Below are 139,831 nucleotides of genomic sequence, written 5' to 3'. Positions count from 1 at the left end.
GTTATGAATGTGTTCTTTACTTACAACTCTAACTTGGATTTAGGGGGAAAATGAAAGAATCAAAGGGCATCACCGCTGTCATGTGTGCGCCTGCAGAGCGCAAAAAGTCGCAGCATTGTGCCATATCCTATCCAAGTTTTGCACAATAGTTCTCCTGTCAAACCCAGTTTCCACTGCTGACTGAGGTTGCTCTGATGATTGGGTTTATGGCTCTGTGGCGGAGTCAGGCTGGCCGTAGCGTCACAGTCCTGGTGTAGGTCTGACTGAAGTCTGTGCCTGAGGCATAATCCTGACCCAGAGGCTTGTTAGTGAGTGTGTTTTCACAACTTCCCTGTCCCTCCTGTGCAATCAATATGCCATAATAACTCATCAAAGAGCGCTTGGCTATGCTGCTCGTGACTTGGTGTAATTGTCAATGTCCTTCTAAATCCGTAGAGGTTATCATCACTGCATACATTTTTCTATTAACTGCCTCGTTTCAGTTTTTATTGTAATATGCATGTAATTGACCATACCATTTGGCTGCTTCTACTCGCTTGCTTTCAATCTCATGGAGAATTCCAAGGGTAAGGGATATGATTTCTGTGTTTGTGCATCATACATCAAGTCAAGATGTGTTGAACCATGAGGCAGAGCGCAGTTCAGTGCATCTGTAGTTTATCTTTGTGCAGCGTTATTAGTTACAATCAGTCTGATTACCTCGGCAATAAAATTGTCTTAATTTCACCAGCTCTCTATTCTTTAAACAGCCACAACTAACTCCATATGAAATTTCACCTCAGCGTCCTTATATCAAGCCTGTAAAAGCTTTCAGAAGTTCTTATGCATGTCCAAGAAAATACTAAATCAGAGGGAGTTTATTAGCTGGGAAGGAAAAAAAAAAAACTTTAGTGCTCCTCTTTTGTTGCCAGTCTGTGTTGAAAATGTGTATGTGTATGTGTACTTTTGTATGTGTATACATGCCCCAGCTTTCTGTCTGGGTTTGTCTATGTGTCTCTGTCGTCTTTATATGTGACAATGTTATGTTTTATTTACCTGGCAAAGGCTCCCTGGGCAATTTCTGCAAAAGTTTGTTTTTATGGATACAAACTGCAGCTGCAGTTTATTAACCAGATTCCCAGAGGGAAATTTAGATTTGATTGGTTTATTTTTTGCTGTATTATTTAATCTAAACATCTTCTTCCCATTAGAGTTATTTTTGTCCATTTCTCTTTCATGTTTGGTTTCTGTTTCCGTGATGTTTGAGGTTAAATACTAGGGATGTGACTTGCTCTGATTGATTCAATATGAATCTCTATGTAGTTAGTGATTCAATAAAGTAAAGATATATTTGAGCAGGCCAACAATTTGAAACAATATCATTCAGTTTTTATTTGATTTGATACTAGTACTATTACTAGTACTGTTTAATATGATACAATTTGACTGGATTAATTTGATTTGATCAAGAGCAATACCATGTTTCCTCATTATGGTGCCCTTATTTTGACTCTGGTTGGGACTCATGATGGTAATCAGCACAGAAGGTCATATGATAATCAACATTAGAGTATACAGCTATGAACAGAAATGTAAATGTTAGCATGATAACACCATTGGCAATAGTTCTATATAGGCAAGGCACCTGTGCACAATAACAGCAATTACTGACCAGTTGCACATTTTACTGTGACACGTGATTTGATATTTCTCTGCATTACTGAAGTGAACTTCTCAGTGTAGGATAGTGCTAATTAGTTCCACTGAATAGAATGTGAATAAATGGAAGTGACCTTGTTTCTGTAAATGAGAGATTGCAGTGACAAAATTAAAAGCAATGGCAGAACATAACTGCTTTTGTTTGTGGTTGACATTGCATTTTCTGGTTTGCTGTTAAACATAAACTCCAATGTATCACTCACTAAGGGCATGTGTGTTCAGTGTGAAAAAGCTGCGAATAATTACCATGAACAGCCACAGTCTACACAGAAAACTTCAATCGTGGAGTTTGACAGCTTCAAACCAGTTTGAATGCATGCATATTTCCAAGTTATTGCTTTGAGCCATCAAGTCGCGCCAAATATTCCCACATCACATTAACGCAGTATAAGCTTCAGCCACATTCATAAAGTGAGCGGGGTGATTCCTAGCAGAGGGTGGCATGGAGTCAGACAGAAAGATGCAACAGAAAGAAAAACTAATAGAAAATTCACTGTTTTACAGTAACTGTCAAATCGGGTTTCCCTGGTTAAAAGACAGCTGATGTGATTTGTTAACAGTCCCCCTTTAGCTTTCACCTGGTTCTGTGTGTTTGAATCTGCCCAGTCTCCCCGATTCAAATTGGGTGATCGTTACACCCCTGTTATATACTTAAAAGTAGTTCCAGATCAGATCTTTTTTCAGGGCATATTTAGTTACAAAACGTGTTTACAGTCCTTGCTCCCTTTCTTTGATTTGGCTGAACACTCTCTCCCAGATGCCTGAAAGTGTTTTTTAATTGATCATATGTTACTGCACAGATGCCCAAACCGCCCAATAAGTGGTTTAGGTGGTATGTGATCAGTCCCAGCATTGTGGATGTTCTGGGTGGGCTGCCCTGCCTTGTTGGTTGAACAGAAAATCAGCTCCTGAAGGCCTGTGACACTCCAGTTTTACAGCGGTGGGGCTCCAGTATGACAGAGGGCTTCTACTTTAAGGAGTCTGTTCAGATGGATCTGTAAGAGAGGCTGTAGGAGACACCAGGTCAGTACGGTGGCAGCCTTCAAGGCTCCGGTGGCTGGCAGGTCTGTTGTTCCTTACTGAGGTCATGAGTGGTTACGGGCATCAATTAAGTGTTTCCATTCCTACAGCATGACCTGCTGTGACCCCACCTTGTCCTCAATATCCAGGCTGCAAGGGTGGTGTCAGCTCTCTCTCTCTCTCTCTCTCTCTCTCTCTCTCTCCTCTCTCTCTCTCTCTCTCTCTCTCTCTCTCTCTCTCTCTCTCTCTCTCTCTGTCTATCTCTCCTCTTTCTGTCTCTCCCCTCTCTCTCTCACATACACACATGGCTATATTAGGCAAGCTCGGTATGGTACAGTATGTAAGTAAAAGCATCATGGCATGTGATCCGAAAGGCCATGTGTTCTGTGATGCGCAGTGCAGCTGCTAAAGTTAGACATGTTATTTGATTGGTTGTAATCACCACATTTGATCAATTATCTATGGCAATGATAGTTCCCGGTAATTGGTGTAAGCTTTCCCATAAGTCATATGCTGCTCATAAGTACTGAAAGCTGCCAAGTCCTTTCAGTGATTGATCACTACCAGATTTGTTTTGGTGTTTATCCAAAGCTGCCTGTATCCAATTCCTTTACTTTGGAGTTGGCCGCTTGTCATTTGAATGGCACGCCTTGCCACTTAGAAATCTAATTGCTGCTCAAGTTATAATCTTAGGTCGACTTTTTATGTTTATGGCTCTCCATCTTGCAGAGCAGCACATATGTTTGATTGATATATTGTTGCAGAGGGGCTCTCAAAATAAAAAACTCAGCAGTGCAGTCATATTATGGCTATTTCAAATATCACATTTACAGCCGCTGTTTGCAACATTACATACCGTATACCATAGCTCATCGTGTGCTCATAATTGATGATCTGACACTAGGTCAGGATGCCTGCCTGGGAGAGTATAAATAGAGTTTTATCTCCTCTGATTCAGTTCTTCCTGTTTGGAACGTGGACTGCTCCTAAGGGTAGAGGGGCGTTTGGCCGGCTACGTTGCAGCGCTTTCTCAGGGTAAAATTACAGTCCTAATAACCTCAGACATGCAGGCAGGCTGGGGGCAGAGAGGGATTCAGGCAGGCAGGGATGCAGATAGTTGGGTAGATAAGAGCAGCAAATAAACAGGCTGGTTAATAGGGAGACAGAAAGACAGGCAGATCGGACCCTCCACTAACTGTTTTGCCTGCACACATTACTCAATGAAATGCCTCTGCAAGATTTAAGGCTAATTGTATGCATTTATAGTTAATTAAATGAAAAGAAGGGAAGAGAGGTTCAAGGGAGGGAAAAGAAGGGAAGAGAGGTTCAAGGGAGGTATCTCTAAAGTTAAGAAATCCTATATTTTCCCTATGGTTTGGAGGAGATCAATCAGTATTCATGAAACAACTCCCATGCCATCAAGATGTACAACCTGACCTTGTGGCCTTATAGAATATTTAAGCTATTTATAGTAGTGCCAACAATTTTCAACCAGATAATATCCTCATCCTGCCAAACTCACACTTCTCCATGTTCAGCAGTTGTTTCTTGAGAGAGCTGTACACTGGTATGAGATCGCAGATTATTTTTGATGGACAAACTATGGTCTCTTGTTTTCATGTACAGGAACAACACTGATTAGTCATTAATGCAAACTGAAATGTCATCGGGAAATGTCAGTGGCATGCTGTTTGGAGTCCGTATGTCGCTAAGTGTTGTGAAAACTTGCTGGCAGATTGCTGTGTCACAGTGAAATTAAAGAATAAATTATTGACGAGCCAGAACTAAAAGGAGGGGCGGGCCCATGGGATCTGGTGAAGGGAGAAAGGAGAGGAGAGGAGGGAGAGAGGACTAGCGTACTAAGAATATCCTGACAGAGCCTCTCACGCTCCTCTATTTCTCACAAGCGGCTATCCATGGGAGAAAGGAGCTGAAAACCTCAGGGGGAAATGCCACAGACCTGGTTACCCATTTAGGACAGGGCATACTGAGAGGTGGCGTATCCAGTTTTCATCCCATGGAATCGATCCAACTTCATGAGCGTCTCCATGTCTAACAAATGTTACTTCAAGTTATTTTACATGTTCGATGATAATTATTTACTGTACAATAGAAAGTAATAGAAAGGCAGACATTGATTTCCTTCATTTGCCCACCCGTGTTGTTCGATCGAATCCAGAAGGCTAAGCCTGTTTAGATGTGTAGTGTGTGGATGGGGTAATTATAACAAGGTTTGGCATGACTCGCTCTCAACCCAATTAATGATCTCAGATGTAGCTCGGCAGCAAAGCTGTCAGGGTCATTGTTAACAAATCCAACAGTTCATGCCAAACGTAGATCAAACGAACATGAACGTGGCCTAAGGGCAAGTTTTTTCTCCCTTTTCTTGTCGGTATCTGTAGTGGCTGTTTCAGCAGTTGAACATGAGAAATATTTGCCTTTGATACCTCGAGCTTCAGTGCCAGATATCAAAGACGGTGTATGAATTTGCCAAGAAAGGTGACTTTTGAAAGAGAAAATATCAGCGTGGTGGGTGTCGCACTGCCGAGTAATGTTTCATTGACTTCTCTGTAGACCAGAGCTCTTATTGATCAAGCGAACCGGCACAGGAATTCAGAACTTGGATCATTTTTTCCCCCTGCAGACCTTAATGAATCTGGTCACAGATTGCAGATTAGACGCTGTGCTCTCAGAAGCCTGCTAAATACTGGGCCCCGCAAAGCAAAAGCAGTGTTATGAGTGTTATGCCTTTGTTCTCTGAGAAAAAGAACATTTTGATCAGTGGTGAGAGATTGAAATTGAGGAGGGAAATGTCAGTTCCTGGCCTTATTTAACTTATGCTCCACTGGCTTATGGTTTGGAGCCACAACAAAAACTAAAACCTAATGACTTGTTGACTTTGCATTTGGCTGAAATGAAAGGAGAACAAAAAATGTAAAAAAAAAAAAAAAAAAAAAAAATGAAATGCCACGTCCTCAGTTAACATTTTCTCCATTTTCTCTTTCATTCTACCCCTCCACCTCCTTCCCTCTCCTCTCTTCTTCCACTTTGTATTTAATTTTCTTGCCCTTCCACGCCTCTCGCCTGCTATCTGTCTGAAAGCAGACAGCCGCGGGGCTTTGCGGCGGCGCTCCTGCCTGAGCAGAAATTGAACGAGTGCGACAAGAAGTGGGAAGCTGCGGGGTCGCCGGCACGCTCTGCGGCCTCGCAGCCCGGCTCCGGTATGGGACGAGTTAACGCCATATAGAGGAGAGTCCCACAAGAAAGAAGACGGGGAGTATCTGTCTCGTTTAGGGGCCTGTCGGAGCTATATGCCGTAGCAGGCAGAGGCTCGCGGCCTGCGGTTTAGCGTGAGCTCATAGGATGGATTCTGCTCTCGTCTGCTCGCTGTCAACCTGCAGACACTGACTCATGCTGAACGCTGCGTCCAGAACTTGCGCTATAGTCATTATAGGACACCTAAAGTATAAAACATGCTGTTATTTACTCATCCCAGCATGCCTTAAATAGTTGTCTGCAATTGTGATCATCAGGCGGTTGGGGAAATTTGATCACCGGACAGTTATTAATATCCATAGTGAACCGAAATAGGATCTGTGGGATGCTGAAATGGTGCTGTGACATGCGCTATAATTTCCCTGTCTGTTCAGCGTCCCCACTGTCATCTCCAATGGCAAAGATTTGTTCAGATGCTAATTTTGTGGTCAGTATTAATGGCTCTGCCTCATGAGGAAGGAGTGTGTTTGCTCTTCTAGCTTCACGTATCATTTCCATGTGTTACTGTCGCATATGGCAACCATTGTGTTTTTATAGAAGTGTTTGGTTATGATGGGAATGGAAGTACACACACGCACGCACAGTCATCCATATCAACATCCACTAACCCAGCTTACCACTGACAGTCGTGTTGGTGTCAGGGCGGCTGCTGCCTCCGCTGCTCTCTCGTACACAGACGCACATAATTGTCGCACTGCACTGTCACTCCTCCAAAACATCTGCCTTTTAGCGGGCCGCGCCGCATGCCTTTTAGCTGCGTGTGCGCCATTATCATTCTGTGAAATTTTCCCATCAGCGGTTGATTTAATCTGGGGAGTCAGTCTCAGCCTCTGTTTCTCCTCCTGTGTTTGACAGGCGATCACAGGCGAGCCGGAGAGCCCACCGCTTCTGTTTCCGACCACATCTGAGCGGGTAAGGAGTTGCGTCATGTTCCACTCGGCTTGACTTTTCCTTCCAGCCCTCGCGATGGCCTGATTCTGTCTTTACCCTATCAAACTGCAATCACTGCTAAGTATTTGTTTGTTTGCACCGGGGTTCTCCCGAGCGATGTGCACGTACCCTGTTTTTTGGGTCACTTCGTTTTAACACTTGTTTTCAAGAGTCGAGAAGAATGGATGTGCTCATGAATTGGATTGAAGTTAAAAAGTTCAAAATACACACACACACACACACTTCCCTTCCAAAGGCGGAACTGTTTTATTTATAGCTGATTAGCCATGTTATATTTAGATATACCCTTTTATGTTTTGTTTTCCATTATCTCATTACATTGTGGAAACTAAAAGTCTTGGCTTGATCCATCCAAGGTACGGGTGCACTTTTACCCAATTTTATTTCACCCCACCATGCAGGGGCATGAAGAAATGGGACATAAAGAACCAAGTTACACAGCGTAGCTCTAGTTGTGGGTATTTCCCAGTTTGCTCATGGGTGTTGTAACACAGGCTGACAATAGGCCTTCCAGGAAACACACTCCTGGGACTAAATTAGAGATTGTCCAGGGGTTGTTGCTCGGGTATGGGTGTGTTTCCTGTCTGCCTGCCTCCAGTCCTTGGTGTGGGTGACTGCAGGAAATAGCCCCCTGTGCACGCACGCACACACACACACACACACACACACACACACACACACACACCACAGCCATCGTGCACTTTGAATATGCCTTAAATCTCAGCGACACAACCGCCATGACCTCTAGGATTTCTCTGCAGGTTTCTCTGCAGGTTAAAAGCATTATATTGCCACTTGATTGGTACAAGTTGTAATTAATTCAGACCCAAAAGGGCTGCAGACCCACATGGAAAAGCAGTCAGAATGTTCCCATGTGGTTACTAAATATAATAAATGTCAGCAGGAAGGGTTAATAAAAGGCATTCATTCATTTGTTCATTTAACTAGCTGGCTTAAATGTTTTGTAAGTTCACGGACATAGTAGTTCCTGCAGTCAGTTATACAGATTAAAGATTTTCCAAGTGTTATTTGTATTAAAACTTATATGTAAAGACGGGAAATGATATAGGTTGCTAACCTCTTTCAGGCTGAGATGTGAGGCTGAATGAGGTGTGCTGACATGAATATGGAAGCACTCTGGATCCTGAGGATGCATTTAAAACAGGGAACACCAGGTGCCGGGCAGCACAGAGTGTGAAAGCAGGCTGCGGCTACTGACAAATTAATTCTGGGTCACTCTGAGCGGGACGAAGCGCCCTGTCAGCAATAACCAGCAGTGAAGCCTCTGAGGGCTCTTTGCTCCAAAAACTCTGTTTTGCCTAAGTGGTCTGAGCTCAAGTCATACAGTGAGGTCGGTATGCCGGTCAGGTTCAGTGGCCTCGGCTCCGGCTGCTCGGTCAGTCCGAGGCGGCGGTGTGTGCAGTGTAGCAGTGACCTCTGGCAGGCGGTCTGGGTTCTGCAGTCTACTGCAGGGAAACACTTCATAGATGGCTGCAACTGTAGAATACCGCCTTTTCTCTTTTAATTAAATGGCAGCAACATCTGGGCCCTTAGTTACCCCGGAGTAATAAAGGGGGTCGTCCAGGGAGACTGCTCAGTCTGGGCAGGCCTTTTCTGGAGGGAAAAAAAGGGAAACTAATAGCCCAAGGTTGTCACTATAAATCCCCAAGAGGCAGAGTAGATGCTCAGCTTTCGGCCAAGCGTTTTTTTCTTTTCACGTGGTTTCTTATTCACTCTGCTTTTTAAATTCTGCGCACCGCTTTCTCCTCTAGAGGTGTCCGAGAAGGAAAGTTAACGGTCATCTCAAGCGGAGCTCCTGTGCTGCGCTGCTTAAATTAGCTCCTTTTCTCAAATGCTCTAATCAGGGAAATCCTGACAGCAGTTCAATGCTTTGCTAAAACTCAGCTTTTCAGATTCACTTACACCTACGCTTATGGTTGGAGCGCTCTCTCACTCTCACAGCTACAATGGACATATTCAGTGTAGTCCACATTTGTGTATGTGTAAGTGTGTGTGAGTGTGTGTATGTGTGAGTGCCTACGCATAGGTGTGTATGTTGTTAGTGTGGTAAGCCTATATGTGATTGGTGTGTATGTACATCTATGTGGTGTGTGAGTGCAGGTTTCTGCAGCAGTCATAAGCTCCTAACATGAGGCATACATTTCATTTAATCTCAAGCAAATTATTAACACAAATAACCTCTTTGCTGAATTGCTCGTCATTAAATTTGACCGGTTGATCTCTATTCTTTGAATATTTTTTCCTTTTTGAACTGCATGCGTTCCAGCCTGTGGCACTGGCTACGACATCCTCTGATTAAAAGTCACAGGAATTGAAAGGGGTTGAGGAGCGAGAGTGAGGAGAGGGAGAAGGAGGGAGAATGAGGAAGAAGGAGTGGGAGAAGGGAAGGGTGAAGGAGAGGGAGAAGGGCGCTGTATTTCACAGCCTCAGTTATGTGCTTTCTGTAAAAACATCAAGGCTGTGCTTCACTGCGCTTCACAGCACGGCTCCCCAGCCTCTGTGTTTGATGGCTGTGTTAGAGCAGACCGCAGCACAACAGATTGCTTTGGCAGGGTCAACTGGGTTCAAAGAGGATGCTGGCCTTTAATCAAAATAGAAGGGACAGTGTTGAATCTTGACTTGGATTTATGAAACGGTGGTTTTAGTTCTGTTACAGCAACGATTAGCACATTTTTATGAGAATATTTCACTTCATATTTTGAAAGTCCTTGGAATGAAGTGGAGCGTGGTCACCGTCATCATGCACTAATGTGACAAGCGTTATTGTGATTTGAAATTGCTTGTCAAAACATTATAACCGGTCAAGGTCGTTTGACCCTCCAACAGGAAAATTTGGGGGTTGTAAAAGCTCATACGTGTTTAGCATTTCGACCTTGTATGGGATGGTCTATTTAAATTCCTCTGTAATTGGAGATTCACCGCTTTGTCTTTGTATGAATTTGCCCCTCAGCTGGTAAACTTGTTGAACTTTCAGTCATTTGTTAAATGAATAATTCAAGGCATATTTCTTTTAAATGCAGTGTGACACATTGTTTTGTGGAAGTTCAGGGTCATTTCTAATAAATTTGACATATTTAGGACACCTTTCTCACTATATATTCATCCTTCGTGTATGAAAAGTAAACCAACATTTTTGGCCTGCCCTAACACCCCTACTTTCTCCCAGAACTCCCAGTTCTAAATAATTCAATCAAGATCATGCTTACATCCCAAAGTTTGTTGATGTTATAGCCTAAAGATAAACACAGCATCCCAGTTCTTTTATTAGACTGTGGCAGGTTTTGGGACATCAATAACCTCAAACTGGGTCAAACTAAGTCTTCTCTGCACTGTTAGCTTTTCCTAATTCTAAAGCTTCTCAACACAAGAGCGTCCCGCCGCCTCCACACCTTCCCCCATCACTTTGAAATATTTATGGTGGCTCTCTGCCAACAACTTCAGATGATGATGATATAATATATGTAAGTTCTAACTCCATATCGTCAAGCGGGACTAATGAGCCCTCAAAATGGACACAGATGAGCAGGTATTAATCTTCCACAACCCCTCAGGCTAATTTTGGCTAATTTCAAAGGGCTGATTATCTTTCTCTTCAGAGATGGTTCGCCCTTGTGGTGCCCTCTGCTCCTCTGACTCCATTTTGAAAGAGACTGACTGTGGTTATTTGGTTCTAAATCGGCTAGAGGGAGATTAAGGACCTGGAATAGGAGGAGTGATAAAAGAATAAATGCTCTGTGTGAAATGAGAGAAGTGGGATGCATTAAAATGGGACAAAACTTTCTAGTAGAGTAGATCACAGCCACTGAGTGAGATGAGTCCAATGCTATGTGTCCTCTAAAGACTTAATTTGTTATTGCTTGCATGGGCTACACTGCAGCATCGACAAGCCAAATCGGTAATGACTGAGCTTCATTCATTCTCTATTGAGTCACCCAAGCCAAGAGTGTACCTCTCCAAACTCTGCCTCTGAAAGCTCTCTCTCTCTCTCTCTCTTGCTCTCTCTCTCTCTCTCTCTCTCTCTCTCTCTCTCTCTCTCTCTCTCTCTCTCTCTCTCTCTCTCTCTCTCTCTCTCTCTCTCTCTCTCTCTCTCCCCTCTCTCTGCCTACTTCTGAGCCAGTTGTGGTTGTTCAACATTTGGGCTTGGAGTCCTGTGAGGACTTGAATAGTACATGAAGACCCTGGAGTCACTGATGAGTGATGTTACAGTAGAGAGAGCTCTTAACAATGGCTACAAGCAACTCTCTCTCTCTCTCTCTCTCTCTCTTTCTCTCTCTCTGTCTATCTATCTGGTGTAATGGCTGCATTAGTACTATGTATCTCAACTTCTGATAAAGCCTATTCCTATTCATTTTGTTGCATCTACAATTGTACAGTATATGCCTGTTGTATGCCACATGCAGTTACAGCAGCAAAATAAATAAATAAATAAATACATAGTTGGATTTCACTGATGGTTCTGGTCCGGATCGATGACATAATCTTTATTCAGTCTGGAGACAGAATGAGAAAAACCTTGATCAAAGGCCACAATGATGAGTGGTTCTTATGTTACATGTGGCTATAAGGTAACTGGCCCCACCCAGACAAATTGGGCAACAGTCATGTGGATGAGTCTTTCTTAAATTACAGATGAATGGTGAGGAAGCGAGTGTCTTTAATCAAGGACCTCTCAGAGTAGGAGTGCTCAGTCTGGATCACTGGTCAAGTCACCATGTCTCAGATCGACACTCCTATTATAACATAATTAATGGACAAATTGTCTGCAGCAGCACTTCTGGTTGACCGCCATTCAACCAGAGGACCTGGGGTTCAAACCCTGGTGTCCTTGAGCAAGGCACTGAATCCAGGCATGATGTTCTGTAGAGGATTCTGCACTCTGATCTAGGGCTGGGCGATATGGTTGAAATAAGTATCACGATAATCATAAGGATTTTTCTCAATATCAATATATATCACGATATGGTTCATGTATGCAAAATCATGTTAAATAATCAAATTAATGTTCATCTCATTGAACCGAATGGTAATGTTAGGTGTGATGTCAAACAAAACAGAATTCAAATAATATTCCTACCATACCTCATTTTATGAGAGTTTTTAAGTAAAATGTGCTTGTCATCATCAATTTAGAAAGCAGAAATGTGTGTCACGATATTAAAATATCTTCATATCATCACAATATGATTCCACTGAAAGACGATAATATTGAATTATCGCCCAGCCCTACTCTGATCTCACTGTTAGGAGGTGCAAGCGAAAAGAGAATTTCCCAATGGGGATCAATGTCACATTACAGTATTATTAATACACATCTTAATAGATTCAACTCAAAACCAACACTGAATGTCACTCTCTCTACACACTTCCTTGTTTCTCTCCATTGTCGAGTATTCTCCTCTAGAATAGAGGAGAAATGTTTTGTAGGAGGCTGGAACCATGTTAAACCAGGTCTCTAGATTCTGCATTGTCTGCACATTTTTTATGAACATTTGGGTCATTCTGAACACCATGCTGTGGCTCTTATTCTGTTTTTGTTGAGGAGGCTTTATGAGACATGGAGCGGTTCATGAAATGATCCTCCATTTAATTATTTTTACTTGAACACTTACTAATATTGGCAATATTGATGTTGAAGCTATGATGCAATGGTGTTTCCTTGCTGTGTGCGCCATCTAGTGCATTTTGAGCAATATAACATGAATGGATTTTTCTTATAATAGCCTATATGGCATTGCTTTCCATAGTGTGTTGTGTTATTCTTTCACATGATTATATAAGTGTTTTTTTTAGGGTTGCCATGCCATGCTGCTGATTAAATAAATCACATGATTATGTGAGTTGCTTTTTATAAACTCATGCCCTGCTGCTGATTAAATAAGTGGCCATTTGCACTGCACTATAGCATTGGCATATTTGGAAAGGAAAAACAGCTTGTGGGGTTCTTGATTATCTCACTACGAATGGCTCTGGAGGAAAACAACTCGATTTCAAGATGTTATCCTGCCCTCAAGGCTCTTAACTTGTTGTTTAAAAACGATATCTCTAGTGATGCACTCTGCACCGAGCCACAGTATACTTCATTTAACGGCATCAGGGAGAGGTCACACTTTGATCTTCCCACAGAATAAAGTCTGTGTAAGTTCTTTCGAGGGTTTTTGATAGATCTCACCTACAAAATCAATAATGTTCAAATGGAAAGTCTCTAAAGGTATCGTAGGAGAGAGAAAGAGACAGGCAGAGGTGGTTCACGGCTGGCGTGGATAATTGGAAAGCAGGGTGGCTGAGACTGCAGATCACAAGGTGTTGAAACAAGTTCTTCCCAGCGGCCATTTATCCATATCACCCGAGAGGTACTAGACCAACGTCACTGACTTAAAATCAATTTTCAGATAAAATTACATTGAGAACAAATGATCTCTCATTCATGGCATGCTGTCATGTGGCCTGTGTTCATGCTGACACCACTAGAGGTCAGTGTGACCCTGAAATGGGCACATGAGGGAGTGAAGATGTCATGTACTGGGTTTGGGGGGGGGGGTTGCAGCATGCTTCATGTCTGCAGGATGACTGCATGTAGCAAAGCTTTGGCTGTTTTCTGCATTTCACAGAGCCGCTTTTTTTCTCTTTTTCCCCTCTCTCTCTTTCTGTCTTTATCTGTCCCTCTCCTTGCATGTCAACCTGGGATGGGCTCAACCTGTTTGTGCAATTTGCATAAGCTGGCTTCAGAAATCTTGTGCTTACCCCTGTGTATTGCTCAGTCAGAGTGAGCTGGCTGTTCTAAAGGAATAGCTAATGACTCCATTGCCCTCATTGACGCATGTCAGTCTATTTCAGGCGCAACGACTAACAGTCTCATACAAGGCCAAGTAAGAACTGATGATCTCCACGCTGGATCGGCATTACCGCGTCAGCCGGCCAGTTGGTCAGTCGGGACGGTGCGTTTCAACAGCTCTCGCCTCATCATCGCACTGTACGCTGTAGTCCTCGTGTCCCATCGCGCACAGCCCGCCGCTGACAGCGCCCCACCGATGGAAGAGAGACGCAGAGGGCAATCAAACATGTGATCCGATCTGATGTGGCAGCAGCGGCATTTCTTCGGCCCCACATCCTCCTCCTCTCTGCCCATAACAGGAGCCATCCTTCAGCTCCTAGCTAGCCGCTGCTTCTCCTTATTGATCCCCATTTGGCCGGGGTTCATTCCACCCTCTCCGTTACCCACCATCAATCTCCTAAGCTCGTCCCCCACTGACCCCTGCTCTCAGCAAAAGAAAAGCAGTAATGGGAGGGGAGGGGAGGGGAGGGAGGTCGGGGCGGGTGGTGGGGGAGCGATTTGAGAGAAAGAGCGAGAGAAAGCAAGAGAGAGAGAGAGAGAGAGAGAGAGGGATTGGGCAGCTGGGTAGAGACGGATGGCATTAACTGGACTGAATGCTGAATGCAGGGGCAGGAAGGGCACGGCCCGCCGCAGAGGCTTGCGGCCGGCTTTCACATGACTAGCTGTATGCCGGGGCGCGAGAGAGTAATAGAATCCCAACGTGATGTGCCGGGACGCCCGGGGAGGAGGAGGAGGGTAAATTTAGCCGCGGCCCCGGGGCAGGCTGCACTGCGGGGCTGGGGGAGGGATGTTCAGAGGTCTGAGGTCCTTCTCTGGCTCTACCCCTCTCTGGTCCTCTCTGCCCTTCTGGGAGAGTCATGGAGGGCACTGCTGCAATCACAATATGAAACACCTCCCTTCCATACCTTAGTGGGTTTAATGGCCAAATGGCGAGATGTATCGCATTGCAGTGCGGTACGGGGGTGGGGGGTGGAGGGGGGAGATAAGTCAGCCACACTTTATTTCCAGGCTGTGGTAGGGTAGCATCTGTTGGCTTGCGCAGTTATCGAGTTTCAGGAGCGATAGAGCGTGTCATGAAGTGATGTTCTATGTTCGAATGGATTTTTTCATGATTGATACAGTTGCGTTTCCCATGTTGGCCATTCAACCTGTTAAGATACAATGAAGCTATCTTCTCTGCCAAACATGCAGCAGTATGTGATATCTCCCAATGTCAGCGGTTTTGTCCTTGGATAAATAGCGAATCTCTCCTCTCGAGTTGGGTTTTAGCTGAGCCCTGCCCCCCCCCTCTGCCTCTTTCTTCCCCCTTATTAATGCATCGTCGAGCTAAATCAGTCGAAGATCAAAAGAGGGGTCGTGACTGTGGAGTGATTGGGGTGTTCCCATCCAAGTCCGTGCAAAATCTGTTATTATATGCTTTGGAATGATTACCTTTCCCCTTTATAGAGCCTTGAAAGGTGATCATCGTTTTTCAGCTTGTCATTGAAATAGGCCAAATGCTTTCTCAAATGGTGTTAGTTACACAGAAAGCTATTTTGATGCCTGATACTAATGGGAAAAGAAAACAAAAATGACACTTTTTTTTATGTTGTTTTGGAACTGGTTTTATGGCTCACTTGTCTAGGTATGGCGTGCCAATATATAAAAGCCTTTCCTTCCCTTTCTTTGTTAAAAGCATTGAACCAGATTCATGCATCCTTTTTAAAAATGGCTGTGGTAAACAGCAGAAGTCCGCTTATATTAGTTTTTATGAGGTGCATTTTTCACCTATTAAAACACTGGAAAGTTAAAAGAAAAGCCTGACCCTTCAGTATGTGATGCGGTAAACTGAAAAACATGATAATTAGCTCAGAGAAGTTTGTTATTTACGAGTTTGTGTTCTTTTCTACGATCATTTATCTTCACCATTTAACATTAATTACTTTGCTGAAGATTAAGCAGCATGAGAGGCGATAATATTTCCCTCTTGGATAGTACTTAAAGCTAGCATACAAACAATCAAACATCTATCATTTCTAGTTATTCATTCCGGAAAATATTTCTCAGCCTACATAACATCTGATCATCGAATCACCAAGTACTGCGAATCAATTACCTTTGTGTTCAACCACTAATAAGTCGAAACTGCTTCCATTTGTGGTCGATCATCCATGTGGCGTTCTTGTTCGGTAACCATTGTCTGAGTGAAATTCTTGTTGTTTGGTAATTGTGAGTTTATGGTATAGCTGTATTATTACAGATGAATATTGCAGTGCTGAATACAAATGACTGCCCATCTGTGCATGTGCAGTTTGTCGAAAACTCCGACACAAAATGATTTAGCCCTCCATACGGGTAGTCAGGCAATAAAAAAGAATTCACTGTTAACCAAATGTTGCCCAGTTTTGCTGGTAAAAGAGGTAAGGATGCCAGCTGTGGAATGGCTGGGGCTTTAGATGAAACAGTGTGTGTGTGTGTGTGTGTGTGTGTGTGTGTGTGTGTATGTATGTGAGAGAGAGAGAGAGTGCATCTAGTGTCAACAGCTTGCATCCTTCTTCCTTGTTTCTTAGTTTGTCTTTGGCAAGGTTATTTGTCTCTTGAACCTGAATCTCAACTTCAAATCATCCTGTCAGCTCTGAGCAGCCTAGCCAAACTGTTGTGAACCTCACTTTTACCTAAATCCTTGGCAAATTCTGGGTGAAAGTACCATAAGTAATCACCAACTGGCATAAGGAGAAATGGTTGATGAAATAAAAATTCAAAAACCTGGACTCCATCAATCTGCATTCTGCTCTGATAGATGGTCCTGAATGTGAGGTATTTCTGCTTGTGCAAGGTATTGCAATCCTGCTTTGTGATGAACAGATGATGCAAATATTTGGCAGCTTCATAACACAGAATGTAAGGGCTAAACACTTGCAGACCAATCTGCAACCTGATATTCACATCGGATACTGTCTGATACTAACCGGCAGATGGTTGATTGGAGCCTCCATAAAACAAATTGATGGGTTTTATTACTGCTAATCTACAGTATGTTCACTCAGCAGTTTTCTGCTGTACTTTCTTTTCTTTTTTTTTCTTTTTTTTGATAGTTTTTTTGAGTTTTGTATCAAAGTGATGCAGGGTATCTCATAAATATTTCAAATGTAATTCTGTGGCTTCAGTATTAATCTATCTCAAAGAAAGCTGTTGCCCCTTCGGAAAGCAAACGTCTAACCCTTTGCTGTTGTTTAATGCCGGGTCACCTGTGTGATAAATTTGAAGCTGCCTTTAACAGTGTTCTTTGAAAGTTTGGCACAACCTTTAAACTACATGTCAAGTGAAAATAATCCATTGCAGATGTTCTATAAGTAATCTTCCAGGACCAGTTCAGTTGGCCATAGCTGGCGTTAAATTCTATGAAGTGACTGCTGCATACCAATTCATATCAGTAATTCTCTTTAGTTGTGGCTGGTCAAGGGTCTTCTCTGCGGTAGAGAGCGTGGACTGTTGTTTGGACTGGAATGCAAACCCAAACTGTACCGACAGGGAAGAACTGACATGGAGCATCAGACGAGGACTGAATTAAAATATTTATCTTTTCACTCTTATGAAAATGACAGAGCAAACAAACAAACAAACGGACATGGTTCAAACATAGTGATATTACTGACAAGAAATTCTTTTCTGCATGCCAGTTGAATTCAATAAATGATTATGGCGTTACTTCAGCCTTGGCCGCACAGCCTTGGCCGAGTACTAAATGCTTTTCTTTTATATTATCATATGGATTGGAGCACTTAGCCTTGGCCCTAATGCTCATCAACAACAGTCTGTATATACTACTCAATGCTGCATCTTTTATGCCTTCCATTTTCCACAGGGGAATTGAAATACTTTCATATAGTTCTGAAACCTGGCTTTTTTGCTATTAGTACTTTCCCTCCCCTATTCGATCAAGACCAGTGAGACAGGGTGTCCATTAGTAGCAAACACAGGCTGCAGGACTAATCAGCTCTTAGCAGGTAATGCATCAATATGATCACACAGTAACATTTAGAAGCTAAAAATATGAACACATACTATTCAAACCTGATTAGGTCCTTAGTCACTGAAAACATGCAGAGCTACAGTGCCTTTTTCATGGTGATTCTTGTATCTGGCTTTTAGCATTTGTGTGAATCTCAAATCTTGTGGTTTAGCATGTGACTGGTGCCATCATCCACATGTAGAGTCATGTGGACGAGCATCTGACTTGTGCCATGCTGGCAGGCCGTAACAATCGCTCACAGATCTGAGTGAGCCGGCTGACTTGTGGCAGGCGGTCCTAGAACCTGTCTCATCATCAGACGTGTCCATTCAGCTGCCTTGTTTCTGCTTTTGTCCCTGCCATCACTAGATAAGACTGGCTAATTCCTCTAATAACTCACTGTCTAGACCGACCCATCCTCCCTGTGGATTCTGGCCCGCACGGTGCCAGAGCCACATGTGTGGCAGATTCCTTTTATAGATGTCTCCGGCATTACGTTGATGACCTTCCATGCACCCTCCAACTGGTCAGTGCCTGGGTGGTCAGTCCACCAGAAGAGCCAGGCAGGGAGAGGACTGTTCTTCAGATGCAATACAATACGATACCATTTATTTCCTGCATTGAAATTCAGTTTGCAAGGCCAGCACAGAAAACAATGTACAGCATACACAACAGTGGACAGCTCACAACACATTCACTATTTAACAGCATTCACAGTTCGATTCAGGCTAGTAGAGACAAACCTGCCATACAAAGTACAAGGAAACAAGCCAAGATACTGACCTTAAATCTACTACCAGAGTTTGTGAGCATGGTTTACAAGCTTATACAGTTCATTCTTGATGGGTATAGGGCTACAGGTTGATGGACAAGCAAGGAAATGGGTTAGACTGAAAGATCAGGAATATCAATCAAAGGCCCATGTTATGTATCAAAAGATTGATACATAACATGGGCCTTTCACATGCTATTCTGACTTGTCAGAAGGCTTGTAATGGTTGTCCACTCTCTATTTGCTTTTTTGACAAAACACTTGGTTCCATTACAGGCAGGTTCAATCAGCCACAGAAAAATGTAGTAGCTGAAAGTATTGCAAACAGCATTTCAACTCACTGCAGTCACAAATTTGCTGTTATCATCAGCTTAAGTGTAAGCCTGTTCTTCACAGGGATGGGGCTTTCCATGCAAAACTCCCTCCTTCTTTTTAACAGTTTTGGCCCTCAATCTCTCCGTGTGTCTTAGTGCCAGACAGTGAATTAATATGCATTAAAGCTAAGCACTCAGGTGTGGAAGAAGAGGGCTGGCATTTTGCAGAGAGCAGCGTGGAGAAAGTGGGCTGTGAGTGATGAGGGATAGGAGCGATCCTGACACTTTGAGTCAGCCTTTATTCAGTGTGCACCTTCTGTCATCATGCGCCCGCCGCTTCTTTCATCTCTGTCACGCACAGAATGCCATGGCTCCGCTAGCGACACCCACAACAAATACAGACCAGCCTCTCTTCAAAACACACACACACACACACACACACACACACACACACACACACACACACACACACACACACACACACACACTGTACTCTCAACTCTGATGCGTTTGCGTCCCACCTGGACCCACTATTGCATGTTTTTTTGGATATTCACAGCACTATGATTTATGCTCAGTTTTCTGTATTGAATGGCCATTCAGGAGATCATCACAGTTTGATGGATTTTCTTCAAATCCAAGACCTCTGGAAAGTGTCACTCACAGTTTTCTCATTTCCAAAAGTCATCTTTTCTCTCTTTTTTATTTCCAACATAATGGCTCCAACACTTTTTTTAGGAAATGCTTTTCCTGAGGCTTTCTCTTACTATCACCCTGGAGAATTTGCAGGATACAAGACTGAATGATGGAGGTGACTCTTGGCTTAAGCATGACTTTTCAATGAGAAAAACACCTTTCTGAGCACACACACGTGTACACAAACACACACACACACACACACACACACATCTGGAGAAGGTATTGTCACCCCAGTTGCAGACATATGGTACAGTACTGCACAGTGCCGTGTGTGTCTGGGTCCCCCTGAGGAGCCCCTGGGGAGCCCAGAGAGACTCTCTGGTCACTAGGACACCTAAAGGACAAACAGTGGCCATGTGCCAGACAGCAAGGCGCCTAATTCATCACAGCCCCCCCGCTGAGCGACAGATTGGCATGACACACACACATAGTGTACAGTACACATGCTCTCTCTCTGTCTCTCTCTCTGTGTCTCTTTCTCTCTCTCTCTCTCTCTCTCTCTCTCTCTCTCTCTCTCTCTCTCTCTCTCTCACGGCAACATCGTAATTACAGGGACGCATTAAAATAGGAGCCGTGAAGCATGGCATTAAAAATCCTCTGCTACAAGCCACCTCCATCTTTCCAGACTCTCACAGGCGCAAACCAAAACCGCTTACAGCCTGGGTCTGGATTTATCATTGCGTCACGGCAATCCCATCTCTCTCTCTCTCTCTCTCTCTCTCTCTCTCTCTCTCTCTCTCTCTCCCTCTCCCTCCCTCCCTCTGGGGAGATGAACAGGCAGCAGGAGTGACTGGCCCATCAGTCACTCTGTCAATCCTCGGGGTGTGATCAAAGCGAGGGGAGAGCCTCCGTCTCCGCCCTGGCCCCGTCCACCACATAATAAAGCCATGAGGGGAAGGAGAACCCACAGATTTCTGTTCATCAACATATCTGTCAGTGCACAGATAAATACGAACCGCCGAGGGAGCGGGAAGAAAGAGGAGCTCGAAATGTGGACGAGGATTCCTCTCCGCGGAATTCCCTCATTCTGTCGTACCTTTTTACAAATGGGTAGCGCAAGATGGATTGATGGGGGGTGGGGGGGTGGGCAGAGAGCAGGACAGGCTGGTGTGTGTGTGTGTGTGTGTATGATGTGTGGAAGCACCTGTACGACAAGATGCCTCTCAGTTGCCGTGCAGCCGCGGGAAGCGGATGAATCTCATGCTTGATCTATGGCCGTCTGTGCGACACTTCCTCATCAAATGCTGTAACTCTTAATCACTTGACCTTGCACCGGAGAGACTTTCCAATTTGCTGTTATCTCCCGAGCTTCCTGCAGTGAGTTCCTCTCTTATCCGCTTGTATCTCCTTCCCCTTCATCTCCCTCCAATGAATCACGTTTGTTATTTTATTTATTTATTTGCCAAGTTCAAAGTGTACCATCCGACACCCCGTGTATCCATCCAATGGCGGCTGCAGTATTAATGCCCCTGCCAAGACGCCCGTCCTCCAGCTATATGTCATTTCTGTCCTTATCAACCGCGAAACCTAAATAATGCCGGGATAGTTTCTCTCGGCGGAGGCGCGAGCAAAATCGCCATATCCCCATGTTTCATGTGCAACTGCAATTTATCAGACACACACATACACACACACACACACACAAGAACAAATAACAGCGCCTGAAAGAGTCGCTCCCATGTGTCTTTGCTGCGGAATCCAACCCCAGATTCACTGTCTTATTTAGCGGAGGCCTGCTGCGCCCTGTGAAGCTGCATGGAGTCCAGTGGTCCACTTATAGGTAATGGCTTTGAGACCGCATGCCAGTCCCTGTAGAGGGGCCAGCAAACTTGACTGAGTTATTTGTTTGCTTTGAGAAGGCATCATATGTCTGATTAGAGCGGTGAAATCCCTGCAGAAGCTGGCAACAGTGCGCACTGCAACTCATTTTGTGTCAAAGGTTGCTATATATTTCTGCGTTCTATGGACTGGCAATATACTCTCCGCTCCCCTCGGTTCCCCGCCACTTGCCCTCAATTTCCCCCGTCTCTTAATCTCTCTCTCTGAGTCCATTCCTCACCTTACTTCCTTCTGCTACGTGCTGTTTTCCCCTCCATTTTCCTGCTTTTCTCTCTCACCTAAATTCTGCCTGTCTCTCTCTCTGTCTCTGTCTCTCTCTCTCGAAACCCTCCTCCGCTCTTAAGCCCTTCCTTGTCTGCATACACTTAATCTCTCCCCTCACATTCTCCTATGTCTGCTGACACAGTGCCCAGCGGATGCCTGGCACCTGGGGTTGGCAGCGTTTTTCTTTCCTGCCTCGCATGGCCTGGGAGCGAGAGGGAGGGGGAGGCGGGGAGGGGGGGACGGGGCGAGGGGAAGGCGAGGGCCGGCCTTGTGCCCCGGCCTCAGCTGGGAGGACGAATGGGGATTTGTGGAGATCTAGGCACCTGCAGGGGGCTAGAGAGCATTGGCGGGCGAGTTGAGGACAACACACACACACACTCACAAACACACCATCATACATACAGGCAGGCAGGCAGGCAGGCACGGAAACATTTCTGTGCATGCGCCCACACATACAGAACACACACACATACACACACAGGAAGGATGCAGAGGAAAGAAAACACACACACATGCTGTGTATCTCCACTACCTGTCAACACCTGCTGTCGGTGGGGAGATGGGAAGGTTTGTTAACTAAAGGCGGCTCTGGAATTCATTTGTACAGCACGGACCGCTAGGCTTTCATCTCCACAGTGGAAGAGGTACACTCTGTGGAGTAAAGCAGTGTGGATGAAATAGTGATCAATGTGAGTTGTCTTCTGCTCCCAACACGTTGTCCTACCCTGTGGTACTGCTGCACGACTGTGTGAAAAGGTCTTTTTATAGCTTCTCTGCGTGCATAATCCCCTGTGAAGATGAATAAAGTGTACAGAGCATTAAAAAAGGAGGAATTGTTAGATTGCTTTGGTTTTTGCAATATCTGTGTCAACAGGCCATCTCTGCATCTTTGACAGGCTCCGGCGGCGGGGGGGGATTTGGCGCTCCGCACTGCAGCGGCATAGGAGTGGATGACAGCCATTTTCACTAATTATGTTTTCCAAGCACATATTTCATCTTCTGCTCACTGTTCCCCATCCGCACTTATCATACCCCCCCCTCCTCCCTTTTCATTCGGCCGCTGCTTTAATTCTGTAAGACTGAACCACCAGCTTGTCTATTACCTTAATTTAAAACTCGGGGAGAGAAATGAAATAATAGAGGTTTTATCGGCCATAAATCCAGTATGGCATTACTCAGAGCAGACAGACACTGTGGGAAATTAGCATGAAGGATATGAGCCACTAATACCACATCCCGCGTCAGACTGATGTGTTTCGTGTCGTTCAGCCGGAATCCGTTCATCTTCCCTCCCCTTACTCTGTCACCCTGTCAGGAAAGGTGTGCCACGGGGGCTAAGGCTCTGCACATTAAGCAGCAGAGGAACAAAATGCACCTTCTTATCGTTTGGTTTCAGCAGAGCTGCATTTAATTCCAAATTTTAGGGAAGTGAATAGCCTCTTTTGAAAGTATAAAATGTCACATTCAAGGCAAATTAAATCAATAAGAACCTCAGGCTGCGTTTGAAGTCCTGAGCTGAGCAGAGCAGAGCAGACAGTTGTGAACTTTGCCAACTGGTGATAACGTGCCTTTGTCAATGATGAGATAGGTTTTGTTAGGTCATGGGTGATGACAGTCCATCCCTATAGCTATGCGGCACTTGCTGCTCCATCAGCCCCAACCCCCTATCTGCAATGATCTCTGGTGACTGTGAAGGGGCGGCTGGGGGTTTAGTGCGAGTATGACTGCGTCTGCGTCTGTGTGTGTGTGTGTGTGTGTGTGTGTGTGTGTTTGGGTTGAAGGGTGCACAGCTGCACCTCTCCCTGGCATGAGTGCATCCTAACAGATGCCGCAGCACGTCCGCGTACGTTTGGTGGGGGAGACGGAAGAATTCTGGCAAAGTGGAGTCTGCAGATGCCTCTGATTGCATGCTGGATCAGGAAGGAAATTCCTCTAGGAAGAGAACAGAGGATCAACAGCTAGGGCCTGCTGGCCCGACTTGGCATGGCCTCTCCGGTGAAGAGAGGCTGACCGTATCCTTAGTGCACACACACACACACACAAGCATGCAGGCATAGATGCACATGTCCAACCTAGCATGTGGAAGAGACACACACACGGGCCTCTGTGGCAGGGCATCAGACCAGGATCCAATCCAGACTCCTGGTGATGATTGTACGTGATGACCACTGTTTATCTACTGGCGGAGGTGATAATCTCCTCTCACGACTCCCCTGAGACTCTAAACTGTCTCCTGTGCGCCAGTGTCATGGCTGGCTGGGGCCACAGTGGACATTGGGGGGGAGGGGGGGGGGGACTGGGAGATTATTTGTTGAGCTGCAGGCCCTGGGGGAGGTTGGGTCGCTTGGGGGTCTGGTCGCCTGGAGGAATGATCTGATGAGAGGAGCTGGTGTGATTTATAGGGGTGCAGTGCTTGAGTGTTAGGTGCTGGGGAGTGGATGCTGGGTCTATGGTAGGACTGGATGTTTGGTGCTTCACAGTTGGCAGTAAATATGTGAAAATGAAAGCAAAGAATCGGCGGTGCCAGCTAGCAGTGCGTAGGATAAATTGGCATCGGAGACTTGAAACTTGGCGGCGGGACGGAGCTACAGAGAGAGGGATTGGAACGACGTCTGCATCTGTAGACGAGCGAACATGGATGGATGGCTACATTGTGTCATCAGCAGTCTGCAGGCACGCAGCCCCCCCCCCCCCCCCCCCCTACCCCCGCGGGAGTACAGGGCCACAATTATAATACATTTGTAAAGTTGTTGGATTCATTCGATTGCACGGGGTTGTGCAAAGCGCTGCATTATTGATGTGTTGCATGATGCATGTGGAATGAGCATATGGCATGTAAACAGCGTGTGCAGCATGCATGTGAATTAGAGCAAAGAATTGGATTTATGAAAACGGACACCCTCTCCTTGAACAGTAAATCTTTATTGTTGTAATTATTTTTTCCAATATGCTTGTTTGAAACACACTTTTTTTTCAGTATGAATCTGATTTTTCTGTAAGTGCATCCCTCCCTGGACTCCGTCTGTTTATTTAACTCCCACACTAAAGCGCGTCTCACAGACGGGGACCGTGGAGAATAAAATAAAAAGAGGTTAAAAAATGCCTGAAAACAAAATATTTATATAGCGAGATGTTATTGCCCTAAACATACCTATCACAGAGGGAGAATTTGCAGTGGATGTCAGAGGTTAGTTGCTGCATTGTGTTTCAAGTGCCAGTCAAAGGGAGAAAGTGCATTTAGCACAAGCTGCTTGTGCTGTTGCTGTCTTGATTAAGAAGCAGAACCTTGCTGCGGGCGTACAGGCCAGTCTTAATGATTTGGAGAAATACATTTTTTTCTCCTTTCCCCAATGAGAGGCTAATCTTAGATAATCACAATAAGCATGCCTGAGGGCCTTCGTACTGTATCCCCCTCCCCTTCTAACCATTGTGTTTGCTCTGTGCCACATGTTTCCCAGTGAGATAGCCATCTGTTCCACGGGTACTACATGCCCGGCTGTATTCAGCGGGGAAACTCAAGGTTTGGTGATGCTAAAACACAGGCAAACTAATTCGAGAGACTTTTGAAGGGCAAGTATCTCTCCTGTAAATAAAAGGCTTTCTTACGAGGGGAACGGCTGCAAAACAAGCTGTGAAAAGTTTTTAACCAATTTGTCAAACCAGCCAACCATAAAAATCTTTGTTCCGTTCAGTTTTATTCCTTGTTTGTGTTGCGTTTTTGCTTTTGTTGCAGGCGCGCTTAGCAGATAGGCCGGGAGTTTTTACACACACACACACACAGAACGAGAGTGCAATGGCATTAACATTACTGTGAGTGGCTGTGTTGCATATGTATGGCAGAGGCCCGTATTTCATATCAGCTCACTTTGCGGCCTATTCTCCAGTCATCTCTTTGAACCGTGAGTGGTAAAGTAGCATAGCGGTGGCGGTGATTTGCCAGCCCATGGAGTTTAGTGTTGAACAGCGAGGCTTTCACAGATAAATGATGCTGTGTGAGGCGACAGCCGGGGTGATGAGATGGAGCGGAGCTGTCATAACTCTTCCTCCACAGCACACCATGAACCTTGGCACACAGCTGAACTCTGAACCCCACTCTAACAGCTCTGTGTGGGGTGTGTGTGCTTTCGATTGTGTGTGTGTGTGTGTGTGTGTGTGCCTGTGTGGTGATGTGGACAACATCATCATACACGAGGAACAGAAGCGTAGCGGCACCTACTGTCATTGAAATTGCTCATTAAAGGATGGAAGATAAAGCATGACTCAAGGTAGAATGATGCACTGGAGAAACCGATGATTACTTCCTTCATGTCTGAAAACAGTGGATGGAAATTGTGATGATTTCCCAGCAAGGTAAATGGAAACAAGCCATTATTACGATCACAGTTCCATTTCCTCTGTGTTCTTCTTTCCTTTTAAGTACGCCATGCTATAGCTATGCTGCCAGGTTTTCTTGCTCTCCATGTAGAAAGTAATTGCGTGGTTAAAGCTGTCCATCGATTTCTGTTCTGCCTCTTATAATACTGCCTCTGCAGGAACCTCCAGGCGTGTATCTCATCATTCAGCAATGCTACACAGACTGGCTCGCTGCCAGGGCCGACAGTAGCACACGCCCCCCCCATTTTGACTTCCACACACATCAGCCTGCAATCAGAGCTAGGCCAAGCCACCCACTGTCTTGAATTACACGGCAATTCGCTCTGATAAATACCTGGGCCTTAGTCATGCGCTCAGGTTTCTGACAAAAGCGGGGAGGTTTTCATACGGGGGCTGAAGATACAGTGCAGTGAAGAAAAGTATAGGTAAAGTTAAGCTATACCCGCTTTATCCGTCGATCCACCCCGTCTTCCGCTTTTCTCACAGCCCCATGGCGCCCAGAGGAAATGTGTGTGTGTGTGCGCGTGTGTGTGTGTGTGTGTGTGTGTGTGTGTGCGTGGCCACGTGTGTCGTTCAAGCATCCATTGCTGCTTGTGCGCTCCGTGGAAAGGGATCCGCTTTGGCTCCTTCCCAGCATTCCTGGGCAGAGGCGTCATCGTGCCCTCCTCGCTCCCATCCCACTGCGAGCGGTGGCGTGAGGAAGCGAAATTCGGTTGAGGCCGAGGCACGACGGCGATGCGGGGATGAGGGGCTTCAGGGACCGGCCGCACCGATGCAGCTGTTGAGGATTTGGAAAGTGGAGTTTTTCCTCCCTTCGAGCGAGCAGAGCGGAGCGGGATTACGACTCGGGCAGCAGTCACAGCGAGCGAGCGAGGCTGCAGCCTCAGCAGCCCCGGTACTGGGAAGAGGAGGAGCGGAGGCAGGAAGGGAATGATGAGGGGATAGATGGCGAAAAGAGATTGATCGGAGCAGACAGATGAGGAGGGACAGCTGCCGGGTGCAAACGTCCCATGAAAGAAGAGAGAGTGTGGCGAGAGTGAGAGAGAAGGATGGGAAGGAGAAGGGGGGGGGAAAGGTATGCAGAGCCGTTTATGTAGATGATGGTCTTGAGGATTTCCCTGCTGTTAGCCCAGCTGTGGAGTCAGCAGCAGCCACTGCAGTATAGGTAGATTTCCTACATACTTACTAGGGATGGGACGATATATCGAAATTCAATATATTGCAATACAAAAATGTGACAATACGTATCATGGGGCAGAAAAATGAATCGCAATATTTTATTCTGCTGTAGTAATCACAAATGAGACGGCTTGCCCATCTCAATTTCACAAGCTTTCCATCCAAATTATATTATTTGCACTTTGTAATGACATTTTTAGATTCATTCTAGCAAGCCAGTGCCATTGCTAGAAAGATTTGCGGCTCAGAAATAAGCTTAATTCTGCACGGTCATTGAACTTTTATTAATTAGGCTACATCGTGTTGTGGTTGCATCGAATCATGAACCTCATATCGCATATCGTATCGTACATAGTGAGATAAGCATATCGTCCCATACCTAACACTTACCCTCACACACACAGACACAGGGTCGCCAGGCATGGGCGAGGCGTGTATTTGGACCTCAAGGCTCAGCCGAGGAGCGATCAATAGCCCGCAACCCCCTTTTAAATGAAAGAGCGATACCTTCATTTTAGCCAGATGTGCTCCGTTCCACGTCCCGTCATTTCAATTCCACAGTCCCCTACCCGACCCGCGTATGGAACGGAGATTAAGCACTCGAGCCTCTCTGTTTATGCACGTGCGCAAGCAAACAAATTGAGCGTGCCGACTGAGGACGGAACCCCTTCGTTCACAACGCCTCCGGGAACGCCATCTGAGCGTGACCTTTGTGTTTTTACAAGACTCTAAATGTTTACTGTCGGTCTCAGAGATGATGCGAGGAGGCAGAGTTAAGCAAAATGTCAAAATGTTGATTTTTGTTTTTGTTTTTGATTTTTTTTGTTTTCGATTCAGCAGATCCCGGCAGCTTCCGTAGGTCATCTTCAAGAAAACATACATTATGTTTAACCTCCAGGCGTGAGCATTTCCGCCGTGTTCAGCAACACCGCGCATTGTAAAAACACTCGTCCCCCTCAGTAAGAGTAAAGCCAGCTGACTTGCCAATGAGAGCCGGGGCTGGCCGAGCCCGGCTCATTCACAGCTGTGTGTGCTCAGTAGTAGGCACAGCTGCAGGGCTCCACTCTCTCCCCCGAGACAAATGATACCCCATTACCACACACAGCACGGCACTGGCTTTTCAGCGCCTTTTCCCCCCCGCTTTCTTATTAAAACAAGGTTACTCCTCATTTGCAAGGCTGCATAGTCCCAGTCAGTTCCGAACTGTGACCCTGTTGGAGCCTTAAGTAGTGCTGAAATGATTAGTCGATTAATCGAAAATGAATCGATTAATTGTTTTAATCATTTATCAAGTAAAAATATCAAACATTTGCTGGTTACAGCTTCACAAATGCTAAGATTTGCTGCTTTTCTTCATTTCATATCATTATAAAATTAATTATTTGGGGTTGTTTAGCTGCTGGTCAGACTAAGTAAGATATTTTAAGAATCAATTTGGTCTCTGGTAACTTGTGATGGGCATTTGTTATTATTTTTGACATTTTATAGACTAAACAATTAATCGATTTGATAATGGAAATAATGGTTACTTGCAGCCCTAGCCTTAAGTGTTCCTCTGTGTTTGAAGTCTATATTTTTGTTAAGATTCTTGATTTGCTTCAGTGTCAAGAACAGAGGACAACGCCTGGGGTTTGGTGCGGTGTTGGAACGCAAAAGGTCAGCGTGTGCTTTCATGTCCTGTCAGATCTTGAGGGATTGGGCTCAGCGGCTGATACGCGAACACACACACACACACACACACACACACACAATGATCAGTGGTTACAGTGAGAAGGCTCTCGGGGTCCTCGGCGTAACGGAGCGTGTCTTGTACGTCTCTCAAGGCGACACGTCATCATCGGGGGTTTGCTGCAGGATGACACGGAGAAGCACATGGGAGCCCATTCACTCAAACACGATCACACACCGCATGCTGTATACACACACACACACAAACAGGGTAAAAGGGCTACAGACGGTTAAAATAATACACAGCAGGGAGTAATCACAGCCTGGATCACAGCCTGGGCCAAATCACAGGCTGTTTATATAGCTATAGGAGCCACCGCTGATTGAAGATGTTTACACAGTTAGATCTCCGCTGCAGATCCCAGCTCCTCATGCAGCCCGATGACCAGCAAGCATCTATCTCCCATGACGCTTGCTGTGGAAATGTTGTTCCGGCGCTCTGTTAAACACATGCTAACAGCCATCCTGTGTTTTTTTTCCCCTGGCCGGGGGTTTATTTGGAGTTGGCCGTCCATTTGGCTGTCCGCTCTCCCCCAAGGGAGCAGGAAGGAGGCGAGCTCGCCATGATGAGGAGTAATGATGTAACGTAATTATATTTGTCTAGTTACACAGTGTGTCAATGAAGCCCTAATTAATTGGAGGAACTAATGGGAGGAACACACTGTCTTGTTTTGCAGGCTGTGTCACTCTTTGGTTCGTTCTGCTGTCTTTCTCTCCTCTAGCGATTTGCTCTCGCTCGCTCTCTCTCTCTGTCTCTCGCTCTATCGATCTCTCTCTCTCTCTATGGTTTTTCTCTCTTCTTTCACTTGTGCTCTCTCTCTCTCATTTTCCTTATTATCTATCACTTGTCCTTGACTTCTCTCTGTCACACACGCAAACACATATTCATTCTCCTCTCCCGCTTACACCATCCTACATTCTTGTCTTTCTCTCTGTTTCTCTCTTCTGTGGCACCTGGCCACCCAGACGCACGCCGCTTTTCACTCCTAAGATCTCCTGACATCGCATCTTTAGCTCCTGACATTGTATCTTTTGACAGAAAGAGAAAAGCCTGAAGCTCAGTCCATTCTGTCCATTTTGTCCTAGTACTAGTAGTCCTAGTTTGTCCTGTATATCATTCACACAGGAAATTAGCTTGTAATGAAAAGAGGAGCTGAAAGGATGAAAAAAACACTCACACAACTTGACTCTGACAACTTGCTGTATGAACTAGCATAGTAAGGTTCACACTTGACTGGTGTGATACAGTGCATGCACACATTGTTCCCTATCAATCAAGTTCAGGCGACCTGAAACATTGGTGTTGTGCTTGAATAAACAGTGACTTTGCCCTGTCCCCCAACCCCACCCCTCTTGTGTGTGTGTGTGTGTATGTGTGTGTGTGTGGCATTCCTGCTGCTCCCAAATCTCAGAAATCGAAATCTTTAATAGATGATGCTGCAAACTGAAACCATTCATGTCAACGCACCGTTGTTTTCCCCTGTAGAGAACGTGGCATTGCCATACAGCATTGCCATACAGCAACAGTATGTGCAACAGCCTCTCCAGTTGATAGAAGGCAACTTTAGACACCATTCCTCACAATAAAATGGAAATGAAAGCAGCGGCTGTGCCCTCGTAAGTCATCCTATGGGGAGAAAAGCGACCCCCGTTGTATGAGATTGGGGCTCTAAATCAGCCTGCAGACACCTCTTGCTCTTCTCATCTGAAGGTGCTCCTGGAGAACCATCATTCATCCTGGAGAGCAAGTGCTGGGCTTTGATATTCTGTGTTCTTTGCCTTGGCTGTGTAGCTCTCTTGTGTGTGTAAACATATGTATGTGTGTGTGTGCGTGCACGCGCCTGTATCTTTGTATGTGTCTGTGTACGTGTATGCGTGCGTTTGATCTCAGTGCCGTGCTTGACAAAGACAGCATTAAAGATAAAGAAAGAGAATCTCATATGCGCACCGGCCGCTGCAGCAGGTGAGAAGTGGACAGGCACATTCACTTTCAAGAATCCCCATCCACCTCGACATGCCGCCCTTTCTTCATGTTTTGCGCCTGGGCTTTCTGCTGCTGCGGTGTTGCAAGGTCACACACACTTTGTCTCGAGAGCCCAGCCGGCCGGCCGCTCTGTAAAATCACAGGGAGCCCGACTGTGGCGCGCTGCGGAGTAACCTGCTGTAAACACACTCTGCCCCAAGTTGCGCTGTTGATGCTCTTAAAATTTTAATAACAACTCCTGGCCGGAGGGATACAAGCCTTGGTTTTTACATTATTTCTTTTTATTGTTTCAACAAGCTTGTTTCTCGACATAAATAGGACATTAGTATTCATGGGCTAAGGTGAAGTGGGGAGGAGAAGTTTGAAGTAGAACTCGTTGACCCCATGAATGAATAAATGAATGGGAAAAAGTGAATGATTACATGAATGGAAGAGTGATGCTGTAAATAGAAGAACACTGTCAACACAAGTCATTTAGCCTATTATTGGGTCCTAAAATCATCAATTTTCTTAAAATAAGTGAAACAATCTGCCAGTGGCATTGGATAATTTCACTTGTTTCCAATGCAAATCAATCATTTTCATGCCTTATAATTCCTGAAACAAGTGAAGCTGCATTGGAAACAAGTGGAGTTGTCTCACCTCATTGGCAGAATTTCCCTCTGGGTTTAAGAAAAGTATGATCTGAAGGCTGAATATGAGACTAAATGACTTCTTAAGATTAATATTTTTTCACTGGCTGACTGACAGAAGAGCGCTGACTCACTGACTGTGTTTTCTGTGTTTGCAGGCTTCTGGGTGAAGAGCAGCGAGCAGACAGTGTCTCTAACTTCTTCCTCGCCCTCATAGGACAGGTAAGAGTTCTGCCTTCACCTCCCACTCCCCCCCCCTCCTCTCCCTTCCCTCCATCTGCTATGACAATCTGTTTACACCGCAGCAAAATGAAACTGAGAATCTCTAATTACCCGAGTGGATTTGATAGCACTCTACCGCAAACACCTCCTGTGTGTTGCTCTGTTTATTCAACAAGCCGCCTCCGATGAAATAGCGTTTTTACCCGGCGTCACCTTTCCTCGCCATTTCTTTGGTCACGGCCGTACAGTACCTTTGATAGCTGTGCGTGTGCGGAATATATTAGGCTACAGAAGTGGCACGGTGGGATAATCCTGTCCGAATTACAGTAGCCCTTCATAGATGCGATGTTGAATCCCCCCCCCCCCCCCCCCCCCCTTTCCAAAAGGTGTAGAGGCCCCGCTGATAACCACTCAGACCTCCCCTGCTGCATGGTGCCGTGCTTCAAAGTGAAGCCGTGGCTTAAAGGGGGGGGAACTAAAATTAGCCGGGGCAACAGATAACCTGCGCCTTGAGATCAAAGCGGGGCTGAACTGTCAGGCTCTTCAGCGGCGCCTGTGGTGGCAGAGGCTGTGGAAGGCGGGCGGGAGGAATGTAGAGTGAGAGAGAGAAAGAGAGAGAGAGAGAGAGAGAGGGGCTGCAATGCTATTCGTGTAAATGGATGGCTGTTCAAGAGGCCCGGCTTCGAGGTGTAAAGTTCCGCGGCAGGAGATTATTGATGGGAGTTTTGGGATGAAGGGGGTCAAGGTTTTGTGTGTTGCACGTCACGCATCTCGCAGAGAGAGAGAGAGAGAGAGAGAGAGAGAGAGAGAGAGAAAGAGAGATGGATATGTTGCTTGATAAAGCTTGCTTTATTTCTCTAAATCTTACACACTGTGTGCGTGTGTGTGTGTTAATATAACTTAATGATCTGTCCTTCAACTGGCAGATCATTCAGTCACATTGACAGACAAGGACACACACACACACACACACACATAGCCCAACAACTTCCTAAGGCCTCTCTGATCACTGGTATATAGTACAGTAATGTGAGGTGAGGAGCAACTGCGACTGTGGAGGAGTATTGTGGAGTCTGTGTGTGTGTGTGTGTTCTCTGTTGCTCCCTCTTACTCGACCCCCCCCCCCCCCCCCCCTTCCCTCCTGAAAGATACCAACTGACGCTTCTCCTACAATGAGCCATTTGCATATTTATTTCCCTGGCCAAACAGCAGCGCCACACACACTGCTGGCCGCTGGAGACCTTATATGTCTGTCTTTAATTGGCTATTGATTGACTATGCTCTGGCAGCGGGAGACAATGAATTACCGCCCGGTCGAGAGAGGGAGGAGGCGGAGAAGTCGAGGAGAGGAGGATCAGTGTGAGACCAAGTGTGAAGTCTGCGGCTGGATTATTTATTTATCTCTCGTTTTTATTTATGTAGCATTGAGATCAATGACGCAATGTGCGATGGGATGATGGCAACATATCTCCCCCCTTAGGCGCTGTTTATTTGCATAGGTCAATGCGCGGGACATTGGTTCTATTTGGAAAGATAGTGGGAGCATGCGGAGAGACATTGTGTCTTTGGAAAGGATGAGCAATTCAATTTGGGTCTCTGTAGGCTCCCATTTTGACATGAAATTGGTTCTTCCACAGCGGCCTCCGTTGTCAACAAAAATAATGTTTCATTATGTATGCATGTATGAATGCTTGTGTGTGTTAGCACGTTCGCGTGTACTGTTTTGTGTGTGCGTGCACATACATGCGTGTGTGCGAGTTGGCTGTCTCATAACAATATACAAGGATAATATGAGGATGTTCTCTTCCGTAAACGAAGTAATGGATGAATATAAATGAACAAAAGCATAAATATGAACTAGCCTACATTGTGGCAAATATTTCACAACATTTGCATTTCATTGCGGATGTCTAATGCAGACGTCTGCGCAGTAGAATGATGTTAGGGAAGGAGACAGACCTGTAATCTCTCGAGCATGAGGGTAATTACTGGTGCTGGTTGTGCCTGAGTGAAGCCTGATGTCTTCTTAGAGGCTCTAGTAAGCTCCTCTGCTGCTCCATACTAAACTGGGAGGCCATAGTGTAGTGTGGTATAGTAAGGTACTGTATACTGCAGTTTACAGCGGTGGGGAAACTTGAAATCGCTTTTACTTGATGTAGTTACATACTGTAATAAGTAACTAGTTAAGTTACAATGGTACTCTTTATTAAAAGTAACTTGTTACAGTTTTAAGATGCAAGACTATTGGTCTGTTTTTAGTAAGCCAATCTAATTTATATCAAGCATACTTAGATTGTATTTTTTCAATTAGTTGCATGCTGCTTGCATTTTTTTTTTTTTTGCAAAAATTGAAAAACTAAGTTACTAGTTAAATTGCTTGCATGTGGTATATCTTAGTGAGGGAATCCTGACTTACACCTTAACTTGCACTGTACATTCTCCACTAATTAAGCCCCACCAAAACCACTATTAGCACCAGTGCATGATGAGGTGTCAGTCACAAATGACCACACACAAATACTCTCTCAGAGGTTAAATGGCCACGCTGCCACACACACACACACACACACATACACACACACACACACCTCACAAACACTTCAAGCATCGTGTCTCCACATTGTTTCTTCAACCTGTTACTTTGTTCGGGCAGTCGGTGCGTCTGTCCCCTCAGACTGCTTAATTTAACCAAGCGGAGTTGCCAGAGGAATTTTCTGAGCAGAATTCCGCAGCTCCGTCATCCTCCAGCCACGCTGCTCCTCCAGGCTGGGAACTATCCCAGGAATGTGCCCTCCTGCCGTGTCCGACACATCCAGGTCCTGTTCCGGTAAATGCCAGTAGGCTCAGATGGGCTTTGATGCTGCCTGCACGTGGATGCCTATGTGCCTATGTGTGGGTGCAGGAGTGTGTGTGTGTGTGTGTGTGTGCATGTGCATGGGATGTTGACAGGCAGCCAGCTTGGGTATTGATCTGTAGCCATTCCGACTGGAGCCCAAAGGGCATGCTGTATCATCTGTCAGTCTACTGAGAAGGGCATTACGGCTGCACTGATCTTAGATCACAAATCCCACTCACAGAGATGGAGGGAGGGAGGGAGGGAGGGAGGGAGAAAGAGAGAGAGAGAAACCAGGAGAGACCAAGAGAGCCTGAAAGAGAAAACATAAAGGATGAGGAGAGGTATGAAAGATACAGTGTGTGTTTGTTAGTGCATGTGTGTGTGAATGAGTCGGTTCTGTTAACATGAGTGAGCCTGTGCCGTGCCCTCCGGTCTCTCCTCCCTGGTCCTTGTTGATTGAGACAAACAGACCCGCTTTCAGGTGCCGTGGGTGAAGAAGACATTCAGTACCCGACCTTTTCACCTCTCCCTGACCACCCACATGCTGAATCTTCTCTGCCTCAGCCCTCCTCCACTCACTCTCTCTGTCTCAGCGGCTCGCTTCACGCCTCAATGACAACGCAATTACACACCACTCAGACTGTGTACACACACGGTCACACTGCGTGGCGAGGCAACATGCGCGTGTACACACAGATAGGCAGACACGCACGCACACACAGAGTATAGGCTCACACAAACATACACACATAGCCCCGGGGATACATCATAAATCTGCGGAACATATCGCAACTCTGCTCATAATGCCTGTAAAATGACTTCAAAGGTTATGAAATCTCATTCGAAGATAAGAATGTGGATTAAGCTGATTTCAATGGGTTTTTCCCCCCTAAGAACTTCAATCTCTCTACAGTTTTGATCTTTTTCTAGATTCTATTTTTCCTCCTCCGTCACCGTTATTGTCTTCATCCACGGGCCTCCGGTGTAAAATCTATCCATTGTAATTATGATTGAGATTGGTTTTGATCTGAAGTCGTCCGACAGGAGACAACCCGTGCGTTGTTTGCAGGAGACAGAGAATGTATTGACGAAATCCAAGGTCACCACAACTAGTCTTGCGTGACTCCTCTTCGCTGTGCTCCTTCACAGTGATTATTCCATTACTCTAAATCTTCTAAATCTGTCCCCACCACGCATTAAACACGCTGATGGGCCTCTCTGCGGCTTCAATTTAAACTTTTCATGACGCCAACCTCGGAGAGTGTGGGAGCCGCGGAGACTCATAAAATAGAAGTGGCGATAATGGACAGACAGAGGCCCGTTCTTATTTGTTTGTCTGTTATCCTGTTAGTCCTAGTAATGGGCAAATGACCTGCCAGTGCACTGACCCACGTGCCCTTTGTCCTTTTGTGCTCGGAAACTATTGTCGGAGTTGGAAAGCTATGTGGGAATTGCTGCTAAAATGTAAACTGGTGGTATATCTGCTGTAAACACATTTGCACCTAGTCACATGTCACTGTCACTTACTCAAGCACTGTAGATGCATGGGTTTCTACCCAAATATACCATATATATAATAAAAAAAGTAAAGGTGAATTGCCTTGACCAGAAATTTGCTGTTATTTTCAATTGAAATTATTTATAATAACTTCATAAGAAATTATTTGGTTTATTTGGTTTATTTGATTGGTTGTTGTTGTACCAGAAGTAGCAGGGACATAAGAAATAAGTAATTTTTAGCTTTATTTCAAAATAGAATTGGGGAGAATAGCGTTACCTGAAGTTAATCATTTAATATCCCTGAAGGACCCACTCTGTATCATCATCATTTTCTCAACCAAGGACTCAAGTGACCCAATATCCTATAAAAAGTACCATCATTTATTTTCATTTTGTGGTATCAATCATAGATAGCCTACTTCACTTTGGATGACAACTCAGTTAAGTTCAGTTCAGCTTTATTCTGGTTTTGCAAAATAAGGTATTTATTTATGAGTCAGTGTTTTCCATTTTTCATATGAATTATTTTTATATTTCCAAAGATGGATGTGGCTGCATACAACTTGTGATCAATTCTTATATTCACATTAATAACACTTCATTTCATTAGGCACGCAGGCTATATGCATAATTTTTAATTACTCACTTCAATATATATCTAATCTTTGCCCAGGTAGTGGCAGCCTAATCTATGCTTCTTGCTGTCGTTGCTAATGGCACTATCATCTAAATTGCTGCAGAACCATTTATCCATCTGTTACAATCCTATCTGATGCAATCTCTAGTTTTATTGAGGAAATGCTGATTACTTCTTTTTGAGATAGATAATGCTTCAGACTCCCCTGTTACTCCTCTCATCTCTGGACTCCGGTGCTCACTGCTATCTGTGGGTTTTCCAAATCAAAAGCACCTCTTGGAGGGAGGGAGGGACGTATCGACCCGAAACAAGGCTGAGATGAGCAAGACCTTGCTGTAAGAGCTTCAATAACTACTAAAGGATCAACGGAGATGATACAGATAATCTTGTTTATCACACAAAGGCATGAATATTGATTGAGGGAGTCGATTAAATGGCATTTATAACAATACCTTTAAACCTCGCTCAATAAAAGTTCATGATCAAGGCTATAGGGAAGAGTTACAGAACAAAGTGGGGGGAAATATACAACTCTTAAGTCCTGTCCCTCACTGTGCTTCACTGCAGAAATGTCCATCCCAACAAGTCATTTAGTCTCATATTATATTCAGTCTTAAAATCTTCTTAAAATGAGAAAAACAGGCAATGGAATGAGATAATACCTCTTGTTTCAAATGCAGTTTCACGTGTTTCAGAAGGCAGAATAAGGCAGATCACTGGTATCAGGAAAATGATTCAAGCGAGTTCTTGAAAGAAGTCACTTTGCATTGAAAACAAGTGAAATTATCTCACCCCAATGTCAGTTTTTTTACTTCTTTCAAGAAAAATAACAAATAATTCAACCCTTGCAGTGTTGCTGCAGACAGATTATAAGGGGACTCTAATTTGCCACAATTTGTCGAACAACAGCTAACATTGGAGTTGAAAGCATTGGAACCAGGACTAATCAACACTATCAACAAAAAGGCCTGAACTGAAAAGACCCGAAGGAGAGAATCCTCTGATCCTACAAATGAAAACATCACATTCCCTCCCCGCTGCAACCTGTTTGCAACACAAGCTCAGTGCTTTCTCCCCTGCAGTCTCTGTGTATGTTGATACTGTTATCCCCAGTGGAAATGGTTTAGAACGGCATTTTCATACCGTAATGGTGAGCGCTAATCTAGTCATGCATTCCTTTGTCCTGTGTGAAAAGGGCTTTTGTAAGCTCTGTAGATGATGCAGCAGAGAGCAGTGTTTTAGCCAGCCGTGTGTGTGTGTGTGTGTGTGTGTGTGTGTGTGTGTGTGTGTGTGTGTCTGTGTTTTTGGGGGCGATTCTGTGTGGTGTCTAAACAGATCCGTGTGTCGCCATGGTGAGGTGATAGGGCAGCCGCCATGGAGTCGCTGTGCGCTTTGGATTGTGTGTGTGTGTGTGTGTGTGTGTGTGTGAGCGAGTCTGTGTGGAGTGGTGTTTAAAGTGCACGGCCTAAAGGGTGAGTGAGGATTAATGTGAGATTTCAGCCCCCAATGATCTGTGGTATTCTGTAGAGGTGCCCTCTGTCAAGCCATCCGTCCTAATGGTCTGTGTGTGTGTGTGTGTGTGTGTGTGTGTGTGGATACATGTGTGCATACATGCAAGTATGCTCTAATGTGTGTATATCTGAACATGTCAGTCAAGGACAATCACAAACACCTTATCTGTCCATTGTTTGATTGATCCATCCATCCATCTGTTCATCTGTCTCTTCTGCTTCCCCCTCCATAATCCATCCATCGCAATCTCACTCACGTCTACCTAAACTGTGCGGCCATTGGCCCGTCCGCCGCAAAGCTCGCTCTATTAATACTCCATGTTCCATGTTCCATTTACGTCGAGCGTCGGTATGACTGTACTCTCACCTCCACGCTAATCCCCCCTGCAATAGATTCCGTATTTGTATTTTTATCTTATTGCCGCCGCGGGCTTACCTGTATCACCGTTGCATATCTAAATGTAATATTCTGTGTTGAATAATAACCCGTATAATCTCTTTTGATGCTTTTTTTTCATGAAATGCCTTCTTGAAGAGGATGTTGACATTGTTAGGATTTCGGATGCTGAGATTCTTTTAAACAAAGGATTATATAGATATAGGTCTGGGTGCTTTAATCTCACACTGGGTTGGAATTGTGTGAGTGTGTGTGTGTGTGTGTGTGTGTGTTGGGGTGGAGATGGGGGGGTGGGGGGTGGGGGGTCGATTTGAAGTGATCATGCTCTGAATTCAGACAGACAGATGGGTTGTTTTTAGTGATGCTGTGTAGAATATTGTCACTAATGCCAAGGATCAGAGGGGATCAGAGACAACCTTTCACCTCAGAAGCAGAGCCACTGACAGAGAGAGCTTGACCAGGGTGCAGTATAGGTGTTGGGTTGCTGCACCCTCTTTACCACCAAAAGGTGCTCTAGCTGCCGATGAGCAAAATGACCTCCGTGATATCACTGCTAGCGATACCCGGCATCTGAGAAGGTGGCAAGAACACGGCATAGTTACCTATCGTATAGCAACCGGATTATTAGGCAAACGCAAGACTCATAGCTGCCTAACTCTGTCCATCTAAGGCTCTGGCCAGATGTAGATCCATCTCCCTCCCAAGCCCCGCCCACCGGCGCCCGGCAGGCCCCGCTCAGTACCTAAAGGGATTTACACAGTCTGTTTTGAATATGGAGATAAAGCATGGGGGGGGTAGGGGGTCGGCTGCGTCTCCCAGCCCTGAATATTACCTGCATATATTTGTGCTTGCGCTTGTGGTTGTGTGTGTCTGTGTGTGTGTGTGTGTGTGTGTGTGTGTGCCTGCATTTGTGTGTGTGTGTTTACTGTATGGTGCTGTTGGTGTCCTTGAAAGGGGGTGGGGAGGGAGGGGGGAGGGTGTGTGGGGCTTCCGCTGGTCCCTTGCGAAGGCCCCCTTTGTCTGGAGATCATCTACTATCCTGGCCTTTAAGAGGATTACCGCATGTTATGACATCAAACTGGAAAGCACAGTGATCGTCTCCCGTCGACGACAAGCCTTAAGCGGACTACAGGCGGCGATGCATTAGCGAGCCCGTATTCACAGCAGCTGGGTATTCACCGTTCACTTTACCTGCGATACTCGACTTTAGAACGTATAAACGGATTTCTGGGTGACGCTTTCAATGCCAGCCATGTGTTTAGCATTCGCCGCGCAGGCATAAATCCTAAAACAAGACAGCTATTTGGACTTGCGTGTGCGTGCAGTTCCGTGCCGCACACCCAAGGTTCCTCCGTAGCCTCACGTGCCCGATCGCGGCATCATGCATACCAACACTATCTATTTGTGTTCATGTTCCCCTAGAGGTGACTGGGAGAGAGAGAGAGAGAGAGAGAGAGATGGAAGATACAGGGGAGGGGGTTAAGAATAAAAATGGGATACACGATGAGGAGCTCGAGAGAGGCAGAGGAAGGGAAACCAATTGGCAAGTTACAGACTTTTTTTTTTTGAGTTTGGAGTGTGTGCACTCCATATTGCCATGAGCTGCCGCATAAATTGGAATTGAAACCCCAGCTGGCCATGAGAAATCCATTGAGAGTTTTCTTGTTAGTCTCCAGCCTACTTCAAATCATGTATCCCTGTCTTCCAGGTGTACTTATTATTTTCTCCCTTCATACTAAACCGCTATTAAAAGTCCCCTCCCCCCCTCCATCGCCCTTTTAAAAGATGTGTGAATGTTTTTGCTTGTGGCTCGCTAAAAGAATGAAACAAAAAACAAAAAAAAAACATGGTCTGTATTTTTCTATAAATAACGGTCGGGCTTCTCCTCGGCAACCTTCGAGGCTGAGCGCCAGGCGCACAGCGCACCCTAAGGTGTCGTCAGAATTTATCTGGTCCCGCACACAGCAGTATTCATCACAATGTAAAACGCCGCGCCTCTGCAATACATCACAATCCGGCCACAGGGCCACCGTAAATCAAAACTACAATGCCCTTGACGTCTGCATTAGGCCCATAAACCACCATTTTTTTGTATTGTTTTGTTTTTTCATTCAGACCCAGTGGACGGTGTGAGATCCTTGTCCTGTAGTGAGCTGACCAGCAGCATCCTCTGTGTGTGTGTGTGTGTGTGTGTGTATCCAGACTATAAAGCTCTAGGCAGTAGGGGGAGGGGGGGGGGGGGGGGGTTGTGGGTTGTGAGACGGCAGGTGGAGCCTGTCTGTCTCGAATTGTGTCCCTGGCCCTGACTGAACGGTGATTTATGGCTTCTACCTGGTCAATGGCTTCGGTCCAGGCTTAGGGTGGTCGCCGCCTTGCACTGCCAGACATCTTGATGAGAGTAATGTGTCTGTACAGCGGTCTAGCAGGCCCTCACACACACACACACACACACACAGTGACACCCCCTCCTGCATGTGCACGAGCGACGTACACTGTGTTTCAGCAGTTGACAAAACACACACACACACACACACACACACACAATGGCGGCCGTGCACGTGCGCAGACGCGTGCAGAGCTCATTGCGGATGCGGCGTGGGGAATACTTGGAGCGGGGGGCCTGTGCTTTATTAGTATTTAAGAGGGGGGAATGAGTGTGTTTGACTTTCAGATTGACTTAGCAGCTAGAGATCAGTGGCTCGGCTCAGATGTGTCCAGCTGGTTTCCACATACGCACCGCCCCGGTGTCTGAAGCTCGTCAAAGACCACTTTGTTCTCCTCTGCTCTCCCTCTCTCGCGCGCCGTGGAGGTATCTTGACTAAAATGGATGTTTTATGAAATACCGTTTTTTAACGCGGCGAGTCCTTCACCTCCTGAGGAGAATGTATGGCTGCTTTTTTGTGCTGGTTAAAAAGTAATGAGTGCGGGCTCTTTAGGAAAAAAAAAAAAAAAAAAGGACGTTTCTGACCCTCTTGAGTCATTTGTATGCTTGGCCACCGCTCGCTCTTTCTCTGGGGATTACAGAATAACTTCCAGCACACACACACACACACACACACACAGACACACTCTGCCGCTGTACTCCTGCCACTGTCCTCAGCCCATTGAATAGCCCACAGAGATACAAGCAGCTGAAAACCTGCAACAAACACAGGGGGCAGCAGCTTTGGCAGTGGATTAAATACAAAGCCTTGGGCGTTTAGAATAAAATACACCAAATTGATTTGGCCTGTTCTATTTAAATGGAGAATGCTGATAATAGCTTTTCATTAACACAGGTTCTTTGCCTGCGTACTTGGTGATAGTTCAGTAGACCCCCATTAGACAGAGGGCAGATCCATTCACTTTAAAAGGCTTGGATATTGGTACTGGCAAGAAGGTTTCCACATAAAATTCCTTTATGTTGTTTTCAATGATCACTTTGAAATGGCAGTGCTGTCTGCTCTAAAGTTGTTGGACCCCTTTTATTGGCTGTTTGTATAGTTTGCATAGATTATCCATAGCATCAGGGTTAATCCTGTATCAAAGTCCTAAATAAACATTATAGAGATCAACAACAGTATAAATACATAAATATAGACAAAAGAAAAAGGAAAGCTGTGCAGTCATATTCCTTGAATGTAGAGGAAAAGATGTGAAAATAAGTTGATCACAAAAGCGTTCCTCTTGTGTGTGTGTGTGTGTGTGTGTGTGTGTGTGTGTGTGTGTGTGTCTCTCAGGCATGAGAGGGTGTGGTGCTGACTTGAGTGTCTGCCTCATAAATATAGCAAGCCTTGGTGTTCAGAGCCTGAGCTTTGTACTTCACTTATCATTCTGTACAGGTTTCATCCAGTGTTTTCTACATTTCAACTGCCTACCAACTCCGCACACGTACTGAACACACACACACACACACACACACACACACACACACCTGTTCTCCCCTCTCAGCTCTCAGCAGGCCTACCACCAATCTGCTCAGCAGTCAGCCAATCAGTCGGCGCTGTGTGGTTTAGATCAGACGGAGCTTCCACCATTGGCCGACTCGGAGGCAGACAGCCAGCCAGGCCGGCAGGGACGGGAGAGCTGCTCTTGCTCTGCAGAATCAGAAGGTATTCGGGGCAGGGCGCTTTCATTAGTTTAATGTTGTATCAGGTTAAATTTCATAAGCTAAATGCCCCCTTTCTTCTCTAATCAGATCAACAAAAATCAGACAGTCTGTATCATCAGGTGCGTTTTCCACGAGGCTCGCCCTGCTGTTCCAAATATTGGAAGTACAAGCGTTGTCCCATGAGATTTTTGTCAAAGTCCCTCTCTCTCTCTCTCTCTCTCTCTCTCTCTCTCTCTCTCTCTCACACACACACACACACACACAAACAAACCCATACAAACTCTGCCAAATATGAAAAAAAAAAAAAAAAAAAAAAAAGCTTCTGCTCATGCCTCGGTTCACTTCACATACTGCACATTGTTTGCTCCTTTCCTTTGTGTTTGTCTGTCTTTTTTTTTGTTTCTCTCCCTCCGTTTTCTCATTCATTCATGCCCAGTGCTGCAGTCATGGCTAGGGATGAATCCACAATCGACACCCACTGTATTTTCTCAGAGGAATAACTCTGGCGAGAAAACTCAATCTTCTAAAATGTTCAGTCTAAAGGAGGCTTGGGTCTGACATGAATGCAGCCTGCAAATCTCTGGCCTTGACTTCAACCTCAGCAAATGGGAATAACTTCTACATAATATACATTGGATCCAGATTTTAAAGCTGGATCAGTCTTGACTTTGGCCAGTGCTGTAGATCCAGGCTGGGTCCGGATAGAGGAAGCGTATAAGGAAGAAATTGCTCAATGCTGTCACCGAAAAAGTCAAATCTTCAAGTTTAGCGTAGAGTAAGCATGAAAAGCGTTAGCTGAAACTAATTTTAGCCCCTCTTTCTCTTTATAATCTCGAGCCTTAGGGTCCTCTTGAACCTCTGCCCCCAATTCCCTCCATCCATCCGTTTCTTTTCACATACCTCCTTCCTCTGCTGGGGAGTTTGGGGCAAAGTGAAGTAAATTGATGAGATCGTCTGATAGATAATTTTGTAATGTTGCTGGCTCTTCATTTTCCCTCGGCAGGAGCGGTTCTGAGTCTTTCATCACTCGCCCCTCTGTCTCTGTCATCGGGCTGGCAGATGCGTGATGCACTGCAGATTTGTGTGCGTCTGTTTGTGTGTGTGTGTGTTTGTGTGTGCACGTGCGTGCCATAGTGTGTGTGTGTGTGTGTGCGTGGGATGATATTTCACAACTTTTTGAAGTGAATATCAGCATCTTTTCTTTGCCTAGACTTCTTTCGCAGCCATAAACAATAACTCGCTACAGGTATTTGCTCTTTCCTTTGATCCTCATCAGTCCAGAAATTCAGCTGTCTGTTGTCTTACTTGCTGTCCCAGGAATCGTGATCTGTTTCTTTTTTTTTTTTTTTTTGTATTTTGTTTTTTTTGAAGCTGCTGATTATCCAGAGTAATTGATACACTTGAGAGAGTGGACTCTTACTTTTCAAAGTGGGTGCGGTACAGTTACATAAACCCCTAAGTAAACCACATAAAAAGGGAAGAAACACTGCATTCTATTTGCATAGTAATTCATTCTTGGCCCTCTTATGTGTTTGTAAGCCTCACATGAGTGCATCTCCAAAAGCAGAAAATGATAAATAAGTAATATGACCTAAGCCTGCTTTCCCTGCTCTGTGGGGAGCTGGTGTGTTGTTGATGTGTTTACGTGGCGAAGGTTTGAACATTTAGTGTTAGCCCAGGGCTATAATTTACCTTGTCTCACCTCTGCAAGATGTGGATTTTTCCTTATGATCAAGACATCAGAATAAAAATTCAAGACATCAGAATGCAAATTAATAAGCATTACCTTGACACAAGTGCATTTACATATATGCATTGCCATACACAACATCTAAAATACTGTTGAATGTAAAAAAGCATGTTCTCCCATGTAAATCACAAGGCAGCCTGCTACACAACATAGCTTTTATTGCCATGAATTATTTGCAATATGTAAAAGGCGTCGGCTACAAGACGCAAGGCAACATGTTTACAGCACAAGCGCCAGTTACTGTTATTGACGTACTCATGTACATAGAATAGAATAGAATAGAATAGAATAGAATAGATATTTTGTAGCCTCAAGGAGAATTTTCCTTGAAATTCACCAAAAACAAACTATAAACATACTGCATGGTGCTCATTCATTACATAAAACACATGACAGCTCATCTAGAAACCACAGAAATAGGAAGGGCATAATTACATTCCTTAGCAGCATTCAGCAGTCGATTGCTAACCAATATAAATGAAGTGACAGATCTCTTTGTTTGAAAGGGCAATATTGGTGTCATTTAGAGTTATAGCCCATTTACTTACTACTGTATATGTACAGTTTACATTTCCCAATCATTTTGCAATGCATGCCGTATATAAATATTTTTTTCCACATTCACTTGTTTTTCAGTGTTTGTAAGATAAAAAAACTTTGTGGTGTCAAACCTAGTTTGAAATTAACGGCTGTCCTGCACCCCAAGTGAGAAGACATGAATGTGACAGTAAAGTTTGTAAGGCAACATGTTTTAAGAGATGATTTCCTGGTGGAGACTTCCATTTCTTCCTGTGGGTGTCAGTGGGTGCATCACGTTACGCTCTGCTTACTGTCAATCACCTGATATGAAACCACTCAACTCTGGGATCAATGAAATAACAATAAAACAGAAAATTTGACAAAACTTAATTAAGGCTTCGTGTTTACTGTCATGGATTGTCTAGCTTGGGCAATCTTCAAACGAGCCCTGACATCTCCAACTATACTGACTGTGTGCAGACACCATCAGGAATAATGTAAAGGAGAGGGACAACCTAGATGATTGGCACATACTTAAAAAAAATACCATAAGCCTGCAACAACAATTATTTTGGCAATCGATTCATCAAAAAAATTGTCACCAGAACAATCAATTAATCTAACAAATGCGTTCTCAGTTCAATTAACCATAACAAAGGAAGAAAGGAGAAAGTCATTCATACACCTGTGTTTGTTAGGAAGTCAGGAAGAAAAATAGTAAAGGGACAATTTGAATTATTTTGTTTATCATGTCAACTAATCATTGCAGCCTTTTAAACAGCGGTATTATCCTGTTGTGGACACTGGTGATGTCACCCTATAAGAGCTGTGGTAATACAGTATTTTTCCCATCATGCCATAGTCATCAGGAGGCAGTCATTCATATATCTTTTTGTTATCAAACTTCATCACAGTGCACAGCACTTGAGGGAAATCATTTTCTACAAATCATAGCTGGTCTTCATTGTGCAGTATCTAATCAATAAAGGATTTAAAGTGTATATTATTGTGAAAATGTCACTTTAACAATGACTCACATCTTAGCTATGAGTTTCACACTATTGAATTTTGCATGACATTACACAATGTGAGAACTTACTTCTGGGTTCTTTGTTGCAATCAGCTTGCATGGACTGCTGCAATAGAGTTGGCAATAAAACAATACATGCTCTTACAATAAAACACACTGATCTGTAAGCAGTGCACCTCTGTATGGATGCAATATGTTATAAGCTGTTTTTTTTAATGCTGTGTTTGAAAATGTTAACTAGCAAGCCAAACTGCCAAACAATACTGTATTCTCCATAGAGGAGATTAAGGCTTTGCAGAACATTCTGTTAAAAGTATTATTTTTTGGATCACTTTGCTTTTCAAAAACATCCGACACAACGCCAGTTCTTCATTGCTTGACCGATGTCCGCATTGCAAAAAGTACTGCAGCAATACAAAGGGATGAAATGTCACTGTCCAAGTACAAGGTCTAACTCCCCCGCTCCAGCCTTGGCTCCAAGTGAGAGTGGACCCTGCAGAGATGCTGCTTCAACCTCTGTGACTGCAGTCCTCGACACTGAGACTTTTGGGAGCAAACTACTCTCCTCCCTGCCTAAGGACTTTCTTGACATTTTGAAAACCAGGCCAGGGCCGTTTGGGAGAGCAAAAATGGCAATTACTATATGAGACGTTAATGCGGCTGGGGCCGAACTGAAGAATCATTTAAATACAGTGACATTGGAGTCGGTCGCTTTGAGTGGCTCTGTTGGAACAATGAATGCATGTTTGCAGCACAAGGTGAAACAACTCTCCACTCTGACTCACTCGCTGCAGGACAGATGAAAGGACCTAGAAGTGATGGAGAAGGAATAGTAGTAGGATTGTTAGAGTGCCAAAGTGCCCAGAGAACAGCTCCGCAGCCTCTGAAGAAAGCATTCAGGATGAAGCTGCACTACTGGACAGATCTCACCGGACACTACAGCCAGTGGCCAAGCAGGGACACCCCTATTACCATAATCGTGCCTCCATCCAGCGCCTCGCCAGAGAAAAAACAATGGATCAGAGTGAGTGGAATGGCTGTTTCTGTTTATCCTGACTCCACTGCACAAGTGGGTACGGGCCATGTGGCATTCAGCTGTGTCAGGCAGCAGCTCCAAGGGGCACAGGGGGTCAATTTGGCATCTTCCAGCCAGCCTGCATCTGTGTCACCTGCAACAACATGGAGAGTATCAGGCCAATATGACACAGAACATTACACAACACAGCGGCAAACCTGGCAAGTGACAAGTGTTTTTCTCCATAATGACTGAAGTAGAGTTTTTCACACAATGACTAAAGTAGAGTTTTTCACACAATGACTGAAGTAGTTATCCTCAGACTGGCTTAAGGAGAATCTTTGGCTAATTGCGAAGTCTGCCTTGATGCAATACCCGAGGTGAAAAGTCGGCTTATATCCCTTCCATTCTCCCACATATCCTGTAGTAGGGCTAGACAGAAATACTTTGCCACTGATGTTGGCCCTTACCACATAAATGGTATCTTTACACTTTTACTGTCAACAACACCCTGAGAGGCATGAGCAAAAAAAAAAAATTTTTTTGATCTGTCAAGACAAACATTTTTTTTTCTCCCGTTTGTATCTCAATATATTGACTTAACAACAGGTGCCAAAAAATGCCTGGTGAGATGTAAGATTGTTTACCACTCACAGAGTATATCAGGGACAAAGCAGGTGCTCTGTTGTTGTTGTTTTTTAAATACAAAATGTTATATAGGGTGTAGGGTGTTGTCTTTTTTCTGTTAAATGGAGAAGATGTTACGTTGTGCCTCAAATATTCCATAACCTATCCTATGATCTGTAGGGCTTAGCTGATAGTTTAGTGGTTGCCCGGTTACAAGCACTTGTGTGCATAAAGTACTATAGTTTAGAAGAGGTAAGTGCCGTCTTCCATTTAGAGGAAGGTCAGCATGAGTATGTCTTGTACTTGTAAGTCAGGCTGTATTTGTTTCACAGGCTGGAACATTAAGGGATGCTGCAGGGTTTTTGCACTCGTAGAATCATTGGGTTTAGAGCTGTGGGATAGGGGATCCCCCCACACCCCCTGCAAGGCGGGGTCCCCCCTTGCATCTCAAGACCCCAGCTCCAGCACAAAAAGAAAATGGATACAATATATACAGTACATATAAAGGTAAATACAATAGCTGTGTCTACAATTTAGAGCCTGACAAATACAAGTGGTCACATTAATAGCTCAGTGTTGGAAGCAAACGGGGCCCGCAGACTTCATCTAGAAGCTGCCATGAAAACATTTGCACAGGCAAATGCGAGGCGACGCATTCGTATGGGCTGTTAGGTACAGGCAGGAGGCTGCAGAGAAAGACGAGACTAAAAACTGATTTTAATCCCTTTGATTTCATTCAGACTTATTTTTACTGCGGCTCATCTGTGTGCAAAAACCCACAGGACTATGCAAAAGGTTGCCTTGATAAAAACGTCTGTTGTGGCATTCGGCCTCGTGTTTTCTTTTTTTTTTATTTCGTAAAGATTATTTTGTGCGCATTTTATCTCTATTTGACACACAGTGGAGAGACAATAACTATTTGGAGAGAGAGCAGGGGACGACATGCAACAAAGATCTCAGGCCAGATTCAGACCCAGAACTTAGCCAACTGAGCCACTGGAGCTATTAATAGTTACCCATGTTAATGAAATCAGTGTATATTTGCTGAAGGAGTTGTAATAAGTCGCTGTGTCTGCATGATCAAATGTTGTTAGCCTTCACAAATTCACAAGGAGACTGGAGCGAAATGGAAGCGGACAGATAAACCACTTCCGACAGACGGGAGCAACTATGAAAGATTCCCAGTCAGGAAGATTTATTTAGGAAGTCATGTTTTTTTTAAATAATAACATAAAATAATAACACATTTTTTTTGGCACTGGGCTGGGTTGTCTAGAGCCATGCTATTGTAGCAGAGTGAATTACTTTAATGAGCAAATTGCGTAGACTTGCGTAAGAGTCGACCACGAGACTCCTGTTAATGTAGGCCACATGTTTTGGTTTTGGTTATCTCCGAACTCGTTCTGGGTTCGCATCTTTGAGGCCATTTGCATCTTTGACGCCTTTTGCATCTTTGAGGCATCACTGCCCCCCCTCTTAGGCTGGGTATTTATTCCTCTGGCACTGGAAATCAGATGAACCTCTTTTGATCATATATGGGGTTAATTAAGTGCTTTCTCTGCTGCCATTAGAAAAATGTAGATATAGCAGGTACAGGTCCCGAAAGAAGTTGAGTTTGACTTGGTCCCCTTTCAAACTCATTATATGGTTCTTTGGCATTAATAATATACAGTGACTTCCCTGCACTTGTCTGAATGTGCAATGGCAAATGCTCTTTCATCACTGTGAAGGTTAATGTGAATTTACTCACTGCCAATATGAACACTGCTATCATATGCATTTTATTTATCTCTAATAATGCGATATTTGTAAACTGAAACGTGCTTTACATTACGCTCTGCTTACTGTCAATCACCTGATATGAAACCACTCAACTCTGTCTGGAAACAATGAAATAACGATAAAACAGACACTCAACTGTCACTCAACTGGTGATGTCACCCTATAAGAGCAGGATGGCATAGCAAACAATACATGCTCTTACAATAGAACACATTGATCTGTAAGCAGTGCTCCTCTGTATGGATGTAATATGTTATAAACTGTTTTTGTTAATGCTGTGTTTGAAAATGTTAACTAGCAAGCCAAACTGCCAAACAATACTGTATTCTCCATAGAGGAGATTATTCTCCCACATATCTTGTAGTAGGGCTAGACAGAAATACTTTGCCACTGATGTTGGCCCTTACCACATAAATGGTATCTTTACACTTTTACTGTCAACAACACCCTGAGAGGCATGAGCAAAAAACCCCAATAAAAAACAATAGACATTTTGATCTGCCAAGGCAAAGTTTTGTCTAATTTTTTTTTCTCCCGTTTTTATCTCAATATATTGACTTAACAACAGGTGCCAAAAAAATGCCTGGTGAGATGTAAGATTGTTTACCACTCACAGAGTATATCAGGGACAAAGCAGGTGCTCTGTTGTTGTTGTTTTTTAAATACAAAATGTTATATAGGGTGTAGGGTGTTGTCTTTTTTCTGTTAAATGGAGAAGATGTTACGTTGTGCCTCAAATATTCCATAACCTGAAACTCTCTCCAGGTGTTAAAAAAAGAACAGATAAATGCAGCGGCTCAACTAGGGAGGCGAAAAGCTCAGGTCACATTCAAATAAACAGCTAATTATTTTATTATCATGCATAATGATTAAGTTTGAGCTTCAACAAACAATGAGTGTTTGTTTATACGGAAATGTTTGCTGTGAGTATGCAGAGGGAGAGACAGGGGAAGAGTGTTTTCCAGCTAGTCAGTTAGCAAAGTGAGGCAGGGTTGATTTAATGCTTCCTCCATCATGTAAAGCACACAAGCATGTTGGTGATTTGTTGGCTGCCAGTCTCCTCCAGGCCTGCAGCGTGAGCCAGACCGTCAGGTAAATTGATCAAGCCGCTTGATTGTTCCAGCTCCTCGTTCGTTTTAAGCTATTAATCCAGGCCTGTCTTTGTGCTTTTGCCTTGTCGGGTTTACCAGATGGAAACCAAAAAAAGGAAAAAAAACCCAGCCTGTTTCCTTTGTAGAACTTTTGCTTTGAGCCACAAGCACAACATTTTTAATTCATTGTATACACTCAGTTTTGCAGTGTTCTCAGTTTTACAGTGTTCTCAATTTGGCAGCATTTACAGTCTCTGTCAAGTGGAACTTGGAAATGCCTGGTTCCTGGTTGTTTGCAACCGTTTGCAAACATTTGAATAAGATGTATGTCATCACTACAAATGCACCGTGGGACTGTGCAGGATCTGTACTTGTTATATTTGTGGTCCTCATGGTTTTGTGGTTACCACCAGTAATAGCACTGCTAACACTTTACATTACGGTTTGCTAGTTATGCAGATAGCTGGCACCTCCTTAATGAATCAACAACGGTATTGTTAACTGACAGTTTAATTTATCATTATGTCACAGTTTGTGTATTCACTACCTCTGTGCTAGCAACTGGTAATTATGCTAATGATGTATGTAGTGTGCATGCTCATATAAAGACGTAACATGGGAACATACCAGTAGTTACATGTTAATTTCACTAGAAGCACATTGCTGGTGTAATGAGCAGAACTAACATATAACTACTTCTTTATATGAGCATAAATACTACATAATGCATTAGCATTATAATTACCAGTGAATACATAAACTGTGACATCATTTTAACAATGTCATTCTTGAGTCATTAATAAGTGCTTAATCATTTATCAGCATATTTCATAGTTGTGCCTAAGTGGTGGTGAGTAGCTAACTAATATGTCAAATAGCGTTTAATCAGTGATTAATTAGCTGCATAATTAAACATTACCGAGCAGACGGTGTTAATGTAGTGTTACCATAGCATTTATGGGATCATCCGTTGTGCCCTCTCCTCCAGTGTAAGTTGAAATGTCATCATTTTAATTTCATTTTCGGGATGAAACACATGAGTAAGAGTGAGCTGCACTTCACTCTGACACACTGAATTTCCCATTTCTCACCATGTTGAACCTTGACCTTACATGAAGTGAGATGAACTGAGAGCTGGGAGAGCACAGGTTGTTTCATGCAATTAAAGTTGGATAGTGATCGAGAGTTATGTAATGTCCTCGGGTGCTAGGTGACCTTGTTGGTATGAAATGCATACCTTCATACATACTGAGGTTGTGTTCTTGAATATTAGAGTGTGATCTTTACTGTGGGTGTTTTTTTTTTTTTTTTTTGCCAATTTTAGGTTCATGGCTTCCAGGATAATGGGCTATAATTAAACAGATGGTTGAACAAAATAGGCTTAGATCAGATTGTTTCATTCAGGTTTCCAGATGGTGCCCACCTTCAATCTAAATCTTCAGAATCCAAATCTGAAGGATGGAAAGAAGGAGGGATGGACAGAGAGGAAGAGAGAGAGTACAAGTCTGAGAATAAGAAAGAAAGATACTCTACCTTTATCTATCCACCAAATCGTGGCTGCACTTATCACCTCTTCTAATCAGGATCCGCTTGTTAATTGTCTCTTTATTTCGATCACTGATTAAACCGCGGCCAAAAGGAAATTTGTTTTTCTCTTTCACACTTTCAGCTGAATAGATTGAAAAGATGTCGAGCAATTGTTCTTTGTGCATGGCACTCTGCAGTATATCTAGTATTCCAGTGTTGCCCTGCGCAAGCTAACTTATTTAAGATTTCATTTCCGAGTCCTCCCCAAGGTCTATGTGTACAACCTCCAACAAAAGGATTGAGGGAGAGGTACAGTACAGTACCTCACCTTAAAGTCAGGGAGTCATCTGGAAGTGAGGAGTAGCCAAGTGAGTGCTGTCTCCACTCATATCTTTAAAGCCTCTTCGATTCTGGGGAGCTCTGCTCTTGGCAGGCAGTTTTTTCGAGGGAAAATCCACCCTAAAATAGACTTAACATCATCTACAATGCCTGGAGCTGCTCTGCTGAAGGTGAGAGGGTGACTGATTTTGTGGACACAGTGACAGCACCCAGGGTGAAATTTAAGGGAAATGGACACATTTCCATACAGTATGTAGCTCAAGCTGAAAACATCCTGAGTCCACAAAGCCAGTCGACAATTCATTGTCAGCAGATTAGACCCAGGTTTTGTTTCTTGATTTCATTGTAGATCACAATCTTAGTTTTCTAGTTTTTTTGCTTTGGATGCTTTGTTTGTGTTCATAAATTGTTGCTTAAACTGCCTGAAATGATAGCAATTACATGAGTGGATTCTGTTTTAGGGTGGATTATCCCTGCTAATTGCTTATTTTTTACGTTGCAGCTCAGGTCTTTCAGAGTAATGGGCTCATAGATGAGATTTGGCAGTTGGACAGAATGGTAGTGAATGCGTCCGTCCACCCGACCGAGCCTCGGAGAGCATGAAGCCCCGCGATGTGCAGGATGAGAGCAGAGGAGAGGGAGGAATGATGCCCAAGTGAAAGCTCATTTCTGTGTTCTGATAGCTCCATCCCAGCTCTACTCCGTGTCTCTCCCTGTGATTGTGCCGGGCCGATGGAGAGGATCGGCGCTATCCTGAAATGACCACAGAGGAAATTTTAGCACCGCTGCCACCAGGCGTTCCCGAGTCTGAGACACGCAGTGTCACAATGACACGGCCTCTTATGTCACAAGCTATCACTCGTTACGTTACATAAAACCATTTTGCCATCAGGGAAAATAGATGTTCCCGCTCTTTCACCTTGCAAAAAAAAACGAAAGGCCTAAGAGCGCCTGCCTCGTTGGGAGTTATATGTGTATGTGTGTGTGTGTGCGAGCGTGCACGTGTACAAGTACGTGTGTCTGTCTCCAACTCCCTTTAAAATGTAACTTTCCGTGGACTCAGGTAACCTTCCCAGCTGATAGGTTCCTGTGAAGATGTTCTGCAGCATGTCCTGTCTCATCAACTGGGTGTCCTGGTCTAACACCGGCCCTGCGGACTCCTGTCCCTTCTCATCTTATCATCACCTAAACAAGAACATGATTATCCTCCCGTTGTTTCTAGCTACTGACTACCCACCACATGGCAGCTGCTCCCGATACCCTCTGAAAAACACATTTCATGACAAGCAAGTGTCACATCTCTGGCTGTCACGCCGGCTGACTGAAAAATGGGAATACGCCATGCATATGGTATGTATCTACTTCTGCTAATGTAAACCACAACACGGCGTGAAGGCCCACTGGAGCGTTTCAATAGGGAGACATTGCCATTCCAGGCGGGTGTGGGGAAAGCTAGGTAGCGTTTTATATGGCAGTTTGCAAGGGAGAGAATGTGGACAGAGAGAGAGAGAGAGAGAAAGACAGACATAGACACAGAGAGAGAGAGACGTTAAGAGAGAAAGAGTAGGGTGTAAAGCAGTACAATTATATAGTACCACCACATACACAAACAAACACACACACAGATCCATCTTTGATATTAAATTATCACTGCATTTGTAATGAAGAGACAGAGGAAGAGAGAGAGGACTGCATTAAATAATAGTGATGTGTGCATTAAAGGAAAGAAGGAGAGATTTAGCCATAAGCCCTTGCATCATATTTACCAGGGCCTGGTGGATCTCATATCAAGTGGGCTTAGTTAGAATGTGTTTCTATTCAGCATGTGCAGAGGGAGGGAGACAGAGATGGAGAATGTGTGTGAATGTTCTGTGTGTGTGTGTGTGTGTGTGTGGGTGTGTGTGTGTAGGTTTATGTATGTATGCCCTGCAGCCTCTCAAGTGACATGACAAAGATTGAAAACATGCCCAATCATTCTTTATTACGAGTGTGCAAGGTACTTGTGTGCAAGCTCTGCAGTGGGGGAACAGGTGTTGTTCTAAACATTAGCAGGTGACGGGGGGTCTGGTACGGGCTCGGTGTGTGTCACTGTACACGCACACACACACATACACACACACACACATATCTCAGGAGTCGAGGGTTTTCTACCTCAGCTCATTCATCACTCTTCTGCCTCCTTTGACTTCAACAAATCGAAACACCTCAACGGGAAATCCTGAACTTTTCAATTTATCAGTGTTGAATAAACGGCCTCTGACTTCAGAAGGACCTCCAGTGCTATATAGTACTTTCGGAAATTCTCACTGGTGAGCAACGCACAGAGCATCAAGTTAGTTAAGCCAAGCAAATGTGGCATATCCCAAACACTTGAATAGCGGGACGTCAAGATGAAATGTAATTAAATTGAGTGTGACTGATAACTTCCTTATTTAAAACTAACTGGAGAATTAGCGCTCTTTATCTCCCCAGCAAGGCGCTTCCACTTGACACGCCGCCATCTCAGAATTGTCAGGAAGAAAATTTGGCTAATTAAGCCACGAAGACAAAACAATGTCAGCGGTGGCAATGCAGGAAACGTTGCGGTGTGACGGCGTCAAGGAAACTAATATCTGGCTCTGATCCTGAGCGAGCGGCGCCAGCCGCACCTTAGGGCCAATAGCTGGAAATCACAGGAGGGCAGGATGCCTCCTCCTCATCTTCTTCCCCTGTAACCCTCAGGGCTTCTTTGTTCCCAGGGAATCTGCGGGGGTGTAGGAGTCCTACGCTGTGCCAGGTGTATTTCTCTTTTTTTCTTTTTTCTCTGGCTGCAGATTCATTGTGATTCTCCCTCTCTGGCTGCAGAGATACAGGCAGAAAGCATGCGTGACTTGCCGTGGCGTGGGGGGGGGGGCAGGGGTTTTGTGTATGGAGCACACAGGGGGCAGACAAAGTGAGCCTTGCAAATGTGACAGTGTGGGCCCTTCCGGGCACAGACGGACAAAAAGAGAATCCACATGGATGCACATTCAAATCCATAAACACACGCTGGTTCAACACAAAGTATATGCCCGATGACTTGCACCCAGCTGCGCATCTCTCTCTCTCTTTCTCCCATACATGCACGTGTATCCTCGCCCACGCTCACACGCACACAGCATGACATGCAGCTTTTTGCAGAGAGTAATCCGGATAGGAATAGCTAAATTAAGCAGAGTTATGGCAACACAAACTAATGAATCATTAATCTCTCAATGCTGCGTGGCCACTTTTCACATTAGCTGCTTCTTCCAAGCCATCAGACAGCAGGACCACCATCTTTCATCTCCAAACACGGAGGACACCAACCGAGCTGGCTGGAGGAAGAGAGGGATATCAGAATATTATTAGGAGGATTGAAAGCAATTGAAGGAGTTGAAAGAGAGGGAGAGCTTGGACTCGATACTTTTTTTTTGGGGGGGGGGGGATCAGGTTAAACAAAAAAGTTAGAGGGAAGAAGGATGGATGTGAAGATGGGAATGTACGGAGGAGAGGAGGGGGATGAAAGGAGGGAGACAGATATGGGCATAGGCAGAGATGAGAGGGATGAGAGGAGATTTGAGGAGGGTGTGTTTAGCTTGCTGTGTGCCAGCGGAACGGCGGCGACGGCAGCTGCGGCATTGGCCCCGGTGAGCGTGTCTAACAGCCGCCCACTTGAGCTCGGTGACCTGCAGCACAGCGCCGAGTCGCAGCCACACACTTCATATTGTTAAAAAAAAAGGTCACTCATCAACAGGGGCCTCGTATCTCATCCAACACTCCTACGCCACTTACCAGCTGGTCAAAGGTATTGTGGCAGAGTGGATGTCTATAATTACTAGGTCGTACCCTCGCATATTGACTCCTTCCTGAGTTGAGGCGAGCGTCAGAGTTTGTCCCCGCTGCTGTCAAAGGACCGTTTAAAGGGCAATAGACAAAGCATTATATTAACACGAGGCGCAGGGAGAAGAGAGCGGTTGTTCATTCACTCGTAGTTAAAGCTGGGTTCGCACAGGCGGAAAGATCACATCTGCCCATGCTGAGTCTGGAGCGCTCAACAATCTGATTTTCACACAATGGCAACATCAACATTCGGCACCAGCGCGCCGTACTAAACATTTCAACCGGTCTCTTGTCTTTTTATGTATTTTTAGGGGGTCCATAAGTGTGAGCTCAACTGTGAAATTACTGGCTTAGTTGAATAGATTGCCACCTCCTTTTCCTTGCTCTCTGTTGTTTCAGATGATTTGTTGGTGCGAGGCTGGTGGTGTTAAGGATCGCAAGTGGCGATTAATGCCGACTACAGAGTATACACTACCAGCCAAAAGTTTGGACACACCTGATTGAATGTTTGTTTTTCATTATCTTAAAGCCATTTTGATCTAAAGGCTTCTGCTTAAATGCTTGAAATTTGTTATTAGACAAACAGTGAAGCAGATGCCTTTGCCTTTCCATCAAGGCAAAGGGTGGCCGCTTTAAAGAATCTAAAATATAAGAGTTTTTCAGTCACTGCATAATTCCATTTGTGTTATTTCACAGTTTTGCTGTCTTTACTATTCTAAAATGTGAAAAATAGTAAAAAAAATAAAGAAAAATGCATGTGTCCAAACTTTTGTCTGGTGCTGTATCTCTTGAGGCACTGAGGGCATTGCACATCCTAATTCTCCTGTCTCTGAATCCCACCCCAGCTGTCATACACCTATGAAGCTGCTATCGTTCTCCTTTCAAAGAAGAACCACCTCAAACGACCCACCTCCTGAACTCCCTATCACCAAAGCCGCCGTTAAATGACGAGCCGAGTGAGAATGGCAGCACTTCAGAGACCCATGAGTAACATGGAGGGAAGTCGGGAAATTGTCCTGTCCGTCTAAGACACGTATTGAAGTGGAGCTGTCTATTTGGACCAAGGGCATGGTGCTTTATGGAGAGGCTTACTGAGTGTATTGGGAGGCGGGGAGATGGAAGGACTAAGTGGCAGTGTGGAGAAGCTGGATGTGAGCTATTGAGCCACTCTAAAAAAGCCACTAGCAACAGGTCACTTACCAGGTTCCCTCGTTGATCTGGGTCGACTGCTTGGGCCAAAGCAGGACATCTGCAGACTGAGAGACAGTTGGCTAGTTAATAGCTGAAGGAAGGTATTGTTCAGCTCAGCTCAACTTTCCCATGAAGCATGCATCAGTTCTGAAGGGTGTTCCTCTAAATTCTTCTAAATTTAAGGAGCTCCTATTATAGGAATTCAGAAATGTAAAGTTTTTGCAAACACACACATACACAAACATCCACCTACAGAATCACACTCTCACAGAGATACCACAAAGACATACAAATACAGACACACACACACACACACACACACACACACACACCCATTTGAATTAGAGGAGCTGGTATTGCCGGCCAATCAGGGTGGCCTTCAAATTTATTCGGTAAATACCCTTTTAACTAAACTACATTTATTTGAAAAACATCATGAAGAATGTTAATCTTATCATATTATATTGAAAAACAAAATAATGAAAATTGAATAATATTGGGCCTTTAACTGGAAAATTACATCTTCTGTTCCATTTTTCTTGCTATGCTGTCTAACGACTTTCCTTGGCACTGTCTTGAATGACAAAGATTTTGACTTTCTTTCATGTCAGATGTTACTCTTTTCCAAAGACAACACATGTCTCTGTTATATTATGTCCACATTACCATTCTGTGATACTCAGGTAGGGCATATTGTGTTGTGGCACACAGGTTGGAAAACAAATTCCAGCGACCTGTATAGAGAACTGCATTGCAGTGTTCCAGGTGTAACAGTGGGGGTATAATATTCTGTCAGCTTGCATTTTGCTCTGCTGAAACTGTTGATACCTGGGTCTCGGGGGGACTGGGATCTGCGTGCCAGCCTTGTAATGAATATCCCTTGGGCCTGGACCTGAGCCTGCGATCTGGGCTGCGTAAGGCACGGATGAATGAACGGGGAGGGCCAGGCTAAATGAAGGTCCTGGCAGAGAGCGCCGGTCCATACTGTAATCACAACTCTATCTGGCTCTGCATGTGAAGTGTGCTGAGCTCAGATTTCTCTTATCAGGGAAAGGCATAGTCCAGAGGGCAGCCGGCTCAAACCCATACATTAATCCTCCCATGTGGACTGGGGTTCAGTCTCCAGCGATGGCACATGTATGTTGTGATCCCTCTTAGCTTTCCGCAAACGTTTTGCCTTATCCCGCTGCAGCCGTTTACCCATGACGGTGTCCTGATAGAGAAACCCCAGACGAGTCGAGGTTTCCTCTTTTCGCTGACCACTTTGTCACCAGCACCTCCTCCTCTCTGTCATACCTGAGAATTAAATATGAGGGTCATTAGTAGAATTCAGTTGTAGTTCAGGCATTTTTCAGCCCTGGGAGTCCTTCATGTATTGACGGGTCCCAGCAGGTGGTGAGTTTGCGGTAATGAAGAGTGTGGCTGCGCTGTCATGCATCATGCATGTGGAGGACTGACAGGATTCACTTAATCACCCTTGCAGTACAACAACAAATATGACTTACTGGTTCTGTGCAAATAAAAAACAGCATTTCTTTCTGTATTTAATTGTAAAAGAAGAAAGACCAATGATTTGCCTCAGTCATCTTCAGTCATTTGAAGCCAGCAGTTACTGTTAAATAACTGCTTAATGAATCAGTATTTTTGCATGCATTTCTAAGGGGAGTTTGAAGTGACGTGTCATTATCTCACGTTTGCTTATTTCTTGAAAAAAAATATACAACTGACAGTAAGTTGTCTACCTAGACCGCTCTCATTACAGGTCGAAAGGCTTTCTCCTCCTCCTTAATGTGGGTTACTTCTGGGCTATTGTCTCCCACAACAGCTGCGAAAGTCTAAACTAATAAATCATTCCTTAGCTTGCCAGTGCCCTGCATCTGTTCTGTGGTTAACCAGCCCCAGGAGCAGCAAAGTATCGGCACAGATAGACTGAACCACCTACTGTACGTGGTATATCTTTCACCTCTATTGAATGTGTCTCTATGAACAGGCAATTGCTGTATAAATAGTTCTTTATGGGGTTAGGCAATCTTTATACACAATATCAACTGAGAAACTCACAAATGATTTGCTTTTTTATTTTTTTCAAACCCACTGCTGATGTTTGTTTGTCTGAATTATGGCTTCCTTTATTATGATGTATCTCGAGTCAGAAATTCATTCTTAACAGGATGCTTGGCTGAGTAATCACTTTTCTACATTTCCCAGTATGAGGCATATCAAATCAGTGTCACACTGAGTATTTTCCACATTTGTTTTACAAAGCAAAATAACCATGCCCTGCAGCTATGTTTTCCCCTCTGGAAGAACTGTGTAGAATAAATAAATTAGGAAAATAAAAAAAAAAATGTTATTTTTCTGAATACTTACTAATTACCCCTGATACATCCTATTACGTACAGTAGATGACAGTGGGCTCCCACTCTGCGCTTTCTTATTTCACTGCCCATCTTCTGAAAACAAATCAACACGAGAGCACTCGATGAAGACATTTCATTATCACTGACACTTGCCAACAGATAGCACCATTTCATTATCGCAGATGCTTCCAGCGTAGCGGCGCCCGCTTCTGTCTCGTCGCGTGCCCCTCTTTGTCTCTGCGTGTCTCCCTCTTGCTCTTTCTTCCCGTCTCCGCGTCTCCGGCTTTCAATTGATGTGTCAGACTCTGTACAGATGGCTAAGGATGCGAGGGCCCTCTCTCCAGTTTCCAACGCCCTGTCAGCGCGGTTTAAAGAAAATTCAATCTGTGCTCCACATACTGCTATAGGTGTCCCTGCAAATTCAGTCAACTTTTGAAAAGGTGCAACAATAAGCAGAAATGAGGTGGTGGTATGTGGGGTGGGGGGTGGAGGGTGAGGGGGGGGGCAAGTGTCATGTCGGAATACATAATGGCGGCGTGGGCTGCAAAGCCTGAGGCAGTTGTGGATCAGATGGGGAAGACCTCTGACCCCGATTTCCAGCCTGTCAGAGATGTTGACACCCTGTGGATTCAGCTTGTCATTATAATGCAGACATCCAAACCCTCAATGTCACTCTCTCCCTCCAGAGCAGCTTAGAATGAGCCTAAATCTAGACCCAGATCTGGACTGTATTAAATATCTTACAGTGAAGTTAATATGGGCACGTGACCCGAACAAGTGATCCCAGATCAGTTCCGCTATTCTTAGAAGCCGCATGAATACGGGCCCGGAGCCTTGTGTAAGAGCGCGTATCACATATCCATAAAAGCTGCTAGTATTCATATGTCAGCGTTACTGCATTTCGGTTTTGTGGCGACAATCACAGCTGACTCACCCAGGCTTCCTTTGGATGATTTCTTGGAAAAATATAGAATCTATAGAACTGCTCAAAGAACTCAACAGTGCCTGTGTGCAAAAATAACATGTATTAAAGATGTAACTACTCATATAGACAGATAGTAATTAGAATGCATGGCAGTAATACATGTGCCACTGTCGCTGTGAAGCTGCATTCTGCAATTCTCTAGTTTAGAGGTGATATTGTGGCAGCATTTAGCTAAACAGAGTGACCTATTGTAGGAGATCAGATTTCATTTAGCCTGGCGTTGTAGTAGAAAGTCATAATGAAATTATCGTGTTATGAATATTTGCTTATACATTTTTCCACATTCCCGTCCCTCTGCAGTCACCTTGAGCAACAAAATGCTTGTGTGTGTAATGAGCTGCAGTGTGAAATCTGAGCTGATATTATGAATATTAATGCGGATGCAGTGCAAAGCCAAAGAGAGTCGAGTGGAACTGTCGAACCGGAAAGTCAGGTATCTGTTGTCCCCGGGCCGAGGATGTAGATTTAGATAAAGGGCAGTGAGACCTTTAGCTCCAATCCTGTTGGTTCTGCTGCCACTTTATAAACGGGCATGAGTCACAACGCAGGGATGGCTTCATTGTGTGTGTGTGTGTGTGTGTGTGTGTGTGTTTGTTTGTGTGCACAAGCTCTCTCTCTCTCCCACCCTGTGGCATTATCAGGAATGCTGAATTATTATGTTATTGTGTAATTCCAAAATATCATCCACTCCCTCTTGAGCTGTCACAGGCTTGAGTTCACTTTGGATTATGTCTCGATTCTATTTTAAACGGGGGGGGGGGGGGGGGGGGGGCAACTGTGTGTGATGTTGAATGAGAGGAATGGAATGATCGGGACAGTATCCCGGTATCCCTTCCTCCTGTGCTTTGCTCTGCTTTAGCATTCTGCGCAGTTGCTCTTTCCCTCCACCTGTGATGTGGCAGGAATACCACAGTGGAGACAGACTGGAGCCGAGCACACTCTGAACGGGAAATAAAACTCCTGACGAACCGGATTAGGAACGGCTGACCTAGCTCCCCCGGATTCCAGGTTTTACACTGGCGCATAGGCAGACGAATAAACACACACACACACAAAGGGCCACACAAGGACAGGCACACAGACATTCATGGACGTGCACATTTACAGGTGAATATGAAGGTCGCAATGCTGCTTTGAGAGGAATCATACCAGCTGATCTGCCACACAGGCGGCAGCCATTGTAAAGGCAGAGCATCAGTGTTTAGTTTTCTCCAGACTCTCTTTGGCCCCAGTGAAGCTTGACCATTACTGTCCATTCATATTGAATAATCCCCTGAAAACCCCCAATTGGGCTGCAGAGGCAGTATTTGCTGTATAGGTATGCATGGTGATTAGCCTACTGTTATTGGGGAGTAAACAGTTTTGTCCCTGGCAGAGCTGCGTTCTATTTTTTATTCATATCTGAATGTGAATCTGGCGGAGTGAAGAAGTTACTGAGGCTGTTTTCTCACTCAGCTGAAGGTCAGTGTGTGAATGGGGAACAGCAGGAGAGAGAGAGAGCATGTGTGAGTGTGTGTGTGTGTGTGCGAGAGAGACTGAGAGAGATGACTGCATAAAATATACTGTTGTGTGCACTCGCGAGAAGAGAGAGATACTGCATTAAATGTACTGCAACTCTGCAGGCAGACGGTGTGTCTTAGCCCCCGTATCTGGTTGCTTATGTGGGGGAGGTAGAGTTAAAGACCCCCTCTGTCCCATCCGTGCTGTGTGTGAAACAGTAGACTTGTGCTTTGGGAGTGATGTGACTCTTTATGTGAGGTCCACGTCACTGTCACTCCACTGCAACAGCTGCACAATGTTATTTTTTACCTGGCTGACTCTGCGAGCAAATAGTATTGAATGTAGCATGGCCCAGGCTTGCTTAACAAGCATGCTAAAACTGTTTAAGGTGCCTCCAGGAATTGACAATGCTGTAAATCTGTGTGAGAGAGAGAGAGAGAGGGAGAGGGAGAGAGGGATCACATTTTCTATTTTGCTATTTTATAGTTTATTTGATAGGGACAATGCAAATGAACATAGTGGCACTTAGCTACAAACAAGTTGATGCACCTGATGTTCTGCATACATGTGCAAGTAGGTCTACGTTTGCACCTTTGCAGGTATATTACATGCAACTACTTTTATCTTTAACCAGGAAACTGAGTCGAATATCAAATCTATAACGGAGGAACACTGTGCCCGGCTGCATGAGAATCATCGACCTGGCACAAACAATCAGCCACAGCAGCACAGTGTGTGCCACTGAAAAACCTCCCATTATATCAAATAAGGTTCATGTTTGATGTGTGCAGATGATGATGTCGCATATTATAATCCATTGCCATGGGCGGTGGGTCAGAGGAAAGCTATTTTCTGGTCTTAAATCATTTTTGAGAGCGCATGAGAGTGATTTAAAATTAATGACTGAGTGGCAGAGTGGCTCACACTCACTCCCTAATGCCCCCTGTGCCTCTGAAGTTTTTGGGGCATGTCATAGCTAATCTTGTTAAAATCCACATTCAATCACTTCCTTGAAGAAAATCTGATAGTTTACACTGCTTATTTACATAGCGTTTTTTAGCATGTACTGTACAAGCACACAATGCGTAACGCTGAACTCATTAATACCCCGCATAAATTGCTTTTGCCTTCTTCATTATGATCCGGGAGGTTGTGGTGAGACAAAAACGCATTTCATTTAAATCATCTACAGGCAATTTTGTTTTGATATCACGCTGCCAAACCCATGGCTTGGAGTGCAAGAATATTAAGTTAATTTATAATCAACAATCCTCAAAGGCAATGCACAGAAATGGGAGCCATCAGCACAATATGTATAAGTAAGTGAAATCAGAAAAGTAGCCGGAGCCAATTTAAGCTCGGGCTCTGGAGAGACTTCCTGTCTGCAGACTTTAATTAAGAATATTTGGCAGCTAAGCAAATGTTCAATTTGCTATGTGCATAACTGAGTTGTTTTGGTGGCTTGCAAATATTTAGGGTAATTGATTAGTCCATGATATGGTTAACCTCAAAATCAAATTCTCTTATTAATGCTGTCTAGATGATATTGTTAATATCCAACAGGAGGATTGCAAACTCCATTTCCGTTTTTAAGAATCTATTAGCCTTATGGCAAACCACAGGGGAAGTGCTCCGCTGTGTTATGTGTATATAATGGGTTTGTGTTTTTCAGTCTGTGTGTGTTGGTAATTGTGTGTTAGTGTGTATTTGTGAGTCTGTATGAGAGCGTGATTCTGTGGGTGGGATGTTTGTGTCTGTGTGTGTGGGGTTGTGTTTCTGCAGTATATTGTTTGCAGTACAGTAATGAGCCTTTATACAAATGTACAGATGGTTATTGTGTTGGCGAGTAATATTATGTTTTAACAGATCAGAGAGATGTGTTTTGGTGTTAAGCATTTTTTTTTTTGATAGGAATCCTCTTGGCTTGCACCGCAATGTTTTTTACAGCTCTGTTGACATGGCTGTTTTCATTCCCCCAGCCATGGAGGTGAGGAGGCTACATGGTCCCCACAAGTGCTGCTTTACATAAAACATCCATCAGCTCCAGTTTGTTTTCATCTCTTCACTGTATAATATGCTAGTTTGTTTGGACAGCAGCTACCACAAAGAGGCACTTTATCTGGGAGAGCGCCGGGGATTTCTTCATTTTTATTTTGCAGATTTAAAAAAAGAGAGGTGCGCAGTCTTTTAATGCTACTTAGGAGGCTTGCGATTTTATGGGAAGTGGACATTATCTTTTGCTTTATCAGCAGTTATTTATTCATATCTAGAGATTGCCCTGCGAACACAATGGTGTGGCAGCTGCTTCTTTAGAGGAGGGCATTAATCCTCTACAGGGTGGTTCCTCTAAAATTGAAGGGAGCCAGGGTGTTTTGCCATGGTCTGCTACCTTCCTATGCCCTCTCCTCTCCTCTCCTCTCCTCTCCTCTCCTCTCCTCCTTCTGTCTCCTCTTCTCCTCCTCTTGTCTTCTCTCCTCTCCTCTCCTCTCCTCCTCTTGTCTCCTCTCCTCTCCTCCTCTTGTCTCCTCTCCTCTCCTTTCCTCTGACTCTATGCTGGTCTGTTGCCTGTGAATCTGTCGGGGGCAACGACAGAGCGTCTGCTCATGAATGACCGGGGCCATATTGACAGTGCCTGCGCCAGGGGCCGGAACCCATGTCCCCAGTTCAAACACACACACACACACACACACACACACACACACCTACACACACACACACACAGGCTTGCCATATTGAGGGGAGGTGCTACCCAGCTGGTGGGGTTGGAGCCGGACTTTTCTGGGGCCATCTTCTCCATGCTTGCTTGGAAAACTGGACGACTGGGTGTTCATTTTTTTCCTTGTCCCTCATTTCAGATGGAGCTGGGTAGGGGATCACAATGGTTTTCTTTGGAATTTCCCACCCTACCCACCTAACTCTCTATCTCTCCATCTCCCTCTCTTTCTCTCTCTAGTATGTGGGCATGCCAATATCATTTTCCGATGGGATTATGCTAATGAGAAGATGCTATATGTCGTAGACGCCTCATGATTATGCAGTGATCAATAACCCTGAGGTACAAACAACAGGCCCAAAGACAGAGATGACATGTCTTTGTGGTGCACACAATGGTAAAGCTCCTCAGGCATTCTGCTGTGCCTTTAATCCATCCTCGCCTTTGAATCCTCAGCCAGGAGCCATAGTGCTGAGTAGAATGAATAGACACAGCAGAGAGATGGATGCTCATATCCTGCCATACTCTCTCTCTTTCTAGTTGCCTCTGCATCTTGCTCCCTCTCTCTCTCTCTCTCTCTCTCTCTCTCTCTCTCTCTCTCTCTCTCTCTCTTCCTTTTCTCTCACCACTCCCTGCATCTGTTTTTTTTTTTTTTTTTCAACACAGCAGTGCAACCCAGCCCTTCCTTTGTTTGCATTTCAGCAACAGCCAACTGAAATATTGATGCACTCCACCTGACCTCTGAGCGCTGTGTCAGCAACTTTTGCGTTCCCCTCGGAGAGGCGTCGAGCTCGTCCACTTTTTGACTATAGCTCACATGTAGGACAGTCGTCACGTGATGCAGACAGGCAGCGCTGTGTGCGGTACCAGCTGTCCCCCCCCCCCCCCCCTTTGTACCTTAGGAGGCGGAGATGAAACCGTGATGTTGACCTACTCCCTGCAGAGCCTGACCCTTTAATCCCGCTTCATGTTCAGACAGAGATCATGCGCTGATTTGAGCTGGGGGGGGCTTTGCCACAGACACCACAAAGTCATACTGCCACAGCGGCGATGACAACCTGCACAGGCACAGGGCAACGCTAACAATCACAGACTGATGTGAGAAGCACTGTGACCTCGATAAGTTCAGAAATACATAGACTGCTACACCGCATACTGCACACCTGGCTGCCTCTATCGGTACAAGCAGGTGATACAATTACAAAAAAAGTGCATTAGGCAATTCCATTCGTGTTGAACAAATGTGGAAAAGAGTTTAGACACGACTTATGAAAAAATATACTAAAATAAAATAATAAATACAAAAAATAAACTAAAATAAAATTATAAATAAAAAAAGCCATTGAATTTTACATGGACACAATATTACAATCAGACAAATACTTCATGCATTTCAGTGCTTAGTAGGCACAAAGTAGGCTTCCATATGTGTGAGAAAGACTCTGAAAACCTTCCCCTACTGATAGTAGTGTATCAAAATGTATGATTGATGAGTGGATAGAATAAAATATCAGCAATTTCTACATGTAGGCCTATGTTAAATTTCAGTTTTTGGACAGATAATCTTCTCTATCGGTCCCATACTTTATCTCTCTCTCCCTCTCTCTTCTGCCTTTTTCTATGTGTCTCAATCTCACCCCACCCAACCCCCATAATGACCAGGGTATATTTCTATATTCGAGCCCTCCTGCATGCCTTATAACCCATTTCCCTGAAACACAGAAGGAGATTTATTAAATATGTGTCAGGTTGCTCATGAGGCGCCACAGCAATATGGCTCACCCACGGCTTTGGGGTTCCACAGAGGAGCGAGGTCCCGTCCCGCCATATATTCTCGGCCCTAAATAGTTTCTACTTGTGTCCATGGCGTGCCCGGAGTGGCATCGCTTCCACTGCGGTTGGCAGTTTTTCCATACGACTTGGAGTGATAACAGTCAACTACATCCTCTTTATCCCGTCTCTCTTTCACTTCCTACAGGGTGTAAAATAAAAGATCCCTCACCTGCTTCCCTTTTCTCTTTTGGTCCCTGGGGCCAGTAACTTAACTCCATCACTATAGAAGAGGAAATGCTTATTTATGGATGCAACAGAAACTATCCCCATTCACTCTCTCTATCCCTTTTCGTCATTTTTTCTTTTTTTAGATTTATGCGTGCTATTATAAGTGTTTTCTTTTTTTTGAAAGCCATAATGGTGCTGCCAGTTATTTAAAGTGCTCCGGAGAGTCATTTTGCATATTGTTCTCCTCTGTCATAGTCTTTTTAACAATGTATGATTTAGTAATGAGTATGTGTGACTTCGACTAAACTTTATGTCACATCACAGGTTTTCCAGCACAATGGATGTGCTTTTTTTTGTATGGAGTAAGGCAGACGCCACGGAACTGATTGACTCATATTTTATTATTCTACTTCACCTCTCACGGGAGCGCTTGTCTTATCCTGCTGCTTACATAGCAGCCTCATTGTTCACCCTGAAAATACCAATGGATATCTTTGCCCACAGCTCTGCTTTGGATTTTTTTTTCCAATTTCACCTCCACAGAAAGATCTTTTTGTATCGCACGCAGCATTTATGTTCAATTCTCTGTCTTTCTGTCTGTGTAATTGACATTTTGTGTAATAATAATGTGCAATATCTGAAATTTAGTCCCTCAAATGTAGCGCTGAAGAAGTAAGGAATCCCCCACACTTTTCAAAGACCTTGCAGTCAACTTGAATTAACTCGGAGCCAATAGATCGATAACCGTGGCCTCACTTCAATGGCTGGCTCCCCACATTCCCACTGAACTGGATAAGACTCATACTGCTGACGCTCCACTTTCTCACACACACACACACGCACAGTTATGGCTCTCTTAAATATTGCATAAAGCTTAGGGCACCGGAGGACTTAGCTATTCCACTCCTTTGATCAACATTATCATACCACTCTGTCACTCCAGATATGTCTAATAGTTTATTCTGGGATTCATATATTGTACTGCTAAAGACATCGCAGGCGTTTGACCTATCCGCGACTGCCTTTATTGAACTGGACTTTACTGCACCGTGATACTATGTTGCATTTCAATGGCAAAGAGACATTTTCTGCTCTAAATGCTAATGTAGTATCCCCATCGTCGGAGTATATTTGCTCTGCTTGTAAAACCCTGCCTGTCTCTCCTGGCCTACGTTATCTCCCACAGCTCTGATGGACATGCCTGTAGGATTGTAGTTTAGATTGGGTGCTGACCTGCGGGACTGCTGGGACATTGGGGGGTTTTTGTGTATTTATGTGTGTGTGTGTGTGTTTGTGTCCGTCTGTAACTGTGTGTGGTCTGGAGGTGGTGGGGGGGGTGGTATGTCATAGCTGCTGCTTTTTCACTCAAAACCCCGACAAGAGCCACGAACATGTGTCTCCTGTTTTTAACAGTTGAGTCAGTTCTCGCAATGTTCTGGCTGGCGATGATTTCCCCACTCGAGAGGTAGAGTAACACCAAAGTCGTTACACGGCGAACGCGTGAAACAACGTGCGAGACCGAGCCGAACACTGTCCATCTGTCTAAAACGGTTGGCCAACGCTAATTCGATAGTCCCAAATGTGGTTAATGTTTTAAAGTGTGGGGCTTTCTGAGGAATCCATCCTCGATTCTCTCCATCTTTAGTGCCGTTTTCTGAAGCCCCCTCTCACCCTATCGCTGTTGGATCTTCGGGGGAACTTGATGTCATAAATTCCTAATTAACACCCTTGCCAGACACTTTTATTGACTTTTTTGTTGCAAATCACCCAAGAATGACTGAAGAATGGCGCTACTGTCTGGCCGGCCTCATCTCAGAGGGTAATAGCCTGAACATCATAAAAGGGCAAGACGGAACCATAAATATCAAAAGAGATTGACGTCTGATTTTAATTTAATTTGCAAGAGAAGGCAGATAACAGGATAAATAGCTTGTTAACATGTCTCCACGCCACACAGCAGATCCTTTGAGCAAAAAGTTGGTGCAGAGATTTAAGAGTGTCCTCATCTGTCTGTTTGTTTGTGTAGTTTGGCCCTGTGCCGTTTGAGTTCCAGGAAGTATACGGTCCACAGAGGACATGTCATGCTGTCCTATAGTGCCTGTTTTCTCACCTGCAGTGTCCGCAGCAACAGGCCGGGCCAAATGCTCAGAGTATCTAAGGGCCACTGGCAGCGACACACTGTGTGTAAGGAAACCCTTTGTAGTTTTAATCCAGTCCTTATGCTCAGGCCTTGATCATGCATTCACACCCGGGATCATGTGCTCTCGCGTGTCACGTATGTCTTAGTGCTATAGAGTATGGTGTCAGATTGACCAGTTAAAGATATGTCGCGGTAATTCCTTGTGTAACATGAGCACATTGACACATTATCTCGTCATTATCTGGTGGACAATACTTTCTTCTCTTTGTTACATGTTACAAGTAAAATGCAGCAACATTCTTTTTTCTGCTTTCAGGCATTGTTATAACATTCATTACTGATATTAGAAATTATGAGTAAAGAGAGTCTGAATGCTGTTTGTGAATGAACTGTCCAGGGGGTTTGAAATATTGTTTTATTATGGCATGCAAATAGTCTGAGGTACAGACATATGTGTGATAGATAGATAGATAGATAGATATATAGATAGATAGATAAGCACAGAAATGTTCAATACAGCGCCATCATGTTGATGTTCATGTTGATATATTGTAGTCACCATTTGCTGTAAAACCATTTATCATGACATCCAAATTGATATTAATTGCTAGTTACTTGCCAGCACTAGTGACTGCTGATAAGGTGATTTGCATTTTTGCTGGTCATCCGGTCCTCTCCTCCCTGCCTCTAGGTTACATACTGTACTGGCTGTGAGTTCCTTCTCTTCGATGCTTTAATCTTCTCTGCTACAGAGGAAAGCAGTTATTTCCTCCAGAATTACACCCCGGTCTAGCGCTGCTAAAAAGCAATTCGGTGGGTTCATCACGGTGAAAATGAAATTCGATTGAGCACAGAGTTTTCTCATGCACGCACTGTTTCTTTTTTTGGGATGTTGTCATGAGTGAGCCGGACTTGTGACCGTGGCTGTGACTCAAATTCAATCAGTAAATCAGAAACATTCAATGGCACGATAATGTGGACGTCAAAAATAGTGCCATTCCGCCCGAGCAAACACATCATTCTGTTATTCAATTTAGCTACCAATGACTTTCATTGCAATCATCAGCAACTGCCGAATGATTGGAGCCTGAAAAGTTAAAGTGATTGGGTGAAAATAGACTTTATACATCAGGTTAACATTCTAGATCGATTCTATCTTGTACCCGAAAACAAACTGCGTAACTGCAACTGAATTAGGCAACAAAACATCAAGATTTTAACTGGATTTCAATGAGAGCCATGTAAATATTTGGGATTTTTTTGTCCCATCATATTAGCCAAAATGTACTTTTACCCTTTCAGCCCAAGCCGTTGTTGTAAATAAGGCCGAATTAAGTGATTAAATGTATATCTTATTAGCTCACAACCACCTCCACTTTTTAGTTATTTCTGTGTGGTAAAAGCAGAACCCCAATACGGTACAGCTCTCTCATCTCAGTGTGTGATTATTTCACCCAGAAGATTTAAGGCGATAAACTGAGCTATTTTCCAGTGATATTTTGGGGAAAATGAGTTTCATATAAAGGCACTCGATGAGATCTGCCTGTCGTGACCAAAAACTAGGCATCAAAGTGGGCATAGAAAAGATGGATAGATTGACTTCCGGTGTTTTACACTAGCCACCCGGCCCACACTGGCTTACGAGACACCTCCATACATCATGCTGTTTTTTTGTGAATCACAAAACATATTCCTAAGCAAACTCAGGAATCATACAAAAAAAGTACGTTGCCATTTTCCCTAGGCTTCACAGATAAAGCGCATATGCAATATACTTTTTCAAAAGCATATCTCAAAGGTCTATAATACGTCAAATTAATTTCATTTTCAATTTCGCCCAAGTCGTATAACACACCTCCCCCTCTTATTTCTATGGCTAATGGTAATGTGCCTGATCTCAACAGAGTGATCTTTGGCTTCTGAATCCATGTTCTTATTAAAACATTATGTTCATAGTTTATACCACATGTAATTATGTTATTTTCTTTGAGGGAATCATTTGTTTTTAATATCCTCTAACCCTCTAATCCACTATAGTGGATTTTAATGTGTTAGTCAAAGTGTTTCTAACCCCATGACCCTTATACCGGATCTGATGTAACTCTGCCTTGTGGCGTCACCTGGGGTTTTTATTGTAAATGAAAAAATTGAATATCTTATTAAATCATCTGCAGCTCCACATTTGTATGCTTTCTGAGTATAAACAGTATCACCCCAGATGCAGCACATATGCGTAATTTATATCTCTGTGAGTTGAAATGAGTCTCAGTCTCTCTCTAATGTAGGACTTTGTTCTACTGGTCTAATTATTTAGGAAATATCATTTTACCCCCTACTGTTTCTGCAGGCCAGGATAACTTTGTTGTGTAGACCACATATGCTGTTCTTAAATAGATTTCTGCATACTAATACTGCCCACCATACAGTAGGAGTACGGAATGTAATCCCCATATTTCTCCCCGTTATTTTAATATTCCTTTCACAACTGAGCTAAATCTCTTTTTGATGATACATACTCCTGACTCCAGTAGCGCTGTTGTCTTTCATAATTTGCCTGTTCCATAGTCTCAATGCTCTGATGCAGGTTCAGGGTTCAAGTGTTTGCATTACATTAGCTTTTGCAATATTTTGTGAAGCATTATCAGAAAAAGCCCTGGGTGAGTCACTGTTGGTTCCCTGTTCCCTCTGAACTCTAATCTCTCTGGCCTCGTCTGTCTTTGCAACATATGTTGAAAGCGCTGCCAGATTTACTCAACATCAGAGAGAATGTTAGAATACAATCCCATCCCACCGCCCCCATCTTAGCCCAGGCTTGCTTGTTTCTCTGGTCTGCTCTGCTCTGCTGTGCACCGCGTTGCTTTTCAACTTCTCTCCAAATCTCAACTCCTCTGTGTCATCCTTCAGACCTCCGTCTCTACCTGAGTCTCTTTCTTTTTCTCCTTCTCTCTCGCTTTACCCTCAGAACCTAATGCGGCAGCGCAGAGGCCCGTTGCACTGAGTCGATGGATGGATCCGTGCGCGACTCAGGAGGGAGCGGGCTTGGATGTGTCCTTCAGGCTACTTGAAGAACCAGCAACACATGCACACTAAGGGCCCCACCGTGGACCGCGTTGACATATATTGGATTGAATTAGGAGTTAAGGGCTTGATGTTCACCGATCGGAAAGCTCCTGGGTTCTGATACCGTGTCTTTGCGGCTCTCCGGATGTACCAAGAGGGGGCTGATGGGAAATCTTGTTGCTCCACCTGCAAGCAACAGCTTTCATCATGCAATACTGCCACTCTTGGCAACACTAAAGCTTTATTAAAGATGAATCAACCTTAATCATGTGGGGCAGCTGCCGCTAGAAAAGATCAAGCTGTCTTTGGAATTGTAAACATGTTTGGTGAAAGACACTTGAGGGTTTGTGGAAGCTGAAGTGAATGGTCTGTTGTCAAATGTGTAAGAGTTGTTGAGTGATAAAAGCAGTATTGCATTTGTTCTACATATCCAACACGTAATGTCAGTTATATCAAATTGATAGTGTAAGATTTAATATGGAAAGTTTGTTAATTTTTAGTTGCTTATTAATTATTATACCGTTGTTCATGCTAATTAAGCTTTCGGTGCCTCGGCCAGGCTTCCCACCGTACCTGAGCCTCCTCAAGGCCACGCTTTATTCTCGGTGAAACACAGGAGAATTGGATTAGGTTGTCCATGTCTATTGGGTATTACTGGATTTACCTTTAAGACCATTCAGCTGAAACTCTTCCCTCCATCTGTCTGTGGGTTCAGCCATCGCCGGCCTCAGCCAGCATGGCAGATGACCATTACCGCAACCTGCAGTGTGACGGTAAACCTGTTTTATCAAGACAAGCCCAGAGAACAGGTTGACTCTGTGAGTCAGCGAGGGCAATTATACTTCTATTGGCATTGTTACAGCTTACTGAAGGTTGAATTAAGCTTTAACAAGCACCACACGCAAACAGACACAACTTGAATATTAATAAGCATCCTCTTTTTATTGAAATTTGATGAGTGCCACCATCAGAATAGCTGGCTTGGCCATCCTGCGTCATTTAGCCTTTGTTCTCTGATCACACAGCATGTATATGTCAGTATTTGGGGAGTATTTCAGACCGGAGGGCTCGATAAATTTGAGAACGAAGGTCTATAAAATCACAGCTGTAATATGTTGTCAGCTCGGTGTGTGAAACAACTGAGGTATTCAGCGTTTGACCCTGGGTTTCCATAGGAGAGTGTTCAGCATCTTTCAGCCACGATCCCCTTTCCATGCTTCACATGGTGCCATAATTCCAAAGCCTGAACCCTGCCAGTTAATTGGCGCTCCTTACATGGATGTGGGCAGTGCAGTGATGAATAGCAACGGAGCAACTGCATGACAAAGCTGCAGCTCAGAACTGTCGCCACCACCCCAATCAAATGCGGTAATCACTCTGGTGATAGTAGTCTGATGTTAAAGCCCGTCTTCAGAAATAGAAGATAAATTGCCTGCTGTCAGAGTTAAATACGGGGTAAATATGTCAGCGTTCAGCAATGACCTCACGAGACCGCAAATTCAAACTATCTTGACGTGCGTCAAATCAGAGGTGCTGACGTCTTCCGTCGACCGACTGTGAAGGCTCTTAGTCACATGCAACATACAGTATATTGCTGATTTGCTGCCCTTCTCTTATCTCCTGCACCCCCAGCCCCACTATTTCAACCACAACCCTCCCTCATCTGCAATTCCCTTGACGCATGATGTATTTTTTTATGCTTGTTTGTTTATTCATGTTTAGCCTCCCAGACGCCCCTGACACTCTGACAGCGCCGATGAAATTGCTGAACTTGTATAGTCAAAGCAAACGCAGTGATGGGCTTATTAAAAGACACTGGGAGTGGAGAGGAGGAGCTCAGGTCGGGCTGCAGCTGCTGCATTGGCTGTCTGCTCAGCAATGGGGAGGGGCTGAGAGAGAGAGAGAGAGAGAGAGGGAGGGGGAGGAGGGCAATGTTCTTGTTGGGAGATAGGGAATGCCCGTTAGTTGCGTCTGCCGATAATAGCACATCAGCCACAGCGTTGCTTTTGGGAGAGTGCAGCACAGCCAGTGCAGAGGACTGAGTTGCTGAGCACAGAATGGTACACTAGAGAACACAGAGAGAGAGAGAGAGAGAGAGAGAGAGAGAGAGAGAGTGGAAGCAGGGGAAGAGAGAGAGAGCGCATCAGAGCACGTTGGAGTGCAGAGGGGCTGAGACGGCACAGAGAAGAGGAGGACGGAGAAGGAGGAGAGCAGAGGAAAGACACAGGGGAGGAGAGGAGTGAAGGGGAAAAAAGTTGCCAGCTCTGGGGGTGGAAGCGTGTCACGTACCTCCCCCCCTCCTACCCCCCCTTCTCCGAGAACCGGCGCTGAGGTCAGCAAGGGAAACGTGGAAGTGGAGCAGCTGAGAGCGGGAGATTCGCGAGGGGGTCTGACTCCCACTGGAACAGCCCAGCACAGCACAGGACAGGAGAGGAGAGGAGAGCAGAGGAGAGGAGAGGAGAGCGCTGTGACATTACAGGATAGGGTAGAGGGAACACTTTCAACTTGCTCCCACAAGGACGGTCCTGTCGTAAGGCGAGGGTAATGCTCCTCGCAGGACACTTCTGCACGGTTACTTCAGGACTAGACGGCAGCAAGCAGAAGACCCCTAAGCCTGGGAGAGGTGCCTGAGCGGTGCAGTCCCACTCACTTCTACTCTGGGGACTCTCTCACCCGACCTGCTTGGGTGCAACCCGCGTGCCTTGCGGTGGACGCGATTGTGCTTCTGTGTGCAGAATCTGTTTTGGATCAGAGCGTGAAGGCTGTGGAGACTTTGTTCTGTCCTGTCATCTCTGAGACTATGGTAGACTGTGCGTCAGGGAGCCCTTCATCAGCAGCCGCAGCCCTAGAGCATGGAGAAGTCCAGCAGTGAGGAGTCAGCCATTCACCGTAGCCCGTCCGTAGATAGCCGCGACTCCGATTTTGCCCGAGCCTCCACGTCTGGCCGGCCATTCGGCGGCCGCGGCTTCACTGCCGGCGCGTTCTACGGCTCCACGGGGCCGCGCAATAACGCACAGCAGGGGCAGGCTGGGACGGCAGCTGACGCCAGCGCGGGAGACAAGCCCACTAATAAGTACAGCTCTCCCAAAGGCAGCAAATACGTGGTCTTTTACCTGGATCTATCCTTTGTGTTCCTTTTAGAATTCAAGAAGTGCAACATGGCAAGAGGCTGCCTCTGCTGTTTGAAGTATATGATGTTCATCTTCAATCTCATCTTCTGGGTAAGTGGCTCATTATTTTCTTCTCTACTTTTTCCGCACCACCCTACTTGATGATAATTATACAAATGTGTAGATGCAACCGACATTTCAATGCCGATGCAGTAAATCTGGATTGAGTAACTCAGTGCCGGTCATTATCCATACACATGGTAATGCGTGTTACCTTGGGACAGCTCTGTGTGGAATGAGCTGTATTAAATGTTAATTTACGAAACATGTTATGGCAAGGTGATGGTTGTCTGTGCAATCGTGTGTTTCTGATCATTACATCAGGCTGTTTATGCATGCTCTCCTCCGCGCATGTTGCTATTCCTGGATGTCATTACAGAGTCAGTGGCATTGCACCAGGTCTCTTTTTGTGTGTGAGGGGTGGTGGGTAGACACCGGTGGTGAGGAGGGTGGGGGTTCGCCAGAGTCGCTCATTCAGATGGTTGTGCAGCATGTGCTGGTTCACAGCTAACATGGGATTGAAATGCTGCTTATGATGTGTAAGGAAAAGCGAAGATGCCATTTCATGTGAGGTGTGATGAGTAGCACGATATCTAGTATGGGGATATGTGATGACTTGGGTATCAAGAAAGTTTCAAATCATTCTGGAAGAGCCAAATATGAGAGTTGACCTGATTTGTATGTTTCATTTGAGGATTCACACTCTTGGGTAATAATGCTTCAATTTCAGAAAATTATAATGATTTAGCAATTTAGCAGTCTAATGTCCAGAATTGCTATAACAGGACATTTGGCTCTATCGCAATTTAATTCAAATGTGAGTGTAATTATCCATATCTGTAGTAATTATAGCAATACTCTAACAGGGGGAAAAAAATGGAACATAATATACTGATGCGCTCCACACAAAATGTACTCGCAATTAAATGTCACCCTGTGGAACCTGGCCAGCTTGTGGCATGCTTTGTTGTGTACCCATGCATGGGTATTTGTTGTGAAATTGGGCATCCCATGAATATTGACAGAGTGGATTATGGGGCTTACAGTTTATGGGGCCAAGCCTTTTGTGTGGAGGCAGTGAAGCGTGAAGCGTAAAAACTCTACCAACCCCGGCCCACCATGTCACTGGGTCGTGAGCCCTGCTAACTGGGGCACATCGGAGGGAGCAGGGTGGGCATTAGCTGGAGCCCAGCTGTGGAGAGGCCAGCATTAAAAACACACACACACACACACACACACACACACACACATACACCACGCAAACCAAGATCTATGTCAGTGTCCATTCCATGAGTCCATATACGCTGGTGTACAGCACAGGCTTGGAGCCAGGCTCAGGGCAGAAGCTGGAAAGGTCTCTGGTGCTTTAGTGCGATATCCACATATCACTCTCATATCATTGCCCATTCCACAGAGGCAAGGAGGAGAGTGATTGGCAAGGCAGACAGGAGCAGCGAATACTAAAGATATGCAAACGCCTTCAGGGCTCTACAGTTTGCCTTGCCCTGATCTAAATGTTTAACAAAGGGAAAGGGTCTGGGAAGCCTAGCTGATGTTGGATTCATTTATGCATAGGTTGATTTGCCTTGATGTGAGCACTCTCTTTTTGAGCTGAGTAATTGTGGGTAATATTTGTTTAGTGCTCACAACTGGACATCAGCAACTACTGTTTGGATTGGTATTATTTACTTATCAAATCATTCTGCCTGTGAGCATTCTGCATTGAGGAAATATGATTGATACAAGGGCTGATTAGACTCCCCCTTGCTAGAGCGACACCTTACAGTTGTCTGCCTGACAGCTCTGTCTTGCTAGGCTCATTTGATAGATCGATGGAGGTTGTCACAGTGCACCAGTATAGGTCAATCTTAGGTAAAGGTCACCGGGTCGCTGTTATCCTGCCACCTTCTTCAGGGACAGTCAGGGGGGATTTGTGTGAAGGGGTTTACTTCCCGGGTTCTTTGTGGGCTCAACTTGTGCTTAACCCTTTTCAGTGGCAAAACCCCTCCGCTAATAACCGGCTGCTGCACACCACTAATAAGGAGTTGGAAAAGAGGCTTTGGATTTCAAGGCTGGTGGCCTCTGACTGAAGTGGATCGTAGCCCGTGGCTCTCCATGTATGATTTACAGGCATGCTGAGAGTGTGCAGGGGGGGTGGGGGGGGCTCCCTTTAGTGTGAAGAGATTGGAGGACCCTCTCCTAAGTGTGCATGTATGTGTGTACATGCTGCGCAGAGCATCGGGATCTCAAGTGGCTGTGGACTTTTCACCAGGGCAGCACATCCCCTGCTGTGCAATAATTGAACTTCTCACTCTGGTAATGTTCACTTAATGACCCCCCCCCCCCCCCCCCCTCATGCATATTCCCTTCTCTAGCTGCGGATTGATGCGCTGTGTTTTCCACCCACCCTTAGCTCACTTTAATGGCAGTTTAACCACTGTCCCGAGGGGGGGTGAGGGCGCGGGGCGGGGAGGGTTGTATACCATGTGGCTGGCAGCCCCTCAGTCCATCAGCGTGTGACAGCTCCTGTCTCATTGGCGGCCGGCTGACTGTGAGCCTGGATTCTCAGGCAGCAGTGCGTCCAATTGAAGCTTTAGCAGAGCCCGGTAGAAAAGGTTCGCTCCGCAATTGGGGTAGGGAGTGGGTGGCGGTGGGTGGGGGTGGTGGGGGGTAGCCGGAGCGCTGCGGGATTGCGGGGGAGGGAGGGTGAGAGGCATCTTGTATCTTGACACCCCTGGGACCGTGCTGTTCTCCCTCTGACACTCCAGGAATCGCAAGGTTACTGCAGCTGGTAGTGGGGTTCGCCTCTGAAGATCTGACATCTCATCTCAGAACTGAAGGGGGAATGGTGCGGTAGAGTAACCCGATGCCAGGTACAGCGGGTGTCTCTCTGCTCTCAATGTGTCTACATGCGCGCACACACACACATAGGAGCACGCATACACACACACACACACACACACAGCCTTGAAAGTGCACTCACCACCCACACACCATCCGTTCCACGGGGCTTACAGCGGTAACTTGAAGCACAAGGTAAACAGCGGCAGGAACTCCAGGCATCTCCATGCATGCGCTCATCCTCAGGCCCCCCAGCAGTTGTTCATGACCATCTGGCTCCTCTTTCTTATAGGGGATTAGAAGAGTCTGAGTTGAAGGGGGAGTTTCGGGCAGATTAGAGCAGTATTGGGTGGTGAAGATTGAGAGTGCGGCTCCTTCGGACAACACTAAACGCTAAAGCCAACAATCATCAAAGCAAATGTTCCGAGTACAATGACAGCCTGCGATATGATTCAGTAGTGACGGGATCTGCTGGTGTGCGCATAAACACGCATAAACACACACACACACAAACACACACACGCAGTGGCTGTGTGGCCAACAAGATAGTGTGATTGATGTTAAGTCCTATTGGTGTCAGCCGTGTGAGCAGATCAGTGTTGGTGTGCATGCTGTGAGTATGGATTTCAGCCTCCTACACTGCAGTGTGTCCACTGTAGTCCCAGTCTCTATGTCTTCCCTCCACTGTTAATCTGTTCCATTCAAGATTCAATTTGGTGTCCACTGGTGCACATATTTATCTTGTTCAGCAATATTAGAAACCTTTGGACAGTAAAAAAATAAATTAAAAAATGACACGGAACAGAAGGATTCATACTGGCAAATAACAAGCAACATTGCAGGCAGGCACGCACACACACACACACACACACACACACTCTGTAGCTCCTGTGAAATATCCATTCCCTTTGCTTCTTCTTCTACTCGTCATGTACTACACATAACAACACAAAGTGCACAAACAATTTCCTTTGTTAGAAATAGGTTGTAGAGCTAAATTGGCCCCTCCCAGCTGTGCCATTATCGCACCGTATCAAAAGCTAAAGTCTCATTTGATTTCATATTTTAAAGAAAAAATGTCAGCTCAGCAGTCTTATCTTACACGCACAAGAGGGTGGTGGTATCAAAGCCCGTCCTTTGTTAGTGGAGAGAAAACCAAGTGTGTTTAGCATTCATGAATTCCTATGCTTGCTTAGGGGATTGCTGGAGGATTTATAAACCATTTGGTCCAAGGCAACAGAAGATTAGTTTCCCTATCGATTTAATCACAGAAGTTGACATTTTAGTTTCAAATGTACCCAGGCTCTGATGCTGCGACGAGTAGAGCTGATGGCAGATTCAAGGTGGTTTGGAACTCCATAAAGTATGGCAGAGCAAACATTTCACTCAAGCTGTCCCCTTCCCCTGGGATTTCGATCTAAGGTGCTGAAGCAATTTGCCTGTTTTTCATTCTCCATATCAGCAGCTGAAAAGTTCAGTAATCTTTTATGGCTCAAGAGACTGCGCATTGTAACAAATTTTCCAATGGCTGTTTTTTTTTTTTTCGTCTTCTTTTTCACAAGAGGCACAGCTGAACTCCATCAGTCACTGCCAGGTGAAGCAGGGACCGGGGCAGGGGGAAATAAATGAAGGTCGAGTCCGCTCAGTGAGATGATGAAACAAGCTGTATGCTATGCCGTCATATGCATTTAATTCCATCAATCCGGCATGAAAGTACCAGGCTTTTGGATTGGCTTTGTCTTTGAAATGGCAGAAGAACCCTCCCCAACTATGATAGATTAAGGCATAGACAGCCAGTAGATTCAATCAATACAAGTCATGCATGGCTGCCTCTTAGCTGGTCATTAAACCCATCTCATATTATGTATTCAGCATCATCCATATCAGTCTCATCATATACTGTGTAATGAGCTGATATAGTTCATCAACTGTCTGATCCTTCTGCTCATGTGAGCTGGCCCAATGATTTCTTCTCTTTACATAAACAGAGTACATCACTTTATTTACATGCATTTAATCATTTGAAGTCTCATAATTAGCATCCCCTGTAGATCGCTCAGCCTTGATTCGAATCGGCTGACCTGCTTGGTAAATATCTCCATATGCCTGCCTTTGTCCGGTGGATCGTCGGGGGAGATCACTCTAATTTACGCGTCTCTCACTCTCTCTCGCCGGCTGCTTCGATTTTTCCCGGGCCGTGTTGTGCGCCGCCGCTGAGCTCATTAGCTCATGTTGCAGATCAGCGGGGATACGGAGCTGCAATGTTTCACTCTAGGGGGTCGAGGTAATAGAGCAGGAGGATTGGAGGTGCGGTGGATGGTGGATGCTCTAGGTAGGTGGTGCTTTAGTGAGGGAATTAAGTCTCCCTCCCCGTTGCTCATCGCTGTCTGAATGGGATGGGCTTCAGATCTGATGAGCTCTGGCAGTTGTTTGGTTTTTATAAAGGGTGATTATGACACTCGACAACAGCAGAAAACGCCAACATTTCGTTTCAACCAATTAGTAAGTTAAGCCGATATGAAAAATGACACTCAAAATATCCATACTTCCATGTTTTTTTGTTGTTGTTTTTTCTCACGTGGTAAACGTCGTTCCTCAACTTTGTTATTCAGGTGGCAGGTTGCAGTTTTAGACCCAGTTGCTACTGTGTCAGCTGCATCGTACTGACTTGTAGTGACAGGTGAACAACTCGAGAACAGATGGAAAAAAAAAACAATAGCTGCGAGGTACAGCTACGAGAATCACTAGCATACTGTAGATCAGAGTCTTGGGTGCCTGCCATTGATTGACAGTTGCTTGGCATTCTCAGAAAGAAGCTCCCCTCCCCTCCTCTTCCACATTACACACCAGTGTCCCTCTCATTTGATACAGGAACCGCAGATAGAGCGTACAGGGACTTTGGCTTCCGCGAGTACCGAGATGCTCAGCTCCCAAAACGCCCCCCAGTGTCTTTCTCTACATTCTCGCTGTCATATCTGTAAGTCTCCTCAGCGGCGGATGACAAAACGCATATGCTTAGTGGTCGCGTTAGTTGTCATCGTCATGTTAGCTAATGGTCACCTCATTAGGAACGACTATGCCTCGCCCCCCGGGGTTTATGATCTTCGTTGCTCCAGTACGTGAAACACAGAGGAGATGTTGCTTTTCTAAATATAGACCAGAGGGGTTCAGAGAGAGAGAGAGAGAGAGAGAGAGAGAAGAGAGAGAGAAATGTCATTAGTTCTGCATACATAAGCAGGACCTCTTGTAATGATTTGATGTCAAATCATGCACCTCAGGCGGTCGGGAAGGCAGCGACTGTGTTGTGCGGTCAATAATGTGTTTATATCACTGAACTGAAAAGACGTAAATATCCCTGATAGATCATGCATCTGGATTATTGGTGGGAGATGTCTTTTGTTATTAGGTTATTACCTCTGTGTGTTTGACAATAGTTCTGGCAAGGCATCCATGTAGGTGCTGTTGGCACAAATTGGCAACAACAAAAAGCTGCATTTTGAAGCTATTCCATTCTTCCACTCAACACTTGTTGTGCAGTTGTACAGCTGAGGATGATTTGATATTTCAAAAAGGAATTGAATTGGTATTATCAGTGTCGCTGCTGTACAAAACTACAAACAAAGAGCAGCCTGTCTATAAATCCAAGTTAGAAAATGAGTCCAATTAGTCTGCTACCTTTTGAGCATTTCACAAAGGGGGGATTTGTTGTTCCATGTGGAATTGTATGGATTCAGGATGGCAACAAGCCATTAAAATAGAGACACTCTAAGCTGTGTGATTTGGTCAGCTCAAACTTGTGGTCTCTGTCTGTGACAAATTCCTCTGAATGTAATTTACCATGATGGCGAAACAAAACTCACTTCAGCTCAGTTCCTCATCAGTTTAACAGTCATAAAAATGAGAAATTAAAACACCACTGTATGAAGCAGAATAATGTGGCCCTTAAAATGTTTTATTGGTGCAGCAAAACAGAGCTTTCATGCAAATAGTGTTAGAGATGAAAGTGTTTCTGCGCTGCCGCTGGTCCTTGTGCTGTAGGAGGGGCTGTAAACAAGTGTCTATCCACACCCTCCTCCTTTTACCCCTGGAAGACCAATCGATGCTAATCTCCACCTAAGCAGTGAATTAATGTAGAATGTTAGAATAGCTTGCTAGTTCCACTACTCAGCATTTTCCCTGTCACCCAAAGGCAAATTACGGTGAAATCAATGCATCCCAGTCAGCCTCTACTTCCAGCTCTGTTGAGGAGGCCGGGAGAATATTATTTTCTTCTTGCTCTGCTCATGGAAAACTGAATTCCCTCTAGATTACCCAGCCGCTATTTAATTAACAATTTAGGGGATCTATATATAAACTGTAGCTGCAAGTCCATAAGCTAGTGTGTGTCCTGTGTGTGAAGTAGTTCCTTAAGCACCGCAGGGGGACTTCCTGGTTTAATAGCTGTCATGTGGAAAGGGTGTTGTCCTGGAAATTGTAGCAATCCTCGATGGGCTCCAGTTAAATTTTAGTGTCCTGGGTTTTTACCAGTGGCCTAAGTTCTCTAGAGGTTGACCGCCGTGAGCTGAGGATCCATCATTGACTGGATCTCAGACCTATTTCCCCAGGGCCACTACCTCAATTGATTCAATTGGGCTTGATTCCTTTCCCACCCTCTGTAACAACCCAGATAGCATCCTTGAGTGCTCATTTCCCCCCCCATCTATCTCCCTGCACCTCTCTAAACAAAACCCAGAGACCCAGGACACAATGGGCAACCGGGCCGGAATGAGCTGAAAATATGAGTAACAGATTGACTTTGAATCTGTGCATTTTAAATGTGTCATCTTGAATTTGGGTCAGGGACCCTGCATCCCCAGCCTGAATGATAATGAGCCCAGGACTCCTCTCCCACAGTGCTCCAACACACAGGGAGGCACACACTCATCCACGTTGTTAGCCATGACAAATGAGAAGCAGATTTACGCCTTAAACATTACAGGGCATATTGATTTATTAGGCTTAACCGCCACAGAATACTGCTTTGTAATAACTCAGCCATAAAATGGGACATATTGAGGCTTGGTAAACAGAAAGACCACATACCCTGGCCAGATGATCATCTATGAATCACTGACATGTTTTATTGCTATTTTCTGAGTGTAACACTTTTACTAGGTGCATATGTTGTATAGTCCAGACCATTGTGTCAGTGTGTGAAGAGCCAGTACTGTATGTTGTGATTTGAAATGGATGCCTTGTTGTTTTCAGAGAGAAACCCAGATCTCCGTCAGAGCAGCTTATTGCAATGCTCTCGTTAAGTCTGATCCAATTTGGGCTCGTGTCTTATTTGATGTGCATGAGGTGTGCACACAACCAGCTCTGATATCCTCCCTAAAGAGGGAAATGCAGCACCCAGTCAAGATCCTCCACTGCTACAGTAGGTAGATAACTGACTGGCTGACTGACTGTGTAAACCTAAGAGGGATTATTGCCATGCCTCCTGCATGCAGATTCGCCCTCCTCCTTATCAGTGCTGAGTTTTAAACTGTCCCCTCGACTTTGCCCAAGTCCTATCACACTGCTAAAGCGAATGGTTCTGCTTATTTATTTTACACCAATTTGCAATTACCAGCAGTAGAGCCAGACATCAAAGAGCATTTGCTTCGTGTATCTGTTCTGTTTCACAAGGGATCAGGGTTTTATGTGTTCTGAAATCAGAAATCTGAAGAGGTCTGGTTGCCTGCAGCATGTAAAGTCTTATATGAAAAGGAAGCATGTTTAACCGGCCTTGTTCCATCACTTTGACGTCCTATCTAGGGCACAGGGAGGATGTCTCAGATCTTATTTTTTGAATAGGACTTGACAGTTTTATTGCATAGTAGTCATGCCAGAGCCACGAGATAAACTCATCAATAATTACAGATATTCACCTGAAATGATAAATGATCAGCTTAGGGGTGATGAAAGTACGTACTCTGAAAACCTATCCAATTTTATGAATTCCTTGTATTATAAAATTGTAGTCATTTAAATGATACCTCAACCATAAATAGGGGTGACCATGAACGCCATGAACCCAGGCTCAATTAACTTTACATCAGATTGATCAAATTGTACTTCTGATTCAATCAAGAAGACATAATTAAACAAACAAATGTATTGGCCCCTATCATGCAATATGCCGTTTTTCCATGCTGGGTCACACACCAATTGGATGTAATTTATTTTAGTCTCATTTGAACATTTGAAATATATTCTAAAAACAGTACAAATTGACCAGCCTAAAAGTAAATGAAGTCTCAGAATTCTAAGATTTACATATATTGCTGTCAGTTTGTTATCGTTGTGTTGTCTTATTAAAAAAACACAAATTGGTGCAGAACTCCCCCCCTTGCCATGTGTTGCTTGCAATCGCATCACTAATTGATTGCATCGTGTCATTATTTTGGACAGATGTCTCCATTTCACTTATTAAGCAAGCCAAGCCTTAGTAATGGGTGTTTTGGGACGGTGCTGGAATACAAAGGAGTGAGTCAGTGTGTGCAGACTGAGGTTACGAGAGGAGTCTAATTTGAGAAGTCGATTATGGGGTCATCGCCACCCTCAGCGAATGATCTCATTCATCCATATGGAGTCTGAGTAATTATTAACATAGACCTTTTGCCCGTGTGCGCACTCATCAGCACGCTGTGGTGAGATAAATCCCCATCACAGTGTTTTATCCAGTGATAATTTCAGCAAAGGACAGACCGCAGTGTTAGAGGCCAGCCCATTAATGCTCCTGCCATTTCAGACACACACTGTCGATTTGCCATAATTCTACAGCTACAGCCCGATAGTGTGTTGAGTTCACTGGCGCTGGTTGTGCTGGCTTTCTTGAACACAGCTTTCAAGGTAGCAAGGGACAGATGGGGTCGGACAGGTTTTCCTCCCCAGTTCCCTTCTGAGAAGACAGACTGGCAGACCCAAAATGTTGTCCTTTTCCCGGGTGGGAGCAAGTGAAGCATGAAGGCAGGGAGGGGGAAGGGACCGCTTTCCCCAGAGCAAAATAGGTGAACGCATTGATGTTTAGTGACAGCTCTCCTAGAGGTGAGTCACCCTCAGTCTCAGATCCGACTCTCTCTCTCCCTGGCATCCGCATTACTTCATTTTTGCTTTTCTCCTGAGGGACAAACCTCAGCAATCATTTGACCCATTTCAGGAAAAACTGGGAAAATCCATTTAATGTGGAAAGAGTAACTGAATATTTTAGTGGAAAAATAAACTGGATAATAGCGTTTTTGATTTACACCGTTTTCCCTGTCATTGTTTCTGAATTAGGTGTTGTTGCCTGTGTGATGAATTGCTTTTTATTAGCCCATAATTTGCTTCACATTATAAATTACATGTTTTCATCAGGTGAGTAGTCACATTAACAGAGTGTATATCCGTCCTCAAGATACTGTGAATAATTGGCACTGGTGAAATGCTCAGTCACCATGCAGTGGTGTTTATTATTCCGTTTAAAAGAAGATAAATTATTAAGCATTAGATGAACAGATGAAAGCCAGACACAGGTTTACCTAGTGAGAGGCAGTCAGACAGTAGAATTACAGCAGACAAAATAAGTATGTTGTTGCTTGTTCCCATTGACAGTTCTGCACTCCCCAGTCTGATTAGCTGAGCTAAGCACATTGATTTTATGATCATTTTATGTATTATTCATCTATAATGTAGGGCTGAAAATATGTGATGCTGTGCTGAGCTGTACGAAATCAATCAGCCTGTCATAATGGCATTAGCAGGCCTTCTTCATTCATTCATTTACCCATTCATTCATTCTTTCATTCATTCATTTATCCATTCATCCATCCATTCATTCATTCATTCATTCATTCATTCATTCAAAATGTGTTAAATTGTATGCATCTCTGTGCACATAGCAAATGTGTGTACAGCCTCAGTATTCTGCAGTATACACTCAGCTCCCATACACACAGCCATATCTTTATTTATGGCTTCACAAGATGTACTGACCCTGCGTTTTGTGTGACCAATGGAATTAAGTCAGACTGATTTCAACCCTAACCTGAGCCGGGGACAGGAGCCTAATTGTGTTGCAAATGCAGATTATGATTCAGTAATCCAGAAATATCCGCAGACAGCTGGACCCGGAGCGTAACTGGAGACGGTCGGGACGAGCCACGCCGGCGACAGAGGGTTAGCGTCGGCCCTCACCTCACGTGTGAAAGCTGGCGTATCAATCGGCTGTCCACTGTCAATCCTATTGAGTGTCCTCTAATTGCCACATAAAAGCAAATTGCTGTTTGCTTCAGTCGGAAAGGCTTCTCCCATCTTCAAAAGCCTCCCTCCTCTAGTTCATTTTTCATTGAAGTGCTTACCTTGCAAAAGAGGTGTGGGGGGGGGGAGAGAAAGCATTTTCCTGCGGCATGTTCTTACTCTGCCTTCAGTTCTTTCTGTTAGGGAGATGAATGGATTTCTCTCTAGTGTTACCATGTTTTTTTCCCAAAAGATTTCTGGCATGGCCCTTGAATCTTCACTGATGCATCATCTCTGATTGATGAAATGAATAGGTAAATGATTATAACATGGAAGGCAAAGTTACACAGTCTACTGTGACTCAGACAAGTTCTCTGATCTCTGTTATATTCTCAGATCCTAGTAAGCAGTACTATAATGTGGACAAGCCCCAAGAATACTTTGGCCATTATTATAGTGAGAAATCTTCCTCAAAAGCAATCACATTTCATGCTTGCCTACATCAGAATGTCTTTATTAGCCTGGTTCAGCTGCTGATCCAACATCGCCTTAAAGTTCGCTCTGGCTGTGGAATCTGGCTGTTTCTCAGATATTAAGTGTGGTGGGCGGTCAGCTTTATCACCCATAGAATTCCTCAGTGATCATCAGTTTCCATTTTCATCCGTGAGACGAGAATAACTTCATTCAGACTCACATTCACTTGCAGAGGATGTGCTCTGGTAAGAAAGAAAAACAAAACATCAATATGCTTTTGAAACGGCTTCATTCCGCATCAATACTAGTTACAGAGAGATAGAGAGTGCAGCTGCGGGGATCCGGCTCCTCATTATATCTGAGTCCATTTCAAATGCAGGGTGTTGTGTCCACCGGGACTCAGAGTGCTGGTGCTAGTGGAGATGGTGAATGTGCAGGCATTGCAGGAGAGTATAAGCACAGAGCTGCCTCCAGTTTGCTGTCAACATTTTTGTGTTTCTACATAATGCACCAAGTTGACTTCCAGTATACGGAGAGGGGAGCCAAGGTCAGGAAAGCGCGGCCCATGTATATTCATAGCCATGGCTTGGAAGTCATGTACGTTTAAATGCTGTATTTGCTGTTTGCGCTTCCCCAACATGAAAAGAAGCTCCCCGTTAATGGCTTTTCTTTTAGACTGCCAGTCACTGACAGATCTCACCTCCTAGCCTAGCTGACTGTGCAGCTAGCCACGCATGCTTCTTTATTATAGTCATTCTGATAATAAGTCTCAGCTGCTGTGCTGATCTCCCATTGTTCTTTTCTGTGCATGATTGTCAGTGCTGCACACCAAACAAAAGCCTCCTGTGAGAAGGGACGTGTGATAGGAGGAAGGTAAAAAAAGTAGGTTGCCATTAAATGGGGTGCTTTTCACAGAGCAATGCCTTTTTTTTGTCTTATACAACTTAGGCCTTTGTCTCGATCTCCTTCACTGGTAATGTGACCTATTCTTTAGAGACACGGGGGATAGAAGCCGGTCACAGCTCAGAGAGATAGAGAAATAGGCCTTTGTGTTCTCCCGCCAGTAATGAGCAGCGTAGATAAACTGAGTGAGTGGAAATCTAAGAAGTGGGGTCAGGCACTCTGACCTCACCATGTTCTAATCTACTGTATGCCACTGCTTATTAGTGTTTTGCAATTTTTCATATGACATGCCATTTAGCAAAGTCACTGTCTCTTTATTGAGAAAACACATCCTCTATTAAGTTGGACTTCCTTTCTTCATAGCTGTTATTAATTCATTTATTTGTCTTCTTCCAGTTAGTGCAAGTTGACAGCCGGCCACTCTTTCCGGAACTGGTTCCAGTAACATCTCTTGTCTAACTGATTAAACTTGACAAAGACCATGAAGGATATACAAAAGAATTAGCCTCTCCTGGGTCGTAAAATTATTAAGATCATCACAGTAAGCAACTAACAGATAAGGTACGGCGAGCTGGTAAGAAGACTTAATTGTTGCATATTTTGAAGGAGATTTCAACACAAATGCAACACCAAAGCACATACTCCAAACCCAATTAGACCCCTCTTGCATAGATAAAGCTGTTTAATCGGCGAGGCTCTTTATGTGCCTTTTAGAGGCACATAAAATGTGAGCCACGCTTGTCAAGTCTATCGATCGGAATGCCCGCATCTTATTGTGTACCCTTGTCATGTTGGTTCCATAGGGGGTCAGCCTGTCTCTGGCGGGGCAGTGGCAATCTGCAACACAATAGAGAAACTGGATTCTGGCATCTACCGCCACACAGGTCCTGAGCCAGCTTTTTCCATCCCATAAACACCAACTCATTATAGATGGCCAATCACATAGGGGTCCTGCAGGGCACAGAGGGGGTAACTCAAGCAGCTCAAGAGGAACAAATGGCACCCATCAGCAGCTGCACTAATAACAGCCTTTCCTTCAAGTCCTCTTTCAGTGGCTTTAGTATTAATTCACAGAAATGGAAATAATCAGATTGCATACCTGTCCATGCATTAGGAAATACAGTGCTGCATAGCTTCTCTATATAACAGAATAAGCACCTACACATGGGGAACAAGTGTTGCCACAGTGGCTTTGCTACTATAATCTGCAAGCCCCAGTTTGAAGCGGCCTGTGGATACAGAGATAAGTCATGATGGCAAGGATCAGCTTGAGCTACATCTTCTGCCTCATTTGTCCCTGTCCAAACCAGATAGGCCTGCTATCAGTTTGCAGCTGTCTTCCGGTGACACAGTGACAATACTCCCGGCTCTTTAGAAGCCATCACCTGTGTGATGTGCGTGGGTTGTTGCGGACTTGTCACTCCAGCCATTATCCAGGCCGCTGCAGCCCAGACCTCCCAGGACGGAAGACAATTAGAGGACAAAGCCGAGAGAAGACAGGAATACCAGAAGCATTTCAAAACAGCGGGGAGCCGGGGAGCCTATTAACAGAGTCCACACCTCTGATGTTGTTACCGTAGTACCACAGGTGGACAGACGGATCGTGTTCTTCCTGAAAATGCCCCTGTCACCTCGGCAGCTGCAGGGGAAGCGCGCAAGATGGAGCGGGGTGTTTATCGCCGCTGCCTTTCAGCGAGGAGGAGGGCTCTCCAGCCGCTCATTGTATCTGAATCCATCTGAGGTGGCCTACTTGAGAGAGACACCCCACACAGCACTAAATGTGTGAGTAATCTAGAGACATTCCTCGGTAAACAAGCCCGCTCCGAGGAGGAGGGTTATTTGCATAGTAAAGAAGGGAAAAAAAAGGGAGGAGCAAAGAGGGAGGAGCGAGACACCTGTAGCCTCGGCGGCTGCTGAATGTCTATGATGTGCTTTGATTTATGAAGGAAAGCAGTCTGGCTCAATCTCTCCACCCTCCTCTGAGGTTTGAGTGTTTTTCATCGACTTTCAAAGGACTTTTTACCGCTTCCTTTCTTTCACATTCTCCAGGCTCAGTCAGTGGAACAAAGCACAGATAAAGCAGAGTGTGAGCAACAAGGATTCAAGGTATAATTAAGACAAAAAGTTCTCTGCAGCTAAAAAAGTATCTGTACTTTCCGATGTTTTAAAATATATTTTTTCGCTCCAGCTGCCAATCCCATCGTAGCTTTTGCTAGCATTAGACAGTGCTTTTCAACACTCCCAAGCTCTTCTTCACTTCATTTGTATTCTTTAGTTGGGATACCAATTTATCTGCCAAAAAGGAACTCCACAGGTGATATTTGTGTTTTTCATGCCACATGTAAAGCTTCTTATGATGAGAACATGCTTTCTAACCACCAGTTTTACATGATACCTTCTCATATCTACAGCTACTGCAGTAGGTCAAAGTGCAATGAGTTCATATACATTCATATTATTTATATGTACACTATAATAACCTTCACCTTAGATTTGAAGGTTATGCTTGCGACAGCCTATTTGTGGCTGTGGCTCCAAGTCCCCTTGAATCTGTCCAATTCTGCCGGAGTGCAGGTTGGAAGCCTCGGTGGTTGTGTATTAATAGCATGAAAAGCGAGCTGATATTTTGCGTGCCGCCCTGCGTGCAGCAGCCTGGGTTATCGGCTCCAGTGACCACACTCTGCAGCCGGACCCAACCCAGCAGCAGCAGCGGCGGCGGCAAAGCTTCTGATATTATCCACATCTCTGCGCAGTCCTCAAACCGCAGGCTGTGCCATTATGCTGGAAATGAAGAGTGAGGGAGGTCAGGGCAGTCAAATAAACTATTTGAGGAGGAGAATTCCATTATGTGTGGATGGAAGAAAATGGTTTGCCGAGAGATTTGTTTCCTCAATTAACTCCGGCCTTGCGGCGGCAGACGAGGGGCCTTTTTGTTTCCCAACTTGAGTGATTAGCAAGTAGGAGAACATTCATTGTTATGATGGAGGAATCTCTTTTTTTAACTGAACTCTCCTTATCTGTGTTCAGTACCAAGAGGAAAGAAAGGAGGAAAGGATTAAGCCAAATAAAATATTTGTTACTTTGAATTTTTCTTTGTTGCTGTAAATTTTTTCGCTAGTCTATTGCTTGTGCTGCATCCGTCCTCCTTCCTATCCTTGTTAGCTCTTCAGTCTCCATATCAACACAGCTCCATGTGTATGTTTGTTTGTAGTGTGGCTGCTTTGTTGTATGTCTTTTAGCATTGTACTGTGGGTGAGAGATCATACCCACCACCTTAGAACTTTCCAGCTCCATCTTTCCTTGATTCTAAGTAGGTGTGAAAATTTCAGCACCAAGCTACACATGCTGTAACAAGGAGACATACATATGTGTGCATACACACACACACACACGCCAACACACACGCTCACGCAAACGTTTGATACCCTGCAGGGTGTGTGAAAGCTAAGATAGATTTTCTTTCGACTCTAAAGCTCATCTTCTTATAGGAATACTATATTCAAATACCCGTGGCTTCTTTAAGGGGGAAGATGTTTTGAATAAAGAGCATCTGTCTAAATGCTAATTTTATCCATGCGTATGGTCTCAATTGTATATTCTCGCAGCTTCCTCATCATTATCTCCAAAATCAATAAATTAGAGTTGCATAATTAATCAAGAACAAGGAAAAAAAAAAAAAAAAAAGCAAAATCCCAGGCTGGACTGCTGCAATTAAGTCATGAGAGGCTGCATTCTTTAATCAGCAGGAAACGACAACTGTTTTAAATTTTTAAATTATTTTTTAGAATCTTATTATATTCAACCCACGCAGAACATTTACCACCTAACATTTATTTATCCTCCAAAAATTTCACAATCTATTTTATCAAAACTGCTGCAGCTGTAGTGTAAACTTCAACTGCGGGACACTGTATACAGCGGAGCATGTTTGATTAAAAAGACTGAATATGAATTGCCTGCGTCATCCTCTTCCTTTTCATTGGAGATCCAGCCAGAACGGTAAATCTCAGATCTTGTTTACCCAGGCGCCCTGCGTATGAAGCCTCGGTTTACTTCATGTCTGAATGGAATATGAGATGTAGCTCGAACTGATGGCTGCCCTACTGGAGGAGCCTGGACCGGATGATAAGCTCTCCCCGCACGGGCAAGGCGGAGGAGGGGAGAGGAGAGGACAGGAGAGACAGGTGTTTACAATATAAATGTGGAAGGGAAGCAAAAGAGCTATGTGAACACCCACTGGGAAATTGTGTTTACAGCAGCTCCCCTCCCTGTCACATCTATTACCAGTCATCCCTCTACTCTGTATATCTCTGCTGCGCACCGCCGTATTGGTTAAACACTCCTGACCCCCGTCCTGATGGGCTACTACGGACCGGGACGCCATTAGCATCTGCTTGAAAATCCACACAAACACGGTCATCATATTTGCTAGAATTATTATTACCATTACCTCCATCTGACTTTTTCCTTTCCCCATTTGTTTTGCCGGCTTTGATTGCGCACGCCAGAAAATGGAAAATTCATTAATTCTGGACACCGCCATACAAGCCAAGTATGGAATCGGTGTTAGTTTGAAAGCGATGTTGCATCTGTTCCTCTTGGATGATGATTCATCCTGCCTCTTCAGCACATTCGCCCTCATGGGTCACCCTTATGAGACCGTGCTTCAACTGCGTGACCCACATTCAAGCCCCATCTGCTGAAGTGTCCTTGAGCAAGAGACTGAATCCCTGTTTTTTGTAGCTTATCTTGCACTCTGACCTCCTTGCGGATGGGGGAACGTGAAAATTTCCCCAAAGGGATGAATTTGTGTAGCACATTATTTTCACCCATCCTAGTTTAGGACATTTAGGACAGTTTAGGACAGGGCCGGTTTCACAAGTATAGACACTAAACAGGTTTTTGATCGAGAAAATTAATCCATCTTAATCCATAAAGTAGTCCTAAATGATGTCTGCCTTTGTCTAGAATGCCATGTGCCAAAAACAAACAAACATCTTTCCCTCTGACTCACTCATCCTGTGGTTTTAGCTAACATGCCTTACCTCCCTGCTCCTCAGCATTTGCTCTCTATCACACAGACCAACCACTCACACGCACACACACACACACACACACACACACATGCACACGCAGACAGGGACCCATGGATGCAAATATTCAAAAGATGAGGTCTCCAAGTGAGGCCCCTATTAACCTTTCAGAGAAATTAGCATTGAGAAGTTCACTGCTCATCTTATTTTCATTTTTCTCTTTATTTAGACAAGACACTGACCTTTACCAAGCCTTGAAATTTTGATTTTGATCCCCATTTGATTCAACTGAATCAACAATAGTTTGAAATTCTAATATGAAATCATATATAAAAGAGTTTTGATAAAGATGGGCAGTGCTGATTTGAAATCGAGCTTCGGGGGAGAAATGTTTAAAGCGATCCAAAGCATTTGTCGTTCCATTTTATTTCCAGGGGACGTTGCGGGGCGTCTAGAATAGAAAATGCACTCTGACAGAGGGATAATTGAATTGACCACTTTCACCACCTACCGCCATCCGCCTTCGCCTCGCACCTTCTCCGTGTTGGTGCAGCGGATAGTGATTTCTTTGAGCTCCGGAGAGAAAATAGTAAGATAGGAGTGTATTGATCGTCCTCGAGAGTGGAGCTTCACAGACCGCTGAGTTTCCCAGCAACATTCTGCACCAGGAGGGATGCTCTTCACATCCAACCCCCGGTTATCTCTCGGCGAGCTGGGAGTCGGGTCTGCTAAGAGGCTTTAAACCTTATCATTGTCCAGAATATAAATCACCTTTCATACACCCGTCCCTCTTGTGAATAAACAAAACAGAAGCGTATCAGCTACCCTCCGTCTGCTCCCCCCTTCTCCTCCGACCTCATCACCCCGCTTATACGCGCGTAATCAAATATTATGACACGCGTGTAACTTTTGAAAACAAAGAAAGAATGCATGCTGAACCACTCTAGGCAGGCATCAGTTCGCTGTTGGCCCTATAATGGTAGTTATTCTGCAGTGGAATATATCTAGGCAGGGGCAGAGACACGATCATTAATTATTGATATCCTTGCAGGCAGAGAGAAGAGAGAGGAGCGTAGGTGCAGGCGAGATCTACAAGAGCAGCTGGACGCAGTTGTGAATAAAGCGGAACTTTTCACACCCTCAGCTTGGCCTCCCCGTATGGGTGCAAACGGTCCACCATTCGTTTTGACCTGTTGATATCACGATGAGACCAATCAGGTGGAGTGTTTATGTTTTAGACATTTTAAATTATGCAGCAATCAGGCAGTCGGGGTTAACTGCCCGCAGGGTTTCATTGTCTTGCAAAAACTAAAAAATGAAAGATCCACAGCCTGCGCTCTAGTTGAAAGTGGAGCAGTTTGTTTACAAGAGAACCGGTCATTTACTGACACTTATCACGCATCTGTGGATATGTAAATGTTTGTGTGGTTTATATACAGGAGCAAACTCTGTGTTTTCCCATTGACACGGGAGGTTAATCATAGCTTGCTGCCCGGTTCCATTCTCACATCAGCGAGGATGCAGCTTTGTTTATTTATGTTTGACCTTAATAGCGATGTAGACGGTAAATTTGGCGCAAAGATGAAAGGGGAAACAAAAACTTTAAGTCCAAACAAATATGGGAACACACTGCCCAGCTTCTTTTTCTGTCCCTTTTTCAGCATATTCTAGAATTAGCAACATACAATAGATTCTGGCCTTAATATTTCAGAAGTGAGCAGCTTGGCAAGGCGCCATCTCCCCGAGGGGAGAATGTAGAAACCAAATGCAGTGATGTGTCAGAGTGAGTTCCTCTAACAGCCCACCAACAGAAGGGTGTGTGCGTGCGTGCGTTTGTGCGCGTATGCATACATTTGCGCGCCTTTCTGGTGTGTTTTCGACCAACTATCCTTAATAGGCGCTCATGCAGAAATGCTAGTTACAGCTACAGCGCACCGCTTTTTCTCCCAGCCATACAGCCCACCTCCAGAGGCAATACTCCAACTAAAGCACCACATGACCTCCTGTAGTGTGTTCTCATCTAATTACAGCCCAGTTATCTGCACTGGTGAGATGTGATGAGGAAGCCAGAGAGAGGGAGAGGGATTCGACATGCTGACACGGATCGTCTGGATGCTCCGTGTGTGTATGTGCATGTGTTGTGTTTTACAATTGCGCACTCAACGGTAATGGCTCAATATGAGAGAAAGTGAGGCAGGGTTGCCAGGTCAGATGTACAGATTAGCGCCGGCAGACTTGGGGGTGTTTGTGTGTTTTTAATTTTAATCAGGTCTCACAAACGCACAACGGGGAGCTGACCGCTTGTTGATTTGACAGCTCTAATTTCCATTTTCACTCTCCACGGTTACTCCAACCATTTAATTCTCATTGTTATATCCCAAAGGAACTGATTTGGTAGTGATTACAAGAGATCTCATTATAACAAAGACAAGCCACAATGGTAATGATGGAGAGAACTCACTCCGCCTCACACCCACACCCTGCGCCTCCACATCAAGCCAATTACTTGGATGTGGAGACAATCTTTCTTTCTTTCTAACTTTCTTTCTTTCTTGCTTTCTTGCTTTCTGGCTTTGTGGCATTCTTCTGCTTCTCTTCATTACACACACTCATATGCACACACTTATACAGACCATTGACACAGCAGCCTGCATCTTCTCAGGCCCCCAATCCATCCTGCAGGCTCGCAGATCCGGTCGTTACAGTGAATCAGCTTGCAGGAATCTAAATCACAACACCCCTCAGCCCGGCATGATGAAGAGATAGTGAGGAGTGGGGAACATTGCAATGTACTGCGCCAGAAAACAGCCCAAAGATGCCAATTTAGATGTCATTTTGACTTGTTTTGAAGTCCAGAGCGTCTCATAGCGTTAGAGAGAGGAGATAGCAGAAAGCGGTTATTGCCTCTAGTGCTTTATCACTCACTGGTAGCTAACAGCTGAACGCGGTGGATACAGGGATTGGAGAGACTGGTAGGTAACAGCGGGTGATTCCTCACCGGACCACACCGGCGGCTGGCTGGTTGGCATGCAGGCAGACAGGCAGGCGGGCCGTGTTTCTGAATCCAAACCTGTAGTCAACCACTGGAATCCTCATGAGCATGCATCTCCCGCGCACAGCCAGAAAACCAAAGACTGGCTGCTTCCTACTACTTGGCCCATGTCTCCACTCATGTTGGTCCTTATATAACCGTGATAAGGTACAGTGGATGTTTTATTCATAAGCATAATGTTGTCTTCCCACAGAGAGACCAAAAATACTAGCCAAAATAATTTCAAACATTCCGTTAATTAACTGCAAGCTTAAGTGCGCACTCAGCCCCAGAGGCTTGGCTGGCTCTGGCATGCAACCTTATTTTTTTGTGCATTTTCCTCGGAAACCCTCTATCCCTGGTGTGTCATACAGAGGTTGGAAAGCACTAATAGGCAGGCTCAATCAAGAGGAAAATTAACTGTGCACAACAATGCCAAATGGAGTGTTTCACTCCTGTAATGACTATATAAGTCAAGGAGAAGTGACGGGGCATGCACCTAATGGCCGGTGTGATAGTCACAATGCATTGCAATATTCTGGTCACCCTGGATATTGGATTTCCCTTTATTATATATAGGTTTTTTTTAATTTTCAGGCTGAGATTGTTTGTTCAGTCATGTGTTATTACAGTGTAAGTGCAGGTGTATGGAATGAGAAAAGCATTTGTTCTCTTTATCCATGTAATGGCATTCTTGTCACTAACATATTTGTGTTTGTTGCACAATCACCATGCATTCTAATATAGTAGGCCCCATGAACTATAAATTATAGCTTGATTGATGACGTGTGGCTCTAATGAAAACCGAAATATTACCGGGAGATTAGCAAGTTTGGGTGGGTGTGTGCGTCGGTGGCAGTGTTAGCCAAATTCCTAAGCACAGTAATTGCTTACACATTGAGGTAGAAATAAAAACAAAGAAGCAGTAATCCAGTTGTATTCAGGCTGATTTTTAACGCCCTACTTCTTACAAGAGGTATTGACAGTTATTCATTCATTATTCATTATTCAAATTGCCAGCTCAACTGTCTGTTGTGAGGATGAATGGAAAGAACTTGTATATATACAGTAATGCATTGGAGATCGACCCAAGTGAAGCACTTTGAGCTACAGCTAGAAGTCTGTCTTTCTATCTATCTGTCTTTATATTTTTCTATCCATCTATCTTTCTATCTAAATGTATGTTTATTTGTTTAGACTCTGTTTCAGCTCCATGGACACTCTCATTGCTCAGCTAAAATTCACTTCATGAGGAATTACTAAGGCATCTAAACCCATCAACCAGGCCGAGCATCATTTTACCTACATGTGAACCTATGTGTATTACTATCTTGTGATAGTAACACACAACCTGTCATGTTGTTAGGCATTCATCTTCAGTATCGTCATCTGAGGACTTTGCTAAGTGCCTGAGCTAAGATTAGACGATAGAGGATGACTTGGCCATCTGAGGAGCTTCTTGACAGGAGTCGCAAGGTTTCATTTATCCCCTGTGGCATCTCTAAACAAAGACTCTTTCTGTCATTTATCTTCCCCCCCCACCAAATCATAATTGCTCCTCCTTGCTCTTAGCAGTCAGCGTGTGAGCTAGGACCCAAACACCCAGCCTGAGGCAGGAGATGGCATCTCAAATTGGATTTGGAGAAACCCTAAGAGAATATATTGTTCAGGTGGTGGTGAATACAGAAGGAGCCCTCTGTATACTGCAGGGGCCTTTTATCTGAGTTCATATGAGGATGGAGATATGTTAAACGCTCTCTCTCCGTCCCTCCCCCTATGTCTCACCATCTATCTCTCCCTCTCTCTCTCTCTCTCTCTCTCTCTCTCTCCCCCCCCCCCCCCCTCTCTTCCACTGGGACACTGACTCTGCAGATTTTCAATTAGCCAGGGCAAAGTTGTCCTCTTTAATCACACTACATTAAGATGATGCGGGAGATTTTTAACAGGGAAATTATGCAAGAGAATTATGCAAGGGGTCCCCAGAGTGGACCGCTCCTGTTGCCTGACTGAGTGTCCCTCATGTTGCACTTAGCAGGAGCTTTCACTAAATATGAGAGGTATGAGCGCGCCTATGCTGGCTTTACAGCTGTCTGCTTCTTAATGTCAATCCATAAAACATCACTTGGAAGAGTTCCTTCCTCAGCCGCAGAGTCCGGCTCAACACATAGCTTACTCCATGGCCCTGTTTTGCTTCATGGTGTATGATTATCTATTATCTATCTACGTCTGTTCTTTTTTATTTTTTTTTCAACTATTACTGTAGGTGTTGATTTATTTAACCAGTGCAGTCTCTGGAGTAACTAACAAGAACACTGCTTTTAATGCAACACATTTCTAAGAGAGTGTTTGAGTGAAGGTGTGAAATTCACATACCTGCCGCTTCATGAGCGCTTGTCAACAGACAGCTGCTGCAACCCTTGTGTGTGTGTTTTTTTTTTTTGTAATTGCAGGTTCCTTTAGAATCAAGGTAAGCTGTGCACACTGCAGGTTTTTCAGTCCTGACCTGAATGCAGAGCAGCATGAAGATTTTTCTTTCCTCTTTTTTTCTGTTATTCATGACTCCCCACTGTCAAGAGGCTGTTTCCCCTCTCCAGACTCCCCAGTTTTAAAGAGAGGGGAAAAACCCTTTCAACAGCCGATCTCTCTCTCTCTCTATCCTGCTTACTTATGGGTTTTAATTAAAATTACAGCATGGATCAACAGCCAAGCACACTCTAATGAAGAAGAAGACGGGACGAGGAAGTAAACAGGCCAGACAGCTCTCATCAGAGGAATAACGGCCCCTATAAAACTTCCATGAGTCTGTCATTATGGCCGTCTCTCTCTCTTTCTCTCTCTCCCTGACCCAGAATTAATATTCAGCTGTCAACCGGACACATCAAAATTTCTCATTATTCTGACAATTCAGAAGTTATTAGGAACATTTCTAGATGACGGCAAGTGAGCTAAAATTACATATCTCTCAGGAAATAAATCTCATCTGAGCCCTTTTGTCATCCATTTTTCTCCCATTTCCAAAAGACGTCACTGGCCTCTTGATTTTTGAGAAAATCGCAGGAAGTTGTGAGTTCTTTACTCCGGATCAAATGTGATCTGATTAAGCAAAGGGAAACGAAGACCTGCAAATACAGTATCTGTCCGTAAAAAAGCACATCATAAAATAATGTTTGAATAGAAGGGAAAATGCCCAGAATTCTTTAATGCTTGACTGTCACGGCCTCTGAATCATGTTAGCAATGTTCCCTTTTGTTTTATGACAGGAAATCAAATTATGGTGGATGATAAGGAAATAAAATGATTTGAAAACTGCAATAGTTTTCATGAAAGCAGGCTCGGCTCTACCATATCCATATATTCGCCATACTATTACATGTTTATTATGTTGTGTGTGCGTGTGCATGCATGTGCGTGTGTGTATGTGTGTGTGCATGACATGTGAACCACCTGGAGGCTATGGAAGCGTGCCTCATTATAGTGGAGTTATGCATTTCCACACTGCTTTCCAATTGTTCTTAATGACAGATTGTGAAGATAATTAGATTGGATGGAGCATAATAGATGCTAGTATCTGCGATGACATCAGATGCTGTAATGTAGAAGCTGTGACCAGAAAAGGAATCAGAGTAGGGCAGGATAGGGTAGCCATAGAGTTGCAGTGTCATGGAAGAAAAGGGAGAGAGAGAGAGAGAGAGAGGCTGAGGGAGTGAGGGAAGAGCAAGGCATTAATGTCAGCTAGCAAATATAGCTTGGGGTTGTAGCAGCCGCGGCCACATGGGAGTGATATGGCAGTGTCAGACCTCTGTGTGCCAGGCCTGATGGATGAGGCGGAGCGACTCGTCAATCACGAGGGCTCCCGCTTCCCCTAATAGATCAGGCCTCACACCGGGAGAACCTGCCCTCCGTCACCGCCGCCGCCTGACATGCAGCGAGGCAGAAAGCCAGTTAACCCGCAGCACAAAGGCTGCCACTCTGACTTCTGAGCAGCAGTCCCACCTCCAAAAGGCACCTACTCTACCTCACTATAAACTACATGTCCCGAAAGGCAAGAGCGCATATCTCAGCGCTAAACGCTACGCCTCTTGCTGTAGCGTTTGACACCGGGCCACTGCAATTAACCCTCTTTCCAAACGGTAATGGCACTCTGCTTCTTCATTCAGATCAGCTGTCACAGCAGTAGCATCTGTCCAACGATACAAGACTCTGCATCAAACAATGCCATTAATCCCACTTTAAAGGCAACAGCCACAGCTGACTCTGGGTCCAATGCTACAGAATTAATCCAACCCAGTGCACCAGGCATCTGAGTCCACATCACATAAGTAAAGTCGCTCCCTCGTCACCTGCGCAGCCTCGTTTTCATCCTGGAAGCTATTTTGTGAGCCTATTTTTAATGTCTTTACAGAGCGAATTTGTATTTTTAATCAAAGTATTTGATCAAACTACTCAAACTTTCGCCCCTCTAAGGCGTAGCACTTTGAAACTTGGAACTTCAAAGTAGCTTCAATATTTGAAAAGCTTCCCTAACCTCAACATCATGTTCGGTTTGTAATGGCACTTTTAAGAAAAGGGTCCATAATCGACTGGAGAAGTCAGAGGAGGTGCGACTCAGAAGTCGCTCGCCGTCACCTTACCATTTGACAGCCTGAGGCAGAGCTCTTTCCTGTCCCTTCCGTACCTGGAGGACACGCTGTGCTGCACACAAAATTATCTATTCTTAGCAGGAATTTGTGTTGAGTCTGTAAGCAGTGGCTGCCTGGTTTCCCAAGCCGCAGCGTTGCCACTGCATTAAGCTTCATCATCCACCAGCTGAAATGCCACAGTACTACTCAGGTTCCACAGTAATGGCACATGTGAAGTTCTTCTCTCTGTGTAATCTCTGTCCTCTGCCCCCAGCACTTGCACTACATAAATCCATTTGGGAAGCCTTTTTTTGTGATCAAGATTTTTTTTTTTCATTTTGAATGTGCAAGTCTGCAAATGAGTTTCCATAGTCTATTGTCTCTGGAAAGGGAGATGTGCTGGAGTTAAAAAAGATGACATAAAAGCATTAACATTTTGATATATTTACAACCTCCCTTGAGGACTTCTCACAATGCTGTCCTCTTTCTCTCTCTGTCTCTGTCTTTGACTACAGTTGAATTAGGGTTAATACTCCACTGCCACGCCATGCTCAGTGATAGTGCCTCAGGAAAACCTTGTTTTAATGGTGCTGAAGAGTGCGTCAGGGGGGTAAATTCTACATGAAAAGAAAAGTCACTACAGAGTATTTGACAGCACAGCTGGAATATGTGCGTTATGCTAGTAGATATGATTTTTTCAATATTTATTTGTTTGTTTGCTTGTTTATTCTTCATTAGATTATAGTGTGCTAAATTAATTTAGATTTTTTCAAAACCACTGAAAAAAGAGCAAGCACTCCCATAATTGAAGTTAAATGCAATGTATTCTTTGAATTGGAATTCATTAAAGCTGTTTATAGGTCACTGCTATACATGCTACAGTACTGCCGTATGTGCTTTGAATTAATTTTTAATTTCTGTCAACATTTGTCATGTTGCAGATGTTGATAATTTGGATTTTTTTTTAAGCATGTTTCATTTGCTCAGGTTTTAGTTGCTAACCAGGTTTTAGCAGGTTTCAAACTTAACTGGTTCTTAAAAAGAGCTTTACAAGAGCTTTACTTATGTGATATAAACGCCCTGCTCAGTGAAGCAAATTGAATTTTCTGCCAGCAGAAAACTTAGAAAGTAGACAAAAAAGTATTTGCTTTGGGCTTTTTTGTTCTGTCTTGATGTATTCTTGGTGAATAAACAAACCCAAACCCAATATTGATCTGATTTAATGAGAATCCTCTGACATCACTCTAAACCTCAGGGACATGGGGAGATTGGGTTTCTGGACTAATCATTGTCTGGTTTTCTATCTGTCAATGTCTCTCTCTCAGTGTCTCTCCATGTGGGAACCTGATCAAACCTCTCCATTAGAAGCCATTCTGCTGGCACTGAGTTCATGCTAGATCACAGTGAATGGCCACATATAGGGGACAGAGATGATCAGATAATGTGAAGGGCCTGCTCCACAATAATAGCTGCTCCCATGTGAGGTGAGAGGAGATGCGACTTAACCTTTCAAAGAGGATCGTAATGGAGAGCACTGCAAAATGAAGTGATTATTGCTGAGAAGTGAGTCTGTGGCTCGGGAGAGGCGGAAGCGGGACGGGAACAATAGTATGAAACTACTCCTCAGCTTAATTAAGCAATCAATTATTCTTTCATAATTTCACAAAGGGGTCAAATTAGCCGTATTCTCTCATGGTTCGGTTTTTCTGCTCCAGTGGGGGGGTTTTTTGTATTTCTTATTGATGGTGGTGGGAAAGTGCAGTGAGAAAGTCAGCTTTTTTTATTTTACTTTATGTTTTTGGTTCTCACTGTGGTGTTTATTTTGAGATTCTGCCACAGCGTATTGGCTTGTTTTGTGTAAATCTCAGGCATGTTACAGACTTTTTGCTTTTGAACTTTAAATGATGAAATCTGTCTGTATCCTTCCATGGAGGGGGCACAGCGGGTTTGGGGTTTGGAGAGTAAAGATATGTCAGAAGGTCTTTCATCACACCAGGCTGCCTACCAACATCTTTATCTATGACATTTTTGTATTTGGAAAAGGGAGAGAGGCTAAACTTTTCAAAACAAGGTCAGTGTGCTCTCAACCTGCTTGCCAAAACAGCGCTCGCTCGCTTGTTCTTTATTCGCTCTGAACCAAGACCATCGGTCCTCGTGAAACCTTTTGTGGTGGCACACAACATGAAAGTTTCCCTGCTGCCTTCACAGGTGACTGGCATATTACCGGCAGTAGATGTTTGGAGACGGTTTGGCCCCGGCCCGGTCGTGTCGTGCCCTTTGGTCCAGCAGCCGCAGTAAAGGATTTACCCACGGAGCCTCTGGACTCTGACATGAAGCCAGCATACTGACCGCTCCGCCTCAAATCCCAGATAAAAGGAATAAGAGGGTTTAGACTGTTTACACTCACTCTGGAGGTTGGTTTTTAGGGTTGTGGTTAAAGTCATCTGAGTTTTTAGCAGCACCTTCACAGCCAGCGCTCTGTCCAGTTGAAATATCCCAAATCAGCTGATTATTTTATGATTGAGGGGAACTTGTAGGTTCTCTTTTACTGGTATTTTCAGTGAATCAGTCTGCAGGAGGTCTGTTCAGTCAGTCTGCATTAACTCCCAAGTCAGATTTAATCTGTTGGCTGGCAGCATTAGAGGTCCTCGTTTCCGCAATCCCTACTATTTGTGCTCGACTATCAGGGATTACCACCGAAAGTCTGTTTGCTAAGCTAACTATGAGCAGCATGGATGACAGATGTAGCCTAAGTTAATTAATCAACCCCGACGGTTAGAGAGATGCATCTCTGCTCCGCCCTCTCCTCCTCCTCTCTTGCTCTGCCTGGCCCTATACAGCCATATACATATATATAGATATATATACTGTACATGGCGGAGGATTGAGGTCAGAAGTAAAGATTCATTGCTCTCTAAAGAGTTGAACGTGTGAGTGTGTGAATCAGTGTGTCTGTGGGCCCGCAGTGGGCCATACACTATCTGGCATGCGGTGTGTAATGGACTTAATTAATGTTAGAGATGGATGGTGTCTGTCTACTCCCAGCTGACTCTTGCTTCATTTGGACTGCAGAAGAAATAAATTCAGCCTGTCCAAAGTCTTACTTGGTTATGTGCTACTGTTTCCCTTTGTAGTTTCCAATTTCATTTTCATTTATGAGTCTCCCATGAAAGGAATTTCTTTTTTACACTCAGGAGTGATGAGTGTGTGTGTTCAGAATTTGAGGACCAGGCTTAATGAATGTCCATCCATTTTCATTATAAGGAAGCCCATCAATCAAAGAATCCCCTTGTGATGCAAATTGCCAAGAAAGAATAAGATGAGAATTAAGTGCAGTCCAGAAAATATCCCCAGCACTTACTTCCCTCTACATGAAAAATGCATTTTCTATCAAAACATATATATATATATAAATATTGTGCTATATTCTGAAATCTCTTTTAGACTACAGTGGAACCACTCATCTTGTCTAGTCTCATGTGCCTGAAAAGTGTTAAAGCAAATTGCTTTTTACCAGCAGCACAGGAAAAGGTAATAGTGCATTTATGTGTTATATCAAAAAATTTCAGGATTTTCTTTCTCATCTATCCAAGCTGAATTTGCTTTTCTCCTCATAAGTAAGATACTTCCTTCCTCTGCAACCAGCGCCAGATTTTGTGCTGTGAACACATTTTGCTTACGATGCGTTTCTGGGAGGGTCTATACGATAAGCTTTTCAAATTCAATTAGGATCAAACAAACACCGCGTAGTTTGAGGGCAAATATTTATAGCAGTCGCTAAAATTAATGTAACAATTAACTATATCTTCCAATCCCATCCCCTTTCATTTCAACGGGCTCATTTCATTAGCTCAAACTTGAAAGAGATCATCTCAACGGCGACATGCCCTGGGAAGAATGAAGAACTGTATGAACCCAGCATGTCATTTTGCAGCCTTGGTGCGTGCCACATTCGCTATGCCTGTCACGCTGAAAAGAGGGTCACACCGCCGCTCTCCACTTAAGACCTTGTGCCCACATACATTGCATAGCCCCACTAACATTAACATCGCTCCAAAGCACTGGGCTATTCAGATCATGTCCCCTGAATCCCACAGGCACTTTCCCTCTGAGGCACAGAGGTAAATGCTTGAACCCACCCCCCACCCCCCACCCCCCCTCGCCATGCACCCGCTGCCCCTGCTTTTCAGATCCGCCTCTTCCCCCAGTGCATCTGCAATTAATGTATCATCATCCTCCATTTAGTTTGAATTGATTCACTTCATCTTCTTACCCCAGGAGGGAAGCATTGTTCTGCTTTCTGTCATGGAAAAGGGGGTCTGGCTCCATTACACCATTGGCTGATTTTAGATTAAAGATCTTGTGCTAAATCACTGCAGGCCTTGTGACAGAGCCCCAGCCCCGGCCCCAGCCCCGGCCCCGGCTCCGGCCCGGTCCCCCTGTATGAGTCAGCTTGCCAGTGCAATCTATATATAACCACCTCAATCAGCTCAGTGGTCGGTTGGACTTGGGATGACCTTACTGCATTATATGGGCCAGAGGGGCTCATGGTTTTACGGAGTTGGCAGGCAAGCCTAATGCTCTATGTCATGTGTGGCGATTCGGGTCCTCGGGACAGGAAAGCATGACACATATGTGTGAAAATACACAATCACACAGACACGCTCATACGCTTCCCTCCTCCATATTACTGTAGGTAGCTGGAGCGCACCTCTTAGAGGACTCACTTCACCTATTCCAGAGGATTGTGTCCTTGTGTCATCACGTATTGACATGAATAGACACCGTACGGAGCAATCTGTGAGAAGAGGCCCTTGTGAGACCCGAGGTGAACAACCCAATAGCTCTAGGGTCAACCTGTCCTTGACATTTCCTATGTATGGACTCTAGAACATTCCTTCAGGAAATCTACGCCTGACTGGGTATTCTTACTCAGCATCTGTTAGAAATAGGCGTGCCTTTTTTTTTTTTGTAGTAACGAGGAAATAATATGTTATTCCAGCGAGTGAGTGACTCAGCGCGACTCCTCCAAACTTACAGGCTGTACTCCAGGTATTTATTTATAACTGCTATTCTGAGGGGACTCGCAACAAATGATGAACACGTCAGCTGTCAACTCCCACATAAAACCTACAGCCTGTAGCTTGCACTTCCTCCTCCCCATTCACTTTGCATTTAGATTACTGGGTGTCACCATGGAGAAAAAAAAAGGCACTCGGTGTGACAAGAAATAACGCTGAAGGTGTTATTTGCTTACTTGTGCCATTCTCCCCCTCGGTGACCCGGCCCGGCTTAGCCCCCCTTGACACTGACCTGGGTCATGGGCGTGCTTGGCAGGCCTTTAAATCAGCCAGGGCCAGAGTGTTCCCACGAGGACACTGTTAACAAAAGCCACCAGAGGGGCATGAAACATCCTGCACCAGTCACATACACTTCTCTATTCCAGGAAGCACACCAGCAAGGGCTGAAAGGGATTCTTACACCTATACACACACACACACACACACACACACACACACACAGAAGAGGATGACCAGTGAGTGCGAGGGCTGTCACGGCTGGCTGAATCTGAAGATTAGCTGCTCTCCTCCTCCTAAATGTGAGGTCAGGGGTAAATGTGACCTCTCTGACAATTCTCCTGTATGAACCCCTTGCCCCGCTGCATACTGACACCACCGGTTTGACACCGACAACAGAGAGAGAGAGAGAGAGAGAGAGAGGGAGAGAGAGAGAAAGTTGTAATAGGCATCATATAGGAGGCCATCCTGTTTCACAGCCCTGTGAACCGAGAGTGTGTATAAATTTCTCTGATAATCCCGAGGATGTTTGGGAAAGTGTTACCTATGGGGTTTCCAAAGCTCCTCTTTTATTCTCGCTTGCGTTTTCCATAGGTGTTTAACTGTTCAGCCTTCCTACGGAGGCGTGGAACATGGAAAACTGAATGCCAAATATAGAGGAAAGGCATTTGTTGAGGATTTGTATCTTGTCATGTTGCTCTGTAATCATGTTTTTGGGGGGGATGGAGTGGAGGTTTGTGTGCCTGTGTGAAATCCCCTGTTTGCCCACGTGAGAGCTGCCCAGCCTCCCGCTCAAATACATCATCCGAACATTTTGAGGCTGAGTAAACAAAATCATCTCATCTCATCTGAAAAAGCCCCCTGGATTGTATAATCAACCTTCCACTCCTAAATGAAAGTGAATTTCCCCCGCTTTGATGTTTGTGATATAAATATAGAAGGGGAAAAAAAAAAAAAGTTAATTGGCCGACAAAATTAGGAAATTGGGTCTTGGTTGAAACTCTTCAAAAAAAAATTGATGACTTTGATGTTGAAGAGGCTTCGTCCCATTTCTGGCTCGTCTGTGTCCCTGCTTTGAGCCTCTTGACTGCCTTGATATTGGGATGGCTGCACTTTAACTGGATCTGTGATCATGTGAGTAAGGCTAGTTATATAAGGAACGATGACAGGCTTCCACTGATTGGAATTAGGCAAAAGGGAAAGGTTATGGTCTTTCAGGATTACCATATTTCACAGTTGAGGGCCCATGACAGACATGTCCCACTCTCCCGGTGTGACTTAAGCCTTGGCCCGAGGCCAAGTTAACAGCCAGTATGATGGTGTAGTGGTCACGTACAGAATTTACACACAATATTCTGTTGAAACTAATCCGTCCTGTTAACTTCGCCTTTGAACTCGTGTCTGATGACAGACTGGCCCCTGCTGCAGGCGCTGGAATTTTTCAAGTGATGACTGGGGGCCACTTGTGGAAGCAGGAAAGTGAAATACACATACAAGCACCAACACATAGGCGCACACCACAGTGTTAAAGCTGCATAAGGCGGCTTTACTTTGTTGGCGGCCCCAAATGGCCATGAGAGGTAACTGTTTGAATATTCTGGACTTTATTACCCAGAAACAATGTAACATGACATCAGGGAATTGTGTATTCCTTGAACCTAGATTTCTTCTTCTTAGTGGGTGGTATAGGGTGGAGGAGGTGAAGAGGTTCATCCATTTCTAGTGAGTCCAGCTTTCTCTGGACAGAGTGCTCAGTCCCCACTGTTTTAGGAGACAGTTTTGTATTTCACTCTTAAGTTTTGTTTGGTCACTTCCCATGCTCTGAGAAGAATAGAAGCTGAAGAAGTCACAATCTCCTGGGTATTACTTGGTGTACCGAGTTTCAACATGAAAGCACCTACAATGGAAACCCCACCCTAATATACAACAGCCCACCAGCTGACTCAAGGGTCCTCACATCGCTCCAGCATTAAACAGACTCGTAACCTTGAGTATGGTCTTTGGAGCATCGATACAACATATGTGCCTTTGAAAGGATTCCTTTAAGAATAATTTATAAACTGTTTACACAGAGTTCACACAGTGCAAAATAAATATATTCATTTTCTGACACTTTCATGCTGATCTAATGAGAATTGATTTATTCCAATACTGTTCTCAGAGCAAAGCATTGATCTATATACTGTCTCCCTCTCCACTCTAGTTACCCTCTCCCCTCAACACAAGCAGAAGAATACTGTATTGTTTCCGTATCACACGGGAGGGAGCTGATCTTATTGATGATCCTGACCAGATATCGTGTGTGTATTGGAGTATATATAATGGACCAAATGTTATGGTTTATACTTCCTGCCGTGTGCGCCATTTAAATTCATATACAGCAGCTCAGGGATGATGGGTAGTGAACTGTTCAGCGGTGGTCATCGATGGAATCATTTTACAGCATCCTCAGTGCAACATTACTGCCGGAACAAGCCTCAATGAGCCCCCTCCCTCTCTCTCCCCTTCTCTCTCTCTCCCCCTCTCTCTCTCTCTCTCTCTCTCTGCTCTTTCTCTCTCCTCATCTCTTCTCTTATTGCCTGAGGCGGCTTACAGCGGACGCATATTACACCGCACAAGTGTATCACGACAGTAATATGCGGATTGATGCCCCACTATTATTTGGTAATGTGCCCTCATGTGCGGTCCAGTGCGTTGAGACGAGGGGCTGAGGGAGACTCAGAGGTTGACTGACCAGAAAAGACTTGATACACAGTCCATTTCCCCTCTGTGCTAATTAACATGTCAACTGTAAAGGCGCCTCCAATGAGCCGTTTAGGGGTGGAGAGGAAAGGAATAGGGGCAAAACCAGTCAAAGAAGCCTGTCTGGCCATTAAAGCCTGACCTTTACACAGGTCAAAGGGGAGAGACCGCCCTCATTAGCAATGCAATGGATTTTTTTGGCATGTTGATGGTTGTGCTCAATGCTGCTTTGTGTATGAGTGTGTGTGTGTGTGCACCTATAAGCCTACATCGGTTTGCGCATATGCATCTATAAAGGTGCGAGTGGTGTGTGTTTTCAGTGGAAGCTGTCAGGGAGAGCAGATTTTATTACTCTTTGTCAGACTCTTAAGCGGTGACTGAAGGTCAGTTCTTTGGGGAGCCCTCCGTGAAAAGTTTAATATCCTCACAGAGGCAGCGATGCACACAATACCTCCTAATTCTTCCCCCGTCAACTCAGCCGAGCCCTCTCTGAATGAATATAAAGCAATAGGGTTCTTAGGGAGCCAGAAGTATAAAGAGAGGGAGCAGGGAGCACCGATTAGCGCTTGACCATATGGCAATAGAATGTAATTTGAGGGACATTAAAAGTTAGCCGCTTGAAATTCTTCCAGATGATCCCACCCCCCCTTCAGTAATTGTGTTATCAGCTTTATTGTGGTTGGAGCTGAAGTAGCCACAGAATCTCATTGCTGTAAATACTGCAGCTGTCAAGGAGTTATCTAGCATATAATTCTTGTGTTGATGTTTGCTTTGTTTTCTTTTTTCACCTCGCTCGCTGCCTTGTCTGTTTCCTGAATGGGTTTTCATAATGATAGATGAGCAGAGCTTTTTGGCCTTTAGACGATAGACTCAGGTGCTGCAGCCAAAGGTGAAATGGAATCACTTCCTCCTGCTCCCCTTTGCATGTGGAGACGGATGCAGACGGAGCGCCATCAACATTCACTCAGCAACCGCAGACACATTGCACTTCCATGAATACAGATTGGCTCTGTGGATTGGTTAATGTACGGCCTTGTTTTCACTCCGTGTTCTCTCACGCTCTAAGTTTATTATCCACAGAATGAAGTCGGTTGCTCCACACATTCAGAAAATAAGGTCAATTTTCCGGGATTTGCGTTAGTTCATGTGTGGCTTTGCATGCAGTGTGTGAGTTAGTGTGTATATATAGGTGTGTACATGTGTTTCAGCTGTTCTGCACTATTCCCAAAGCTTGTTTGTTGCATTCTGTTGTAATAGAACAGGTTGTTGACGCGAATGAGCCAACGTGTAGGATGTACTAAAACATGCTTGTGTAAGAAGATATAGTTCTCTGCATCATGAAACACAGGGGGATAAAATAAGATATAGAGAAGCTAAGGAACAGTGAACAGGGCTGATAGTAAAAGGTTCAGTAGTACACCGCCAGGCTACTTTATCACTTCATAGCAAAGAGCACACGGTCTTCTCTCACTGCAGCGTGTAATAACATTAGCAAACCTCGCTCTCTACAATATCTTACTCCGAGTCTTTCTCTCTGCCTTAAAAGTGTGGTGAATAATTTACTATATAGAGAGAAAATGGTATTAAGAAGCCCTTTAAAAGATCAGGGCGATCATCCTTTAGCCTGTGGCATGGCATGCAAAGTGACTATTGATTATATGTCTTTCAATGTGAATATCCTCTTTTCTCGCTAGGCATCTGCCCACTGCTCTGTTTTCTCTTAAGTGGATGTGCATATTTTGCGTCTTCATCTCCCTCTGTCCCTGCGGGGATGCATAATGCTACGCATTGCATAACAGGAGTGTTTCCATTCACAGGGCCGCTGCTGCAGGAATAAACATACGCTCAGATGTTCGCAATGTTGCTCTTCTGCATTTATTAAAAATTGTCTCACCCTTCTGCGTATCACCTGAGAGCAGAGGCAGTTAATAGACGTTGGCGCTCCTCGCGCAGCTGTCGAGTCATGCTTCAGTTCAGCTCCCCGCGTGCGTTTTGGGTGCCAGCCACCACACCCTCCGGTAAATGAAATTCCTCCTGCGCATGTGGAGCGTTGGTAAGCCTCCATCACATTGTAGTGAAACGGTATAGGCCATGGGCTTGCACCAGTGTCTGTGATGGATGTTGTGTTTCAGCGGCAGCAGCAGCAGCAGCAGGTCAGATGTTGGTGGGCTGTGCAGTAAGCACAGCAGCCCTGCAGCAAGGCCAGCCAGGCCACCGCTCCGTGCTTTTTAAATGTGAAATGAGATAACAAACCACCCAACACACACACACACACACACACACACACACACACACAAACACCACCTTCCTCCTACTACCTTCCTCCACCAACAGCTCTCGATGGCCCCGGCAGCCTGTCTGTTTTTGCACAAGGTCAGGCAGACTGACCCTGTAGATAAAACCATAACAATGTGGTTCTGACACCCAAGTGTTTCACTCATTTCCAGGGAGCATTCCCAAGGCTGTTGTTCAGCCCATTTCAGGCCGCCAATTGTCAGACACTTGAAATAAATTTGTAATGGCATTTTTTGCTCCTCTGGCAATCTCAAACACAGCCAGCCAAGGTCATCTCAGCTCATCCCGCAAAGTCCCTACGCATATTAGGAAAAATAAATTATGCTGCTGTTGTTGATGTTAGTGGTGGTGGTTATTGTTGTGTGTGTGTGTGTATGTGTGTGTGTGTGTGGTTCCCTGACATGGGGAGGCAAGTGGAGAAGTATGGGTGTATGGAGCATATGGACAGCTCTGTTGGTGAACCCACAGTAGAAGATGCCCCGACTGTGTTTGTGTGTTTGTTTGTGTGTTTGTGTGTGTTGCTGCCCTTGTGCCAGTGCTACAGTGTGCGAGCCAGAGTGAGATCACCTATGTATCTGCACATGTGCACATACTGTACATCTTACTGATCACATTATTTTGCAGCTATCAGCACTCCTCCATCAGCAGGCCATTTACTACTTTGAGTCCATTTAGCTGTGACCCTCGTAGCCCGCGCTACAGTGATGCCGAGGCTTTGCGTTCGCTCTGAAACTGAGAAGGAGAAAATGCAATGTGCTGAGTCTAAGACTGAGGCTCACTCTTATACTTATAGCACACTATAGTTGTGTGCATTAGGGATTTTCCATTTCCTTGAGCCCTTTGCTCCTCTGCTCCAGGCCCTATGTTGGGAATAGATACAGCCTCCAACCTTCTCTCCTACGCTCGTCTGTGGCCATGCTCTACCTCTGCTGAGCCAGCATACTCATTAAGCCCTTCAACTAGTGAAACTCAATGGGAGACTGTCCAACCGTCTGCCCGCCTCTGAGGATTTTCGGCATGGATGCGCTGGCAGACCAGTGCGAGATATTTATTCGAGCCAAATGTTTGTGTGCCTCAACAGGCAGGCAGTTTGTGCACACGAAAATAGCCACTCATAAAAGGCAGTGCCTTCACATAAATAGATATTTATTTTGCTTAACACGTCGACTTTTTATTGTACGCAAATGCCTTGTAAGATATCTTCATAAGCACCTTTGATGTCAACAGCAAGCGGCAATATTCCCGTTTAATTAGCGCCTTGTGTAGTGAGCGTCTCTCTGTTATCAGCTCCGTTTATGTATTTATATTTCATTGTCCTCATTAGAACATCACTGGGGCTTTTTTTTTTTGGGTCCTTCATCTCTTTAAAGCACTGAGCAGATTGGGTTGCCAAGCGTGGTTTTGAGCTGACTGGGGAGAGATTGCGGGCAGACAGAGGGCATCTGCTGCCCCCACAGCCGCTCTCTTGCACCTACAGCATGGGAAAAGAAGGGAGCTTTGCCGTCCTGTGGCAGCGCCTGTGTGTGTATTTGGACCGGGGCTTGGGCTGTTGGCTCTGCACCCTGCGCTTGGCTCGCAGGCTCCGTCTCCCCGTGCGTCTCTCTCTGAGCCTCCGTCCGAGCCCTCGCTCTCCCCGACAGCTGTGACGAGCTGAGCTGCTGAGCTTTCTGGCTCCAATCATGGGACGAGTTCCCCTTCCTGATGCTCCTCTCTCCTTGGTCTCGATGCATAATTGAAGTGCCTGTGGGTTCCTGGGCTGATTGAAGAAGCTTGTTGGGCTGGTGCAGATCTAACAGCAGAATTACTCAGGGATGTCTAATAGTTTTTTATTCTGCGGTTGTCCTGGCTTTCTTACTTTTCGTGTGTTGTCCTCTAACGGTGGAGGTAGTTGTCAGACGTGAAGAGTGTGGATGTGTCAGTGCAGACAGAAGGGATCGCTCTGGACAGGCAGAGAAAGGCTCATCTGTCTTTAATCCTTCCTGGCCTGATTGATTTAGAGTCACTTTGCTGTGAATGGGCCTTTCAGCTCTTCTCAGGATAAAGAGAGAGGGAGAGAGAGAGAGAGAGAGAGAGAGAGGGATGGGAGGCTGGGTTCAGCTCTCCCTGCAGCATGAAAAGGGGTGTCACTAAAGACCCATAAACAGAGTAATCTAACAGGCTCTCTCTTCAGAAAGCTCACCCAGGCCTTCCACACAGAACCACCACAGTTAACAGAATCACGCCACATCTGGATGCTTGACTAAGCCTGTGATGGAGGGAGGGAACACTGCCTCTATGGAAACATTTATATCTGCACAGAAGCATTTTCTCTCAGAAGCCGCTTGGAAAAAAAAAAAACATCTACACAGTATAATTTGTTTAGAGCACCCAGAGAGTGGGCGAAAGCCAGTTGAGATTTATAGACAAGTTGTGCTACTTCACATTTTGACCCAATGAAAACTAAATTGCCCACACATAAAAGCGGATGTGTTCGTAGAACGCCTGACACTCTGTAGCGTCTGTCTGTCTGTCGGTCAGCGCGATTTTCTATGTAATCTCACACACATGGGGTGAATCCTCCAGGACTCCATTGGGTTAATGAAACTTTAACAAGGCAGATATAGCTTTTTAATCTTACACTCTGCATCTGCCCCGGCCCTTTGAATCCTTGCAGTGTTTACTCTCAGCCTGAAAGCACTGTTTCCCTCAGCCCCCATAGCAGAATCTGTGAATAATTTACTTGTTATACAACTCACATTGGCTGTGCAATATTCATTGGGGGATGACTAGGATGCTTGGGGGGGGGAGATGGGTGGAGGGGGGGGGGGGTGTTGTTACTGGAAAGCTGAGTCTATACCCCTGTACATAATAGTCTACCGACTAGCTTGGCTCCTCTGTCATGTCCTTTTATTGTTCCTGGTGGCCTTGTGGCGTGAAGCAGTCTACCACTTACATCAGGGTTTTAGATGATTTTATTCAACCAATTCAACTTACCTCCTTCAACTCTTTTTGAAATGCCTCCAAGATGCAACAGAGAAATGTGCCGTCTGCTTAACTTGGATATATTATTACACTAATCCCATCAACAGGCTGAATATTCTATGGGATGTACTGAAACATTTGGCACTGATATTGCAAGGGCTAGGGGTCAATTTCCTACTGGAGCCACCCATACTGCACTTACTATACTGTATATACAGTACCAGTCAAAAGTTTGGACACACCTGATTGAATATTTTCCATTATCTTAAAGCCATTTTGATCTAAAGGCTTCTGCTTAAATGTTTGAAATATGTTTCTTAGGCAAATATAAATAGTGAAGTTGATGCCTATGTATGAATTTCTTTCCAAAGCCTTTGTCTTTCCATCAAGGCAAAGTGCGGCTACTTTGAAGAATCTAAAATATAAGATAGTTTTGATTTGTTTAATACTTCTTTGGTCACTGCATAATTCCATTTGTTTTATTTCATAGTTTTAACTGCATTTGAAGCTAGTGAAGTTGCCTCCTCCCAGTGGCAGATATTTCTTCACCAGGTTTCACTTAAGAGAAATATGATTTTAACACTGAATACTAATTTAAGTAACTTGTTAAGATGGAGGTATATTGCAGTGTAGAAATGTGCATACTTGTGATAACGGACTGTTTAATATAGGTATCAGCAGTCAGTCTATAGCCACTACCACTGACAGCAGAATAGTTGCTTTTAATGCATGGTCTTCACTCTGACACAGCTCATCAGGCTGCTGTGCGGTGAGGCTTCCTTTTAATGAGAGTACCAGGAGATCCAATGACCTTGCATCTTTTTGAGTGAGCTATAATCAAAAAGGACACTCTCTGTTAAGAACAACATGGTTTCATTAGGCTTTGACAAGGCGGACAAGGTGAGTAAAACGCAGAATGAATCATGAATGATAATGTGGCATATATAATTTACTATGCTTGTCACCTGGGCTTTTGTTTGAGTTACCGAAGTGCATTCATCACGGAGGCTAAATATCATGAAAAACTTTATTTATGACCTTTCTTTAAAAAACAAAACAAAATGCTGACGTTTTTTAGGCAATGCATGAGTCATGAGGAAGAATTGTTCTTAATAAAATAACTTTGACATGAGCCAGAAAAGACTGTCTCCAGAGAGTCAACTGTTTAAATGACTCCTATTGTTTCACAGCATGTATCAGAGGAGGCCTTTTTATGCTGCGGGGCAGAAAATACAAATTGCCCGTCTTCTACTTTCAAGCGTTCTCACCTCTGTTTGTCGTTCATGATTGTTTGCTTATGCTTGCTGTTATGTGATTCTGTTTCCCTGCCCCTCACCAGTTTGTAGTTATATGGTGACATGAATCATAGGCTCGCTGTGTCACATGGTGAGAAACCAAAAAATCTGCTTTTTTTCCAAGGTGAATATCCTCTCTTGTCACCTTTCAGTGCAAAATCAATGTCTGCTAACGGCCCTTGCAAAGGCAGAAAACCACGTGTGCTGCAAGGAAAAAAAAAATATATCTATATATTTTTTTCACCGATTAAAAAGAAAAATGCTGTAGCAGAGAAGGGCAAAATGGATCGTAAAGTGAAGAAGTGTCTCCATCCCCAAGCGGTGCAGCCAGGATGACGTTTTCCCCTCGGTTATGGTTTATTGCGCTGTAGTGGCAGAGGTGCTTGCTGATTCCTCAAACGAAAGCTTTGTTTTCACTATATGGCACAGTGCGACTCTATGGAGGAATGTATTCAAGTAAAGCAAATGATGGCTTCTTCATTGACCAGTCATTTACTCTTGGCACTGAACTGTAAACTCTGGGTGTCAGGCCAATAAACTGAAGTAAGAGACAAGTTCAGAGGGTCAAATTCAGCACACACACACTCTTAGACCCTTACATACACACACACACACACACACACACACATAACCTCACTCGCTCAAGCTTCGCAACCTCCTTCACTGGGGCATTCAACCCCTTGTGATGAGAACAGTCCAAGATGACAGCGGTAATTTGACAAAATCCGTCATTCTTGGCGCTTTACGACAGGACGCGCTCCCACAGTGACCTCTCCGAGCTCTGGGAGTGTGAAAAAGGTCGCCGTCCTCCCACTCCCACCCCAAACCCCCACCCCCCCCACCCCCCCACCCTCCACCCCACCCCCCGTCCACCCCCAGGCAGAGGGGGTGGACGGGGGGGGGGAGATTGAAGTGGCGTCCTGTCGGGTGGCTCCGTGTCACTGAGCCGGCTACTGCAGCAACTGATAATTCTCCGAGCCAGCCACTCGGATGAAGGGTCAGCCTCTATTTTCTTCTTCTTCTCTCCCTCTTAACTCGATCTCTCTCTCGCTCTCTCACATATACACACACACACACACACACACACACACACACACCTCGCCCCCTCCCTTGGTTGACCTAGTTAACCTCTGCTTCTTGTTTGGGAAGTTGCTTCATATTGTTGCAATTATTCTCACCTTGAGCCTGTTGTAGGGTCCACACAGCAACATCTCCTATCCTCCAATTCCCTCCGCCAAAAAACTTCATTTTGTCCCTCAGGGCTGCTCTGCTTCCTTCCTCTCTGCTCCACTCCCTCTGTCACTGTTCCACGGATTTAGACACTGGACTCGGTTTTGTCGTGAAGTTGCCCTTGAAAGATTGTCTAACATGTATGAAAAGATCAGATATCCTCCTCTAACTCTTTTCATTGATTTGAAAAATTCACGTCATATCTTTCATTTTTGCCAAAAGTAACCTTTCTGAACTCAATTCAATGTTAAGGGCAATGTTTGTTTTCTAAACTTGAAAGACGTTTTTTTATGACTGCGGCATTGGAAAAGATGTCACTATCAGCCTCAAATATGAAACTAACCTTCAATGTGATAAATGGGGAGAAAGCATTTCTGCACTTGTATCTGTGCATGGAGGCTTCAGCAAGACAAAACAGGCTGGTGTTTTGACAGTGTTTTTCCAATGACTTTGTTTGATAGTGAGTACAACAAATAGTACATATTTGAACATTGTCTACTAAAGAAAAGAAAAACACTTCCATCTCCTGTTGAAGCTTGTTAAAATTGCAGTAGTAGCGGGCCCAGGAAGCTGTCATGCATCAGCCTGAGTGGCTTAACACCGGGCTCTGGCCCTGCAAAGGTGATTGAAGGGACAATGAAAGCAGAGTATTAGCCCACAGCAGCATAGCTGATTCTTTCAGTATGGCCAGATAATTAGTGTAGGATCAAACTGGGTCAAGTTGCAAAGATAGGCAGGCAAATAGGAACCTCGCTACCAAATCATGCATTAATTTAATATTAGGTAAAGATTGGTAAGATTAGTAGAAACGGTTACGAAACGGTTAATTGCATTGGTCTTTGTATTGAATCACACCATCATCACCCAGACTACAATTGAATTGGAAAATTATTGAATAAACTGTTATTGTTGCATTTCTCCAACCAAGAGACTACAATAATAGCCCAATACATTTCCCCTACCCAAATGCTAATCATACGCCTGCAGCAATTGCAATGTAATTGCTGTATTAACAGCGACAATACTGCCCTTGTAACAGTAAGGCGTCTCAATGACTGTTTACATCCAGTATCTAGGGATTCTTGGGGATTCCTTGATCCTTCCCTGCAGATGGGATGTCAAAACACGGCTCTCCCACAATTAAAAGAAGATAAGGAGCTCAGCAGAGAGGCTCGAGGTCAAGCTCAACCATACGTGCCAAGGTCAGATAACCAAAGAGAGCCCAGCTTATAGGTCTTCCCTTTGGCGCTGACACAGAGGTCTGGTGGCAGTGTGTTGTAGTACTAGTTGTAGTAGAAGTGCGGTGGAGATTAGGCTATGCTGCTGGCAGGCTCTAACAGACAGATCAGACAGATTGAGCGGGGGCTGGGTGGTTTCACAGTCACTTAAGAGAGCGACACACTTGGAAGAGCTCCCTTCACTGGGCATTAAACACAATTAAGTGCAGGCACAGTGTCCCTCCCCACCTGGACTCCTAAACCTCCCAGCGCTCCCCTCACTATAGCTGTAAATCCACTCCATCTATCTGTCCTTTTAAAACCCTCCTATTCCTCCCCTGCTTCCCTAGAAGCCCCTGCTCATGCTCTATATAATCTGGCCTTCTGAAGGACGTCAGCTGCGATTCTGTATATTAGCCACTCTGCATAAAGACGTGACCTTTACCAGCGTTCTCGATTTCATTCTCCCGTTTTTTTTTTAATCGGGGGGGGGGGGCATAAAGGGTCACCGGATGCCTCCCATCGAATTGTTCTGAATTATTAAGACGACGGACGATTGAAAGGCCCTCTTGCAGCACTGAAACAAACCCACTGCACCTCTCTCTCTCTCTCTCTCTCTCTCTCTCTCTCTCTCCCTCTCTCTCTCTCTCGGTGTTCGTTTCATTGCGGTTTTTTGCTTGCACCACTTGTCGACGCAGCCTGTCCTTCAACCTTGCCTATCATTCCCCCCGGCTGGGAAATCTACCGCGCCTTCAGTGTCACCCCACATGCGACTAAACAAGTGCCCTTCTCTCAGGAGGCTGGTGGCCATTCAGCGGCACAGCGGCTCTGTTCACGGCCCCCTCATCTTCGACCTCAGCAGGATCGCTCGAGTCTTTGTGTTTTCGAGTCGCGCCCCGGGGCAGCTTTTCTCTCTCTGTGTCCTCAGCGTATAATAGTAATAAGAAATGTAGCTTGTCGTTCCTCACTTCCCAGTGTATCCGCCTGTATGGGGCTATAATCCGCGGAGGCAAGTCAACCCGCGCAGGTGAAAGGTCGCAGGGTTAATGAGAGCAAAAACTGCACTCAGCAGGCAGACCAGAGAGGGGCTGTTTGAACTCTTTCACTGGCCCATGGTTTATGTGTCTAGATCCTATAGGACTCATTAGACTGGAGGCATCTCTCAGCACCCCATGCTGAGAGATGCCCCCCCCCCCCCCTCTCCCCAACACTCCTCCACTGATATACAGACACACATTCCTCTCGCATGCCATCAGCTAGTATCGCTGAGAGCCACTTTTCAGCCGAGTGCTTGTTTTGTTTCCTTTGCGATGTGCTTTTAAGTCACTTTGTTTTGCCCGTGGGTATGCAGCGTTGCTGATCAGCGGAGAATCAGGGACATGTGCCATTAGTCAAACTTGAAAGTACAGCGGCTCGTTCTCAAGGTGTTTCCAGGTATGGTATCACACTGCGCTATTTGTCAGTCTCGGTTTGTCAGTTCAAGAAAATTAGCGCCGTGTGTGGTGGATTCATTATTTATTGCCTTTAAAAGAGGAAAAAAACTAAACGCTGTTCCGGTCTATCCATGCATCCTGACTAATTGTGTGTGTTTGTGTGAATGCGTGTGTACCTGTGTGTGTTTATTTTCTCGCACTGCAGCGTTGTTAGCATCTATATATATATATATATTACATATTGCTGACAGGCATTAATGTGTTGTGGAGCACCAGTGCGAAGATGAGAAAGGAAGAAGGGGAGGTGGGTGTGAAGGGAGCAGAAGAAAGGGCAGGCCGATGATTTACCATGGTGTCTACCCATATTTTACCTCATTGGGGGTTTTTTATTCACGGCAAGATTGCTTTGGGTATTTCATTCTATTAGGTGCAGGCAAAAATGTCACCACTCACCTCCTGGCTTATATTTCACTGAGTGGTGGGCATGCTGTCTTAGCTCTTATCTCTGATAGATGGACCAACACACCAGCGGGTGGGACACTCCACTCTGCCAATCAAGGCCTTCCATAAACACTTTCTCGCCTTAATGGACTCGCATTCCAGACCTCACAGACATCAATGGGGCGGGGGCGGGGGCGGGGGGGCTCCCATACGGTGCACCCAGCTTGGCCGCGTGACAGAGTGGAATTCCAGAGGGAACTGCTCCCCCTAGGTGAGGTTCAAGTCCGTTGCAGGAGGTTTTTGGAAGCTGGAAGTTTTCATTTTTTGGGGGGTGGCAATAATTCTGTCTGTTTGTTCTGGATTTTCTGTAATCAGCCCAAAACTGCAAACCAACTCCACGGCCCAAGTCCAATTTCTGCTCTAATCTCCTGCGGAGCTGTTATTGGCTTATCATTGTTGGTTAATTTGCGGTAATTGGTGTAAACCGTCTTGTTTTTTTGAGGGGTGTTTGGTGATGGATGACTGCGTGGGCCATTCCCTTGGCAGACACAAGGAAATATGAGACTGCTGCGCTGACTGAGGACAGTTTTTGAGCTGGGATTTGTGTTTGTTTACTGCTAACTTTACTCCATGGACTGCTATATTGTTTAGGAGGTCTGTCAATACCAGCAGAATCTGCCAGCAAGGGCAGTGCCGAGCTGAAAATGAACTTTCAGGCTGTTAATATATTTACAGCTCATCCTGACAAGATATTGACGTGTCTCATCCTGCGTTTTATTTTCTCACCTGGTTGTCTCTCTTTTATCTTTTGCCTTGCAGTTATGCGGCTGTGGGCTGCTCGGCGTGGGCATCTGGCTCTCTGTGTCTCAAGGCAGCTTTGCCACCTTCTCGCCCTCATTCCCCTCCCTCTCCGCTGCCAACATGGTCATCGCCATCGGCGCCATCGTCATGGTAACGGGCTTCCTCGGTTGCCTGGGTGCCATCAAGGAGAACAAGTGCCTGCTTCTGAGCGTGAGTTAACTACATCTGCATGCCTACGCAATACCCATTGTAATAACAAAGACGGAAGCGGTTGTCCAAGCCCCTCTCTCTCTCCCTCCCTCTCTCTCTCTCTCTCTCTGTCTCTCTCTCCCTCTCTCTGTCTCTCTTCCCCGCCTCTAGTCTGCCACATTCCATCATATCACTCATCCAAATATTGACAGAAATGTCTTGTGTAGACAGCCTCTCACATATGTGTAAGCTCTATACACCTACACACGCAGACACATAGTCACAGGCCAGTGAGAGCTCAGCAATGTGTTTGTCTTTGTCTTCCAAACGGCTCCTCAGCACAGCCGCACATCTAACAAGCTCAACAGAGAAGAGTGCAGTCTGTATTGAACCTCAGGGACTCTGAAGGGAAAATTAGAGCTGACCAGTGGGATTCTTCCATTCTGCAAATTAACACAAAGCAATCATGTCTTCTCCATGGCTTTGGTCACAGCCCAGTGAAAGAATTGTCAGACGGGGGGCTTTTTGTGTCACTTACATAGTTGAATTATGTAACAGGCCTAATGGCACTCGATATTTTTTATGCTTAAAAATGGAGAATGTTCTATTATTCAATACAAAGAATACACTGTCTAGACTCTGCTCTGTTTGCACAAAGTTGTACAAGCGTTTTGTCTTAAACTCATTTTAATTACAGAAGTTAAGAGAGAGACGCTGTCTTTGGTTTGGGATGAGGTTGGGAGGATGAGCGGGTAAAAAACTTTACGCATAAACTTTAAATGAGAGTTGGAGTCGCGGTTCTGGGTACTTAACACAGCAAACAGCTCAATCCCTTGAAGCTCTTGCGTCAGTCAAAAGCCCCACCAAATCCTCAATGTTCGACATGGCTTCCTTCACCTGCCTAACAACTGTGAAGCAGGGAGACGGTGTGAGCGAAGGTTGAGGGGGGGTGGGGGGGGGAAGGAACGGAATGAGAAAAAGAGAGTCTTAATTGGAAAATATAGAGGTTCTGATATTTTTAATTAAGTCACTGCCAGATGAGTATGTGGCACCGCTTCTTACTTGGCCAAGATAATTCTGTTTTGAGCAGGGGCGTCTGGGTGTCTGTTGTTGTTGTTATGTGTGTTTTTTTCTGTCTGTCTGTCCATCCCAGCAAACCCAGAGAGGGGTGGGGGGGGTAGGGAGGTGTGTGTGTGTGTGTATGTGTGTGTGTTGGGGGGGGGGTTAGGAAACATCAGAGTGGTTTTAGATCTCCTGGGGCGAACAGATCTGAGCTTCCACCTTGACATAGTATCTCTGAAGTGACTCTGTGAACAACTCTCTTTGGATTAGAGATATTCAAAGCCCAGACATCCTCTGCAGTAAGTTTTCACTCTCTGTCTCCCCGCCAAAAATGGTGTGCTGAAACAAATTGAAAAAAAAAAAAAAAAACACCTAAAAACTGGGAGAGAAAACACTGAAATATCTGGCTGAAACAGCAGACCTCAAAACCTTGAAAGCGTGAATTGCCAGCAAATGAGAACACACACGCCCACAAAGGTGTGCACACGCATGCACACACACACACACACACACACACACACACACACACAGCAGTCAAAGCATCATCACTGTTGTCTGCAGAAGTTGCTCCTTCAAATTCCAGCATCAGGAAAAATGTAACAAACACATTGTGAAGTGCTTATAATCGACTACTGATACGCCAAACTGGCAACCTAGAAATTCAACAAACAACAAGCTGTTTTAACTGTTTCATTTGGGCCTTGACACATATAATAACCTCCCCCATACACACACAAGTATGGAATTAATGGGGCTTTCTAAAATATAGTTTCTGCGCCTCATGCCTCCTCCCATGCTGTGCAGAGGAGATTGGTAAATATTAAGCTGAAGGGGAGACAAGAGGGGAGAACAGAATAGTAGATGAGATGCAAGGCTGTGTGGGAAATTAATCTTAGGAGGTATTAAACCTTCTTCCACTCCTCTCACACGTTCACAAGCCCTCCGGCACTTAGATTCCCCTTCTCTCCCTCTGTCTGTCACTCCCACCTCCTCCTTCATCTCTCCCTCTTTTTCTTGTGTGTGTGTGTGTGTGTGTATGTTGCCGTATCTTATTAATGAAGGGTCTGGCATGCTGTGTATTCAGCTAACCCAAACCCTGATGTTCAACTGTGTGTGAGTGAGTATCAGTGGTTCTGTATGTGGGGGGCAAGGGCTTCTTTGTGAAAAATACAAGAAAATCAAGCAGACACTGGTGAATAATGAAACAAAAGAGCCTGTATCACATTGGTACTTATAGATGCAAAAAAGCAATGCACCGTCATTTTGTATGATATTCTGTGGATCAAGTGAAACAGGTGGTGGAAGGGTGTATGCATTTACCTTCAACTCAAGAAATGTTCTGCTGTGGGTGAAGTTTTCATTTTCAGCAGAAGTTTTTCTTACTTATCCTTGACCAAAACAATAACTCTAACCCTATGCCTTACCACAACTCTTAAGGAAATTATTTTAGTTGCTGAACCTTAACCAAAGTTTTAGTTGCCTAACCTTAAAGTGATGCTGAACATTGGTAGACCTTGGGTTGTGTAGCATCCTGGACATGATATAATCCCAAAGCTGCCAATTCTCTGTTATCTGTTGCTCCGGTAGAGGCGATTGGAGAATTGCATTTTTTGTCTCTCTCCATTCAGTGCCATTATATGGCGAAACAGGTCTCAAAATCCCACTTAAACAAACACGAACAAAGCAGATTCTGACAATATACTGTATAAAAACACTAGTCATTCTGCTGTTTTTTAAAGTGAATTTCTTTCTTTATTTTATCAAACCTTTCAGTTTGAACAAGTGTAACACTGAAATTCTTCCTACCAGATTTCAGTGTGACATATAACATAACATATAATAACAGAGAATCACTGATTTTGGGGTTATATCATGTCCAGGAAGCTATACACAACCAAGGTACTACCAAAGTGCAACATCACTAACCTTAACTATAACCTTAATCAAAGTTGTTTTAGTTGCCTAACCTTAACCATAACCTCAACCCTCATTAGCATGTCTGTTCCTGTGCATCCTAGACAATCTAGTCTAGTCTAAAACAACTGAAGTTGTTTTAGTGCAGTGATAGATTATGCGGCTGGCCATGCATAGGTATAATCTGAATCAAATGCATGAATCATATACTACTATATGAATCAAAGATGTAGGTATAGTAGGAATCTAGGGTGCATAGCTTTTCCATATAAGCTATCATATGAATGTTGCATGAGAACACGTTGAACAAACAAAAGATTAGTGCAACTGGGTGTACAAGTCAAAAATCTCTCATATATGTAATGATTGTTTTTCCTCTCATCATATTTGACATATTTGGCTGCAGCAGAGGCTTATTCTCTCTCACATTCATATTCAGAGTGCTCGCATTGGCGTGACTAGGTAGATTTACAACACTGCCAAAGCAATTGGTAAAACAAGACTCTCCCTCCCTCTCTCTCTCTGACAGTTCTTCATTGTCCTGCTGATAATTCTCCTGGCAGAGCTGATATTGCTCATCCTGTTCTTTGTGTACTCAGATAAGGTAAGTACTTTTTTTTTTCCATGTTACGACTGAATGTTATAGCTTCTAGTTCTCATTGTTCTGAATAAACTCCCTAACTCCATCCTTTGCCTTTTACTTAATCTACAGTTACACCATAGCTCGCCCATATTGTGGAAGCACATTCTAAAGTTCGAGAAACATAGATTGCATTTAGTGAACCAGACCTTGTCTCAAACCTTGCATACACACATGTGCACACATAGAAAGTGCGCACACAAACACGCAAAGCAATAAAAGGTGTGAGTGTGATATACATATCCATGTTTCAGTTGCTTCCGAGTGTCCCGAGTTTCCCCTTACAGATTCCGTTGTGTCTCGGTCAGGAGGTTAAATGTCTTCACCATGCCATTAACCCAGCAGTCAAAGGTTAGACCACACAATGCAGCCCAATCCCCACCAGTTGGCTCCCTGTAATTGGTCCCAAGCTATATATGTGTGTGTGTGTGTGTGTGTGTGTGTGTGTGTGTGTGTGTGTACTGGGTGCCAAGCGTTAGATCAGCATATTCCCATGACCCCTACATGGGTACCAGCTAGGTTTGTGTCTATGTGGTGAGAACACATGCCGGTATGTGAAGCTCTGGAGATTACTGGCAGCCATGAGAAGGGAAGAACCGGCTTCTTCTCGTCGATGCTCAATCATATCACTCCACAAATGTTTCCTAGACACGCCTTAGCCCAAAGATGACAAATTCTTTGTGCAGGACGAGGAGTGAAGACTTCTATCTCTCTTCAAGGACACATTAATGATAGATCTGTCTATTTATATATTCAAAGTCTCTGTGTTCCCCCCTTGGGACGCTGGCTAATTCTCCCTCTTTGTTCTGAGGTTATTGCTCAAACTTAGTCTCTCAGGCAGATAAAGGAATTCATTTAGCAGCCAATCCATTCTAAGATTTGGATCGGGTCTCGCAGGCACACTCTGTCAGGAGTAAATATGTCTGTTGCCTTATCTCCACAATATTACCAGCTTAAAAAACCCAGATCCTTCCAGTGGAATCTTAATAGGGAGCCTCTAGACTTCACAGCTGCGCCTCCCCCATCACCTGTGAAGTTAGGAAAAGAGAGCCAAGTGGGTCTGAGGATTTTCCTAAATGCGGATTAATATGAGTCCGCATTAGTCCGTGTTAGGGCTTTAGCTGGGGAGAATTGTCTCATCCACACCAGCTCCAGCGAATAGCCATCATGTTTTATGTTCCTCCCATCTCCCCAAATAACGGCATGTTTATCCTAGCTTAGACGTAATTGGAGATGAAACCATGATAATGCTGATCACTTCAAAATATATCTTCCTTTATTGGTCTTCAAATGTCATTCCAGTGCGAGGCCATTACAGCAAATTTCACGTTATTGGAGTTGACATTTTCAGACTGCCGCCAAAGGAGTAGTGCATACTTTAGGAAAATGTGTGATGCTAATATATTATTCAGGTGGTATTATATGTTAAGGAATATCAGGAGATTAGATGAAGGGCGATCGGTATCCATCACGCAGGGCCTTCAGATAACGCTTTCTTTTTTCTTCCCGGCTTGTTTCTCGCCAGTGAAATCTAGTATGCCGTGTGAGGCTCCCCCCATCTTCTGCTGCAGGCTGTGATCAGAGGAATCACTAATTCACTTCTCCTATTTGATCCTCTAATCACAAGGCATTTATTAACAAGTGTGGAAGATATACAGCACTTGGCAGCTTTTAAAAGTGTATTGACAGAGGCCTGCAAAATAGATATTTTAGTCTTTCAAACAGGTCATCATTAAGTCATGAGTGATGCCTCTGTGAACTGTGATCCTGCCGGGTGACAAGCTGTTGACTAGATGAGGAGAAGAAACGAACATGGCTTCTTTGCTGGAGGAACACACTGTCTCACCTCTTTCATTCTCTCTCTCTCTCTCTCTCTCTCTCCCTCCCTCCCTCCCTCCCTCTCTCTCTCTGTGTCTTAATAAAGCAGAGAACAGACTCGGGCTGTGTTTCCCAAAAGCATCGTAAGGCCTAAGATGTCCGTAAAGTACATTGTAAGAAGCATCTTAAAGTTGCGGCGGGTTTCCCAAAAGCATCTTAACTAACGATGCTCTTAAAACCCCGTTGTAGATTAAGAGTCCTCCTGACCACTCGTAGACCACTAAAAATGTCTCAAGGACGAAGAGAAGCATCACTACCACGAGGCTTCCACTTGCAGCTTTATGTATTTTGACTGCCAGTGCTGATTGTAGTCTACAGTAAAATATGCGCACAATGTTTATAACCACAATAAAATATTTACAGAGTGGAGAAACACTAACAGAAGACAACAAAAAAGACATGAAATTCAGGCAGGCTATAGTTTGCAGGGCATAATTCAGGACTTTAATTGTTGCTTTGATGAACTTCAGGAATCGGGGTACGTTGGTAAAAAGTGAAATAATATACGAAATGGGTGACTTGTGGCTATTGATGCAGATAACTAAACCGCAGGGATTGTTGAACTGAGGAAGAAAAAAAGCGTATGTGTGTGAATGACTTGGCAGCATCCTTCAATAATAATAATAGACTTAGAATGCCTGAGTCCAAGGCTTACTCATTTATTGTGTTTTGCCTGGTAGGTGAATACAGTGTTGTCACATCACCACCTCCTCTGTGATTGGCTTTATTTTGTAAGTGTAACCCACCATCGTAACCCAAACGGCACAAAATGTTATTTTGTGTATTTTCAAGGTTTTTACAGTAAGCCTAAACCAACTAAGCATTTCAGAGCTGCACAGTGCAACAAACTGAAGGCCCTACATTTACACATGCCATCAAAAGTGGTTTCTCAACCAGTAGAGCGCGTACCATTATGGCTGAGTCCTAATCACAGCGGCACGGGTTCAAATCCTGTACCCTTTGTTGCATGTCATCCCCTCTCTCCGACCTGTCTTTCCTGTCTCCCTCTACTGTGACTCTAATAAAGCAGAAATGCCAAAAAAATTTAATCTTTGAAAAAGTGGTTTCCAGACCCCAATGTGATGCTGTCTGTCATCCAAATTCTCCCCAACACCTTCCTCCTCTGTGCTGCGATAGAAACGTAAAGAATTGGACCAAAGATGCACTTAAGGTGCAACACTCTTAGCTTAAGTACAACCCTCCTACCTTAGGTGCTGTTTTGGGCAATGCTTGTAAAAAATCTACGAACCTTCTTAAAATCGCTCCTAGGAAACCTCCGTAACCTTCGTACTAAGAGTAATTGTTATTGGGAAACGCAGCCCTGGTCAGGAAGTAGTTCCTTTATTTGTTTCACTGTTAAGGGCACAAAATATTATGAGTAATATTCATGCTTTTATACAACAGTGCTGCTATAATGAAGTGATTTGTTCTCTAGTAGATGATTATTTAATTTCTGGCATTGTTTTTAGATGAGATTTTTTTGCTGTGGTGAAACTGTATTTTTCTACAATACTCTGGCACTTTTCAATTACTATTATTGAATGTGAAGATCTTGTGAACTAAATAAAGTAAAAAAAAAATATCTCCCTCTCTCTCTCTCTCTCATCCCTCTCTCCCTCTTTCTCTCTCTCTCTCTCCCTCTCTCTCTCTCTCTCTCACTTCTACCCTCAGCCTAGAACAGTCTTGCCTCCAGGTATGGCTTAGATCGGCGTACCTCCCTCCCTCTTTAGCCCAGTGGTGTTAAGCTCTCTGATTAAATGCAGTGTAGAGGCAGTAGTATAATAAAGGCCGGGTCTGCAGTTAGCAACCAGCTGACTACAGCAGATGGCTGGGCCACAGACCAGATTACAGCCATCCGTCTTTAGCGCTGTGACCTCATTGTGCCGCAGTCGACCCACCGACACACTGGGCCGAACACCGATGAAGGTTTATTAGCCCGGAATGAGGAATCAGAACTCTGGCACGGAAACACTAGAGCAAGTGTTTAGGAAGAAAGGGAGGGGGGAAAAGGAAAGGATGGAGGGAGAGCAGGTCGACACGGGTGGCAGAAGAAGGGAGGTGAGATATGGCAGCAAGGAAGGGAGGGGAGGGGGATGTGTTCAGGAGGGAAGGAGGTAGAGAGGAGAGAGAGGGAGGAAGTGCATGGAAAGAGTGGTGTGGTGTGGTGTGAACAGGAGGAGGAAAGGTGGGAAGAAGGGAACGGATGAGAGAAAAGACAAGGTGAAGTGTGAGTGTAAAGCCTAGATCACACTACAAGACTGTTATACAAAACAAATCTGGCCCAACGAGAGCAGTTCAGGCTGAACGACCGCTCTGCTGGCTGTACATTGTATAGCAACTTACCAAGAGTGGAGTTGGGAGTCTTGCTGATGTAAACTATCTACATGAGTTGGTGTTGTTTTTCTTTTCTGGTTCATTTTCTTTTTCTTCCCACACACTTCTGAACTGCCATTGGTTGTTGCCAGTTTTACTCTGAGATTTCAGTCTCTGTGAGTTTTGTACCTGACCAGCTCGGTCCCACAAATCAAACATGTTTGAAAAATTTGTGTCTGGCCAAACGGCCAGAGTCGGCAGTTGAGCCTTGATTCCGGATTCGCCTAGTGTGACCTAGTCTTAATGGGGTACGTAGGAAGAGTTTTAGTGAGTGAATCAGGGAGAGATAATAAAAGGGCAAGGATGAAATGAAGGAGGTAGGAAGGTTGGTGTAATGAGAAAGGGGGCAGGGAAGGAGGGAAGGCTATGCCACTTCCCCGATGTATCTCACTGGTAGAACATCAAAACAGCAGCACTGACATCTGACACTTCTAGCCACGTCTCGCACTCCTGCACAGGGAGAATTATGTTAGATCCCCGGCCATGCTTTATTTCTCCAACACCAATTACAGAGTGGGAGTGGAGGTTCTCCACTCGCTCTGTCCAGTGCCCAGGCCTTAGGCTACCCAACACCGGCCTGTGGAGCTGCTGGCCGAATAAAGGATCCTGTCTAATGATCTGTTGTTTGGGACCTCTGGCTCTGAGGCTGTTTCTCTCCAGAACATTTTGAACTGCTATTAGCTAATCCTCTTATACAGAGCAATGCAATAGAATACTGTCAGCTTCAATTCCTAGTGTCCTTGGGTCAAAGGGTCAAAGGGTGCGAGGATCAGAGAGCCGTAGTACCCTGACAATAACCCTGTGACCCTAGAATGATCATGTAAGAGAGCTGACACAGTATGAATACCAAAATAAGAGCTGAGGAAAGAGGTAAAAGGAATATTTTCTTCTAGATGAGAGTAAATTAGAGCGTGTAAGAGAGGACGATTCAGTGGGGAGAGGGTGACCTGAGGTACTTCTTGAAGAGATGGGTTTTTTAGCCTATGGCAGGAGATGGGATGTGACTGTCTGACTGGAGTATATCACTCTGTGAGTTGCTGTCTTAATCAATTGTTGCACAGCTCACAGAGGGACCAGCAGTGATCATATTAAATAAATAAAAAAATGTTTGGTTCTTCCATTCAAGGTGCTTTGGTAACAGGGTACACTCTTGTAGAAATGTACATTGTTTGGGGATTTTTTTTTTATTTGTATTTTTTTTGTGGAAACTACAGTTTTGGTTTCTGTAGTTATTTAAGAATTCATAGAATATCAGCTATGTTTGATGAGCGAAGATGGGAGGGGTGAAGCTGGGGTGAGTAGAACGGGGAATAGAAATTGGATGTGAAGATGACAGAGGGGGCACATCAGAGAGAAGAAGAGGAGAAGAGGGAAGAGAAGATAAGATGAGAGCGTTCTGCATAGTGGGAATACAGTCTGTCTGGAGTCCTCTCTTCCAAGGCTCAGCTTGGGTCCCTCTGCATTGCTGTCCATCTCCCATTATGCAGGTGGCGTGACTGTGCAGTGGGCAGGTAGTCATGTCATGCTGTGTGCTGACATGTATGTGTAGAGAACATGCCCTGTTGTTCTACGGAACAGGTAGGCCTGCAAGGAAGGAAGGGAGATTTAAGGAAATAGATTTTGAAGGGAGGAGCTGCATGGCATTATATGCTTTTCTTTGACCAAATCCTTGGTTATCCTTCAGTGATGCATGCCTCCTAGGTAGCTCTAAGCTCTATTGGCCTGTCAGTATAGGCTGGAGACGGCAGACTAGTCACAAATTCAATTTCAGTATCTGGCTATGTTTTTTTTTTTTTTATGTCTGCATTTATCTTATTTCACAGATAGGGCTGGTATTTTTTTGTACTGGGCCTCTTTTTCAAATTGGTAATGTGCTCAGTGAACCAAGTGCCGAGACTATTGCTGTTTTTCAATGTAACTGTACTGCAGAGACAACTGATTTATTTGGAATTAAGAATTGTAATAGCGTTTTGAAGATTGCAATTGCTCAAGGCGATAAATTGCAGTTTGGTAAAAGTGAATAAATTGCAGACACAATACGATTAGCTCTCTCGTACGACCATCATACCAAATTAATAGGCAGCACAGGCTTGTGTTTAGCGAGGAACTCCAGACGCCTCTTAGCATTCACCTAATCTCCGAGAAGCCAGTTAGCCGACTGTCTTCAGAGGTGAAACTAAAGAGAAAAAAGCTAGAAGAAATACAAGGGAATCGGTGCTGAGGTCAGTCCCTCCCTCATCCCTCCATGGCAGAATTTACGCCGCCGGCTCCTGTCTCAGTTTGTCACCTACCTGGCACAGATCTGACCTTTGCCACCTAAACGGGAAAAATTAGATTCCTCGCGCGTTTTCGCATTAAAGACGCCAGTGAGCAGATCAGATCTGTTTCACATAGTTGCCCGAAATGAGTTTGGAGCTGTCAGTTGCGTCTAGGCTGTTTCCTCAGGTCATTAGTAGGCAGTGTGGCTCTTCTGTGTAGCAGTCTGTGTCTGCTCACTGACAGGACCCAGTGTACCAGGTCCCCCAGGTATAGATGTCACCAAGCCTAGGACCCATATCTGACAGCAACCCATGGCATCGCCTCTGGTCTCCCTATTCCGGAATTATTAACTAGTCCCTGTGCTGGGAGCAGGCTTTACATGAAAGGAAGGTATCACGCTCAGGAGTGTTTGGGAAGACGGGGGAGAGGAAAAGTTAGAAAGTTGCCTAATCGTATGTGTATTGTTCGAAGCATAGAATAAAATAAATACAATAATTTGAAAACCTGCATAGGTCTGGATGCAGGACTAGCTTTTCTTTGCGGTTGTGTCGTTTTATGACTGGCTGGACCTGCCGGATCATTACAGCTTCCTAAGTGACAAACAGACAGGTGCAGAGAGACAATCCACCGCCCACTCTCTTCTCCCTGTTTGCACATAGTGACAGAAAGCAAACACTCAGCTGGGTGGAAAGCATGGCTCCCAGCCTGCCCTTCTGCCCTGTCATCCCATGTATCTGTATCTCTCTCCATCCGCCCCCCTCCATCCCCCATCAGCTGATGGCCGAGCAGAACCCTCCTAGATTTCTGTGACGAATGCGCTGTCCCGTATTGCTGAGCGCCAACTCGGTCTGACCCGGAGGAAACCGCGAGTGTTATCTGTGTAATGAGAAGTACGAGGTGCGTCTCAAGACTTTGTCAATACGCCACACATGAGATATTTTGTCGATGCCTCACAGCGGCTTTCGGAGGAAACTTATCACAAAGTGTAGCCTCTGTCTGTCATTTATGAACAATTTCCAGTACCAGCAACATGGGCTTCAATCAAGAAGTTAGTTTTCTTTATCAGAAAAATAGGCTAATGCAACAAAGATGTGTGTGTATCTGTGCCTTTTGCGAGGGGAAAATGGGTCAGAGTGTTGCATGATCAAATCTCTGTTTGTTCTGCAGTCATTTGTCTGCCTCTCGTTAGTGGTAAATCTAGATCATTAGGTTTCATTTCAGGCTGTAACAAAGACTTCCACACATGAAATGGAAGATGGTTCAGAGACTTATTGGAGATTCAGAAGATGATTTTTTTTTTGGAAGGGGGCCCCCGTTCTCTAGTCACTGTGCAACTGCGAGAAGTAAGTAATGAGCGAGCCAGCATCACATAGCCCAGATAGAGAGAAGATAGAGAGGATGGAAACGAACTAAGAGACAGAGATTGATGATGCTGCTCTTCATCTCATTTTCCCCGCGCAAGGACAGATATGATGGGGCCTGCAGCCCGAGGTGCAATACGCAGATAGGCTCCTCCGCATCAGCAAAGACACGAGACAGGAGAATGTGATTTGAAATCTCACTAATCATATTTCAAAGGTTTTGGAGGGGTTTCTGGGTTTTTTTTTTAAAATGGGTTATGCATGATTAATGATCAGTAAAGCACTTTATTGCTAGGGAAACTTTAATTACTCATTAAAAAAAATCAGTTTGACTTTTATGTGTAATTCAGCAAATAGTTTTCTTACACATTCCAGCTTGGAAAAACTAAGGTTTGAGGCTTTTTCTTTCCACCCATAAATCGCTGAACTGCTTTAATTAAGGTGTGATCGTGCTTTCTATGTGATCAAAGTAGGATTTTGTCTGTCTCTCTCACATACAGTGTGTAGACTAAGGGTCTTTGCTGAGGTGTGAGGTCGTTAATGTCAAGTGAAATGTTACATTCCTCTGAGTTTGTATTTGCTTTACAAGAGCAGGCTGTCATTATCTATTTGGCTGCTTCGCTTACCTGGTTTTGTCAAAAAAAAAAAAAAAAAATCCAATTCTTAGTGATTTACTGAGCAGCCTACAAACAATGTTTAGCTGAACCCTAGTCCTTCCTCTCTGAGTAAAGATGAGAAATAGCTGAAAGCACCTTCTTCTGTCAGGCGATGACAGACAAGCTCCTGCTTCTCTTATTGTGTGGGGAATTTCTTCTTTTTTTTATTTTCACGCCAAACTCTGGCGCCTTAAGCTTTAAATACTAAAGCAAGTACATTCCCTTTCTTACTTCTGAAATAACTTGTATCGCTTATAAAGACACGCAGCATGGTTCTGGCAGTGAATGTCATTTTTCCAGTATAATTACCCCATATCTGAAGCGCCTCTCAATCTGTCCTGGCAGTTAGCAAAGCCCCATGGGCACGGCGGACTGTGCAAGAACTAAAGCACTGATTGTATATCTCATTAACACATCCGATGAGATATTAATCTCCATCAGACATGACACAACCCTCAGCGCATTGTTGGGGTGCAGTCAAGAGGAAAATGATTTGCCGGCTTCGCTGAAGGGCATGTTGAAGCTCTGTGTGGAGTGAAGCTCCACATGACATCTGTCAAGTCTTCAGTCGTCACACAAAAGTCACTGTAGCATGTTTTTTTTCTTTTTGTCTACCTGTAACTGAACTGTACTACTTTGCTCTCTCATTATTGGGTCCTGTTGATAAAATCGTAGGGTGTGCTGACACCGCTACCATTATTTTCTTTGTCGAAATGCAATGTCTCAGCCACATTTTGTGCTTAGAATGTTAACAAGCAGGTCACAGAACATTCACTTTGTTTCCATAACGACCAGCTGCCACCATCAGGAAATAGTATTTATGTCCAACTCTCAAACACTTAGCAGAAAGCTCCCACAACACCGCCACTGTGCTCCATACTGACACTTAATGATGAGAGTAACAAAAAGACCAACGTTCCTGCCGCTACTTTCTGCGTATTCATTCTGGTTGTTGTTAACTTTTCACTGTCAGCTGCACTGTGAAGCCCCGCCTCCTCTTTGTTGTGATTAGTCAGCTCACAAAAAAGCAATGCATCATGCAGGCTCCTGAACTCAACTTTAGAGAGGGGCGCGTTTTGTGACATTTTAACATGAAATAGCCACGAATAATAAAGGCTTTTTAACTTTATACAAAGGAAAGTGCAGAGGAGTTTTTTCTTCTTTTTCCCTCTACCTCTAGAAGGCAAAAAACTGCCAAAAAACGCAGCACCTTTCTCATTTACCTCCATGTAAAAAAAAAAACGCCGGGAGTTTGAAAAGAGCAGAATAGTGTGAATGCACTTGTACAAACACTCAAGCTTCAGCATCTCACTCCAATATGAAGGCTGTCATTAATGCTACGACCCATTGCACAATTCTCGCTGAGCCGGCCCTTAAAACGAAGGTCTCTAACCAAGGTTGTTGTTTTTTTTTGTGTGGTTTTTTTGTGTTTTTATCTGCAGGTGAGTGAGAATGCTAAGCAGGATCTGAAGGATGGGCTGGCTCTCTACAACTCAGACAACAATGTAGGCTTGCGAAACGCTTGGAACATCATCCAGGCAGAGGTAAGTGTTTGGGAACACACACACACACACAAACATACACACACAGGCCACCACACATTGCACATCTGCATATAACAGAAACATTAGCATTTAGCATTAGCACTTTAATTCACACCACCTCACAGTATGTCCTAGGGATGATGCATAAATGCATTTACGCTTGATGAGAGCATCCATTTTCCTGTAATATTGTTTTGTTTTTTTTCTCTGTGAAATATTGCGGGTTAATGTATTTCCTGGCTTCTAGCTGTAGCATTAATGGGACATTGAAAGTCCAAACTCTGTGTTGAAGTGTGCTTGTTATCCATTATTGTCGTCCTCCGGAGTGAGATAATAATTGCAATACTTATTAAAACATTTATTAAAGTTTGTTCGAGGTCTCGCTGGACTGACAGTCAGACAGCATTAACTCATCCTTTGTGTGTGTGTGTGTGTGTGTGTGTGTGTGTGTGTGTCACCCACAGTGGAAGTGCTGCGGCGTGACAGCATACACTGACTGGCACGAGGCTCTGAAGGAGAAGGTGGTTCCTGACCGCTGCTGCCAGGAGCATTACCAGGACTGTGGGCGCAACTCCACCAACATGTTCTGGAACAGGGTGAGCTGGAAAGTGACAGCGCTTTTGTTCATTAAATAGGTGTAATGATAGTTTTTGTCTTGCGTTTTTTTTACACTAGAGGGAACAGCCGTAGTCAAGTGGTCTGGTCTCCCTTGGCGAGCCTGTGACGTTTGAACATAGTTGGTTTTAGATAATAATTATGTTGACACCAGAGCTGATATTAGTGCTAGATTCACGGGGGACATCAAAATCACACATCTCATCTCTCTCATTTATTTAATCTACTGTCCATGTGCTCAGTAGCTCCTTTACAACTTAATGTGTGATTTTTGTTTAAAGAACTTAAAGCAGCTTTAAAGTTTCCCTCCTGCTCTGAATTCTGCTCACGCTGGAAACTTCCTCTTCCATCACACATGAGACAACAAGTCTCTTTTCCCAAAAACCTTGCAGCGCCTTGTTCGCGACCCCCCCCCCCCCCCCCCCCATTACAAGTCTAATCTCCTTCTTGGTCTGGCATGTGGTTTGTTAGCCAGTCCAAAGTAGGGGATTAAAAGATGTAATATAATTGCCAAAATGAGAATAGGCAGATAGTGAGCCGGCCCGTTGGGGATGCGTAGCTCTAAAAGCCTGCGTGTGTAATCCTGCCCAGAGGAGACGGCCACATATATAGTTCAGTCTCGCATGCTGCCTCATCATCCACACTCAGCAAGCGGCGCCACTGTATAGCTGAAACCGCCATATTGCTCTCACCTCACCTCTCTATACGCTGCCATTGACATTGACTGACCTGCGAATGAACCCAGGTGGGAATACCTTTAAGAGCTTAAGTGGTATTCAGTGTTTTGTTTTTTTAACCAAACGCCTTTTTCCATACGGTCCATATTTCATGCCTTTCAAGCCCTGCATGCAAAATTGATCACTCATTATAAATTCAGTTGTTTTTACACCTGCAATGTATCCATCAAGGCATCACTCTCTCTTCCAACTACAGTATATCTCTATGTACACTCTATCACACACCATTATATCATCCCATTTATTCTACTCCTCTGCTAGTTGAGTATGGTTAGAGTAGATCTATTTTCTGGCAATGCTGTGAATCGGCTACGTGGAAACTATCTTTTTCTGAGAGCCCCCCATGCTGTGAGCAACAATAACTGGCCTGATTCCTATGCTCTTTTCTTATTCTTATACCTGATAAAACGCACACTTTCTGTAGTGGTACCCTGACAAGCTGTTGCTGTCCATTTCAGGGCTGCTTTGAGAAAGTGGAGGAGTGGCTGGACGACAACAAGCACCTGCTGGGAACCATAGGCATGGTCATCTTGGTAGTACAGGTAGGAAGCTTGCTGAATTGCTTTTTATCCCTCAATCTTTTTTTTTCTCTCCCTCTCCCATTCATTTTCTTCCTTTTTTGTGCGTGGGTTTTTTTTTTTGCGTCTGCATGGCCTCTGTGCCTGTGCCATCTTCTGGTGTGAAACGGTCTCGTAATAAGGCCTCGGTGGGCGTAGTGGGCACCCACACATCTTGAAACATTGGAGCCGCTGTCTGCTGCACCCTGATCCTGTCTGGGAGAAATCAAAGCCACCTGGCCGCCTGCCTGGCAGGCTGCAGCCATGCATCAGAAACCATCAGAAGACAGGAGAGGAGGGCTACTGAATATAGACGAGAGGTATGGATTCGGAGGGAAGAAAGGCGCCGCGAGGAGAGGCGAGACAAATTCTTCTTGTGATACGCGTTCACTTTTTTGTCTTACCTGTTCATCCCTCCAGCTGCGCGGCTCAGCATTGGACTTTTTGCTGTATTTGTGACTTGCCGTCTCGTTCTGCTCCGTCCCTGGGCCAACTTTTCTCACATTTTGCTGTCTGCAGTTTTTTTCTCAGATCCGTCATACCTTTTCTCGCGCCTTGTTGCGTTCCTGGCTGCATTTTACCTTGCAATCTCACTCATTCGGCTGCTACTCTTAAAGGTTGTCTGTCTCCTGTGGGTGTGATTCCAGTGTAGCTAGAGCACATACAAAGGGATATAGCTTTATTGTGAGCATAACCCCCACCTGCTCTCATTCCAACTTCTGAGTTTCGTCCTCACCTGTCACTTAACCTCTCAATATTTCCTGTTCATTCTATGCATCAACCCCTTCACCTTTAACTCCCTCTTTCTTGCTTTCTGCTTTTCATGCTTTCAACATTCCTTCTTGCCTCTCTCTCGCTGCCCTCCCCCCGGCGTGTCGGTGACTCCGCTGCGGCTGTCGAGTCTTCGGCGTGCCAATCTGTTGCTCGCTCAGAGCCAGGTAGCTTCATTATGAAGTCTCCCTGAAGAGTTGCGTAATACACCAGAGAGGGGGAGATGGCGCCCGGGCTGCGGTTCAAAGTTCACCGCCGCACAGAGGGAGAGCCAATGTTTTGTATTGGCCAGGCTCAGACCACTATGTATTCATGAAAAGATCACATGCTCAATCCTGTCCTATTAACTGGTTCTCACACACAGCAACCCCCCCCATTTCCCCCGCCCCACACACACACACGCACACACACACACACACACACACACGCATGTATTTATTCTGACTCCCTCACTCTTCTACTTTCTCTCATACTCTCTCTCTCCTGTCAATTCTTTTCTCCTCCACACACACACACACACACACAGAATACACACATGCATAACATACGCAAATATCAGGTCTGTTTGGAGACTTAAACCTGGCTGGCATCAATTTTAATGATATCTCTCTCTCTCTCTCTCTCTCTCCCCCTCTCTCTCTCTCTCCCTCTCCCCATACACTTCTCTGAGTTAGTTGAGGGACGGGGGAGAGCGGAGAAACGGACTTTGAGCCGTCAGATTAGCAGGCTTCAAGGCAAGGTGGAAGACTTGACAGCACAGAGTATCATGAAAAGCTGATGCCCTATACGTTTTACATTGTAATCTTATAGCTAGCGACATAAAGAGCGAGGAACTGGCTTATAAATGATTTAGTAGATTAGCACAAGGCATATCAGACTTTGGCGAAAGCCCGCAAGTAGAACTTCGATAGAGAGCGCATAATGAATTCAAAAATCCCTGCACTGTTCACTATTCTATAGCTGTATGTTCACATCGGAATATGGGTTTCATAAGTAGGGTCGCATGATGGAGGTTTGCAGAGTCCTACGGGAGCGACTGTCATGCAGCAGACGGCACACACTTCAACAAAACCTCCTGTGCATGTCTCAGCCATACAGATGAGGCACATGTAGATGATGGGGTTCATGGTTGGTTTAAGAGCACTGAGACGGTCTCTGATTGGTCCTGAGTAGCGCTTCAGCGGCATATTTACCATCACGCCACGCCACTGTTTATTGTTTCCCTGACTCTGTGTTGCATTTTGATTGGCAGCAGCTTAAGGTGGTGTTTTCTTAAGAAGCGGGGTTTGACTGGAACTAATGGGGGAGAATCAGCAGCTTTCCCAGGCTAATCATATACTGAAGGGATCCCCAGTGGAGCCAGCCTCTGTTTGCAGGAAGTTGACGTTGCCTCTTTTTCATTAAAGACTATGCACTATACTTTGCAGTTTCCCTGCCATCCGGACTTTGCCAGATAATGGTTTTAGGATCAACCTTGCGACTGTGTTTGATGTGGGAGTATCAGGGGTAATGGAAACTTCAAAGAGGTAGCTGGCTACTTTGATTCGGTGGCATCTCAATTTACCTCATTGACTTAATGCGTGTGCATGCTGTACATTTTTCCATCAGCGAGATACCAACAGAGCTTGCGTTTGAAGGCCATCTGAGAAAGAGAGCGAGAGAAAGAGATGGAGAGAGAGAGAGAAATTGTGTTCTTGCTTCACTACAGGATTTATTGTGCATCCCAAACTCCACATACTAGCCCAAGGCGTCAACATCAAACAGACCACACACACACACACACACACACACACACACACACACACACACACACACACACACACACATCCATATATACATATATACAAACACAAATTCTTACATCTCCATTTACTATCTCCTTCTGTTCTCCTTCACAGCTTCTGGGCATGGCGTTCTCCATGACGCTGTTCCACCAAATCCACAGAACGGGGAAGAAGTACGACGCCTAGCCTCGGGGAAGGCACACATGGAGAGGAGCCCCACTGCCTGATGGGATAGACTCTGGATAAACACCCCTGCTTCCCCTCCCTTTTTGACCCCTTAGAGCATCCCTTGCCCCCCCCCCACCCCCAGACCTTCTGTACAGTTTCCAGCTGTGGTCCCCACTCTGTTCTGCTCTCTCCGCTGTCTCACCATCCATTTTGCCAAAGAGTAACACAACTGGAAAGAGAAAGGACATCTACTTTTGGCAAGGAAAGAAACTCCCATTGGTTGTCGCTCCTCTTTAGTACATTTCTATATTTTTTGCTTGGACTAACAACTTGCTGGAAGGAAGGATTCTGAGACAATGAACGCTTTACTAATGCCCATACCCCCCCACCTCACCCCCCCACCACCACCTCACCCCCCTCCAAGGCAAAGAGAAGATATGAAACTGATATTTACAGTTAATACTCTCGTGGAGTTTCCTTTTTTTTTTTTTTTTTTTTTTCTCCTTATGTTGATTAATGTTAAGCCCCCCCCCCCCTTTCCCTTGTAAATGACGAAAAAAAAGTTCCAACATGGCATGCTAGTTTTCTACTCCACGGATTTTACCTTTGTCGTTGAAATGTCAGATATCTCCATTTTTTTTTTTTCCTTTTGTTTTTCTAAGTGTGTCATTGACACTCCTGTGGAATGTAAGTGTTGAACAGATCAGTGCAATGAGCTCTCAGACACGCTGTGTGTGTGTGTGTGTGTGTGTGTGTGTGGGCAGGGGATTCAACGTGACATCGCTGCGGAGGGGGCATAAAAGTGTCGGGGTAGTGTTTGATGTAACCCACGATTCATATGTTTGTCAGTCAGGGATAGAGATGTTGGGAATGTGAGCGTGAAGGTGGTGAAGGAATGATTGGTGGAATTTCTTTAATCATAGGGCAGCCATACATCCTTGCAGTGGTTTCAAGATAATTGATTTCTATTCTAGTGCACACATACTGTATGCATGTGAACACACACACACACACAAAGCTACTGTGCTGTCACACTGCAGCAGTAGTCCCATTCCCTGTGAAACA

At 44.6% G+C, this 139,831-nt stretch overlaps 1 protein-coding gene across 1 annotated transcript; it reads left to right on the top strand.

Moving 5' to 3' along the window:
• Nucleotides 1–75,089: 75,089 nt before the first annotated feature.
• On the top strand, nucleotides 75,090–138,784 carry tspan9a (tetraspanin 9a). The gene is made up of 7 exons (XM_071526457.1): nucleotides 75,090–75,458; nucleotides 120,277–120,468; nucleotides 123,953–124,027; nucleotides 134,033–134,134; nucleotides 134,599–134,730; nucleotides 135,945–136,028; nucleotides 138,713–138,784. Exons 1-7 carry the CDS (start codon nucleotides 75,090–75,092, stop codon nucleotides 138,782–138,784), a joined length of 1,026 nt encoding a protein of 341 aa, XP_071382558.1.
• Nucleotides 138,785–139,831: the final 1,047 nt, after the last annotated feature.

This window comes from Centroberyx affinis, unplaced genomic scaffold, assembly GCF_046629955.1.
Source record: "Centroberyx affinis isolate AG114_WGS23_722 - 3 ecotype Tasmania unplaced genomic scaffold, CSIRO-AGI_Caff_v1 ptg000111l_1, whole genome shotgun sequence".
In the NCBI taxonomy this organism is placed as follows: Eukaryota; Metazoa; Chordata; class Actinopteri; order Beryciformes; family Berycidae; genus Centroberyx; species Centroberyx affinis.
This window is presented reverse-complemented; position numbering and strand designations above follow the sequence as displayed.

What these genes read in the sequence shown, in the direction of transcription:
- tspan9a (XM_071526457.1), top strand. Translation starts at nt 75,090, where the DNA reads ATGGAGAAGTCCAGCAGTGAGGAGTCAGCCATTCACCGTAGCCCGTCC. An exon ending in ACAAGTGCCTGCTTCTGAGC is followed by an intron (nt 120,469 to 123,952) that starts GTGAGTTAACTA and finishes TCTCTCTGACAG; the next exon opens with TTCTTCATTGTCCTGCTGAT. An exon ending in TGGTCATCTTGGTAGTACAG is followed by an intron (nt 136,029 to 138,712) that starts GTAGGAAGCTTG and finishes TCTCCTTCACAG; the next exon opens with CTTCTGGGCATGGCGTTCTC.